The 110,776-nt window shown below is 45.9% G+C and overlaps 2 protein-coding genes across 2 annotated transcripts in view; both read right to left on the bottom strand.

The window, feature by feature from the left end:
* Positions 1-6, bottom strand: part of SMIM12 (small integral membrane protein 12) — a 4,124-nt gene extending 4,118 nt beyond the window's left edge. The window contains exon 1 of the mRNA XM_059136956.1: positions 1-6. This exon is cut by the window's left edge and continues 131 nt beyond it. The gene's annotated coding sequence lies outside the window, so the exon portion shown is untranslated.
* A 5,037-nt stretch (positions 7-5,043) lies between these two features.
* DLGAP3 (DLG associated protein 3) lies at positions 5,044-67,572 on the bottom strand. Its single transcript, XM_059137121.1, has 12 exons — positions 66,985-67,572; positions 45,527-45,604; positions 42,733-43,890; positions 38,136-38,341; positions 37,783-37,855; positions 25,789-26,002; positions 25,187-25,500; positions 24,735-24,820; positions 8,044-8,528; positions 7,009-7,100; positions 6,629-6,772; positions 5,044-5,919 (listed from the first exon to the last, which is right to left on the bottom strand). The coding sequence occupies exons 3-12, from the start codon at positions 43,837-43,839 to the stop codon at positions 5,701-5,703; spliced, it is 2,940 nt and encodes a 979-aa protein (XP_058993104.1). The 5' UTR covers positions 43,840-43,890; positions 45,527-45,604; positions 66,985-67,572; the 3' UTR covers positions 5,044-5,700.
* Positions 67,573-110,776: the final 43,204 nt, after the last annotated feature.

The following is a 110,776-nucleotide window of genomic DNA, read 5'->3' on the forward strand; positions in this document are numbered from 1 at the left end:
GGCGCCAGCTCTCTCCGAGCGCTCTGATAGGCTGAGCTCCAGTCAAAGGGCCGGAGGGAGCTGAGCGTACGCCCCGGGCTCCGCTGCGTGGAGATGGGGACTGCGCCCCCTCGTGGCTTGGAGGGTTTCCCAATGACGTCAGCACGTGCTTTCCGCGTGGAGAAAAGTGGAACGTCATCCATTCATTTATTAAACTGATGTTTATTGGTCGTCTCTAAGTCCTAGGTCTAGACACACAAAAATAAAAGACACGTTCGTGGATTCCAAGAAGATCTCCTTAGCAGGATATAGTCTAGACTCTAAGAACTCTTCGATGTAGGCCAGTTTTCTAGCCACGTGACCTTGGGAACACTATTAATCGGCCAGAGCCTCCTTTCCCTCTTATGCATAAAGGTAATAACACCTATTTCACAGGATGTTGTGAGGGTTTGATGAGATAATGCATGTTAAGTGCTGCGCCAGGTACATAGCCACAGGAAATAAAATGGTTCTGTTGTCAGTATACAAAGAACTGAAATACAGTGAAACCTAAGTCTTGCCTTACCCCTCAGATACAAGTATTCACTCCTCCTGTGTCCCCCCTATGCCCTGTACAGACATCTATTTCATCAGGTACAGTTGACCTCTGAACAACAGGGGCTTAAAACTGTGTGGCTCCATTTACACGTAGGTTGTTTTTAGTTTGGTTTTTTTTTTTTTCAATAAATGCAGAATAGTACTAGAAATACATTCTTTGTTATGATTTTCTTAATAATATTTTCTTTTCTCCAGTTTATTATATTGTAGGAATACAGTACATGATACATATAACATACAAAATACATGTTAATCAACTGTTTATTTTATCAGGAAGGAATCTGGTCAACAGTAGGCTATTAGTAGTTAAGTTTGGGGGGTGTCAAAGTTATACATGGATTTTCCACTGTTGGGGGGGTGGGTGCCCTTAGCGCTGTCATTGTTCAGGGGTCAACTGTATAGAGAAATAACACCTCCACTAGCCCTGCCTTCTCACCTCTCTTCCACAAGTCTCAGCCAAGCATATTTCTTTATCTTTAGTAACACAGGCTAAACCCCTCATAGTCCCCCATGCAGACTGTTTCACACCTCTGTGCCTTCATTTATGATGCGTTTTCATCTACCTGGAGTGACTTTCTTTACCAAAATAGCTCTGGCTCATTTTTCAAGCTTAAGGGATACCTCCAGAGGAAGCCTCCTAGATTCCATCATACGTTAGATGCCCTTCTTCTATGATCTCAAAGAGGCCATTGCTAAGCTCTGGCAGCGGAGATAGAAAGGAACAGCACAGAGAAATATGTAAGAAACTATTACTAGCAGAACTTGTTCCCTAAATGAATGTGTAGAAAAGAGAAGGGAACACAATTGCCCAGAACAATTAGCATTCAGCCAGCCAATGGACACGTGCTAGACACTGAGGATGCAAAAATGAACCACCCTTGCCTTCAGGAGTTCTCGGACCAACTGCTGGGGAAGCAGAGGGCTCTACAAACTGCCAAGGGATTGTGAGAAATGTGACCACAGAAGCATGCATAGGTCTCGCAGAGGAGACACCCAGGAAGAATCAGGGAGGGCTCACCAGAGGAACCTGCCCTTGAGCTGAGTCTCAAGTGAGAGCTAACAGTTCGGTCAGGCAGAATGGAGTGGGGCTTGAGAGCACAGACCTAGGAATCAAAAGTGGGTTCAAATCCTACCCCTGCTGCCTGCTAATCTCAGAAAGGCGGTTTACACTCTTCGTTTCAACAAATGCAATGAGAGTACCTGTCCCCAAGGATGGTTCTGAGTCCTAGCGACCTAATGTGTATACAAAGCTTGGCATGATACTTGGCGCCTCCTGAGTGTTCAACAAATGGTCACTGGTATGTTTAGTATTCCCCAAATTGATTCATCCTTCTGTAATGTTCCATGTTCACTTATGGTTTTACTTATTCACTAAGCCAAAACCCTAACTAACGTTTTCAAAATCTCATCTTTGCACTATTTCCCAAACTCAGTTCAGAGCACCTGTCTCTCCTGGACGTCTCTCAAGTTCTTCATCACTCATCTCTTACATGAACGACCTTAGCAACTCCCTCAATGGTCTCCTTCCACCTTCCACCTTCCGTGGCTCCCTCCAGTCCATTTCCATTCTTAGCCAAAGGGGTCTTTCCAAAACTTCCATAAAACCATGAAATTTCCAAGGAGCCTGGGTGGTTCGGTTGGTTAAGCATTGACCTTCAGCTCAGGTCATAATCCCAGGGTCCTGGGATTGAGCCCTGTGTTGGCCTCCCTGCTCCGTGGGGAGCCTGCTCCTTCCTCTTCTACTCCCCTTGCTTGTGCATGCTTGCGCTCTCTCTCTCTCTCTTTCTCTCAAATAAGTAAATAAAATCTTTTTTAAGAAAATTAAATCTCCGGGGTGCCTGGGTGGCTCAGTGGGTTAAAGCCTCTGCCTTCAAGCTCAGGTCATGATCCCAAGGTCCTGGGATCGAGCCCCGAGTCGGGCTCTTTGCTCAGCGAGAAGCCTGCTTCCCCATCTCTCTCTCTGCCTATTTGTGATCTCTGTCTTTCAAATAAATAAAATCTTTAAAAAAAAAAAATGAAATCTCCAGTTTAAACCGCCTCTCTTCCCATGGGTCCCCTCTGGCCACGTCTCCTCTATACCCTCTCCACCGGATCCAAGCCTGTCACGTCCCTCCAGTCTCTGCTCCTCCCACGATCCTACACACACAGACCCTACCATGCACTTGCCCAAGCTGATCCCTTTGCCTCAAATGAATGTCCTCCCTCTCTTCCTCGGCTGCAAAACTCTAACTCAACCTGCAAGACCCAGTTCAAAAGGCCCTCTTGCAGGAAGATTTCCCAGACTCAACCAGCTGCTAGAGGTTTCCTCCTCTGGTCTCCTCAGCATCTCTGGGAGAAGCTCCCTCTGTACATGCCATTCTGTTTATGCGCCTGGCTTTGGCCAGCTGGGACCAATCGAAAGCACAGGGACTGGACCTAATCCTTCACTTGTCCTAATCCTTCACTTGCTGGGCTCCCCAGGGGAGACTCCCACATGGGGAGATTAAGATGCCATGTCTATAGCAAGATGTTAACTATACTTGTTCAGGGTTGCGTTGCTCCTCTGTCCCCATCCCATTTATACTTCATCGTCCTGGGAAACCGAGCCCAAATTCTGCAAAAAGACATAGACCCATAAAGAGCTGTAGAGTGTAGAAGGTTAAACACAGAGTCAGCCACTTCTCGGCTTTGTGATTTGGGGTAAGTTGTTTAAACTCTCGAAGCCTTTAAACTCTCACCTGTAAATGATGGTAACAACAATATCGGCTTCAAGGATTACTCTGAGTACCACCTAGTGCAAACCTTGCCCACGTCCCAGTTTTCGAGATGGGAAAACTCAGTCTCAGAGAGGTGACGTGACCCAGCTAAAGGCTCCCTTGGCAAGTCCAGGGGAAATAGACAAATGGGCATTTCCAGTGCAAACTCTGGGACGGTCATCCAACCTAAGTGTCTCAAACCTGGCTGCCCATCAAAACCACCTTGCACACCTGTTAAAAACTCACTTGGGGGCAGAGAGTCTATTACCGGTGTTAGACAGGGCCCAGGAATCTGTGCGAGAGCAGCTCCAAGCTGACTCACTTGCAGGAATTTGGATCATATGGGGTTCACTCCACCTTCTGGCGATTTCATATAAGTGTGTGTGTAAGATTTCTTGCTTTTCAGGTGGCCTCCCACACTGGCCCATAAAAACCTATTCAAAACCCTTCCCTGCATGGCTCCCCATGGCTCTGAGGACCCAGGCCCACCTGTCTCAAGTTGACCCAAAAGCCCAGCATGGTCACGCCTCTGCACTCCCGATGCTCTTTCTTCTCCTGGCCTTTGCACAACTGTTGTCTGATCTTGGAGCATTCTTCCCAGAGCTGGCCCTCCTCCAGTAGCTCTTTCCAGCACTCACCCTTATTCTGTAACTGCTTGTTTACTTGTCTGTTAGCACCATAAGTGTAGAAACTACACTTGTTCAGGGCCATCTCCCAGGTGTTAGCCAGTGCCAACAGTGGTCCTTGATAAACGCCTGCTGAATAAATGAATGAGAATGGCCTAGTCCAGTGTGGCCCAGAAGGGCAGTCAAAGCCTTGGGTGGCTCTTCTTCCTGCCTCAGGGTGACACATCAACCCCAAGCACTGGATGGGGCTGCCAGACCAGGTGGGGGCTGCCATCAAACCCTTCTGGGCTTGGAAAGCTGTAGAACTAAAAGCTCCCGGTTGGGCGTGAGACAGACCTGGTCCACCACTCCTAGCCCTCCCTGTGACATTGGACAGGTCACAGAACCCCTCCTGAGCAGCTTTCTCACCTGTCCTAAGGATGAGCTACATTCATGTAAAGCCCTCCCCCCTCCACCCGACCACCTGGCCCAGAGCAAACATCCCAAAAACATTAGCCTGCACTACTAGCTCAGGGTTGTTACTTAACTTCCCAGGAAAGCTCCTTCTCCCCTGGGAACCCCCACCAAAGTGCCCACCCAGAGGAGTTATCAAAAAAGGTGATAACACTAAATCGAACAGCGTTTCTGCTGCTGATCAGGTGGGGTGGAGCAGAGGCAACACCAGACGCTTAGGGGAAGGGAAACCAGCATCCATCAGCATCTAAGAATAACAGCACTCCCTGTTTATGGAGCACAGGCAGGTTGGCCAGGGTTCTGGGCTGCCTGTTGCAGGAGGAGGAAGCCTGGGAGCAGTGGGGAGCAGAAAGAGAAATGGATTGAACTAGGAGTGGTAGAGAGAAAACCCTTCCCTCCTCGGCCCTTGGGTCCCTCCAGGAGGGCTCAGGTCCTTCTGCGGCCTCCAGGGGGCCAATCCCCTTTGCCCAGCTGGCCCAGGCTACCAAGCCCTCCCCAAACAGAGAGAGTGGCTCCGGGCCAGCCTTCCCTCCATTCCCCCGCCCCCTGCCTCCCCCCCCACCCCCCACCCCCCGCCGTTCTCCTACCCACCCCACACACACTCCTGGCTTCCACACACGGGGCAGAGGTGGCTCCTTCTGGAGAGAGCAGCCGGCTCGAGTGCAGTTCTGCCGTTTTATTTTTCCTGGGATACTCAAGGGGATGTGGGAACAGCCACAGGTGTGGTGAGGGGAAGCCCCATCTCCCCTCCCCAGCAGCTGGGAAAGGGGAGAGGCCCAGGCGCCCTGGTCCTGGGTTGGTCCAGCCACTGTGGTCCCTGGGCCCGATGGGCTGAGGGCTGAGGGTGAGCCCCTGGGAGGGTGGGGCAGGCTCCTAGGTGGGGTTCGGGATTCTTCATAAAAAGCCACGAAGCTTGATCCCCACGAAGCCCAGCCCCGCGGGGTGGGGAGAGGGGACGCAGAGCCCAGATGGGGGACCCGGCCCGGCCTGGCCCGTGGGGGAAGGGGGGTAATGGCAGAGATGGTGCCCGTGGGGAGGAGGTGGGGACGAAGCGTCGGACCAGGAGAGAAGGGGGTCCAGGTGGGGGCGCAGGGCGGAGAGGCACGGCCCCCAGCCCAGCCCGGGCGCCTTCGCGTGGGGTCAGGAAGGTAAAAAACCCACGAGAGTGTGACGGGCAGGAGGAGCCGGGGCGTGCGGTGCCGGCGGGGCGGGCGCACGGGGCGGCCCGTGTTCACAGTGACCTCGACGCTGGGTGTACAGTACGGGTAGAAAACCGCGGGCCCGGGCCCGGGCCGGGCGGGCCGGGTCGGTCACAGCCTGGTCTGGGCCTCGGGGATGTAGATCTCGATGCTGTCCGCACTCTCGGTGGCCGAGCTGTGGCGGAAGGAGGCGGCGCGCTTGGCCGCCAGGAGCCGCTTGCGCGCTTCCTGCCGCTGCCGGTCCACCGAGTCCAGGGAGCGCTCCTTCACCGGCACGCCCCGGCCCCGCGAGGGCTTCTTTGGTATCGGCGGAGGGACCTTCTTCTCCTCCTGCCGGGAGAGGGGGTTGGCGGCTCAGTCTGCGGGCGGGGCCCCCCACATCCCCCGCTAGCGCCCCCGCCGCCCCAGGGGACTGACACCGCGCGGCTCCGACGCGGGAGGGCGGCCCGAAGCCCCAGGTGGGTCTGGGACAAGGTCAAAAGCCACTTTTCATTAAAAATTACGAATCCGGGCGCCCCCTGGTGGCGCCGTTCGCGACAACTCGCATCCGAGCGCACGTTCCTCCCGGGCTCCTCCAGGGACTTGGATGGGAAGTGGCGATTTCCCTCCAGTCGAGAGGAATGCATTGGCCCCGACTCACGCAGGGCAATGGGGGTTCGCTGCCAGGCATCTGGGCCTCATCACAGACAATGTCTAGTGCAGTGAGTGCTGAGGGGCCCCCCAAGATCTCCTCGTGCATAGGTCCAAACTAAGGGCAGTCCCCTCTTCTGGAAGTTTTAGTTCTGCTTCCTCAGACTACAGCTGGTTGGAGGTGGCTATAGGGTTCTGGCAGCTCAGCAGTGATGGGCACAAGGCCAAGCAGATGGCCATGACCAAGAGTGTGGTCCTATTAGAAGCAGACGGTCACCATCACCGATCCAGGATTGCCTTTGCTGCCTGTGAATGCCCTTGGCTCCCTTCCTCTCCCCACACAGGCCCTCTGTGGGGAAGGGCATTTTCCAGGGTCTGGCCTCTTGGCTTGAAGGGACTCTCCCCCTACCTTGGGCTCCAGGAGTTTCCAGCTGTTGGCCTTGAGTTGCTGTAGCTCCAGGAACTTGAGGGTCACATCCTCTATAGAGAGCTGCAGGAGGTCCCAAAAACCCGCCAGGTCCTGGAAGGTGGGCACGGGGAACGCAGTGGGGTCCTTCAATAGAGGGAGACAGAGGAGAGACAGCTGGTCAGGACGGTCTGCACCCCAGCCAGGTCCAGAGAAAGCCCCATCCATCCCCACCAGGAAGTTCAGCCTGGGAGAATGGGGTCTAGGGGAGGGGGAGGTAGGGAAACAAGAAAGAACCCAGGCCACTCTGTCTTGGGCACAAACACCTGGTCTCACCTCCAGGCATATACCTTCCTGGGGGGCTCCAGCCCATGGGCACTCACCATGCTTTGCTGACACAGCCGGAAGAACTGCTGAACCTTCTGGGACAGGAGAAGCTGTGTGCTGCCCACGGCACTGCGGATCTTCTCCAGGACTGGGGAGCAGAAGCAGATTCAGAGGAGGAACGGATACCTCTCATTTCCCAGCCTCTGAGAAGTCTGCCCAGAATGACTCAACCTTGCCTTATCTGGCACTCTCTGCTTGTCTATCCCCTCCAACCCCCTCCCCATCCCATCCCCAAGTCCCTAACAATTGGCTCCTAACCCACGGCACCAAGAAGGCTGGATCCTCCGACACCAGCGTTTCTTCAGACAACCTCCATTTCGTAAGCACTTAGCTTCCTGTGTCCTCCCTTCCTCCTGTGTCATGGAACCGAGGGAAACCAGCCCCCACCTGGCCCTCCAGGCTTACCCAGGCACCAGCTCAATGACCACCCATTGGCAGAACTTCGTCACTCATCAGTAGGTGACTCTTTGACTCATCAAGAGTTACTGAAAATTTCATGTGCATGACTCTCATCTTCGTAGTCACCATCCCATCAACTTAGGGATTCTGAGGTATGGCTGTGTCTCCCCTCAGATGGACTTGCAGGCAAGGGCTGTGGCCTCCCTCAGTCCAGAGCTATGTTTTGGGGCAGAATGTCCTTCACCTAGGCCTCAGACAGTGATCTGACCTTGTGCACTGCCTTGCCCTCCACCTTATAGTGTGGTCCCTCTCCCTGGGTCAGTCCTGGATTCCCACACCAGCGAGATGGGAACAGAGTCCCCTTGACCTCCATGGGCTGGGTGACTTGGCCCTGCCGTGCCCTTCCACCTGGTCCCTTGCCCAGGCCCACCCTGTCCTCTGAATCTGTTTCCCCGCTTCCTTCCAAGAGCTCCCAGCACGCCCTGCGGCCAAGGAGGACCCACGGAGATCCAGGTCAAAGAAGCAAAACACGAGGACGCACACTCAAGCCCAGGCGGAGGGCTCTCCCGCTCCACTGCTCACCATGCAGCCCCAGCCTCGATCCCTTCGCGCACGCAGAGCCCCTCACTCACTCTCCTCAGGCAGCTCATAGTCCTCCGCCTCCCGCTCCATCTGCTGGCACCAGTGCTCCAGCTTCTCCACCTCCGCCCTCAGCATCTTGATGAACCACTCGCCGTCCCGCGGGCAAGGGGACGTGCGGCCTGAGTCGGGGAGGCTACGTGAGCCGCGCTCCATCCAGGAGTCACGGCGGCTGGACCCAGGGCCGGGGGTGGGGGCAGGGGCAGGGCCTGGCGACCCATCAGTGGCCGGCGGCTCATACGGCAGTGGGTAGCCCTCGCGGTAGGCCCACTGGCCCTGCGTGTGGACCGTGCGGAAGACTGAGTAGGTGGGGGCCCGGGGCCCGGGCTGGGGCTCAGAAGCGTGCCTCTGGAAGGAGCGTCCAAACTGCAGGGCCTTGTCTTCTGTGGCCACTGTGGCCAGGCCGGCCAGGCCCTCCAGCTCCAGGTCCGCCTGCACACCCGCGGTCACACTGTTGGAGCGCTTGAACCTTGCCCGCCTGGTGAGAGAAGTGGCTGTCATCGCTGCTCCTGCCCAGTCACATCCCCGCCCCCCACCCCTGGCAACCTCCCCTCGCCCCGCCCCAGGCCAAAAGGAAAAGGAATGAGAAAAGAAACCTACAGTGGGATGGACATTAACTCTTGACCTTTAAATACAGAGTCCCTGCAGGGGGGGTACAGAATTCCTGCTGCACTGCCTCTGGACAGGGCTGATATTTAAAATATCTAACGATCTGTACTCCAGGGGCAGAAGAGATGCTAGCACCACCGACCAAATCAGAATGGACACACCCAGAGGGACGGAGCAGGACCTCCAGAAGCTGGACTGTGGGGCAGAGCCAAGAGGCGAGAGAAGGGCCTGGTTAGCAGCTCTTTCCCAGTGACCACAGAAGGATTTCAGCATTTTAACAAACAGTAACCCTTTGCTAGTTTGCACCAACGGCAGGAGTTTGTCTTCAGAAATGGATAAACTAGAATGGGGAGAGGACTGTGGTCACCTCGCTACAGAGTAGCTACCCAGCGTGGCTGATTTCACAGCCCAAGCACTTCCCACCACACCAGCTGCTAGAACATCAGGAAGAACTGCCTGGGAGAGGCTCGAGAGTGGGAAGAGCTCGCAGCTGAAAGGATTGCTCCTCTAGGGACCCCCACAGCCCAGCCCAGAGCCTGGCCAGACACAGTCAGCCAGAGCCAGTGGAGGTGAATTAAGTTGTTGGCAGGAATGACATGGGGCCTGGAAATTTCTTGTCTTTGAGTTAATATGCAAATCCTCTGCAAAACAGAATGTCAGTTGGCCTTGTTCTATGTCACCCCCCCCCCCCCAGTTCAGAGTTCTTTCCTATGCGGAAGCCCATGGTCCCTGAAGCCATGGAGCTGGGGTCAGACAATCCTTGAAGAAGTGGGAGTCAGGAGATGTGGGGGTGGTGGGGAGAGGTAAACAAAAGTTGGACATCTGGAAATTTCAGGAGCATAAAAGACAGACCCATCTGTCCTAAGCCACCTCCATCCCATTATGGTCTGAAAAGAGAGGGAGTGAGGCGGTCTTGGGGGACCCCTCTAGCTTCCCTGGAGTGTCCTCCAACCCCCACAACTTCAGCCTTCCTCCTGCTGCCCAGGCCTTCTCTCCCTGCCTGCCTTGCCTGCCTGCTTCCCTCCAGCTGGCGGGCTGCCTGCTGGGAGCCTGTTGTCATAGAAACCAGGCCCAGAAGGATGCTGCAGGACCCAGGAAAGAGAGATGCACTCATGTGCAGTCTCCAACAAGCCCTGTGTCCCCACCCCCACCCAGAGAGAGAGAGAGAGAGAAAGCGAGAACATATCCTCACTGCCTCCCACATGGTCTTCACCCCGGCATCCACCCTGTCCTGCCCTGGTCAGGATTAGTTCCACTCTCTGCCTTGCCATGGAATCAGCCTCCTTTCAAGACACTTCTGCCTCCACTCAGCACAAAAGGAAAGCACCGGACGAGGAGTGAGATCTGAGTTCTAATGCTGGCTCTGTTGCTGTGCGCCTTTGGGAAGTCGCTCACCTTCCATCTAGTGTGTGTGTGTCTGTGTGTGTGTGTGTGTGTGTGTAAAATAAATTACATGATATATGACTATGTATAAATACACACGCACACATACATACTACCTAAAATGATAGAAATGGACCAGTAATCACCAAAGTATTACCTCTCTCAAAAATTATCCTTTTCATATTTTCAGATCAGGGGCCCAACATTCCCCCACCAATCCAGAGCAGTCTTCCTAAAGCTGCCCTTTGCCCAGGGCATTCCCCAGCCCAAAACTTTTCCCCAGCTCCCTGCTTCCAAAAGAAAAAGTTCAATCTCCCTCCGCTGGCATTCACCCAATGCTGACATCTAGTCCGGAAGCAGTCCTCCTCTCCAACCTCAACCCCACCCCCCCAGCCCCTCGCCACATTCTTCTTGTTCCTCAAGTAGATGATATTGGCCCTGACTCGGTGCCTTTGCACGTGCTATTCCTTTTTCTAGAATGGCCTTCCTCCTCCTCCCTCTCTGGCCATTTCCGACTCAAGTCATTTTGTCCTTAGCACTGTACCGCCCTCAGCAGCCTTCTTGGGTGTGCAAGGAGCCCCAACTTTTCTGCTTAATTTGTTCTCTGTCTCCAGTGAGAGTCTCATGTGTCTAACTGAAATGTTCTGACACGTTGGCGTTACCACCAATGTTTTCATGCCTCTGAGCTCCGGTACGCCTTTGGCTCCTTCAGAGCTCCAGCAGTTGCAAACCACACACGTAAAGGTGGGGCTTGCCCCAGTGAAGACGTCATTGAAGGCCTGCCTTCCCTGTCTGCTTCCCTGGTCTCCCTCACAAAACATGGATCTGTCTCTCAGCCCCACTGCATGTGCTGCCTTCCACCTAGCCTCTCAAGGTCCTGAGAAGATCACATCCGGTCTGGATGGTGACAGGCCACATGGTCTGGAACAGAAGCATGCCTAAGTATCCCACGCTTCATGGTTCTCAAGTCACGACTTCCATGAGATCTCCTCACCATATCTACCTCAAGGAAGACCAAAAGAGTTGAGGAGCTCATGGGATGCCTAGAAACACAGTCTTCACCAATACTCCCAACTGATGGCCAGAGATTGGCACGGTCCCAATAGGAGTTTGTCAAGTGGTATTTAAAACCAGCAGTGTGAGGCAAACCATAAGAGCCCCTTAACTAGAGAGAACAAACTGAGGGTCACTGGAGGGGGGTGCAGGTGGGGACATGAGCTAAATGGGTGATGGGCATTACAGAGGGTTTGAGGTAATGAGAACTAGGTGTCGTATGTAAAAGATCCATCACTAAATTCTACTCCTAAGGATGCGTGCGTGGCTTAGTTAAGCGTCCGTCTCTTGGTTTCAGCTCAGGTTATGATCTCAAGGCTGTGGGATCGAACCCCACATCAGGCTCCCCGCTCAGTGCGGAGTCAATTTCAGATTCTTTCTCCATCCCCCTCTGCCCCTCCTAGTCACGTGCTTCTATCTCAAATATATAAAAACCTTAAAAAAAAAAAATCTACTCCTGAAGCCAATTCTACACTATATGTTAACCAACTTGAATTTAAATAAAAATTTGGAAGAAAAATAAAATAAAATAATAAAACCAGTAGTGAGAAGCACCTGGCTGGCTCAGTCAGTGGAGCATGCAGCTCTTAATCTCAGGGTCATAGGATCGAGCCCCATGTTATTTATTTTAAAAATGAAGTATTTTAAAAAATCAGAATTAAAAATAAATAATAAAACCAGCAGTGTGGAATGTGGTCACCCAAGAAAAGAGCAATGTAACAAAGATATAAAGCCCTGGGGAACATGGACATTTCAGGGGCTGGTGGAGACAATGTAGCCCCACAGGTGTTTAAGCCAGAGAGGAAGAGAAAGGAAACCAGGGCAAAGTCACCTAAAAGCAGAACAGAGACAGAGAGTCTGAAGAAGGAATAAGTAATCAACATGGAAAATGGTGTCCGTTGATGTAGCAAAATGGAAGCCACTGGGGACCAAGGCAAGAGTCCGTTTGGTGGGGTACGGGGCTGACACAGATGGAGGAGGTTGGCAGGAGGTCTAGAAAACTAGGCAAGACAATTCTTTCAAAGAGCTTGGTTGAGAAAGGAGGAAAAGAAAAGACAGTGTACCTGTAAGGGAGGGATATTTTGGTTATTTTTCAATCATATCTCAATAAAGCTGGGGGAGGGAGGGAAAGAGAGGGATGTTTATTTAGGATGGTGCTCCCATTCCATATCTCGAGAGGAGAGAAACTGCAGGGTATGCAGAATAATGATTGAAGAGGTCCACATCCTAGCTCCTGGAGGCTCTGAGTAGGTTACTTTCCACGGCAAAATGGCCCCTGCAGATATGATTATGTTAAGGATCTTTCCATGACAAGAAAAGTCTGGATTTTCCAGGTGTGTCCAATTTAATCACCAAGGTTCTTTTGAGTGAAAGAGGGAGACAGGTATGTCCAAATCAGAGGAGATGGGATGACAGAATCAAGGTTGGAATGATGGAGTGTGGGGACTCAGTCTGCCACTGGGGCTCTGAAGAAAGAAGTGGGCTTCGAGCCAAGGAATGTGGATAACTTCTATAAACAGGAAAAAGTGACAAAACGGATTTTTCCCAGAGCTCCAAAAGGCATCAGTCCTGCCAACACCCTGATTTTAACTCAGTGAAACACAGTTCAGACTTCTGACCCCTAGAAATGCAAGATAACAAAAATGTATTATTTGATGATGCCAAACTTGTGATAGTTACAGTAGCAATAGGAAACCAACACAGCACTGTAAAGAGAAATCGATTAAAGATGGAGAAGAAAGAGGCGGTCGTCCAAGGACCAACCATAAGGAGTATAAAGAATAACCAACATCCTTTGAGCACTTAGTATGCGTCCAACTAAGTATTTTGCATAAACATATGCTCAAAACTCAGAAGCGGTTTCACAGTAAGAGTGTTAGTATCATCCCTACTTACAGATGGGAGAACAGAGGCGAACGAGGAAAAGTGGATTCTTACGATCCGACAGTTACCAATTTAGTCCAGTCCGGCTACGGAGGCCAGTGCTTTCGCCACTCCAGTTCACTCCATTGCCTCCCCAGGACTGAGGGAGAGGGGCGGCTGAAACCGGGGGGGGGGGGGGGGGGGGACGATGCCTAAACCTCAGGCAGGATGAGTGGCAGAGGCAGAGGCGAGGGAAGGGAGGCAAGGAAGTTGGCGGTTGGTCCAGAAGTGGAGAGAGCTCCCACCGGATGACCCCAACCATTACAGTGAAGTGAGTGGGGAGGTGTGGTCTGCCGGAGATGTGGGGGTGGGGGAGGGTCAGGGGAAAAATGAGAATGAGCAGCTTGGTGGGAAGTCGCCCCGCAAAGTAGCTAAGCACAGGCACTGCCTGGAGTGAAAACTCAGCTCCACGGCTTGTGCCTCGGTTTCCTTGTCTACCCAGGAGAATGATCACAGAATTCTCATGAGATAATATATTGTAAAGAATGGAGACCGGCACCTGGCCTATCCATTGTAAATGTTAGCTATTATATGGAAAGGCCCGGAGGTTCGTAGCTCTCCCTGAAAAGAAAGGGGGCTGGACAAACACAATGATGGGAATGTAGCACTGGGAACCCAACGAGGGCACTGTGGTTATTAATTATTGTGATTGCCGCTGATCACTTCCATCTGTTCTCACACAGCTTTCGGAATAAAACCTCTTTTATACTCCAAAGCACACTGTATTATAGTTAGTAATTTGCATTTGTCTCTCTTATAAATAGAGCCATTCCTCACATAAATGTTGGCTGAGTGGTTGGTTGATGGGGGTGGGGGGGGTCGGTTGGTGAGCTGGTTGGTGGGACTGGCTGGCTGGAAGGAAGGATGGTAGAGACCACTACTCATCCCCCAATATCCCTTCTCCCTTTTTTCCTCAGTAATAGGATCCCACAGTTTGAAGCTGGACACATGGCCACTTCGAGTAATGACTCTGTTACCAGTTTCCCTGGTATAGCCATATGGCTAAGTCCTCGCTCACAGGTTATAAACAGAAGGGTATGTGCAACTTCCAGGAAACGTTCTTAAAAGGAAAATGTGCCATTTTTTGTTCCTTCCTCCTCCCTGCTGACCAGAATGCAGACACGATGGCTGGACTCAAGCAGCCATCTGGGAATATGAGTTGGAAGCCAAGTGCTGAGGATGGAGAAGGAACAAGATAGAAGGAAGCTGGGTCCTGACACTGCACAGCACCTACCAGCTCTAAATGAATCTCTGGACTTCTAAGCAGGAGAGAAATAAACTTCTGTTTATTTGGGAGCTTTCTGTAACTCACAGCCAAATCTAATCCTAATGATATCAGATGAATTTTCAGGGTAGTGAAGTCCAGAGCTTGTGTCCCTATCTAGTTCTGGATTTGGCAGTATTTGCTGTGGTCTTCCCAACAGCTGTAAACACAGGACAGAAACCGGCCTCCGTGGTGAGTCATCACTAATTCACAACAAGGCCTGTCACAATATTTTCTCCCCGAGCTTTTTAACAAGGTTGAGGAGGTTCCCCCCCCCCGCCCGCCTTCGAGCTCTTTGGGGGTGACAATGATCACATTCCTGATGATTCTGGAAGTTCTTATCTGGTTATTTCAGGATGATATTTCTACTGTGATTCTCTAAGGGATAACACAAAGGGCTCTGGGAAAAAACTGGTTTATCCCAAGAGACACAGTGTCCAGAGAATGTTCCACATCCAGGAGTTGTCAAAAGGCTTTACCAGGAGTATTTGGCAGCAAGCTGGCAGGGAGTAGGGAGGAGGCACTGGGCAGGGAGGGGGAAGGGCGGTAGCACTGCAGCAAGGCACAGCCATTGTACTAGCTGAGTACTACATGAGAAAGCATCTAAGGGTTTAAACATATGATCAATCAATCAAGTCCTGAGTCTGTCACCCCAGTCTGGGGGCTGTGAGAGTGATGCCAAGATGGGGTCAGGGTGGGAGATTTAGGAAGAGTGAGTGAGTCAGGAACTGTCCTTCAGTAGAAGTCTGAGGAATGGAGGCAGTATCCACACCCACGGCTTGTGGTCAGTCCACAGTGCATTGCTTTCACATGACTGTTCTGGGAGTACAAACTCATGAAGGGGCGCCTGGGTGGCTCAGTCAGTCCAGCGTCTACCTGTGGCTCAGGTCATGATGCCCTGAGGGACTTGCATCCTTGCAAGTAGGGACTTTCGTCGTTGCTCAGCAGGGAGCCTGCTTCTCCCTCTGCCTGCCACCCTCCTGCCCCCTCCCTTGTGTGCGCACGCTCTCTCTCTCTCTCTCCCTTTCTCTCTGACAAATAAATAAAATATTTTAAAAAAATATTCATGAGGATGGAAGCTTCCTTCCCGGGCCTCAAGGGGCCCTTTTCTTTCAGCCCAAAGCCAGAAATTATCATGATGCTAAGGAAAAAGTGATAGGAAGAGGGTGGCCTTCCTACATAGAGTTCTCCTGCTGGCCCTGTTTGGGCTTAATTGGTTATAAGTAGGGTTGCTAGATAAAATACAGGACTCCCTTTTAAATTTGAATTTCAGGTAAATAACAATTTTTTAGCATATTTCATGCAATACTTGGGAACTACTTACAAAAAAATTTTTCAACATTCATATCTAATACCCAAATTTAACTGAGCATTCTGGTGTTTGCTTAATTTGTTTGTTTTTGCTAAATATGGAATTTAAGATAAGGTCTTAATAGGAAGGCTCTAGAGGTAAAAGATACAAGGGAATCCCTATAGTTAAGAGTTTGAGGCAAAAACGACATGGTTTCTATGTTCGTCAAGGACCCCAGGAATAGTCTTCTAATGTTTAGCAAGGGTATTTTGTGCATTCTTTTATTCTGACCCAGAGTTAGAATAAAATGCTGGGTCTACATAGACAGATGCTGTAGGATGTGACAGTGCTGATAACTGTTCCTCAAGTATGCTCCCTCCCACATGCTATTAGCCTTAGCACATGCTATTCCCTCCACCTGCAACACTCTTATCTCCCACTTCCACCTAGTTAATTTTTGTTCACCTTGTTAGATTGCATTAATTGTTCACGGAGATCTTTGCCCAAATGTCACTTCCTCAGGGAAGTCACACCAAACCCCTCTGATAGGTCAAAGTCCCCTGTGATACACCCTCACTGTGCACAAACCTCTCCTTTGTAGCACCACCCAAAACATACTTCTACACCATTTATGAGCTCCTCAGATTAACATGGCAGTATGCTTTACAGGGCAAGGGCTGTCTGGTTCCACGTACCTTTGTTTTTTGGGTTTTGTTTGTTTGTTTTTTGTTTTAAAGATTTTTTTTTTATTTACTTGACAGACAGAGATCATAAGTAGGAAGAGAGGCAGACAGGGGCCCAGGGAGTAGGCTCCTTGCTGAGCAGAGAGCCCAATGTGGGGCTAGATCCCAGGACCCTGAGATCATGACCTGAACCGAAGGCAGAGGCTAGCCCACTGAGCAACCCAGGCGCCCCTAGTTCCACGTACCTTTGTATCCACAGAGCCCAGCAAAGTACCTGACAAATAATAGGGACCCAATAAATATCTGTGGGCAAATGAATCTTTGGTGGGAGTGCAGCAGAGATGGAAGTAAAAAAGCACCAACACCAACCCCTGTGTATTTCCAAACCAAGTTACCACTGATGGTGGGGCAACTGCAAAAACCCACCAAAGACAGTTATCAGGAGCAATAAATCTGAATTCTTCACCCAACAGGCTGGCAGGGAACATACTGAAAGGTAGAAAAGGAGAGATCTTTCCTCCCCGGCAATTTCTTTTTTTTCCTTTTAGGGTTTTATTTATTTATTTGACAGAGAGAGACACAGCAAGAGAGGGAACACAGCAGAGGGAGTGGGAGAGGGAGAAGCATGTTCCCCACCGAGCAGAGAGCCCAATGTGGGGCTCGATCCCAGAACTCTGGGATCACAACCTTAACCAAAGGCAGACACCTAACAACTGAGCCACCAGGCGCCCCCTCCCCGGCAATTTCTAAAACCCCATGTGCAGAGACAGACAACAGATCCGGGGAGCAGTGAGACGGGAGTCAGGATAAGAAAGTCCAAGAAAATGGGGCAGCGGCAGGTGGGGGCTCCTGGATATTTGCCTAGAGAGGCTGCTGGTAGTCATGGCTCGCTTTTATGTACCATTTGGGGCATGGTGTGTGGTAAGTCAGACTTAAAGTGCCAGGGACATAAGGGACAGAAAGGACAGTGCAGGTGTATAACTAGGATGCCTGCAGCAGACAGGCAAGGGAGCCTGGCCAGAGATACGTGCCAGATTTCTCCTCTACCCACCTGTCACCCCCTTGGTTTCCCAGTATGATCACCTGTGCCAGGCAATTCAGTTCTTCAGACATGCCCCTCCCCAGTTCACTCCACCAAGACCTCACAAATACCTACACAGGAGCAAGGAAGACCTCACTCTCTGCCTGTCTCCACCCTTCTGTGACTTTGCTCCAAAATGCTTCTCAAATTGGTCCGCTTCTCTCTGTATCTGCAGCTATCAGCCTGGTCCAGACAACTGATCAGTACAGTAGACTGAGCTAACTTAAGAAACTCCCACTCACACACACACACACACCCGCAAACACACAGAAATGCCAGATAAAATGAAGTCAAAAGGTGTTTCTGCTATAAGGCCACGCTTGAATATAGGAAGAGAAATATCTTCAGGTACTAGAGACAAAAAGGAAAATCAAAACCTAAGACGTGAGCAGGAATCTAAGCCAAGTGAGCCATAGGAATATTGGGCCAGACATATGTTAGATGGTAGTGCGCAGAGGATGAGGAGAGCCCCCAAATCCATGCATCCAGGGACGCTGGAAGGAGACCCTGTGCATAAAGCCAGCAGCCAAGAAGGGTCAATTTCACTCACAACGTGGACTCGGGTCATGCTCCAGGAATGTGGCCAGGAAGTAGGATGCTGAGAATAAGAACATTAAGGCTGCTTTGTGTGTGGGTGTGGGTTCCAATGAGTACCACCACTGACATGCAGAAACCTCAAGCTGAGACAGGAACTCTAAAACTGGTCCCAGGCTCAAGCAGTACTTTAAAAAACACAGAACCCATGAGGAAGGAGTGGGCAGTGACAAGTAATAGCGAACACATAAATTGTTAAGACATGTTTGTAAATCTAAACCATTAAACCATAAAAGATATAAAAACAACTGATTTAGCAGTTTTGTTTTGTTTTTTTTTTAAAGAGGTATAATCCAAATACTAGACAAATACAACATGGGAGATAGGAGGAGGAAGTTAAGAAGGAAATTAAAGTGTTCCAAGGCTCTTGGCGTTTGCCTACGAAGGACAGATATACTCACTAATTTTAGACTTTATTAGAAAAACATTAAATTAAGTACATTTGCTAAAATTTTGAGGAAGTTCACGATAGAAAATGGAAGCTTCCAAACCAGGAGGAGGACAAAGAGAAATAAAGTAATTTTGATCAGTTCAATGGAAGACAGAAAAGTAAGGGAGGAGGAAAGCAAAGAAAACCCATGACCGGACCCTTGACTGGCTCAGTTGGTGAAGCATGTGACTCTTGATCTTGGAATGGTGAGTTCAAGCCCCATGTTGGACATAGAGATTACTTGAAGGAAAAAAAAAAAAAAAAAGGCGAAGAAAGAGCATATCAAATAGAAAATTTTTAAAGAGATAATATAAATAAGTCTTTATTTATTATCTCTTTATTATCTTTTTAAAGAGATAATAAAAATAAGTCCAAATAAATCAGTAATAAAGAGATATATAAATAGATTAAATATGTCTACTGAACTTTAGCTCCATTTGGCTTACAAGCAACAGATCTACAACATAAGGATATGGGGGAGGATGATAATCAAAAAATGGGAAAAGGTATTTTGGCAAATTAACCAATAAAAGCAGCCATACTAGTAAAATCAAGCAAAATAGACTTAGAGGCAAAAACCCAGAGCAAGGATGAAAAGGAGCCTATTTATGATAAAAGAACCAACCCACAAAGAAGATATAACAATCATAAACCTGAATACTTATGAATAGTATCTTCAAACTAAAGAAAAAATTAATAAAATTACCAGGGGAAATGACATATCCACAATCAGAGTGAGACTTTTTTTTTTTTTTTAAGAGAAAGGGGTGGGGGCAGAGAGGGAGAGAGAGAATCTTAAGCAGGCCCCACCATGCCCAGCCCAGAGCCTGTTCTGGGTCTCCACAGCCCTGAGATCATGACCTGAGCCGAAATCAAGAGTCAGACGCTTAATGAACTGAGCAACCCAGGCACCACATGGTGAGACATTTTTTACAACTCTCTCAGAACTGGCAGATCAAACATCCAAAAAAAAAAAAAAGAAAGAAATTCAAACACTTGAAAAATATAATACATTAAGTCTGACCATCTATATAAGAGAGAGAGAGAGAGATTATATATTTATATATCATATATATATATTATATATATATAAAAAACAGAAAAAGCCTCAACAAATTCTAAGTAATAAAAATATTACGCAGAATGCATTGTATTCTGCAGCAAATTTAGAAGTCAGTAGTGAAAAGGGAGCTCCCAAACCCTCCCTCCCAACAAAATTTGGAAACTTAAAAAAAAATCTTCAAAATAATTCCTTGGTGTAAAAGGAAATTATGATAATAGCTACAAGCTATTTAGAACTGAACAATGGAAATACTGCATCTCAAAACTTATCAGCTTAGCAGTATAGTTAAAAGGGAATTTATAGCCTTAAAAACACATGGTGGAAAATAAGAAACAGTGTTCAAGATGCTGTTAAAAAAAAAAAAAAAGACAAAGATAGTAGGAAAAAGAAAAAGATAAAAGACAGAGAAACAATAGAGACACCAACCAAATCCAAAGGCGAGTTTTTAAAGACTGATAAAATATAACTTTAAAAAATATATTAAGTGATGCCTCAGTGGCTCAGTCAGCTAAGCACCAGACTCTTGATTTCAGCTGGGGTCATGATCCCCAGGTCATGATCTCAGGGTGGTGAGACTGAGCCCCACAACAGGCTCCATGGTAGGTAAAGAGCCTGCTTAAGATTCTCTTTCTCCCTCTCCCTCTACCCACCCCCCACCCACTTGCACATGTACTCACTCTCTCTCTTTAAAAAAATAAAATAATTTTTCATAAATAAATAAGAATATATTAAAATGATAAAATAATAAAACCTCAGACAAGACTAATTAAGAAATAGAGGTAAGACATACATATATAGTACTAGGAATGAAAAGAGGGGACATGAGCTACAGATACAATAAAACATATGAAATTATAACACTATAACACTGAAAGAATATTTGTGCCAAAAATTTTTGAAAACTCAATTTTTGTAAAATGGTCCATCTTTTAGAAAAATATAAATCACCAAAATTGACTCAAAAAGAAAAGGAAAACAAGAGCAAGTCAATAACCACTCAAGAAACTGAAGCTGTAATTCTAAAAGCTCCTCCTATTCCCCAAAGGCATCAGGCCTAGATAGTTTTACAGGCAACCTTTACTCAACCTTTAAGAACTAGATAATTCTTCATTTACACAAATTGTTTCAAGGAACAGAAACACAGAGAATGCTACCAAATTCATTTCAGGAGTCCAGCATCCCCTAAATACCTGAACTGAATAACCACAATAAAGCAAAATCGTTAGCTAATATCACTTATGAACACAGATTACAAAAATCTCAAAGTAATGGCTATTCAAAACTCTAGTAACATATATAAAAAATAACACAGCAAGACTGTGGCAAGAACTGCTAGAATTCCATATGCCCATTCTTCTCTTTGTCTTTAGCCATAAGGACCCTGATTTTCAGCTATGTGCTCTGCTCATTGTGCCTTGCTTCCCAACTAAGACTCCATGCCACAGACTCCCTTGCAGCTAGATAGGACCACCAGATGAGGTTTCAGCCAGTGCCATGTAAGTGAGAATGTAGGGTGTAACTTTCAGGAAATCTTCCTCCTTGGTACTTCTCAGAATGCAGACAGGATGGCTGGAGCCTGAACTTCAGCTCCCAGGACATGATACACAGAGTAAAAGGGCAGCAAGACGGAAAAAGCCTGGATTCTGACACTGCACTTCAACATCCATGCTTCTTCTTTTTTTCTAAGTGAGAGACAAACGCACTGAAGAGACTACTGAGGTCCTGTTCCAGCCAAACTTCATCCAAACTGATAACAGCATCAAGCAGGGTTCATCCCAGGAATGAAATAACAGATCAACATGGAAAATCTATTAACAAAATTCACATTACAGACGAAAGGAGAAAATCTATTATCATCTAAGTAGATTCTGAAAAAACATTCAATAAAATGCCACTCTTGTTTTCTGTTTAAAAAGAAATAAAAGCGAAACCTCTTAACCTGCTAGGAACTTAATGTGATAAATAGTATCCTTAACGTGATAAATAGTATCCATCAAAATCTGTACCAAACATCATTTTACTTATGAGTAGGATTTGAGAAGTTATCCACTAATGTCAGGAATGGGACAAGACTGTTCCACTCAACGGTAAACTAGAAGTCCTATTCAATGCATTATTGTAAGAAAAGGATATTAAAAGAAATATCATTCTAGTGGCACCTGTGTGATTCAGGCAATTAAGCATCTAACTCTTGATTTCGGCTCAGGTCATGATCTCAGGGTCATGAGATCAAGACCCCTGTCACAACCAGCTCAGAGCCTGCTTAAGATTCTCTCTCTCCCTCTCCTGCCCTTCCCCCGACTCATGCATATGCTCTCTCTCTCTCTCTCTCGAAAGAAAGAAATATCCTCATTTGAAAAAATAAAAGAAGACTAAATCAGAGAGGGAGAGAAACTATAAGAGACTCTTAAACACTCTTAAACATAGGAAACAAACTGAGGATTGCTGGAGGGAAGAGGGGTCTCCCACCCCTACCACCCCGGTAACAAGGTCATGGACATTAAGGAGGGCACGTGATGTAATGAGAACTGGGTATTATTATAGAAGACTGATGAATCACTGACCTCTACCTCTGAACCACTAATACATGATATGTTAATTAATTGAATTTAAATTTAGAAAGTAAAAGACAGAAATATCCTCATTTACAGAAAACATGACTAACTAAAACCCATCATGATTTTCGGGTAAACTATGAGTCCCACTAAGAGACAGCAGCAATGTTGTTAAATACAAAATCGCTGTATAAAGCTTTACGATCTTCCCATACCCCAGTAGTGCCCAATTATAAAATACAATAGAAAGAGAGATCCCCCATAATGCAAAAGACTGTCACCTTTCTTCTGGATCAGGAAACATTCCTGCTTACTAGCCTCCCCACACACTCACTATTATTTCCCTCAAATTCATTCTCCACTTAGCAGCTAGTGATCTTTTGTAAACATAAATTAGATCCTGTCATGCTCCTTTCACCTTTTAATGGCTACTCATCAGTTATAATTAAATTCCAGTTCTTTATCACTCCCGTGCTCTGCACAACCTACCGCCTGCCTCTTCTCTGATCCACTCCCTCACCGCTGCCCCATCCATTTCACACCACCCCAGAACCTTCTTTCGGTTCCTGCTGCGTGTCAAATTCTGTCCTTCTCTAGCGCCTTCACATATGCTATTCCCTCTTTCTGCAACGCTTCCACCCCCAACCTCCACCTAAGTGTTCCTTGTCAATCCTCGAGTCTCAGCTTAAATGTCACCCGCTCACCCTAAAGAAGATCCCTTCTCTCTGAGCTTTCTGCTTTCATAGTCTACCATAACATATAATAATATCCCATGACATATTATACCATAATGTATAATCATATTTTTAGTTGTGAAACCTTTATTCATTGCCTCGATTCCCTTCTAGACCATGACTTCTAATGAGAGACAGACTCATTTCTTTGATGTTTCCCTGAGCCTTTAACAGGAACAGCCATATAACAGATGTGCAATAAGTATTTTTCTGAATGAATGAATGAACAAATGACAGAGTTTGCTGATTTAGCCTGAATCTCAGTAGAATGCCTACTGCACTCCTCCCAGGATTCAGGCTTGTTAAGAGGAAGCCCTGGACCCCCAGGGGCCTAACTGGATGAAGGACCAAGAAACCTTATAAGAGACTAAGTGGGGGCAATGTGTTTGGTTGATGGTTCCTGGTGCAGCACCAGAGTTGGGAGAAGAGTTCTCAACACAGAGTTACATCCCTCCATGCCTCCCACCCCACCTCACAAGAACACAGGTCATGGACTTGTGAATTGCGTTTGCCATGAAGTGCTAATTTTCTGAGATCTTTGTGGGATATTAAGAGTTTGAAAGAGGGGTACCTGGGTGTCTCAGTCGGTTGAGCATCTGACTCTTGGTTTTAGCTCAGGACATGATCTCATGGGTCATGTGTTCAAGCCCTGCATAGGGCTCCTGGCTCAGCAAGGAGTCTGCTTGAAGATTCTCTCTCTCTCTCTCTCTTAAATAAGTAAATAAGATCTTCAAAGACTTATATTTATTTATTTATTTGATGGGGGAGGGGCAGGAGGGGAGGGAGAGAGCCAGGCAGACTCACTGATGATCACAGAGCCCCACACAGGGCTCAATCTCATGAACCTGAGATCACGATCTGAACTGAAACTGAGAGTTGGACACTTAACCGACTGAAGTACCCAGGTGCCTCAGTAAATAAATCTTAAAAAAAAAAAAAAAAGAGTTTGGAGGACACTGGCCTTCAGGAATGATAGGGCCAACAAGGCAACTATTTTCACGTTTGATGGAGGCATTCACAGCCTCAGGAGCATACGGAACTGCAAGGAGCTGGAGTATGCATGGAGAAAAATAGTGAAGCCCACGGGAACCCCAAAAAGACTTGATCAGGGACACACACAATCCATACTCCCAGGGATTCCCAGAAATAGCTAGGGGAACTTGAGTGGAAGGCAAAAGGCCCAATGATGGCAACTGGGAACAGACCTATGAGGGGCTGCTGCTAGGAGTCTAGTTTTCCAGATGTCCAGATGACCATGAAACCCTTACAGACACCCTACTTAGAGCCACTGGCCTGGGGACACTGCCACCCGAGGACAGATGGGCCACAGTGGCAATGCCACATGGCCATTAGACCAAGTGTCTTCCCACAGGAAGCCAAAGACCAAGGGCCTCCTCCCAGTAACCCTTCCAGAGCTGAAAATGCTGATTTTTCAGCTGGAAATTAAGGAAACCATGTTTCTGGAGGCCACGTAATGCCAGAAGAGTGGCTGCTAGTAATTCTACCATCTCAGGCACACCACAGACTCAGGCATATAATAGGTACCCCTGTCTGGTTAAATGCTTGAGGGAGCACAGTGAGGAGGAGTGTGACATTTGCCAGGGGCCCCTGACATTTGCCAGGGGCCCCATGTTTATTTGTTTCTTTGAGAGCTCACATACTTGTACACCACAGGAAGCAACGAGGGACTGGAAAAATCCTGTTATCCCCCATAAACGACAGTTGTTGCAGGCCTGCTCAGCACCTACCTGTTACCTCTCCCTACTTCCCCCTTCCTCCAACCACTCCTGTCACCTCGGAGCAGCCGGGACAGGCATGCATACAAGGAGAACTCACTTTAGGTCTGATGACTGCCCTGGTAACAGGTCTGAGGATATTGTGTGGCTGCTCGCCATCAGAAGGGCTTGGTTTCCCCTCCAGAATGAGAGGGCGTGCAGGCAGGCTGGACCTTATGCAGAGGGCCTTAGGCGGTCCTCTCTCTTCTCCCCGGGGAAGGCTGAGATGGCCCCACCCAGACCTACCTCTTGTCCTCTTCCACCTGGACTCCGATGGAATGGAACTCCCTTCGACTCCTGTTCTCAGTGTCTGAGTCTGAGATCGTCTCCACCTGGCGGCAGGATTGCGAGAGTCAGTGGCCAGGGCTAGACCTGGGATACAAGCCCTCGATGGGGGAGCGGGGGGAGCTGAAGCTAAGCCCCAAGCCAGGGGGCAGCTTCTGCCAAGACAGTCTGCCCGAACAAGAAAAGTGACCCAGGAGGTGAGAGGCGTCAAACTGGCCACCAGTCCCCAACCCCAGTAGAGGTGATGTCTCCAGGACAAGAGACAATGGAGTGGGGCTGGCACTGGTTTTAACAGTCCTGTTGATGGCCAGACACGGGGGCTACGTGCAGCTCAGAGAAACCGCCCCAACCCCTTCAGCACGCCCCCCACAGGCCAGGGCCTGACCTTGCTTCGCCACCTCCTGCTTCCATACCTGCACCCCTATGGACGGCCGCCACTTCCGCTGCCGCGCCAGGCTCCGCAGCTCCTCCCTGCCGGGAATGGTCTTGATGATGAGTGTAGGGGGCTTGGGGCTGGCCCGGGGTGGCACCGGCGCCAACTCCAGGGTGCGCGCGCCCATGGCCGGGCCGTCCAGCCCGTCCGCGGAGCTGCAGCGCCGGGCGGGGCCCTCGGCCGCCGTGAAGCTCTCGTGGGCGGAGTCGGTGCTGCTCTGGGCGGTGATGGAGATGCGGGGCGGGGCCTGGCTCCCCGGCGGGATGGGGGACGGGGCCTTTCTGAAGTTGAAGGCTGTGGCGGTGAACGCAGAAACGCAGCGGGTGAGAAACGCGCCCGGCTGGTGTCTGTGGCCCACCCACCCACCGACCGACCCCTCACACACACACACACCCACGGCGCCGGAGGACCCAGCAGGCACGCGGACTCCACGTGCCGAGGCTCGCTCTCCCCAGCGCCCGGCCCAGACCCGCCAGCCCGCTGCCCAAGGTCACGCAGCACAGCTGTAGCCTGGGCCCGCACCAGCACGTCGGCTCGCTCTCCAAGCTAGGGGCGGGCCAGGGGCAGAGAAGGCACACTCACAGGAGCCGGGCCTCCCTGAGACAGAGGCAGGGGCAGCAAGGAGGGGCAGGCAGTCGTCGTCTTGAGAGCAGCCGGCCTGAATGGCCCGGAGGTAGCTGTGGCTCCGCATGCGGAAACAGCCGGGCAGGTCCAGGGCATCCACCGCCTGGGACTCCAGCTCCCCGAACACGGACCCGCACACGGCCTCCAGCTGCTGGTTCAGCTCGTCGCTGAGCTGGGGACAGGGGTAGGGAGAAGAGTTAACTGGGGTGCTGGGATGGAAGCAAGTATCTGGGAGGCGCTTTGCCTTAGTAAGGTATGGTCTCAGTGTGACGACTCTGCCTTTGAACAAAAAGAAACCCTCGCTCCGTGCAAAGAAAGACGGAGGCACCACTGCCGTGTGCTGCTGTCCAGGCCTGCCTTGGGGCTCATCTTAGGGTCTAGTCTTTCCTTTAAATACTCCTCCCTCCATTCCGTCTGTGCCTCTCCTATACTCCTGGGACCATCCCATCTTCCTCTTCACCAAGTCCAGCCCCTCACATTTCTCTCCCCTAATCATGAGGGAGAGGACCAGGGATGTCCCCCTCCAGCCCAATCCGGAGGTGGGGAAATGCAGGGAAAGTCACCTTTTATTTTATTATTTATGATCTATTCCATTACCAAATTGCTTGACAGCAACCTATGGAGACACATACCATGGGACTGCACAGAAATCAGTGGGTAAGTGATAGAGCAAAAATTATTAACCTTCAAGTGTTCCCAGCCTTCTCCCACTGACTAGGGTTCTGATTTGGCCTGCTGGTTCCTTCCCTACGCTCATCCTCTAAGGCAAGTTCAGCCATTGCTGAAATGAGGTTCTTGTTTTCATCTTGATATTTTGTGGTACAGAATCTATGGTGTGTAAAAAAAAAAATTAAAGCAACTAAGGAAAATGCAAAACAAAAACTCTGCTCATGGAACCATGTCCCACAGCACTGCACTAAGACTAAATGTACTATGGAGTTTGCAGCTTCTTTTCCTATTATACGAGAAAAGTGGCACAAAGGAAAAATAAAGGTGGGTGGTCCCAGGGAGAAGCCCTACCTCCAGAGCACAGGATATGAGCACACTTGACCCTGAGCTTCAAAAGCATCAAGGAGTATAGCCTGCAGGTTGTCTGCAGAGCCTATGGAGGGAGACCAACCTAGACTCAAGAGTTGGCTCTACTACCACCCAGTAGTGTGGCCTGGGAAAACTACTTAAAGCTTTGGGGCTGTTGAGTCACCTGCCCAATGGGAATGATAATGGTACCATCTTCATGGGGGGCGCTACTACCTAAGGGACTCAAAGAAAAACATGGGCACTTGGTGCAGGTACTGGTACACACCGAGCCCTTGGTCAACGGCATGTGAAGGTCTCAGGGTCTACCTGGAAATAGGCCACCACTCATTACAACCACAACCATTCCTGTTACAGAGGCCGAGAGAAATCTCCTCCCCCCACCAAGTGATTGTGCAGAGGGCATTGGATGAAGTCTCGGACAAGGTCCTCAGCAGTATCCACACGGTAAATGCGATAGCAAATGTCACCTGGCTGCATCTTGTGACATCTCCAAGGAAGGATTCGTAACATCATATTTGTGTGAAATCAACAGATAACGTAGGGGTTTGGTCCACGTATAAAATGCAGCTCAATGTTTCCATAACTCCACCTCCAAAGCATAACATGGTATCACTAAATTCTACTCCCAACTGAGTAGAAATTCCCATTCAGTTCTACCAAGGGGCAAACTAAGGCTCAGACGGGGCAGATGAGTTGACAACGATGCCCAGCTTGTAAGTGATTAACTGAAGCCAAATGCCAGGTTCTCTGGCTCTTTTGCCAGGCTGAATCAGAATCTCCTGGGGACCTTTTAAACCTATGTTAACTCAAGCTCCATCCCAAGGACCTGAACCCTGGGCTCTCTAACTATATACCTCTCTTCACTTTGGCTACCTTGAAGCTCAGGGACACAATTTACTGGAAATTCAGATTCAGTGGTTCCAGTGTGGGCCCAGATATCAAAAAGGAGTGTATGGACTTCTTTCTGCAGCTCCCCCATTCTAAAGGAACTTCATTACAAGTGTAGAGAAATCACAGGTCACGGAAAAATCCATTCAAGATCCTGTAGAAGTGAAGTTGCACTATGTGTGGCACAAGCCACACTCCTGGGGGCAGCCATGGCTTTCATCGTGACCCTCTGCAAGTCCACCTCTCAGTTTCCTATCTCTGGACCTCTGGGGTACAAAGAACTAGCAGTGCCTGGGTATTTCCTGAAGCTCAGAAGCTGATCTAACTCCTGCTATTTCTAGGTCATGCTCAAGATATTCCCCAACCAGAACCAATCCAGCTCAGAGGATTGCTTCTGGGGCACATGATAGTTGATCTAAACCCAGTAGAGAATATTCTGGTCTCAATTTTGGATCCCACAGATGGAAGGAATCTCATTCTGCAGCTTGTATCTGTATCTCCAAGCCTCTTCTGTGTGTGAAGTGTTAGGCGTAATATCTGACATATAGCAGATGCTCAATAAACATAATAGACTATTAGTAGTAGTAAGAGGTTCTTAAATCACACTGACAATACCTTTGAGAGGCCTCTCCTTCCCAGCATTTCTGAAGCTCTTGAAATCCCAACCATATGCTATTCCTGTGGCCAACTCCATCCAAAGCAGACGGTGGGGGGGGGGGGGGGATGAGAAACTCCCTGGGACCACATCCTTTCCACCTCTATTGGTGAAGACAAGATTCTGAAGTCCCCACAAGGGACCAGGACCCCAGGAAAACACAGACTTGTATAGACTCCCAGAGGAATACTGCACCCATGTTGATCTTAAAACTGTAACATTGTGCTGTGAATTCTCCTGTTATCCCTGCACTGCCTTCCAACTTGCTACCCTCAGACCCACTTTCAGTAGAGTCAAAGTCAAAGTATCCTCTTAGAAAATGGGAACATTAGCCTCTGTCCAAACCAGACTTTGGATCAGTAAGCATTTCCAAGAATGTGGGACATATAGAGGAAAATACTTGGCTTGGGTCTAATTTTTAAACTGTCTGTGCTAGAGCCAGTGGGGTCCTCTGGGGGCTAGACAGTGTCCTGTACACTTTACCCATGCCATAATCTAGCTAACCTTGGAAAGCACTCCCATTTCAAAACACTCTGAAATACTGGATAAAACATAAGGAATGTTTTATATGCATAGCTGAGCTTACAAGAAAGAAAGATATGTCCCCAGGGGACAAAAGCAAAGAGGAGACTAGAAAATCAGAATATTAACTGTGTGAGTCAGTACTGCAAACAGTCCAGCGGTGGTGGGAGGTGGGGGCACTGTTTGCTGGTCTGAGGGGCCAAAGGGCTTAGGTATTTACAACCACTTGGGTGTAGGAGGAAGGCATTGGGTCCACATGAAACACAGCATTAGGAATGAGAACCTCCATAAACGTGGGAAAGGGAAAATCTTTCATGAATGGTAGACTAAGAAAAAAAAAGAAATCAATTAGCAGCACAGGCTGATGACAAGAAGCCAATCTGTAGTCTAAGCATTGGAGGGAGGGGAAAATAGGCTAATCTCCTAAGATTTTTGTACCCACAAGCTGGTCTTCACACAGACACGGGACTCTGTGGGCCTGTGGGCCTACACAGCCCAGACACCTCCCTGTAAATTAAAAATGAACATGAAATTGTCCCAAACCAAGAACAGTCTAGCAGAAACAACTGCAAAATATTTTCTGAGGGACCCACTCCTAACCCAGACTGTTCAAGATTCTCACAGATAAAGTTCCACTGAAGGGGTGCCTGGATGGCTCAGTGGGTTAAAGCCTCTGCCTTCAGCTCAGGTCATGATCCCAGAGTCCTGGGATCGAGCCCCACATCCTGCTCTCTGCTCAGCAGGAAACCTGCTTCCCCCTCTCTCTCTGCCTGCCTCTCTGCCTACTTGTGATCTCTGTCTGTCACATAAATAAAAAAATTTTTAAAAAAGAAAGTTCCACTGAAAATGAGTTCACACCAGACCATGTGGTACACTATGTCTGACACGGCCCCTAAAGATCTCCACCTCCTGGCATTAACACCCTCGTGTAGGCCCTCATCTTGACTATGAACTAGACTTACTATAACGAATAGAACATGGACTGTCACTTCTGAGATTATATTACAAAAAGATTATGGCTTCCACCTTGAACACTCTCTCTCAGAGTCTGCTCTGGGAGAAGCAAGCTACTATGTTATGAGTAGCCCTATGGTGAGTCCCACATGTCAAAAAAACTGATGACCCTGGCCAATAGCCAGTGAGCATCCGAGGCCTGCCAACAGCGATGTGAGTGAGTGAGTTAGGAGATACTCCTCCAGTCAAGCCTTGAGACGACTACAGCCCTGGCCAATGCCTTGACTGAAGCCATGTGAGTCACCTGACCCAGAAGGCACCCACCCAAGCTGCACTGAGATTCCTGGCCCACAGAAATGCTGAGATAATAAGTATTTGTTGTGTTAAGACACTACATTTGAGAGTAATAGATTGTGTAGCAATAGACAACTAATGCAAACTGAGATAGAAACAAAAACTAAGCTTTATTAAGTGAAGTCATTGAGAATGCAAGCTTTATCTGTTACTGCAGCTAGTGTTTCCTTAGCTAAAATAGATTAGCTTTTAAACTATGTTTAAAATTTCTGGGGCACCTGGGTGGCTCAGTTGGTTGGTTAAGCCTCTGCCTTTGGCTCCGGTCATGATCCCAGCATCCTGGAATCGAGTCCTGCATCAAGCTCCCTGTTCCACGGGGAGCCTGCTTCTCCCTCTGTCTCTGCCTCCCTCTCTCTGTGTCTCTCCTGAATAAATAAATAAAATGCTTTTAAAAAATAAAATAAACTATGTTTAAAACTTCTAAAACTTAAAAGATAAAACTGAAAACATAAGGAGAGAATAAAAGTTTTGAAAAGAAGCTTAGAAAGAGTTAAAAGGAACCAAACCAGATTTCTAGAACTGAAACAAAGTCAAATTAAAAGCACAGTTAATGAGCTAAATAGGAGATGACACACAACTGAAGAGAAAATTGGTAAATCAGATGATACATCTGAGGAACTCACCCAGAAGGCAGCACAGAGAGGCAAAGAGATGGAAATTATGAACAACAGGTTAAGATGCACGTGGGAAAGAGTAAGAAGGTCCCACATACAACCAATAGGAGCTCCAGGTGAGAGGCTAGATAGAACGTAGAAGCCGCAATATCTGAAGAGTTAATTAGACTGATGGAGAACTTTGCAGACTTCTGACTTCACGCATGACAGAGTGACAGGCAAGGCAGCTATAAAGCTGACAAAACTGTCAAAGACAACCACTTCATCACTCTGAAAATCAATCAAAGGTATACAACAAAGAAGCGTAGACCTGAAAGTGACGGAACAGCGGGAGTCCGTGGCGTCCTTGCCTGAGGCTGCTCCCATTACTCAAATTCCCAGTTCCATCCCTTGCAATAGTTCAGCCAGGGTGAGACAGGCTGTGAAAACCAGCTGCTTCACTGCCATTGCCAAAAGGGGCTCACTTAATTTGGAACATAGTTGTATGGTATCAAGAACTACACAGGGGGTGGGGGACAGAGGGAAAACTAGGGGGAGAACAGGAACACAGCAAGGCAAAGCTGAGATTGCAGCACTGTTTGGGGCAAGAAATGGACTGGCAGACTAGGCAGGGATGTAACAGAGGCGTTCCAGGACATGAGATAACCAGAGAAGATTTGATGAGTGTTCCACATATGCTGCGTTGAGCAGAGGTGAGTGCATGCCCAACAGAGACAGAGAGGCCTCGAACTGCCCACACCTCTCTGGCCAGTGGAGCTTGTGTCCATGTGTAGCAGTGACAAGAGAGAGCCTGGAAAAAAGTAAAATCCAGGGTAGGCTGAAAAACAGTCTGAAGTTTGTACTCCCTAGTCCACACATAGAACCATAAGCAGAGAGAAGACTTTCTGGCTCAAGGTTTTGGGACACAAGCTCTGGCTGAACACTAAGCTATGCAGACACAAGGGCAAACCCCCTAGGAAACCAGGCTTAAAAATAAAAACAAGAAAGAAAAAAAATGGTGAATCTATCAGAGGCCACATTTAGCAAAGAAGACCGATTTCACAGATTTAGTCCAGGGATCAACAAACACATAAACAAAGCAATAGCAATCTTCAAGAGGTAAAGTAAGAACTCACAACTCTATGGCCAACTGATCTTCGACAAAGCAGGAAGTGATATCCAATGGAAAAAAGGCAATCTCTCCAACAAATGGTGCTGGGAAAACTGGACAGCCCCATGCAGAAGAATGAAACCAGACCACTTTCTTACACCATACACAGAAATAAATTCAAAATGGATGAAAGACTGAAACGTGAGACAGGAAACCATCAAAATCCTAGAGGAGAACACAGGCATCAACCTCTTTGACCTTGGCCACAGTAACTTTTTTTTAAAGATTTATTTATTTATTTATTTGCCAGCGAGAGAGCGTGAGCTCAAGAAGGGGGAGAAGCAAGCAAAAGGAGAAGGAGAAACAGGCTCTCTGCTGAGCGGGGAGCCTGACTTGGGGCTCAATCCCAGGACCCTGGGATTATGACCTGAGCAGAAGGAAGACATTTAACCATCTGAGCCACCCAGGCACCCAGCCATAATAGCAACTTCTTACTAGACATGTTGCCAGAGGCAAGGGAAACAAAAGCAAAAATAAACTACTGGGACTTCTTCAAGAAAAAAAGTTTCTGCACAGCAAAGGAAACAATCAACAAAACTAAAAGGCATCCTACAGAATAGGAGAAGATATTTGCAAATGACAAATATGCTCAAGGATTAGTATCCAAAATCTATAAAAACTTACCAACTCAACATCCAAGAAACAAATAATACAGTTAAGAAATGGGCAGAAGAAATGAAGAGACACTTTTCCAAAAAAGACATCCAGATGGCTAATAGACACATGAAAAGATGCTCAACATCACTCATCATCAGGGAAATACAAATCAAAACCATGCTGAGATACCACCTCACACCAGTCAGAATGGCTAAAATTAACAACACAAGAAACAACAGGTGTTGGCAAGGATGTGGAGAAAGAGGAACCCTCTTGCACTGTTGGTGGGAATGCAAACTGGTGCAGCCACTCGAGAATATTTGGAGGCTCCTCAAAAAGTTAAAAATAGAACTACCCTACAACCTAGCAAATGCATTACTAGGGATTTACCCAAAGGATTAAAAAAAAATACAGATCTGAAGGTGTACATGGACCCTAATGTTTACAGCAGCATTGTCAACAATAGCCAAACTATGGAGAGAGCCCAAATGTCCACTGACTGACAAAAATCAGTAAAGAAGACGTGTGTGTGTGTACACACACACAAATGTATATATATAAACTATGGAATATTACACAGCCATCAAAAGAATGAAATCTTGCCATTTTCAACTATGTGGATGGAGCTACAGTGTATTATGCTAAGTGAAAGAATTCAACCAGAGAAAGATAAATACCATATGACTTCACTCATATGTGGAATTTAAGAAACAAAACAGATGAACATAAGAGTGGCGGGAAGGGGAAAGAGGGAGAGAGAAAAAAAATAAGAGACTCTTAACAGTAGAGAACAAACTGAGGGTTAATGGAGGGAGGTGGGTGGAGGATGGGCTAGAGGAGTGTTGGGAATTAAGGAGGACAATTGTTGTGATGAGTCCTAGCTGTTATATGTAAGTGATAAATCACTGAATTCTACTCCTGAAACCAATATTGCACTGTATGTTAATGAACTAGAATATAAATTTTTAAAGTTTAAAAAGGTAAAATATGAATCCAAAGTCACTGCAATATATACAACAAAAAAAAAATCATGAGACATGCAAATAAACAAGAAAATGTGAATGTCCTGAAACGTTTGATTTATCAGACAAAATCTGCAAAGCAGCTATTACAAATATGTTAAAAGAACTAAGGGAAATGTTTAAAGGTTTAAAAGAAAGCACAGCAATGACTACATGGATTAAAAAGAAATCACAACAAAAAGAATTTTTTTAAGAGCCAAATGGAAATTTTGGAGCTGAAAAGTACAATAACTGAAGTGCCCTTCTTTTTCACTAGAAGGGCTCAGCATCAAAAATGATCAGTAAACTTGATCAGTATAAATTATCCAATGTGAAGAATGGAGAGAAAAAAAGAATACAAATAAACAGAACCTCAGAGACCTATGGGACAATAACAAGCAAGGCAGTATACATGTGATAGAAATCCCAAAGGAAGAAGAGAGAAAGGGGGAGAAAAAGATACTTGAAGAAATAACAGCTCAAAACTTTCCAAATGTGACAAAAAACATTAATCTACAGATTAAAGAAGCTCAAGGTTAAATACAAAGAGATTCATAGCCAGATACATTGCAATCAAAATGTTGAAAGCCATAGACAAAGAGAAAATCTTAACAGCACAAGGGAAAAACAATTCATCACACACAAAAAGACAGTAATATGATTAACAACCGGCTTCTCATCAGAACAATAAGCATCAAGGGAGTAGAATGGTATATTCAAAATGCTGAAAGTAAAAACTGCCAACCAGGAATTCTATATTCAGCAAAACTGTTCTTCAAAAATGAAGTAAAATTAAAGATGTTTCCAAATACATATAGACTGAAGAATTTGTTACAGACCTATCTTACAAGAAATATTCACGGAAGTTCTTCAGGCTAAAAGGAACGGATACTTAATGGTAACTCAAATCCACAGGAAGAGATGAAAGGGACAAAAAATGACAAACATAAAAGACTCTGTAAATATACTCTTCTCCTTTTTTCTCTCAACTTCTTTGAAAGGCACAAAATTTTACAAAATTATTATTATAACATCATCATTACTTTTTATAATAATTGTTAGATTTAGAACATATACACAGGAAAGGTACATGACAATAATAGCACAAATGGGGAGAGAAAAAAAAAGAGATACATTGGAGCAGGGTTTCTATATTTTATCAGAATTAATTAGATTTAATCAGTTATGATACATATTATAATTCCTAGAGCAACTCTAATAACTCAAATAATATAGTAAAAAGGAATTAATAATAAAGAAATTCAAATGGTACACTAAAACATTTATTTGATACAAAAGACAGCAAAGAACGAACAGAGGAAAAACAATGACATGATACAATCCAATCATATCAATAATCACATTAAATGTGAATGAACAAAAAAGACTCATTCAGAAGGCAGAAATTGTTAGATTGGATTTTTTGAAAAAGTGCAAGTAGGTTGAAATTAAAATGAAGAAAAAAGATGTACCAGCAAGCACTAACCATGAGAGAATTTTGCAGATTTGATGAACAGCATTAATCTTCAGATTCAGGGAACATACACACATATCATAGTGAAACTGCAGAACACCAAAATCAAACACAAGATCTCAACAGCAATCAGAAAGAAATGAAAACTATCCACAAAGACAATTAGATTGATTGCAGACTTCCCAAAGGCAACAACAGAAGACAGATGACAAAAGAATATCTTCAAAACGCTGACAGAAAATAAATGTTGACCTAAGATTCTAAAATAAGCTGATTTATGTTAAATAATGAGGGTAGACTCCATTTTTGTTGTTGTTGTTGTTGTTGTTAAAAACAAAGTTTGCTACTAACAGAAACTGACTGAAAAAATCACTAAGGAATATTTCAAAGGAAGGAATGACCTGTGAGAAAATATGGGGGAGGTACAAATGTGAGTCTATGTAATCAAGTACTAAGAGCATAAAATGTAGCAAAAATAATAAAGACTAACTTGGAGAGGTAAAAAGAAGGTGGAACTAAGATACCAGACAACACGTACAGGTAAGAAGGGAAGAGGTGGTCAAAACAGAAGCGTCCTAAGGATAGAAGAAATTGTCAAATTTAGACTTTGCTAAGTCAGATGTGCACATGAAAATTACAAGAGGAACTACAAGAATGAAACTAGAATACAGAACTGCCAAACAAAGCAGTGTGGGATTTGGTATTAAGAAAAACGAAGAAACTAATACAAAAGAAGGTAGCAAAGGAGTAGAAAAGCATCATCCAAAAAGCAGGAGAAATAGGGCACAAAATAAAACAACACAACACATCCGGGCATATCAGTAATCACAATAAATATAAATGTACTAAGCCCTCAAGCAATTGTCAAAGTAGATTTAAGATAAATTCCTTAAACTATTTACGAAAGACAAAGCTCAAACAGAAGGAGACAAAAAGCTGGAGCACACCTGTGGCGTCAGAGGGTAACTAGCGTGGCTGGAGTGGACGAAGGGAGGGAACAGCGTTAGGAGAGGGACTAACAGGGAGCAAGGGTTAGGTCACACAGGGCTTCATAAGTCATAGCAAAGTCCTCTGTGTAAGGCGAGGGTTTTGAGTGAATGCAATTCTATTTTGAAATGATCGCTCAGGGCTGTGCTGAGAGAGAATGAATGGAAGCAAAGGCACATGCAGGAGACCACTTAGTGGGCAGGGCAATAGCTTGGAAAGAAGCCATGGTGATATAGACTGGAGTAATGACAATGGAGGTGGTGAGAAGTGCTTGGATCCTGGATATGCTTGGAAGGTGGGACCAACAGGATTTGCTGAAGGACTGGATGGGGAGAGGTGAAAAAGAGAAAGGAGTCAAGACTGACTTCAGGCTTTTGGATCTGAGCTCCTAAAAGGATGAATTTCAATACACAGTTAGACACACACACCTGGCAATTATGGAAGGATCTGGGGCTGGAGATACACATTTGGAAGTCATCAGGCCCTCAATAATTTTCAAAGCCATGAGCCCGAGTGAGCTCACCTAAGGAGGCAGTGTCCAGAGAAGTCCAGGAATTAAGCCCTAGAAAAATCCAGTGTTCAGATCCTGGAGAGTTGGAGAGACACCCATAGCAAGACGGACCATAAACATCCAGAATGAGAATCTAAGAGAATCTAAAAGGTATGGAGTCTTCGAAGCAAACGGAGTATGGTGTTTCAAGAAGGAGAGAGCCATCATCGATGTTAGATGTTGCTGATGGGTCAAGTAAAACGAGGACTGAGCATTAACCACTGGGTTTAGCCAACAGGCTAGTCTGATGTGAAAAGACAGCTGCGCCCGTCAGATTCCCTGATTCAGGAAATGTAACAAAGACCGCAGCAGCAAACAAGAGAAGCCAATCCGGACAGACTTCTGCATTGCTTTTTTGCATTGCTTTTTTTTTTTTTTCCCCCAGCAAACAGTAAAAATAGCTAACCTTTCCTGAGTGCTGGCTATGTGCCAAGAACACTATTACGATGCCTATTTTTAAATAGAGAAAGTGGGGCTCAAAAAAGTCAAATAATCTGTCCCGGGTCACTCAGCTGGTAAGTGGCTGAGCTAGAATCCCAGTCCATGTCATGCATGTAATCATGCATGCCTCTGCTTAGTTAAGGAGAAAGATCACACTTAGGGAAGGAACTCACATTTATAAAGTACCAATTGAGGGCCAGGCATCTTGTGTTTGCATACATGCTCTCACTGAACTCTCGCAAAGGCCCTGAGATAAATATCATTACTACTGTCATTTTAAAGGTGAAAAAACAGAGGCTCTGCTGGGTCTCACTAACGGTCCCACAGGGGTGGTGACTAGTGGGGAAAGAGCTCAAGTGTGGGCATTTCTCAGACTGCATCTCTGCCTATCCCTCGTCTGTACCACAGGCCTGCCCTTTGCACTGGACGAGCTGAGACTATTCAGGCCAGGACATGGCTGGGGAACCCCAGAGACCTGATGTCACCCCTACAAACTCATCACTTTGAGGATCCTTGGTGGTTTTGAAGGATGTGACTGAGACAACCCCCCCACACACACACACAGTTTGAATCAGCTCCAGAAATCCCAAGGCAGGCTTCCCAGTTCCCCCAGAACCAGACCTGTGCTCTGTCCAGGGGCTGGACCTCTGATTTTAAGGCATAGGCTGAGTATGAGAGTGAACCCCACTTCCCACCCTTTCCTTCAGTCGTGCTGGATGGTCTCTACCTGTCCGGTGGTGAGGGAACGGCTGTAGCCAGGGATGGAGCTCCGGGGATGGATCCGGGGTGGGACACAGCAGCTGGGAAAGAACAAAATTCCATATTCAGAACAGGGGTCTGAGAGAAAGGGGAATAACAGCATTGGGGTCCCTGAGCAGGTTCCATCCCTCGGAAAGGGATCCTCCCAGGAGACTTTTGGGTAAAGGTACTGTCCCAAAGAGGCACTCAGATTGGAGCGATCACCAGGGACCCCCTCTTTATGTGGAGCAGAGTGAGACTCCCCACTTGAACCCTAAGGAGGGAACCTCCCCCCACCAGGATCAGCTTCCCAGCCCAAGCCCTGGCCCTCCCTGTCCTTACTTGATCCGGGCCTGGTCCACGCTGGAGGAGCGGCGGGCGGTGAAGCGCCGGGCCATTGCTTTGGGAGACGTCTTGGGGCTGCCATCCGAGTCTCCACTCTCCTCATCCCCCATGGCCTTGATGTAGCTGCCGCTCCTCATCCTGCGGCAGGGGATCTCCCCGTCCTTGCCCCCAGTGGGGTAACCCCCCCAGTCATCTTGCGGCACCTGTGGGGACAGGGGCTTCTGTCTCTCGGATGTGTCCCTACTACATCTAGAAGCCAGGACCCTCTGTCCCCACTGCCAGCAGGAGGCGCTCTGCTAGCTGGACCAGGGACTGGCAGAAGCAGAGCCAGAGGTAAGGTTTCAGACTGTCCCCTCCCTTACAGGAGATGCCTCATCATCTTTCATGGACTGCTTACTACTTAATTAAGGTGATATGCCAGGAGCCAAGAGGATGGAGATCAGAGGCCAAAGTGACCTCTGTTGACCCAGCCCAGCAGCGAAGTATCACGAGCCCCCACCTTTCACCTCTCTTCCTCCTTCCTCCTCTTAACCTGCCGACATCCCAAATCCTCCAGCCCTTCCCCCCTTCCCTGTCTGAGGAGCCACAGAGGGCTCTAAGCAGGCAAGTGCCATCAGATTTGTTTCAGAAAGAATGCTCTGACGGTCCAGAGGGGGGATGCACTGTGTAGGGCCCGGAGCAGGGCAAGGGATGGAATGGCAGGAGGGAGACCAATTAGGAGGCTGATGCTGTTAGCCAAGCAAGAGATGATGAGCCTAAATTAAGACCATGACAATGAGGGGGACGAGGAGATGGAAATGAGGTGTTAAGGAGCATCAGTGAGTCTGATTAGACGTAGGGGGCGAGGGGGCGAGGGGGCGGGGAGGAGCCGCAGATGACTGGGAGGCTGCTGGCTGAGGACCCGGGGGATGGTGCTGTCGCTCACTGAGCCACAGAATCCCAGAGAAACAGGTTTGGGGGAGAGGTGATAGGTTAGGGTTGAGCATCTTAAGTTTGGCAGTGAAATACTGAGCAGGTGGTTGGGTGTTCGGTTCTGGAGTTCAGCGGCGGAGAGATCTGGGCTGGAGGCAGACACGTGGGAGTCATGGGCAGCAGCTGAATCCACAGGGGTGAATGAAACAGCCCAGGGGAAAGAGAGAGCGCTGGGGAGGGATCCACTGACATTTAAAAAGGGGACTGCAAAGAAAGGAAGAAAAGCCTATGAAGTCACCTGAGAAAGAGTGGGCAGAGGGGTAGGAGGGAAGTCAGGAGAATGCCATGTCATGGAAACAGGAGACAGTTCCAGAATAAAAGGAGTTGATAATGTCAAATGCCACAGTACATTCAGAGGTTAGTAATTCGGGCTCAGGAGCTAGATCCATGTTCAGATTTTCACCCCATCACTTCCTAGGTGAACTTGAGCAAAAATGATGACTCTCTCAGTTTCCTCGTCTGCAAACTGGTAATGGCAATTATGCCAACGCCCCAGAGCTGGTGGGAAGGATAAGTAAGCCAACATAGTGTGCCCAGCACATAGTAAGTCCCCAGTAAATGTTAGCTATTATTATTATTATAAGCATTGAAAGGTGCCTTTCAAGGAGACCCCTCAAAAGACCACTGGAGACTACTGCCAGAACATTTTAGAGGGCAGGGGATGTGGATGTCACACTGTCATCAAGGGGAGAATGAAAGGAAGTGAAGATGAAGAATCTATGCTCTAAGAGCTTGGGTATGAAGGGAAGACGGGAGATGGCAGGGGCTATGGAGGGAAGGAAGGACTTTTTAGGATGAGAGACCTGAGCATATTTCCAGGATAAGAGAAAGAGCCAGCGAAGACCAAGACAGTCTTTAAATGCGGGAAGGGATGGAGGTAGGGGATGGTCAGCTCAGGGGTAGAGGGGATCCTGAGGAGATGCGCTCAAGTCCTGCTGGAGGACTCAGCATGGGATGGTGATGAGTGGCCCTGGCTTTTTCTCTGAGCCAAGAAGGAAGGGAAAGGGGGTGGCTGGGGATCTAGATGAGTCTGTAGGTGGGCTGACAGGAAGGCGAGGGAGGCTGTGATGGTTGGCCCACACTAGGAAGAATGACGTACAAGCAGAGGCATGGGGAGAGGGCTGGGGCAGGTAGGGAAGATTTCAAACACCTGTTGTAAGGAACAGGTTGAATGGGGTGAGGATGGAGACTTTAAGACGGTCAAGAGCCAGAGAGAGCATAGAGTTCAGGGAGGGACAGTGACTATGGGGGGGGGGGGGCGCGCTAGGTGAGGGGACAGAAATCAAGATGAGATCAGTGACCCAGGGATTGAATGGGGTCCCAAGATGGACAGAACCCACAGAGAGGGGCATGACTCAGCAAGGAGGCTGGAGCTCAGTTAGAAGATGGGAACACAGGGAGGAGACAAGACTCCATAAAGAAACAAGGACTCTGGTAGAAGGAGGGGTTCAGCAGAGGGTTGAGGGAGAGCTGGGGTCCAATGGGAGAAATAGGGTCTCAAAACAAAGAGGTTAAGGATCCAACAAAGACACCTAATCTGATGGGGGCAGCTTCCCCTGCTTTGGGGCACGGCCCCTGAAATCCGTTCCTTCCCCCACCCAGGGCTCTGACTTTGCAATCCTAAAATACCTTGAACCCCCGTGCCCTGAGGGATCATTCCCTTCCCTGCCTCTCTCCAAAGAGGAGCCCCGGGTGAGCAGAGAGGCAGGCCAGCAGATGGGACAGCCAGGGCACACTCTGCCACACTGCAGGGCTCCCGCTCCACAGCCACTGCGGCTGCTCGCTCTTCTGCAGGACACTGTGAGGTGCATGTTAAAAAGGAAGCCCCCAGAGAGGTCAGGGCAGCCCTGGAGAAGCAGCAGGGAGCAGCGGTGTCGCAGGGAGGCTCCGGGGATGGCCAGGGCTCAGATCTGGGAGAAGGACAGTTCGTGTCCTCTGCTCGGCCCGTTCTGCCGGACCCTTCAATTCCCAGCTTAGAGAACCTCTCTACCCAGGGAGGGGGCAATCCGGAAGTCCTGAATCCTAGAAGTCTCCCAACTTCCCTACTGTCTGCTTCCACGTGGCCCTGTTTTTTCCCTTGAGCTCTCTCGGAAGTTCTCCACCCGGAAGAGCTCTAACGTGTGAAGAACTTACCGGCAAGGCCAGGGACACCCAAAAGGTACATGCAAGGTCAATTCTCTGTACCTCTGAACATGCTGTAGTCTCTTCCTGGAAGTCCCTTAATCCACGTCTGGGCTCGACCAACTCCAGCTCCACTGGGATTCAGCTCCAGCGTCCTCCTCCCCCGCAAGCTGCTCTGAGCAGCCCCCAGCCGCCGCCACCCCCGGTGGGGGCGGTGCCTTCTCTATGCTCCCATGGCGCTGAGGGCTCTCTCCTATCACAGCCTCATCGCTCTGTTCTACCTGCCTCCTTGTCTACCCCACCCCAACCCTGTAAGCTCTTCACAAGCAGCCTCTGTGTCGTCATCTCTGCATCCTCAGCCCCCAGGAAATGCTCCCCGAGGGAATGACGGTGGATTAAATATGTGGCATGGGGGGTTCGGGGGGCAACTCTTAAGTCTGCTGGACTTCCAGAACTTGTGTTGGCTTTTCCTCCTAAACCTATGGGAGGCCTCAAAAAGCAAGCCAGCGGGTGCCTGGCTGGCTTAGACAGAAGAGCATGCCACTCTTGATGCTGGGTTCATGAGTTTGAGCCCTATGTTGGGTTCAGAGATTGCTTAAATAAATAAAACTTAAAAAAAAAAAAAAAAAAAAAAAAGGCAAGCCAGGGGGAATAGGAGAGGGGCCAGAGGAAGAGAAGAGAAAGGTTGATGGTGAGAAGGGCCCTGACCCCACCTCAGTAAGGAGGAGGAGAGGGGACAGCGTGGGATGGATAAGGTTACCATGAGGAGGAGGAGTCGGGGCTCCTCACCTAATCTGCAGACACCGCACAAGTGGCGAGAAAGGAGGGGGACAGCATGCCATCCATCACCTGCTCCATCCACTCCCTGGAAGCCCCGCCCTGGTGTTGTATCTTGGCCTCAGACTTTGGTGTGTCCCCAGCCCAGGAAAACCCACAGGACAGGCTCCCAGAGCTCTTCCATGGCCTCATGGAGTCCTACCTCAGGCACCCCAGCATGACAAACCTCAGCAGAGGCAGATTCTGGAAATAACTGACCTTCATAGTCAAACAGTATCTGGACCACCCAGATCAGAGCAGAAAAGAGGTCTGGAGAAGGCCTAGGGGCAGGAGAACTGCTTTCCAACTGCTGACCTCCAATCTCAAGGAAAGCTACAGCCAGGGAGTGCCACACTGTCCTGTCCACTGCCTACCCTCAACCTCATTCTGCCTCCGAGGTCATGAGACAGAGGCCAGCACAGCTTGTCCAAGCAGCAGGTCGAAGGGAAGTCTTCCTGGCAGTGACAGATAATGTCAGAATAGAAGGGCCCCTCCCTTGTACAAATGGGGAAAGCGAGATCCCAAAAGGGGCTCCAGGAGACACAGTGAGGCAGGGCAGAACCTCCCCACCTCCAGGCCTCCACCACAGGGACAACTGACTCCCATCCAACCCTTTTGGTAACTACTGGGTGACAGCACTGCAGAAGGTTGAGGACCCTGTGCCCCACCCTCACCAAAGCCTCACCTGCAGATAATGATAAGTCCTGGCTTTGGCCTTGGCCTCCGGACCCAGGAGCCCCTTGCCTGGCCCGGCCCCTGGGTATCCATCCCGGCCCTGGTTGACCATCATGGTATGCCAGGCACTTCGCTTGACCGATTGTCCATCCAGTGACATGGACATGCCAGTGCAGGCAAGACAGCGGCCTTCCGACCCGCCTGAGCGCCCCTTGAAGCTCAAGTCCCGGTAGGACCCGTCTGGAGCTTCCAGGCAGAAGGGACCACCAGGCTCCCCAGGGGGCCGCCCACCCGCCAGGAAGCCACTATCGCTGTCCAAGTTGTCATCGGAGCTCCACCAGCCAGCAGACTTGGACTGGTGCCGCCCATCCCCCTTGCGGTCCTTGCTCTTGCTCCTCTTGCCATGCCTGGACTGGTGGTGGTGGTGGTGGTGGTGGTGATGGTGGTGATGGGAGGTGTGGGGGCCTCCAGAGCCCAGGCCAGGGTAGCTGTCTCCTCCAGAGCCACCTCTTCCCTCAGCCTTGGGCCCGTTATAGTCCCGCTTCCCTGGGGCTTCCAAAGAGTGGGACTTGGCAAAGAGCTTCTGCACAGAGTGAACCAGGTGCCGTATGCGGCTGGGGCTCTCGCTGCGGGCCTCCGGGGCACTGCCGGATGCTGGCCCTGGCCCAGGCCCAGCCCCTGCCGGACCTCGCTGGTATGGGAGCGTGTGGAAGCCATCTTGTTGAACTGGCAACTGCTTTTCAAACTGGTCCAGGAGTGTAGAAGGCAGGCGGGGGGCACCCTTGCCCTGAGGGTGGCCCACACAGTCTTCACAGGTGTCGAAGGGGCCCTGGCCAGGGTACATCCTGGGGAAGGTGCTGCTACCCCCCCCAACCCCGGCCCCCCCAGGCCCTCCCTCGGGGCCTACTGATGGCCCCTCACTCAGGCTCAGGGGCCCTTCCGGAGAAAGGTGTCCCAGGCCAGCTCTCGGGGCACAGAAGCGGGGCTCAGTGGAGAAGGCCTCCCCGGAGCCCAGCAGGTACGGGGCCCTGGCAGCTGGGCCCACGTCCATATGCTGCTGGTCGGCAAAGCGGGCTGGGCGGGGATGGCTACCGCGGTCGCCATGGTAACCCCTCATGGCCTCAGCAAGGGCTCTTCATAGTGCTGGGGGCCAGGCCCCAGAAACCTCCTGGGAAAATAAGGAGAAAAAAGATTCAGACTGAACAGGTCACTTCCCCTAAAACTACATGCTTAGGTATCTGGTATCCCTTTAGGTAATGCATACCAATTTATTGTGATTAATTGTACTATCTTTCCCCACATGAGCTTAAAATGCCTTAAAACAGTCATACTAGACAAAGACACTCACAAGGACACAAAATAATGCCATCATTCCTCAAATGCTGCAAATTTGATAAGTACTTATTCACAAGATAAAATGCCCTCAGCCAAACGGGTTTGTAAAAATTCTTAGGTTACCAAAAATAAAAGGACACCCAAAAAGACATAATATATATATATATATATACATACATACATACACATATACAGATATATATATATATACATACACATATACAGATATATATATATATATATATATACATACACACACACATTTTTTTTCCTCCCTAAAGAAACCAGTCATTAGGTAAACTGGCTTTTAACAAGCTGGCTTTGGGGGGCGACTGGGTGGCTCAGTGGGCTAAAGCCTCTGCCTTCAGCTCAGGTCATGATCTCAGGGTCCTGGGATCGAGCCCCGCATCGGGCTCTCTGCTCAGCAGGGAGCCTGCTTCCCTTCCTCTCTCCCTCTCTGCCTGCTTCTCTGCCTACTTGTGATCTCTCTCTGTGCCAAATAAATAAATAAATAAATATTTTTTAAATGAATAAAAAAATAAAAAATCACCTTAAAAAAAAAAAAAAAAAACAAGCTGGCTTTGAGCAAATTGATCCAGAGCCACATGTCTGCCCCAATCCCAGCCATATCTACCGCTGTGAAGAGTCAGGCCCCAGGGTCACAGCCTCCAGCAGCAGTAACCAAACAGAATACTGGACCCACATTTACGTATCCACCCCCTCCCCTTCCTTCCACACCCTGTTCCTTCCATCTGGCTGCAGGCTCATTCTCCTCCCTCCCACAACCCCCCACCCACCCACTCCAGGGCTGAGACAGGAAGAAATAACCTAAGATGACTGCTTCTTCGTCTTCTGGGTTCCAAGTGTTCCCCAGTGAAAGTTCCCCTTCTGCCTTTTACCCCCATCGGCCACCCCCATTCCACGGTAGGGGAGTCACCAAGGGAGGAGAAACCCCAAAGAGGAGGAACACTGGCTTTCCAAAGCAGCATCTAAACAGTACGCTGGGATTGGAACTCAGGAGTTCCTCCTCCCAGGAACAGTGGGCTGGCAAGACGGGGAGGTGACGGAGAGAAAGCATTGAAACCCGTGCCCCTGGCCACCATCCCAGGCTTGCCAAGGCTACAGGACAGAGAGGTCAACTCTCAGCAAGAACCGCCTCCAATCAGGTCCGCAGAGTTGCCAGGACAGGAGCTACAGCAAGGGGGGGTGTCAGCAGGAGGGACAGGGACTGAGGAGCTGGCAGACGGTGCCCTCCCTCATCCCAGACCAGGCTCCTGGGCCATCTGCTGACTAGGAGGGGATGACAGCCTCAAAGACTCCAGACAGCAGCACCTCCAAGACCTGGCCTCCCTTCTTCTCCACCACCACCTCTCCATACCCACTGTGTCAGGCTGCTTCCAGAATGCCCCAAGTTATTCTGATTTCAGAACCTCAATCTACTCCCCATCTCCCAGACTCCTACCACTCACCATCCGGGGCTTCCCATCCTCAGTGTCAGGGTCCCCAGACAAAATCCTAACTTCAGAAGGCCTCAGGATCACCAGCACCTGATGGAAAAGAAAAGGGCAGTGAGCCAAGGAAGGAAGAGATTGTCCCAGAGTCCTCAGAGGACCAGTCTCTGGCCTTGACAGTTTCCCTTCCCAACCCCCCAAACCAGGACTGATTGGATCCCCCATGATGCAGAGCCTTTGGACCCCCAGGGAAATGAAGTCGGCTTCATTATGCAAATACATGCAAATGAGCTCACAGGTTGGACTACCTCCAACAGCAGGTGTCTGTGTGATCTGTCCGTGGTGCTGAGCCACTGCAATTCTTTTTCATTGCCCTCAAATACCATTCCATTCCACAAAATTTGTTGAGCAGCTATCATAAGCAAGACTGAGTGAGAAGTGTATAGAGGTGATCTAAGTGTGGTCTCTGTCATCGAGAGGCTTATAGTCCAACAAGGGAACAATCCTACACGACAGGGTTATTTTAGGTCCTTGTATTTTTGCACAAGCAGCACCCTCCTCCTAGAATCTCCTTCCATCTACTCCCCTCATCTCTTTCCCTTGGCTAACCCTTCCTCAGATGAAACCCCGCCTACCCTCAAAGACTTTCTGTATTCTCATTCTGGATTATGTCTCACTATTAGGCTTTCATAACACCCTTGGTTCCCCCATGAAAGAAACCATAATACTGCACTGAAGTTGTCTGTTTCAATTTCTGTCTCCCCAGCAAGAATGTGGTCTTCCTCAGGGTAGGAACCATATCCTAATTATCTCTGAATCTCCAACACCTAACTTAGGGCTTTGACTAGAACAGGTCCTTAATAAACGTTCACCAAGTAGATGAATAAATGGACTGGAAAGGGGTAGCAAAACATTACACTAGTTCAGATGAAAACAAGACCAGACCCAATGGAGGGAAATTGAGGAGGACTTCCCAGAGAAGAATGTGTTCAGGATGGAGAACAAGATGGCTGTGTATTCCAAAGACAAAGTGACGGGGGAGAGAGAATTCCCAGAGAAAGAAACAGAAGGCACAAAGGCAGAAGAGGTGGGCAAATAAGGAATTCTTAGGGGTGGGCTGCGAGAGTTCCAGCAGACACTTAGGGTTTGGCAAATACTGGGATGAAGTGGGGGAGAGAGAGTCAGGAAGGAAGACGACTCTGAAGTTTGCAGCAGCCGTGACTGGAAGACTAATGATGCCATTATTAGACACAAGGATGTCAGGAAGAAGAGCTAGCTTTGCAGGCGTGATTAATGGTAGTGGAAGAGACACAGTCAGACATCAGGAAGAACTTCCTGACCCTGAAGGATGTGAGACAATGAGGAGAATTGTGGACTGTCCTGGAAATCTTCCATAGAGGAGAGGATGAGGCATACCCTGTCCCTGGCCCACCCTGTGGCCTGGACTGAAGGAGCTATTGGTTACCTTGCCTGCAGGGAACCAGAGGTGACCTCAGAGACATCATCTGCCTGACTCTAGACAATAGTTCTTCTCTTCCACTTGCCTTCTCTGGGGAAGCAGAGGCAACTTCAGACCAAGAGAGCCTCACAAGCAGTTGCTGGAAAAGCTCTTGAAGGCATCTCCCTGCTTTGGAAAGAAATTTTGATAGCTTGTCCTTCACCCACATCATGGTCCTCCTCCTCTTGCCCCAGGTAGAACCCACGTTCGAGACTCACAGCATAAAAGGCCACTTTGGCAGAAGCCCAGACCATCTCATTTGCTTTGTTCGTGGTCACATCGACCTGGAGTCTCACTCGGAGCTTCCCAATGGTCGACATTCCCAGGCTTCCCCCCCGCCATGGTCCCCCGCCAACACACAGGTGCTGCTGCCAAGTCTCTGAGCCGCCATCAAGATCTTATCAAACTTCAGTCTCTTTAGCATCAATCCATGTTCTCCCAGCTCTAGTCTCAGGGGAGACAGGCCCCTGTAATTGCTCCTCTCCAGATGAGTTATCCTCACCTCCCTTACCCATGTCCTATCGGGCAGCACTGTCTGGTGGAAAAAGTGCACGTTCTGACACCAGAAGGCATGTGACACTAGAAAAGTAACTTAATGATGCCTGCTCATCTCTCTCCCAGGATCTTCATATCAAATAATAAAATGTATATCAAGCCATTTTATAAACTCTAAAAGATTACACAATATAATCTCTCATTTGAAGACTTTATTCTGGATTTCCAAAATCCCCAATGTCCAAATACTAAACTGTAATCAAATACAAAAATTACTGAGGGAAGGAGATACCCAGGTTATTGATTTTCTAAAGAAAACATTTCATTGACGTAGACTGAATTATATAGCCTTCCTCCTATATAGTACGCTTTGCCGCCAATTCTCCTGCTCCCTCCCTGTTACTAATCGATAGGGAGGCAAAACAAGCAAGAATGGGACTCAGAATTCCACCCATCACCAAGTCCTATGGATTTTGCTTCCTAAAAATAGATCTGCCCACTTATTTCCATATCCACTAGCTGTATCCACTATATGACTAGCTAAAACTCATTTTCAACCTTCTTTCCCCTTTCCCAACACCCCCAGTAACTGGAGACCACACAATTCACTTTTGGCTAAATACACACACACACACACACACACACACACACACATATACACATAAAAATCTGATGGTTTCTGGGAAATAGGTCGCCTTTATGATAAAGAGGTGGAGCCTGCTAGTACCATCCTTCCGCCCCTTTCTTCTAGGCTTGAATACAACCATGATGCCTGGAGCTAAGGCAGCTATCTTGCCAACATGAGAGAAAGGCCTAGAGAGTCACAGAAATGCTAGTCCTGGAATCACTGAGCCCTGGAACCAACACAAGCAGTTGCATTCCTCTGGGCCTAAATCTGGTAAGGAATGAACTCTTTAAACCATTGTTGGCCAGATTTCCTGTGTTTGTAAGTAGAGAGCACTGCTAACTAATCCAATTAACTCAGAACACCGTCTCCTACCTAGTCTCCCTTTCCTACTCCGCTTCCAATCCAAATGGTCCCAGAAATCCAATCATGTCACTTCTCTGTTTAAAACTCATCAATGGTTTATTGATGTTCTTAAGATGAAACGCCATAACCTGTCCACCAAGGCCTGCAGGGTCCGGCCCTTCCTACATACTCCCTCTTGCTTCCTCTGCTCCAACCAGGCCAGTCTTTCTGCAGTCCCATGATCCCTCCCATCAGGGACCTGTTCCCACCCCACCCCCCCAGAAAGCTTTGCCGGCCCACCCCTGCCTTGTTAACTCCTACACACCCTTCAGATCTCAGCCTTGTTGTTGCTTCCTCAGGGGCAGCTTTCTCTGGCCTCCCTGACTAGGTCAGATCTCCCTGCTGTTTGCTCTCAAGGCACAAGGTCCCTGTATAGCTCTTATACTGTTACCATTTTCATTTGGCATGATTTCGAGATTGTCCGCCTTCCCACTAGAATGGAAGCTCCAGGGAAGTGCAGGGGTTTCATCCATCATACCGCATCACCCCAACCCCTAGAAAGATGCTTAGCACAAGGGCAGGTGTTTGTTGGGTGAATGCAAGCCTTTCACTTACGGCATCTTACGTAACTCCCACAACTATTCCAAGAGATACCTAATATCACCTTCCCCCACTTCCATTTTAGAGAAAAAGAAACTGAAGCTGAGAGAGGCCCAGGTCCTAGAGGTGGTGGCAAAACCCAAAGTCAAACCCAGTGCTGCCCCCTCCGCCCCCAAGCTTTAGCTTCCCTCTGACTTGTGCTGCTAGCCCACAGAAGCCAACCTTACTAAACGCCATTCTGAAGTAAACAGAGTAATGACAGTGAATCTGTTAAAAGAAGAAAAAAGGGGGGAAAAAAACCAAAAAACAAAAAAACAGAACCTCACCCAGACCCATACCCTTCCAGAGTTAACCAGAGTGTGGTTTCCCCTTCTCCCCTGTGCAGGGGAGTGCTGAGTCTGTTCTAAGTCCAAGGTCAGATAAGTACAGAATAAAGGAAGCTCCCTAAAGCCCTATGACAACTCTGGGGGCTGGTGCTATTTTCCCGCATTTTCCTGCACCAAGGCATCTGTCTACCATCCCAGGACACAGAGAGCTGCCCAGATGGTAAACCTCTGGGTCCAGAGAAGCAGCCCAAGCTAGCTGGGAAGGAGGAGTCTGGGAGGGTGCTGTGTATGACAAATTCTCTGATGCAGCTCGAATCTATCCGGGAATGGGAGAACTGGCACGCATGCCGTCACCAAGAAATTACCCAATTTAGCACCAACTACACAATCCAGCAATTAGTTTCTTAAACCGGAACTTGCTGGGGGCTGCCAGGCTGGCGGGGTTGTTGTTACAAATCTCACTGGGAAACCAGCTGTGTCATTCGCCAGGAGGCTGTCACTGCCCCAAGCAATTACCTTCCAGAAAAAGAATGGAACATGGAGAAAGGAAAAGGGCTGCAGAGGATCGAGTCCGTGTGTCTTCCTCTTCTCTCCCCCAGGGCCCTGTCCAGCCGACTCAGGTGCTTTTCCTTTCTTGAGACTCTGGCAACTCACAAACTCCCTGAATCAAAGCAGTTATGGGTGCTGCCTTTATGGTCAGACTGTCGGGGTTTCAGTCCCTTTCCACTCACTCACTAGCTCTGTGTACCTGGGCAGGCGATTCTCCTCTCTTAGCCTATTTTTTCATCTGTAAAATGGTGGTGATATTAGAGCTATCAGAAAGCAATTAACGGGGGCACCTGGGTGGCTCAGTGGGTTAAAGCCTCTGCCTTCAGCTCAGGTCATGATCTCAGGGTCCTGGGATCAAGCCCCGCATCGGGCTCTCTGCTCAGCAGGGAGCCTGCTTCCCCCTCTCTCTCTGCCTGCCTCTCTGCCTACTTGAGATCTCTGTCTGTCAAATAAATAAAAAATCTTTAAAAAAAAAAAAAAGAAAGAAAACACAAAACAGAAAGCAATTAATCACAGTGTGCTCGTTAACCAGGTAAACCACATAAAGCCCTTAGTACTGTACCGGGCACCTGGTGGATGCTTAAGGAAAGGACTTCTCGTTATCTGTGCTTTCTTATTTTTTATTTTTTTACTTCTCCATTGGCTTACTGTGTGACCCTTGGGTGGGTCACTTAATCTCTTCTGGACAACCATGTAAGACCAAAGGTATTCTGCTAGGAAAAAGGCAAGTCTTAGTCAAGACTGTCCATACCTAAGCACCAGGGAACCAGGAGTGTATGGCAACAGCCAATGTCTCAGAGGCTAACACAAGGCCATGTCCTGGGCAAAGCAGACAAAGATTCCAAAAATCGAATATTAACCAATTTATGCCTTCCCCACAAAGCGTCCGGGCAAGCTACAAGCTGGACACAATAGTCCAGATGGCAGCAAAGGGGCACAGTGGCTCTCTTGCTGGGGATCAGCCCCATCTGGTCCCCTCACACTGGAACCTGTGAGATCATTCCCATACCAGTTCCAACACAGCAGAACTTGCAGCAAGTGAAGCCTAGAAATCATTCTGCTGCTGCAGGCCTGGCCTCCTCCATCAGCCATGTGTACTCTAGGGACCCCAAAGTTTCCGGCTTTGGCTGCCCATCCCCTTTCCCTGTGCCAACCAGAATGGCCAGGACTCTGCCTCAGTTTCCCCATCCAGTTCTCCACCACCCCCTATCCTGACAGCAGCATATGTGGTGGGGGTTTTAGGTCCACTATAAAAGGGCTAGCTGCTGGGGAGCCTTAACACAAAGCCGAGGACCTGTAGCCCCTACTCCTCTGCACATGGCCAGGCATTCCTACTCCCGGCTGCCTGCCTCCTTCTGCATCCAGCTCTGCCTGAGCCCCCTTGAGCCCTTCCAGTCCTGGCTTGGCCCAGCTGCCTTCGGCCGGCTCTCTAGTAGCTGGTCTGGTGCCCTTGTCCCTGGCCTCTCTCAATCCCACGACCAGCCCTGTTGCTGAAGATTCAGTATGTCTTGAGGGAAGGAGAACGTGGACATGACAGACTTTAGACCCCAGAAAACAGCTCCTCTACCCTTACCGCCCCCAGAAGATGGAGAAGAAGGCAGGAGGGACAGAAGCAGGGAGGCTCAGGGTCTTTTTCATTCCCTTTTATTACTTTATTTCATCAACTCTTACTGGGGGAGGGGGTAGGAATTTTACAGAAAATGGGCTTACTGCTCCAAAACACTCGAGACATTTAGGCAGAGCCAAGTCTAAATCCATCTCCTGACCCACTGGACAGTGCTCCGTCTGTGAATAAGCCGCACTACCTACAATCTCTTTGAAAATCCCACGTCAGGGGGCTTTGCACTTGATGTTCCCTCTGCTGGAACGCTCTGCCCCAGATATTCCCATGGCTTCCTCTGCCTCATCTTTCAGGTCTCAGCTCAGAGAGGCCTTCCCTGACCACTCACTAACAGAAGCTGAACCCCATCCCCCAGGTACACTCTACATCACCCTGTTTCATTGTCTTCCTAGCACTTACTCCTCTTTGAAATTATTTTCTTTATCTTTTGCATGTTTATAGTATGTCTGCTGAAAGTCCAACATAAGTCCCACCAGGACATGGACTATGTCTGTCTCAGGGGCTACAGGATTCTGCGTGTCTCAAACAATGCCTGGCATTAATCAGTGCTCAAAAATTATCTATTTTGAAGGCACCAGGGTGGCTTACCAGTTAAGTGGCTGGGTCTTGATTTGGGCTCAGGTCCTGATCTCAAGGGTCTGAAGCCCACATCAGGCTTCACACCTAGAGAGGAGTCTCCTTGGGATTCTCTCTCCCTCTGACCCTCCCCCAACTCCTGCACACACGCTCGCTCTCTCTCTCTCTCTCGTAATTTTTTTTTAATTTATCTATATTTGCAGTGAAAGTCTCACTTGCCACCTTCATCCACTTGTCTCCTGTGGGCCCAACAGCCCACAGAATGGACCTCTATTCCTTTCCCTCTAAATGCTCTAGAGAGCCCCTGAAGGATTTGGTAATAGAAACCCAGCCTCCAAACCCAGCCCTGCTCATCTTACTTATCTAGCCCCTCTCGACTGGGCAGATACTGATGGTTTGTTTTCCAGCTGCACCTGGGTCTCTCTAGATGTGCCCCTTTGCATAGTTCAAGGAAGGCGTTTGGGGGAAAGAGGAAGAGTCGGGAAAATGACTCTCCCCACACAACAAAGAAGAATGAGACTCTGTGGAGGGAATCCCAGGGTTTGGGGTCTACCAGTCATCCCAAAGTAGGTCCCTTCATTCAGACTCTCTGGGCCCCAGCTCCTCTCCCAGCCGAGGCCACATAGCCAAGAGATACCAGAAGCAAAGTTCAGGCTTCCTCCTCCTCCTCCAGGGCTGCCAAAGGCCCCACAAGGCACAATTCAGCCTGAACCCCAACACCATCTCATGCTCCCTAATTGCAGCCATGGCCAACTGCTTTTGGCCTGTTCTTCCCTTTCTGCCAAATGAACCAATTCTCCAGCTCTTCTTGTCATGTCCACGTTCTCCCTCCTGAAGGTCTCCAGAAGTCTTCTTGGGGAAGTCATCCCTGCCCACAGCTGCAAAGCAGGACTCCCAGGACCGGACTCCTATAGGACTCTCGTCAGGGGCAGCGAGTGAGAGAGACTGTGGGTCTCAAGTTTAACTATGTGGGTTCCTGTCCTGGGTCCACAACTTACTAGACATGGGGCTTAAGGAAAGGCCCTTTATCTTCTTGAGTTCAGGTTCTTCAAGTTCCACATGGGAGCAAGAAGGGTTCCCTTCTCATCAAGACATCACGAGGATTGATATAGTGCAGGTAAAATGTCCATCAGTGCTATTAACAATGGAGGGGGGGAGGGTCGCTAAAATGTGTGAGGTCCGGAAGCAGGGTCTCTAAGAGGATTTCTCAAATGGCCTTGGGCAGAGGCTATAGCCATGCCTGACTTGGGTTTAGATCAAAAATGGGTGTTCTGAACACTCCTTTGTTTCATGTTTCACCCATGCCTGAGCTCCTTTTGAAGACCCTCCGCACCTTGAGCACAGCAGCCCTGGTGGTCCAAGGTAGTGGCACCTGAGACAACTAGAAGCCCTTGATTTGCAGGCCCCACCGATTCCTGCAGCCAGGGATAGTGGTGTCTCCTCCGGCTGGGAACCGGAAGGGAAAGCCCAGTGACCCTATTGCTGGGTATTGGAAAGACAGTCATCTCTCTCCAACTATTGTATTGCAGCCTATGTGCGTGACCCTGAAATACTTGTTTATCTGAGTCTCAGTGGGCTCATCTGTATAGGGATATGTACCTCCTGAGGTTGTGGCAATAAGAAAATAAGCTGATCTATCCAAGACAACGGACACATAGGTTTCCATATGTTGGCTTCTCCTGACTTTGGCACCCTACAGCCTTCTGTGATTTGTATGTGTTTGATGAAATTTGGGCTGCCACTGCTGCTCTGGCTTCCAGATTTCCTCCTGCCAGAGCCATCAGAGAACAACAGGTAAGATCCCAAGGCCATGGCAACGATCCCCTGGGCAGCAGCTTCTCAGGCAGGCCCATGGCCTTTCCTACACTCTGGCCCAGCTGTCTGATGGAGACCAGAGTTTAGGTCTGCCTCTGGGGTTAACACACCATCCCGTAGGCAATCTGTGTGAACTTAGACAAGGCCTGCCTGCGTCAGGGCCTGGTTCCTCCTCTGGGCCTCTCCTATGGGGGAGTCACACACAGGGCTAGGCCCTGCAGGGCCCCATGAATGCTGGTTGGTTGGCAGGCTGCCAGGTTCATGGGGTAACACCTCCCACTTCTCCCAGCTCTGCTTGATCCTGTCCCAGCCTCCAGGTTATCTTAGCCTCTGCTCTCCTCTCCGGACTTCTGGGCTTAGCAGGAGCCAGGACCACAGGGGGAGACAGCATGGAGAGAAGAGAGCCTTCTGTATGGATGGCCTGTCCTCCCCAATTTGCCCTCTGAGGTGCTCTTCCAAGAAAACTTACCGATGAGTGAATCCCCTCCACCCTGCCATCAATCCCAGGACACAGCAGTTGCTACCTCATCTTAAGATCCATACTTCAACACCTACTTTAACCTGCAAAACACTGTCTGCAGATTGTGAGCTCCTTGAAAACCAAATCCATCTGATCTGTCTCCGTATGGACAAGACCTGGCATACAGTAGGTGCTCAATAAGTTCAGGATCTGTGATTGCGCCATCAAGAAGGAATAACCCTCAGCTGGGGCACAGGAATAGAAGAGCAACAGAAGAAGGCAGGGGAAATGACTGTGTACGGCTGCACCAGAACTCCCCAGCAGGCAGAGCTGCTCCAGGGTAGTGGGCTTCCAGAAGAACTGGGCATGTCCTATCTAGTGAGGCATGCAAGCAGAGGCTGGAGGGAGGGCTGCTTTGGTGGATGCTATAAAATGAACTCAAGCGCTGACCACATCTCAGACAGACAACCCCTGGAGCCTTTCAACTCTGGAGTCTGAGGTACAGCTCTTTGAGTGCCTACAACTAAAAAGGCATGGGGTCAAGCACTTTTGTTGGACTTCTTCGTGTCGCCTTCACAAACTCTCCTTTGTAGGAGCTAGCATTTTTACTTCCATTTTACAGATGAGGCACTGAGGCTTAGAAATGCAAAGAAAATTGCCCAAGGTCACCAAGGTAGTGGAAGAAGGATGGGAATCTGGTCTGAGACCAGGCCCAACATTCTCAACCACGGAGAGACCAAGCCCCGGCAGGTCAAAAGTAGCATGGCTCTCTGACCGGCATGGTTTGATGAGGGCCCCCCAGTGGACCCCCAGGGTGCCGACTCATCACTCAGCCTCAGAAAACCTCCATCCCTGCCGTCCCTCCCTCGCACACCGGCATGTGCTGCTTATTCACAGTTGAACATATGTCAGATTACAAAGCCATGCAGATCATCCGACACAACTCACGTGGCACTTGTCATATGTACAGTCATCACCACGTAACATGCAAAGATACACACGAACACATGCCCACACGGGTTCACAAACTTCTGCACTTTCATCCAGTGGATGTTGATGCTTTGTACGCACAGAAGCTGCCCAGATACAAACCTTGCATACCTGTTCATTCGTGTGTTTATCCCCATACAACAAATATACATGTCCATTTCGCATCATGTAGGCACCCACATCTGCTCAACGTCATACACCAAAGCCTCCCCCAACAAGAATGTTATCCATCGTTCCCAGATCCAGGACTAGACCCAGGTGAGCAATGATGCTCCCTCCTTCTGGGGTTGGCCAGGCAGCCATGAAAGGGGGAGAAGATTCAGCCTGCCTGTGATGGATGGAATTAATCTACTGAGCTGGAGAAACTAAATAATTAAATCCCTAATCACCCCCCAAGCCAGCCCAGGCCAATATAGCTGAGGGAGGGAGGGGGCTCTGAGGCCCAGACCAATATCCTAGAAAGGGGGAGGGGCTTAGGAAGAAAAGCACAGACATAACCCTCTAGGAGTGTTCTCTGGGAGGAGCTCTAGCAGGCAGGCAGAGAGACAGACAGACATGGCTCTCAAGGGCCGCAGGCCTTTCCTGTCCACGCTTGAGAAAAGAGCATACTGTCATCCACTAATACAGAGTGGCCCTCCTCTAGCCCTCCCAGAGCCTTCCTGCCCCTCCGGAGATGCATCCTGGGAGTGTATGGAGATGGCAGGCAGGACTCTCAAACTGCACAGGACTGTGGCTGCCAATGGGGTCCACCCAAAGTGGAGCTGACATAGGATCAGTAGGGCCCTGGCACACCCCTGCCTCACTCAGAGCAGGCCCCTCCCCACCCTGGTGCAGATGGCAGAGAAGGACCCCTCCACACAGGTGCACCTGCTTCCTTCAGAAGTGGGTCCAGCACGTGGCTAATAGGCTGAGGATGGGGCAGAGGCCCGGGCAGGGGGGCTCAGGGAATCAGCCTGGGAGCAGGCCCCAGTCCCATTGGCTGAAAAGTGGGTCATTTTCCTTTTGAAAAATAGTGAGAAAATGGAGAAGTAGGTCGGGCTCTCATCCCCTCAGCCCCAGGCCCCATCCCCGACTTGCAGGGTAGGGAGAGGAGAGATCTGCACATGCCAGAGCCCCATCTCCCCCAGGAGGCTGCCCGGGGAGGCCCCCAGCACAGGAGGCCAAGGTCATCAGCATTACTCAGGACTCCCAAGGACATGCGCGCTCTGAAGCCAGGGCTGGAGCTCAAGCCCCACCCTGCCCTGGGGGCCCTGGGGTGAAAGCAGCTAGGACCGGACCACAGGCAGCACGCAGGACCCCGAGGAGCCTCCTCCCATCCTCCTGTCTGTCGTGATACCTCCTCTCCTCTCTTCTCCCTTTCCTCTTCGTCCACGTGGGCAGAGTCGTTGCCATGACACCGCGGGCAGGTGGGCGGCTCTGGCGGCAGCTCCGGCCCAACCCCCAAGCTCCGAGCCCAGGTGGGAGGGGAGCGGCGGCAGCGCCCCCGCCCCTGGTCCAGATGGAGAGGAGACCGGCAGAAGGCCCCCAGACACCTAAAACCTGCGAGGAGCTCTAGCCCTGGCCTCTGGGGCAATGAGGCAATGCCGGCGCAAGCCTGGAGGTCTGGGGGAGGAACCCTCAAAGAGGATTTAAGGCCTCCACCGCCCCCACCCCACGTCCGGGAGCCGCGCCGGGCGGGGCTGACCCACCACTCCCATTTCTTCCCTTTCTCAGCCGGCCCTCCTCCCAGCTTTCCCCGCGCCTCAAGTCTCTGTCCCTTCCCGCTAGCCGCCTATTGGCCCCGCCTGAGGTCTAACCTCAGTCCCTCACTGTGCTACGCGAGCGCGAGTCCCCATGTCTCTTGGGAGAGAGGATAACGGCCAAAGTTGAGACTCTAAGAGAGATTCCTCCTCTACCCCCAAACCCCTGGCCTGTGCTCTGGAAATCGTCTCCCTTTTCCGCGGGTACCCCCACACATCTGAATTCACATCACAGCCTGGGGGGGGGGCACTCACTCCTGAGCCCATACTTGGCCAAGGCACCCACCCCACCAGGAGTGAGGGCCCCTAATGGAGCAGGGAGAGGAAAAGAGGAGGGAAAATGCTGTCTGAACAGGCTGCCCTTCCTCCCTCCACATCCGGCCTCAGAAAGTCTGGACCACGCCTGAGCTCAAGGGCTCTGAACACTCCTCTGGGGGTCCGCATGCCTCTGTCCCAGTGTACCTAAGTTTTCCTAAGACCCCTCCCACTGTTCAGGACGTTGTTCCCTAAGGCAGGAGCCCTGTATCACTGACCAAATGGAACCAGAGGGACCCCTACACGGCAGCCCTCTGCCGCCTGCCTGGCAGGGGTGGGCATAGGTGTGGTGGTGGTGCCAAGATCCAAAAGGATGGGAGAGTGGTCAGCCAAGGTTAGCTGGAGGCTGTCCAGCTTGCCCTGGGGTGTTCCTGACATACACACTGCACACACATAAAGACATTTTTACTTTCTTCCTTAGCCTTCTCCAGCTAAGACAACAGATCTGGCTAAAAATCATACGTGTGCACACGTGTGTGTGAGAGCGCTCATGTTCCATCTCCTTTTCTCCACCTCCAGTGTTTGACATCAAAGCGGCCCTCCTCCCAAGTTCTCACCAAAGCTATGTCAGAGGGTTCCTCATGGTCTCCCTGCCCTGCATCTTGGTCCAAACCCACCTGTTCTCCTCGTGGGCTGCTAGCCTCATCTACCTAAAAAGTGTTGACTCGACAAATACGTATTGAGTATGAGCGGAGCCACGCACTCCTCTGGACACAGGAGTAGAGCAGTGAACACGACGGACAAAGCCCCATTCTGAAGAAGTTCATTTTCTAGTACAGAACGTGTATTAGACTGTAGAGGACGTATATTCCCTACATACATCCCTGAGCACCACAGCATCTGATCAGCCTTGGGCTCGACTCAAATATATTTAGTAATGGAGTGGGGTGAGGGGACAGAAAGACAAGGGGATATCTAAGACCATGGGTGAGGCCTCTTCAAAAAAAAAAAAAAAAAAGTGACTTTTGAGCAAAGATGAATAAAGTGAGAGAGCAAATCACATGGCTACCTGGGGGAAGAACATTTCAAGCTGAGGCAAAAATGAGTACAATGGCCTTGAGAGGGGACTGTGCTTACCATCTTTCTGGAACCAAAAGGAAGCCCTTGTAGGGGCTGCACCTGAGATCAGGGAGGTCACTGGAGGCTACTTCACACACAGTACTTCTGTTCCTCACGCCCCACTAAACATTCTGGATTTCCCTCTGAGATGAAAAGCCATTGGAAAGGCATGACTTCATCGTACTCAGGCTGCTTTTGCAGGGGAGAATCTGTGGAGGAGGGGCCGACAACGGTGGGAGTAGGGAGACCAGTTGGGCCATTTCCTGTCAGTGAAACACCTTTTCCTGCAGTTGTCCACCCGGGGGACTCCTGTTCCAAATTCAAGCTGTGGCTCAAAGGCCTCCTTTCCCATGGATCCTTTTCCAAACCCCTCCTTTCCAGGCTCCAGAACTGACCAACCTCTCTATAGGTCCCCGCCACCCCCCAGTGAACACTTATGTCCTCCTACTTTCCTTAACACTCTCTTAATTGGTTGTAGGTCTTTTACCTTCTCTAGATTATAAGTTACCTGAGGTCGAGGACCATCCCCAGTGGCCAGCACACAATGTAGCAGATCACAGGCATAAAATAAACACTGGCTGAATGAATGGAGGCATTGGGTGAGGCACAGGTGGTAGAAAAGGGACAATTTGCAGACTGTTGTTAACATGTGAGTGGGTGAGTGAGGTCACAGGTGTGCACTCACCAGTTGCCATCAGGTCAACATTAGCATATACCTACGTATTTCGGCACACTCCCTTCATATGTATATGTTTGTTAGCCTGCATGACCTGTAGACAAGCCCTGTGTTGGTATATACATTCCTATGGATTCGTTCATGCGTGTACATGTTAGAAAGTGCATTCATGTCAAGATAAACATATTAAAGCCTAGACAAATAATATTCATTGTACACATGTATCACCACATGCCCTGCCAGGTGTGAGACTCATACGCACATTTAGGCCTCTCTAATATTCCTGCTCCCTTCACCCATGAAGCTCCCCCTTGTTCTGCTTGATTCTTAAAGTGTTTGTCATCATGTTAACGTTTAAGTTCCCAGACCCTCTCCCCACATACGCTCCTCAGTACCATGGCATCTGATCAGCCTTGGGTTGGGTTCCCTCACTGCACTGTCCCCAAGGCCTGGATGGGTTTCTCCTCAACAAATCCCCATCACATGGATGGCAGTGAGGAACCGCTGGGTCCCTGTGACATGAGAATTTGAGACACCTCAGGAGGCTGCTTTCTGGAGAAGAGCCACAGGCATCAGAGTGGATCAAATTCAAGTGTGTGGGAAAACAGCTTTTGAACAGCTCCAATATTCAGCCCAAATCGCTCACTCTCTCTCTCTCATTCTTTCTCTCTGCCACATTAATTCACATGACCTAGCTTATGGAGATATATTCACATGCTATTAATTCATGGGTGCACATATGTGTCCCCACAGACATGATCACATGTAAACACTCACCTATATGCATTGTTGGGTGAGCACCCCAACACACACACGTGCGTGCGCACACACACACATACACACACACAGGTTTAATTAAGCCATTGCCTCCAAAGTCCCATAAATACATGGACGCACACATAAAGTTATATGTATACACATGACCACCTTCTACACAAAATCATAAATGTGTCTGAACACATTCACACAGCTTACTCATGCATATGTGTGTACACATGCACAGTCACGGACCCACTCACGGGCAGCAATACACATGCATTTGCACCAGAATAGCAGAGCTATCCAGCCCCTCCCCTGGTTTCTATCCTGCGCACAAAGCCAGGAGTCCATATTCTTTCCAAGCGGCATCGCAAGTTTGCACTTTCTCTTTTTCTTGCCAGGCTCCCACTTCTCCATTTGGAAAGTTGTTCCTACTATCAATAGGATATGCCCCACTCCTGGACACACCCCATTCCCACCCACTCTCAGGGAAAAAAAAAAAAAGTCATTCTAAAAATGGGCTGTTATCCCCTTGTCCCACGCCTGTAGTAACCAATATTTCCTCAGACAACCTGGGGCATCTGCAGCAACGAAACAGGTGCACCTTGGAATAAGTGCACTTCTTCTCCACCCGAGGCAACCCCCACCCCCACCCCCCACAAATATTTGCAAGTCTTTAATCCAACAAGGAGAAATCAAAAGAAAATATCAAGACCAGAGTTTTTCCTCCCAGTACCTCTGGGTATAGTCCACTGCTCCCAGGCTCCAAAACAGTTACCGGGGCACAGGAGGGAACAGTCAGAAAATTATCTCTGGGCCCTAAAACCTCCTGGGATGCCTCTCTTCTTCCCTAGAAGACAACTTCATGAGGTCCAGTGTACCCCTTCTATCCCAGTCCAAAGACCCTGTCAAAGAGAGGCCAGACCATAAGGCTTAAAAATGTAAAGGTGATGACCTTGGCTCAAGATAACAAAAGAAGCAAGGTTTAAAAGACAGAAGCTGGGCAGGGAGCAGAGAGGGGAACTGAAGACAACTCCCAGCAGGAAAGTGGCTGCTGGAACATTGGATCATGAAGAGCAGGACTCTCCAAGGGGCCAGGGACAGGGGGGTGGACATCCAGTATTCCATGTGGGGGTGGAGGGGTGACTGCTTCAGGCAGTAGCAGCTCCAAAGTAAAGTCTTATCAAAGCTGTTATATAACCAAAGTAGCTTAGTGGAGCACAAACACCTCCCCTCCCCAAACAGGCACCCACACCCACACCCACCACCTCCCAGCACCCACAGCATAGGAAAACTCAGCTCCTCCCCAGCAGCTAGAGGAGAGAAGAATCGTCTTCATGAGTTACATCAAAAACAAGATGGGTGATGGGCTCCTTATTAACTAGAAGGAAACATCTGGGAAAGAATGAAGTGGCTTGGTTTGGGGTCCCCAGATACTTCCCCCTTTCCTTGAACTCCCTGCCACACCCAATTTTTGCCCAGCATCATCTGGAAATCCTCTCTGCTCTACCCTCAAGAAGGAACCCATTTGAATATTTGATTGTGCTCTTGGGATGGGAGGTGAAGCTGCCATCAACCCTTCCTGCCTGTTGTTCCCCACAGTCTCATCTGCATATCCTGACATTTGGCTCTCATCCCCCTGAGATGACAAGGGAAGGGACTGGGAGAAATAACTCCTTGCTCTATTCCCTTCAGAGTTACAAAGACAAAGCACAAGAATACAGAAAATTAAGATGATATTAGGTTAGTGAGGAAAAGATTTCCAAAGAAGTTGAAGATTGAAACCTAGACCCTATCCCCTAATTTGCAAGGGTTTTTTTTTTTTTTTCTTCCCCAGATCTTCCTCTTTTCCCATTGCCCTGTCTCCACTAGCCTCCTCCTTCTCTGCTCCATGGCATTGAACAACCCCACCCACTCCTTGAATCCTTTGCTTGGAAATCTTCCTCCCCAACAAAAGTCTCTCCCAAATGCTGCTCTGAGCTGTGGCTTGGGTGGGCAGAGAATGAGACAGGCTTGCAGAATATTTCACTGTCCCTTGTCCTCAACTCCAAAGTATGCTGGGCAGAGGGCAGAGGGGTGCCACAAAGTCAATCAAATTGTCCTGAACTCCTGAGCCCTATCTACCCGAGGCCTAAATAGCAAAACCTAAACTCTCCTAATCCAGAACTGCCTTGAGCCTGAACTTGTGGGACCCAGTAGGAGAAAAGCTGGTGGCCGTACTCCTAAGCTTATTGCACTAAAAACTATCCAGGAGAAGAGAGCTTACAGCCACATTCCTACCCCCACACTAACAGAAAGCTGATTGGGGGAAGGGGGGGGGTACTGAAACAGGAAAAGAGTTTTGTTTGTTTGTTTGTTTGTTTGTTTTCAAATACCACTAATAACTAACTGTGAGGCCTAAAGCCAGAAGGAGGATCCCAAAATCTATCTTTCCATCCAGGGACTCCGTCCTTGGAAAATGGGTCATCTGGGAGAATTTTTTTCTAGTGAGCCCTCAGCACTGCCTAATCACATTTCCATCATCGGGTCTCAATGCAGCTCCATTCAAGACCCGAGACAGTTCGGAAGGAGCAAATCCCTGCAGTGTCCCGTTCAGCACTCGGGACAGCTCCCAGCGCCACTCCTGGCGGCACTGCCAGAAACCCAGGATGCCAGATTTACCCGACCACACACCGGTGCTCTTCAGAACAGAAGCCCCTCTCCCCTGCCCGTCCCACATTCGCGCCCATCCACCGGAGCACCTGGTGTTGCTCCCTTGCCTGTGTCCAAAGAGAGAAAAGAAACCCAGACACGAGGCTTCCCTGAGGGAGCCTAGAGAGAGGACCCCACCCACCTCCTTTAAGCCCAGAGCCTCTCAACGCCACTCACAGCTGGTCCTAAAAACCACTTTTCCTTCTTAACCAGCACCCCAAAGATAAGAGAAATACTCACGTGGGGGCTCCCAGCCCTGGAGGCAGATGTGGTGGGGGGAGGCAGAGAGAGGTAGCTCCCCACACCCTGATCTGAGCCCCCTTTCTGAAGGAGCCAGCTCCCATCTGGACTGGGGGGAGGAGAGACATGTGGAAGCACTGATTGAGGGGAGGGGAGAAGGGAAAGGGGAGGAGGCAGGAGCGGGGGACTGGAGGGTGGGGGTGTCGGGATGGGGGCAAGGGAATCCTTTTTAATTTTATTCTCTCCCCATGTCTACATCAGCCCTGCAGGCTCAGCTCTTTAATATTTACACATAGAAAGAGGAGAGGATGAGAAAGAACAGAGAGTGGGGGGCGGGAGGGAGAGCAGGGGATACCTGAGCTCAAAGGACACAGAGGCAGGGGCCTTCAGGAGCTAGATGCTTGAGCCCCTCACATCATTCCCAGCCCACTCCCATTCTGAGCTCTTGACTGGAAGGAAGAAGGAACCCTGGTACCATTCTGTCCCTTTGTTAACAAGACACTTTGAAGCTGCCTCAGAAAAAGATCAGATCCCCACCCACATACCTGGACACCCCCACAAACCCAGATTGCTTGGGTGCCTTATGTGCAGATGGTAGAGGCAGTATTCATGCACAAGCATGTTCTGGTGCTTGGAAGTATGTTTACATGTGGGTTGCTGTGTAAAAGCACATGAACATGTCAGCTAGCATGTACAGGTCTATACAAGTATGTTCTGGATGTATTCACCATAACAGCCCCCGCAATCATACACAAACTTATGTAATCAAATGTGCAAATCAGCCCCTAAGGGACCTACCCCTCGCTCTCAAGCTGTAACCCAAGGACAAGGCCTTCTACTGCCCCCACACACACCCTTATTTGTCGGCCCCTCCCTCACAGCCTCACTTTTTCTTTCTGTGACATGGGGAGAAGGGCTGGTGGGAGGGCATGCTGCATCTGAGCCCAGGGACTTGACAAGTTATTAGCAACAATGAGCTGGCAGCTCGTTACCATAACGATGGTGCCACTGCCTCACCCCAGCTCAAACCCAGACTCCCCAGACAGCAGGAGGCCCGCTGAGCCAGCAGTCTTCAGACTGGGGGGGGGGGGGGGGAGGGCAGGTGGGTAAAGAAGGAATCAAGACATAATGCTTGTATAGTGGAGGGTACACAGCTGTTCTTCCAACTCCCACTGAGATAACACGTTGAATCCACCAAGTGGGAATAAAATCAGACTAGGGAAAGGTTTCCTGACTGTGGAGATGTATAATACACTAGAAAGAGTCTATAGAAGCCCCTCTAGACAAAAGGTTCTGTTGTCATTTTCCCCCTTCGTCTCCTCACTCCAAGAACTTCTTCTACTGATCTTAGTGAATTAAGAGGAAAAAAAAACAACCAGATAGAAGACCCCTCTCTGAATTTCAGTGTTCCCATCTGTAAAATGGGGACAATTATCTCATCGTTTACCCTAGACTCCTGGAAGTTTGATTAGAAAGGGTTTAAGGGCAATTACAGACCCTTACAAACCCAGAAAAGCCCCCAGAAGTTTCTCCACCCAATGGGAACCCATGAAATAAGGAATTGTCGGTCCAGCTAGAGGCAAAATGCATCAGAAACTGGGTGGGATGAAGGAAAATGGAGCTCAGCCAGCTCAAGCCCCAACAAAAGCTGGAGAAAGATGATGTGAGATGCCAGGCAGCAGCTGAAAGCAGGCACTGCCCAGAAGAAAGTCTGGGAGTCTGGCCTTTAGCAGCTCCAACCCCTCACTGGCAGAAATCAAGACAAACCCATGGCTTCGTCAGTGGTGGGTATGGTTATGAATCCCCATCCCTAATAACATCTAGCTCTCTCTTTAAAAAGGGTCCCAGGTTAGAAGATTTAGAGCCTTAGGCTTAGTGAGTCTTTGATTCTTCTCCTCAAATCCCCTCTTCTCAGCTCTGATGGGCATGGATGGAGGCGGGGGTGCGGGGTGGGAGTTCCAGGAATGGAAAGTAACATGGGGGGTTGGAAAGTTCCTGGGCTAAGACTAGCCAGGAGCACACAAGTTTGCTGTGTGACCTTGGGCAAGTCCCCTCCCTTCTCTGGGCTTCAGTGTCCTCACTTTATAATGAAAGGATTAGGCCAAGTCAATTCTAAGATTCCTCTCCCATATACAAGCTCACTCCTTGGACGTGAGCCCCCTGGCATAAAATGCAGTGGGCACTGCCTGCTAGATCAGTGGGGCAGTGGGGGTGGGGTTGCAGGGTTTTTAATCTGACGCTGTTCATCCTATGTTCATGTTCCTTTTAGAAACACCTGCCACCCTAGCCCTCCCAGCTCCCTTTTTAGACCCTGATTCACTGCCAACTCACGAAGCCTCTCTCCCTTCCCTCCCTCCTCTCTTCTCCCCCTCTCTCCCTTTTAGGCCTTGGCAGCTGGGTGCAGAAGTAGCCCCAGCACTCAGGAAAAGCTGGGTGGAAGTGGGAAATCAGTGCCCCTAGGGTCAGAGAGAACACACCAGGGAGCACCACTCTTTCACCTTGGCTCAGCCCAACTCTGAATCACCCAAAGACCTGGGTTGGAGTCTTTCTGTCTTACTGATGAGCGAGGGTGAAATCATGAGAAACACAACTTCCCTCTTGAGCCTCAACATCCTCATCTGTAAATTGGCGTTATATTAAGTTGAACTACATGAAATTGCTGTTTGGGTAGGTAAAAAAGAAAAACAGTTGAATACTGGCAATTTCATATGCCTTACCCTGTCCTGCTTGCTTCCGAGGCTACTGGGGTGATAAGAAGGAGGTGAGAGTGGAGTATTTTTCAAAAGCCATGGACTGATACAAGGGCATTGTCTTCTTACTATTATTACTTCAAAGAGCTTTAGCCCAGACCCACCTGGAGCCCAGGGACTGAACAAATGACCCAGAACTTGGAAATTTAGGACTTGGAAGTCTGGGAGACAGCCACCTGCTCTGATGACTAACAGCAGGACAGAAGCTTGCACCTGGCCTCCTCAGCTACTGGCACTAAAGGGCCCTTGGTGAACATTACTGGGATGACACAAGTTCCTAGGCCCCAAGAAGCAGCACACACACTCCAGCTCACCCCTGGCCCTACTACCACCAGGGGCCCCAGCAGGCAGGAAGCACACAGGAATAGCATCACAGAGGGTACCCCTGGAGGTAGGTGAAGGTGAGGATCAAGGCGGGGGGGGGGTGGAAATCAATGCAGATTTTGCCTGAGTTGGGGGTGAGGAGTCCCCGGGGAGGAGGGATGATCTGACTTCAGAAAGTCTGATCTCCCTGTCCCTCGCCTCCGGGACCACCACCAGGAATCCCCTGGGGGGAAGGAGGGACAAAGCCCAGGTGTCAGTGATTCAGAGTGAACCCTGCTCAGATACATTCTCACACAGCCAACACACACACACACAGAGGCCACAGATACCTGGACCCACTCACAGTCACACTGACCCACACACATCCTATTCACACACACACACACACTCACAGAGACATACACAGGCACATACGGTGACAACACACTAATTCACACACATGTCTACAGATACATTCACAGTAACACACTCCATACTCACACTGCATACACCCACTGACACGCACACACTCACCCACAATGACACACGCACACACTGCATACACTCACTGGCATACACAATCACCCAGAGACCCACACGGTGACACACTCACACACTCATCACAGGCACAGTGACACGCACTCACACTCACACACCTGCAAAGGAAACTTCTCTCCGGATCTCCCCAGCACCATCACTTCCCCCCACAAACCGGCTGGCTACTCCTCCCAAAACCGAGCCTCCAGCGCCGGCCAAAACTGGGCCGGGGCTGGCCGGCCCCCGCGGCTCTACCCCGGAGAGCCGGTCCGTGCTCCGCGTGGTCCTCCCGCGGGTGCTCCGGGTCAGGCCGGGGGCCGCCAGGCCGGGGCGGGGGCGGGGGCGGCGGAGGAGGCCCAGCCACCCCCCCTCCTCCAGGGGCCCGGAGCCGAGGCCGCGGGAGCCCGGGGCGTGGGCGGCGCCGGGGCCGCATCCAGGCCGAGGCTGGGGGGCGCTGCAGAGGGCGCCGCGAGCGCGGCCCCGTCCCCACCCCTCCCCGCGGCTTACCTGGCCCGGCTCGGGCTCCGGCCGGGTTACATGGTGCCGGCGGCCCGGGCCGGGGGCGCTGCGGCGGCGGGCGGGTGGCCAGGGACGGGGCCCGGCACTGCGGAGCCCCCAGCGGAGGGGCCGCGCCGGCTGCGGAGCCCCGAGCGAGCGCCGAGCGGCAGCGGGCGCGGGAGCGGGAGGCGGCCAAGCCACGGAGGCTGGATTTCCCGGGGACCAGGAAGGGGAGGCGGGGGGATCCCGCCCGCGCGCTCCGCCCCCGCCCCCGCCCCGGCGCAGGGCTGCCGAGCCCGGAGCCCGGGAGAGGGAGGGGGACCGAGCTCCCTGCCCCCGCACCGGACCCAGTAGGGCCGAGGTCGCAGCCGGCCGACGGCCGCCGGGGTCTCCGAGGAGCGCCCGCCGGGCTGAGCGATAGCGCTGGGGAGGCCCAGCTCCGGGGTGCCAACCAGCTCCCCTCCCCGGGGACCACTAGGTCCGCGTCCGCCGGACTCAGGAACAGGCGCACGGTGTCACGACCACGCACAGCCGGACCTGGGCACAGGGACCCAAGCCCAGCGGCGGGCGGTTGGGGAGACAGTCGCACAGCCTCACAGGCACGGGCTCGCGCCCACCGAGGCACAGTCACACCCTGAATGTCACACACAGCGCCCTACACACATCCCCTTAGGAGACTCTTCGGGTTTTCCCGGTCAGCTACCCGACTTCGGCTCCTGGCCTGGGTTCAAGGAGCCCCCTTTCTCTGCCCCAGCTCCCGCCAGAATGGGTCGCTGTGCCTGGCCTCAGAGCCACAGACAGGAGTCCCCCACCCACAGTCCGCAGAGCCCAGGCATTCCCAGTGTGGAGGGAGAACCCCGCTATACCTGCCGACTTTGCTGGGGCCCCCACCCGTTCCCACTGTGCCCGCCCACCTCTAGGCCCTGAGCCAGGGTTTGTGCCATGGCGGGGGCGGGGTTGGTGGGCAAGGGAAAGGGGACTGTCCGAAGCACAGCCCGAGGCTGCAGAGCCAGGACACAGGCTGCAGGAGCCAGGAGAGGCGGAGGAAAGCTGACTGCAGCAGTTCCTGGCTGGAATCCGTCTTGGCGCCCAAAGCGATGCTGTAATGGTTGGAGGGAGGGGGGGGCGCATTGGGGAAGCCGCAGGGGGAGGGGCTGAAAATGGAGGGGAAAGGGCTGGTCCTGGATTCCGATTTTCCAGGGTGGGTGTGAGGGAACATTGCCTCAGGCGCTGAAAGTTGGGGTGGAGAGGAGTGTATCCTTAAAGCCCTCTTTCCTCCTCCACGTTTTCTGGTCTTGAAAGCTTTGGGATGGTGAATTGAGGGCTTGGGAGCCTTGGGAGACCAACTGTCCTTCTCTCCAGGAACAGACCTTTGAAGTAGTTATGATTCAACATTCACCCAACAACTCCCTTTTCCCTGTAACCCTTTGGGGTTGCTGGATCTCTTCCTTGTTTAAAGGAGGAAACTGAGGCAAGGAAAGTAGAAGTCACAGGCTCAAAGGAGTTAAAGCTGGGAGCTAAGCCCTATCCCCCTCCCCCCAGAGAAATGTTTAAAAATGCCACATGACATAAATGACATAAAGGAGTTTGGGAAGCCCTTCCCCCAAGGAAATCTAGAAGTCGGTGTGGGGGGCGCTGGCAGAACGGTTACCTATCTTGCTGCCCACAAGACTGGTTCCAACAAGGATTTTCAATCATGAGCTAAGGTTACAGATCATTTCCAGCCCAGGGACCAGGCAAGAACACATATGACAGAAAATAAAGTAGAAACTTGGTCCCAGGAACCCACTTTAGAACTGAAAAAACCATTTTGCTTCCCATGAAGTGTAAGACCAGCCATCAGGTAGGACACCAGAAGCACCACCACGTTTTCTGAGTTCCAAGATGTACGTTTTGCAAACTATTCTGAAATTAGAACACATCTTACAATGGATAGGGACATTTAATACGGTTTTCTATTTCTCCTCTAAAAGCCGTTACCCAAGCAAGGGTTGACGTGTTTTAGAATTGAGAACATGGTGTAGTTCTCATTTGTTAATTCAACAACCATTTACTGATTAAGATTAATCAAACAGACTTACCCTGGGCAGTTCTTTCACAGCCATCCAGTAATGTATAAGGAGATGGAGATGTAACCAATAATTACTTTCAGAACCAGCTTCGTAGGAGTGTGAGCTATGTAGTCACATAAAACCCCACACTTAAAAAGGCCCCGCTCTTGGTTTAATGCTGTGCTGTCACTTTCTTGAGATTCTTAATAATTTCTTAACAACGGGCCCTGAACTTCACAAATTATGATTGCTGTGTTAGGGATCCCATGTCTTAATAGAGATGGGCACAAATACTTGGAGTCTAGAGGCAACAGTCAGCTCTGCCTCAGTGAAGAGGGGCCGTCAAAGAAGCAAAGAAGCATAAAGGAGGCCTTGGAGATTTCCAAGTTGGGAGAGAGAATTAGGGGAGAGAACCACACAGGTGCAGAGACAAGAACTCATCAAACTGTCTGTCATTCAAGCAGTATGGCAGACTAAGTGCTTAGCTGATCTTCCCACCAGAAACATGTTAAGTGTTAAAAAATGGTAGATTAAAAAAAAAAGTTTTAATCTTCTTAAATGCATCAATAAGCTGGCAAGAAAATAAAAAACACCCCAGCCAAAATCTAAGTGAAGGCAGAATCAGAGAAGTATGCAGAGCACTGAAGCCAACTTTGGTCTTGGGGGCTGTGATCCATTGGTTACAAAAATGACACCAGTTCACCTCTCCTTGAATCCATGTCCCTTGCCATATGACTTGGAACTCCCTGCATCAAGAGATGGACTCTATTTTTCCACACCTTGAATCTGACTTGTGACTTGCTTTGGCCAATTGAATGGAGAGGATGTCATGGTGTGCCAGTTCTAAGCCTAAGCTTTAGAGCTTGCAAACTTCTAGTCTTTCTCTTGAAGTCTTGCCTCCACTATAGGTATAAGCCTGGGATAGTCGGCTGGAGACAAGAGACAAAGTGCAAGAGAGTCATGCTTTCCTTGAAGAGACCATCAGAACAACCATTTATTTCTTTTTTTTTTTTTTAAGATTTTATTTATTCATTTGACAGAGATCACAAGTAGGCAGAGAGGCAGGCAGAGAGAGAGAGGAGGAAGCAGGCTTTCTACCAAGCAGAGAGCCCGATATGGGGCTCAATCCCAGGACCCTGGGACCATGACCTGAGCCAAAGGCAGAGGCTTTAACCCACTGAGCCACCCAGGTGCCCCTGAACAACCATCTCTTGATCATGTATAGCTGGCTGACCTGCAAACATGAGAGGGCCCAGCCAAGAGCAACAGAGGTATATAGCTGACTATAGCTGACTACAGACACTTAAGTGAGACCTGCTGAATGAGAAGAACCATCCATGAATTTGAGGACTCTTGAGCAATAATAAATGCTTATTAATTTAAGCCACTGAATTTTCTGATGGTATGTTATGCCATAACTTTGTGACAATAAATAACTGATATAGGGGTACTTGCTAACAGATGAAATTGAACTTCAGTTTTCATGATCTCTCAGGGCATATGGGAAAGAAGATAAAGCACAGGGTCTTCCCAACTTGGGCAAACACTCCCCTGCATTAATTTAGAATCCCAAAGGGCTCTCTCTCCTCTAAGGTACAGGTGAACTACAAAAAACTTGCCCTATACCCATATCCAGGAAATTGCAAGAAAATTACTATTGGGTTTTTTCTCCAGATTTTGTTTGTTTATTTATTTATTTATTTATTTATTTATCTATTTGATAGAGAGCAAGGAGCCCGAGGCAGGGCTCTATCCTCCAACTCTGAGATCATGACCTAAGCCAAAATAAAGAGTCTTACATTTAAACAATTGAGCCACCCAGGTGCCTCCAAAATTACTGTTTTAAGCCTCAGCAATAGCAATGAGTATAGGAAAGAAGAATCACCTTCTAAGACTCCGTAACTACAACTTAAACCTCAATCCATATGTGATCAAATATAGAAGATCTGAAAAACCTCAGACCAAGAATTTAGTATACAATGGTCCCAAACTGTCCCATGTACCTGGCAGAAGCCAATATAAATCTAAGGTTTCAAATAAATTCCACAGATAAAGTTCCAAAGGAAATGAATGAACACAATCAAAGATCACCAAACACACAAGAAAACATGACATAGAGAACAAGAACCAGCTAAAACAACAAATAGCAGAAAGACGTCTGCAAATAATTCAAATTAAAACTATAAGACATGGAATACAAAATAATCATGTTTAATATACTTAGAGAATTAAAATAATCTTGTTGCCTTTGGCTTATTTTCCTTTTCTTAATGTTCTGGCCAGATCCTAAAGCACAATGTTAGAAAGAAGTGGTAATGGTGAGTATGTTTGTCTTGTTTCTAATTTTAATGCTCTGACATTTCTTCTTTAGGATGGTATTTATTGTAGAGTTTTTGGAGAAACCTCTTGATCAAGTAAAGGAAGTTCAATTTTAGTTCTAATTTATATAATTTTAATTGAATGGACATTGAATTTTATCAAGGGCTTTTTTCTGCATCTTTTGACGTGACCATATTTTTTTTCTCCTGTAATCTGTTGTGACCAATTACATTTAGAGATTTTCCCAATATTTAAATTTTGTTTCCTGAAGTAAATTCAACTTTCTCAAGGAATTTTGTTATTTTATTGTACATATATCATTGGATTTGATCAGGTAATATTTGTTTTGGATTGTTGCATCTGTGTTAATGAATAAAACAAGTCTGATGCTTTCATTTTTTTGTTATTAGGATTTGGTATCTAAGTTATTTGGTAGCTAAGCTTTATAGAATGAGTTGGAAGAGTACTATCTTTTTTTTTCTTTTCTCTGAAAAAGTTTATGTAAGGTTAGAATGATCTGATATTTCTAAATTTGGTGAAACACATTGGCAAAACCATCTGGAACTAGTGATTTCTTTATGGAAGTTTTTTGTTTTGTTTTACTATTGTTTCTGTTTCTTTAACAGGACTATTTAAGGACTATTTCAGGTTTTCTATTTCTTTTTGAGTCAGTTTTAATAAGTTATTTTTTTCTAATACTATGTATATTTTGTCTAGGTTTTCAAATGTATTCCCATAAAGTTGTTGACAAAATTCTCTCATTATCACTTGAATCTCTGCTTCCCCTGTAATTGTGCCCACCTTATAATATTTATTTGTGATTCTGTATTTTTGTGATTCTCTTTGACAGAGATTTGTCCATATTTTAATCATTGTAAAGATTTGTTAGTTTTGCTAATCTCTTCTAATTTCTTGATTTCTGCTCTGATTTTTCTTACCTACTTACTTCTACTTTCTTTGGGTTTACTCATTCTTTAACTTACCACTTAAACTGGAAACTTGGTTTCTTAATCTTCAGCTTTTCTCCTTTTTTAGTGTAAATATGTAATGCTACAAGTTATCCTTGAAGAACTATTTGCACTGTACCTCACATGTTTTATTATCATTCAGTTCTGAGTATTTTAAAATTTCCATTATGATTTCTTCTTTAATACATGAGTTACTTGAAAGTGTATTTTTCATTTACAAATAGCAGTATTTAGTGTATATTTTTGTCACTAAATTCTAATTTAATTGCATTGTGATCAAAGAACCTTGCCTTTATGATACTTATTCTTTGAAATTTGTTGAAACTTGCTCTGTGGCTAATATATAATCAGTGTTTGTAAATCTAATCCGTGTGTTTATGGTTATCAGTTTTCAAGTTATTATTATTCTCAATTATTTATTATTCTCATCTCAAGATATTTTGGGTAGTCCCCTCCCACATTGAATAATAAGGCTGATATGTACAAGCAATAGGACATAGCAGAAATGATAGCATGTGACTTCTGAGGCTAAGTCATAAAACACCTGGCAGCTTCCACCTTGCTGTCTGAGTTTGCTCACCCTAAGGGAAACCAGCTGCCATGTCATGAAGATATTCCAGTAAGACTGTGAAAAGACTTACATGATGAGGAAATGAAGCTTCTTCAAACCACTAGCACCAACTTACTAATTGTTTGGGTGAATCAGTTTGAAAGGAGATACTCCTGCTTCAGTCAAGCCATCAGATTACTGCAGTCACTAACAATATCTCTGTGAATCTCATGAGAAATATTGAGCCAAAACTACCCAGTCAATCTTCTTCTGAATTCCTGACCCACAGACATTGAGATTTTTTTTTAATGCTTTTTTTTTTTTTTACACTACTGAATTTATGCAACAATAGCTAATAAGAGAGTTCTGGAGAATATTTTGTACTAATCATAAGAAGCAGAATTATGTTTATGTCAAGTCTCTGCTATTCAATTTTATTGTTTATGTCTTCAACATAGTTAGTAAATTTTTATCTACTTACTTATCAATGATCTAATGAAATGTATTGAAATCTCTCAGTGTGATGGTGGATTTGTTTATTTCATATCTATTGTAGCCCTATCAAATTTCCTTTACGTATTCTAGGGCAGTTTGTTAGGCACACGCATGCTAGGATTAAAGAGGGAAAATAAAACTAACATTATTCTCAGATGACATAACTATTTACCTAGGTAATACAAAAAAAATCTAAAGACAGGGCTCTTGGGTGGCTCAGTTGTTAAGCATCTGCCTTTGGCTCAGGTCATGATCCCAGGGTCCTGGGATAGCTCCACACCCGGCTGCCTTTTCAGCGGGAAGCCTGCTTCTCCCTCACACTCCCCCTGCTTGAGTTCCCTGTCTCGCTGTGTCTCTCTCTGTCAAATAAACAAATAAAATCATTTTATTTTTAAATCTAAAGACAAATTTTTAGATGCAACTCTATTTAACAAGATGCCTGGATAGAAGATAAGTATAAAAAAGTCATTTGCATGTTTTTACATTAGCACAATAGTAAAACATGTAATTTGCAAAAGTACATCATTTACAATATCTACATGATGTTAGATATTTAATAATAAATCTAAGATATATGAAAGTATAAATATTTATTGAAAGTCATTTAAAAAGACCTAATCAATGGAAAGATAATTCACATACATGAATTAAAAAATTATAACTTTATAATGATGTCAGTTCTTTTTGTATTGATCCCTAGATTCGATGCAATTTCAATTAAAAAACCATGTAATTTGATAAGCTGGTTGTAAAATCAATATGAAAAAGTTAACAAACAAGAATGACTGAGGCATAATTTTTAAACTTTTTATCACAATAAATTTCAAACACAAACACACACACCAAAAATGTAGAAGCAAGAATAATACAATACCCCCCCATTTATCTACTCAATTATCCAATTCGATTATAATAAATTCCTGGCCAATCTTGTTTAATTTATATCTTCCACTCTTCCCTCTCTTTGTATTATTTTGAAGCAAGTCCTAGACATAGTATCTTTTCTTTTCTTTTTTTTTTTTTTAAAGATTTTATTTATTTATTTGACAGAGAGAGATCACAGGTAGGCAGAGAGCCCAACGCGGGGCTCGATCCCAGGACCCTGGGACCATGACCCGAGCCAAAGGCAGAGGCTTTAACCCACTGAGCCTCCCAGGTGCCCCCATAGTATCTTTTCAACAAATATTTTAGTATGTATCTCTAAAATACAAGCTTTTTTGTTCAATATAATATGATCATCATACCTAAAACTTTAACAATAATCCCTTACTCATCAAATATAATAAATATTAAGTAAAATATGCAGTCAAATTTCTCTGATTTCCATACATTGTAAATGATTGATGTCACTTAAGTCTTTTAATCTACAGATTCCGTCTATTTTTTTTTCAGCAAATGTATTTGTTGCAGAAAGAAGATTGTTTATCTTGAGAATTTCCTATAGTTGATGAGTTTTGTTTGCAGAGTTGTCACATTTCTCTAACCTCCATATTTCGTATAATTTAGTAAATAGATCTAGAGGTTTGATTAGATTCAAGTTCAATTCAGGGGCAACAGTTCTTTATAGGTAATGTTGTATATTTCCATCAGTAGATGGACTGTATCTGAAAATCTTTTCTTTTATGATGTCTCTCTTCTATGAATTAAAGTTTGCAAAATGGTGGTATACTAATTATTTAATTCCCTCATCAATTATTAGCTGCAACACTTCTGTGAAGAGAAACTTCTCTCCTCAATTATTTTATTACCTTAATGTATATTCATATAGGAAAAACAAGAAAGCAGTTGATTTGTTTCCTTTAGTTTTAAGTTTGAAAAATAATAAGTTGGTTAAAAATTAACCTTGACCTCAAAACATATGAAAAACAAAAAAACAAAAAAAAAAACCCTTGAGTACAAAAAATCAATTCAAAATGGATTATAGAACTAAATACAAATGGTAAAATATTAAAGTTTCTGGGTGAAAATATAAGCAAATATCTTTATGAGCTTGGAGTGGGAAAGTCTTAAGCAGGATAAAAAAGATGATAACTATATAATAAAATATTGACAGAGGATTCTAGGAAGATGATGGAGTAGAAAGCACCAAGAACCTGCTTCCTCAGGCGCCTGGGTGGCTCAGTTGGTTAAACGTCTGCCTTCAGCTCAGGTCATGATGCCAGGGTTCTGGGATCAAGTCCTGCATCAGAGAAATCTGCTTCTCTGTCTGCCCCTTCTCTCAATTTCTCTCTCTCAAATAAATAAAATCTTTAAAAAGAGAGATAACCTGTCTCCTCAACTAGGAAACAATTGCATAGGTGAATCTGTCTGATGTAACTATTTTTGGAACTCTGGAGTTTATTGAAAGGTTTGCAGCTTCCATGAAAAACTTTGACAGTGAATTGCTATTAACTTTGGTCAAATTCAGCAATTTTAGCACAGTAGCATTTGCCTATCCCCCACCTCCAGAAGAGTGACAGGCAGTTGTACATATGTTCTTGGAGCATCTTGCAGAAGCCAAAGTGCCAAAAGGACCCTTTTTTCAAATATCAGGGATCTATGCTCAACCACTGAAAGTTACTTCTAATAACAGGATATAGACAAAGAGGAGGTGGCCATTGTTTTGGAGCTTCATCCCATTGTTGCAAGACACCCTCCTAAACCCTGGCTAAAGTGACTTCCAGGGGATTTAAGTGTCTAGAGCCTTTTTCCCCCTTCATTTTTCTCTTTTCCTTTTTTGGGAACCAGATATTAAAGACTACGCTATTCAAAAGCAACTACATATATAAGAGAAATTAGACTACCACTGTGCGTGTCCAGAAAGAGACACACCTTCAGAAAACAGCTGAGAGGACCTAAAGTTTAGACTTCAGGTTGATCCTTGGCATAGAAACAGCTTACAAGAATTTATGTTTAAAGAAAAGGGGGAGGGTACTGCTGGGTGGCTGAGTTGGTTGGGTGTCTGACTCTTGATTATGGCTCAGGTCATGACCTGAGATTGAGGTCATGAGATTGAGCCCCATTGAGCTCTGTGCTCAGCATGGAGTCTGCTTAAGATTCTCTCCGTCTCTAGAGTAGAGAGCCCAGATATGGACCCTCAACTCTATGGTCAATTAATCTTCGACAAAACAGGAAAAAATATACAGTGGAAAAAAGACAGTCTCTTCAATAAATGGTGCTGGGAAAACTGGACAGCTATAAGTAGAAGAATGAAACTCGACCATTCTCTTACACCGTACACAAAGATAAACTCAAAATGGATAAAAGACCTCAATGTGAAACAGGAATCCATCAGAATCCTAGAGGAGAACATAGGCAGTAATCTCTTCGATATCAGCCACAGCAAATTCTTTCAAGATATGTCTCCAAAGGCAAAGGAAACAAAAGCAAAAGTAACTTTTGGTACTTCATCAAAATCAAAAGCTTCTGCACAGCAAAGGAAACAGTCAAAAAAACAAAGAGGCAACCCACGGAATGGGAGAAGATATTTGCAAATGACAGTATAGATAAAAGGTTGATATCCAGGATCTATAATGAACTCCTCAAACTCAACACACACGAAACAGGCAAACATATCAAAAAATGGACAGAAGATATGAAGAGATACTTCTCCAGTGAAGATATACAAATGGCTATCAGACACATGAAAAAATGTTCATCATCACTAGCCCTCAGGGAGATTCAAATTAAAGCCACATTGAGATATCACCTTACACCAGTTAGAATGGCCAAAATTAACAAAACAGGAAACAACATGTATTAGAGAGGATGTGGAGAAAGGGGAACCCTCTTCCACTGTTGGTGGGAATGCAAGTTGGTGCAGCCTCTTTGGAGAACAGTGTGGAGATTCCTCAAGAAATTAAAAATAGACCTTCCCTATGACCCTGCCATTGCACTCCTGGGTATTTACCCCAAAGATACAGAAGTCGTGAAAAGAAGGGCCATCTGTACCCCAATGTTTATAGAAGTAATGGCCATGGTCGCCAAACTGTGGAAAAAACCAAGATGCCCTTCAATGGATGAATGGATAAGGAAGATGTGGTCCATATACACTATGGAGTATTATGCCTCCATCAGAAAGGAAGAATACCCAACTTTTGTAGCAACATGGACAGGACTGGAAGAGATTATGCTGAGTGAAATAAGTCAAGCAGAGAGAGTCAACTATCATATGGTTTCACTTATTTGTGGAGCATAACAAATATCATGGAGGACCAGTGGTCTTAGAGAGGAGAAGGGAGTTGGGGTAAATTGGAAGGGGAGGTGAATCATGAGACACTATGGACTCTGAAAAACAACTGAGGGGTTTGAAGTGGCGGGAGGTGTGGGAGGTTGGGGTAACAGGTGGTGGGTATTTTAGAGGGCACAGATTGCATGGAGCAGTGGGTGTGGTAAAAAAAATAATGAATACTGGTTTTCTGAAAATAAATTAATTAATTTAATTTTTAAAAATAATAGACCTAATTCAGGTGGATGTTGCTGGGAATAAATACAGTGTTTGAAAATTAAAAAAAAAAAAATTCTCTCCATCTCCCTCTGCCCCCACTTGTATGCTCTCTGGAAAGGAAAGAAGGAAGGAGCAAACCCTGGGAATAGGGGACAACTCTGATTTCCAGAGTTACCACATTATTAGATACAAATGTCAAGTTTTCAACAATATATCACAAAGCATACAAAGAAACAGAAAAGTATGATTCATTCAAAGAAAAATAATAAACCAACAGAAACTGTCCCTGAAAAAGTCCTAATGGAAGCTCTACTAGACAAAGACTTTAAAACAACTATTTTAAAGATGCTCAAAAAACTAAAGAAAGATGTGGAGAAAGTTTTTAAAAAATTATGCATGGACAAAATGGAAATATCATAAACAGAAAACCTGAAAAGCTATTTTAACAGAGTCTAAGGAACCTGTGGGATACCATCAAAGGGACCAACATATATATTGTGGGAGTCACAGAAGGAGATAAAAAAAAAAAAAAAAGAAAAGGGCAGAGAGAATATTTGAAGAAATATTGGCTGAAAACTTCCCAAATTTGGTGAAAGGCATGAATATAAATATTCAAGATGCTCAATGAATCTAAGAGGAACTCAAAGAGACCCACACTGAGACACATTATATTCACACTGCCAAAAGACAAAAAAGAAATAATTCTGAAGGCACAAGAAAGAAGTAACCTGTCACATTCAAGGAGTCCTCAATAAGATCATAAGCAGACTCCTTATCAGAAACTCCAGAAATGAGAATAGAGTAGTCAATATATCAAAAGTGTTAAAAGAAAAAAAACTGTCAGGGCACCTGAGTGGCTCAGTGGGTTAAAGCCTCTGCCTTCAGCTCAGGTCATGATCCCAGGGTCCTGGGATGGAGTCCTGCATTGGGCTTTCTGCTCAGCAGGGAGCCTGCTTCCTCCTCTCTCTGCCTGCCTCTCTGCCTACCTGTGATCTCTATCTGTCATATAAATAAATAAAACCTTTTTTAAAAAACTGTCAGTTTAAAAGCTCACCCTTAACAAAACTGTTTTTTAAAAGTGAGGAGGTAGGGGCACCTGAGTGACTTAGTTCATTAAACGTCCAACTTTTGGTTTCAGCTCAGGTCATGATCTCAAGGTCATGAGACTGAGCCCCCTGGTGGGCTCCATGCTCAGCACAGAGCCTGCTTGTCCCTGTCCTTCCACCCCCTCTCTCTAAAGAAATTTTTTAAAACTTTTTTTAATAAATTAAATTAAAGTGAGGAGGAAATTAAAACACTCCCAGATAAACAAAAGCTGAGACCTTCCCTACAAAAAAATGCTTGAGGGAGTCCTGCAGATTGAAATGAAAGGATACGAGATAGGAGCTCAAAACTTGTGGACAAATAAAGATCTCAATAAAGGTAAAAACATGAGCAATCATAAAAGCTGGTATTATTGCGACAGTGGTTTGTAACTGCATTTTCTGTTTGTTTTCTACTTGACTTTGGAGACTAATACACTTCAAGAAAGACATAGTGGTGTAAAAGCTTGTATTACTGTAACTTTAGTTTGTAACTTCAAGTCTTGTTTTCTACATAATTTAGAAGACTAATGCATTTAAAATAATTATTAGTTCTTGCTTGGGGACACACCATATATCAAGATATAAATTTGTGATGTCAACAACCAAAATTGTGGTGACAGAGCTTTCTGTGTGTCATTAAAGTCAAGCTGGTATAAATTCTAATTAGAGTGCTATAACTTTAAATTTTTAAATGAAATCCCCATAGTAACCACAAAGAAAAGAGCTCCAAAATTTACACAATAGGAAGTGGGAAAGGAATATAAGCATTTCACTACAAAAAACAACTAAACACAAGAGAGGACAGTAAATAAAAGAGCAGGAATGGCTATGTTAATATTAAACAAAATGAACTTTAAATCCAAAAAACATTACAAGAAGGGATCCCGGGCGGCTCAGTTGGTTGAGCATCGGCCTTTGGCTCATGATCTCAGGGTCCTGGGATTGAGTCCCACATCGGGCTCCTTCCTCAGTGGGGAGCCTGCTTCTCCCTCTGTCTCCCACTCCTCCTACTTGTGCTCACTCTCTCTCTCTCCCACACACACACACAAACAAATAAATAAAATCTTTAAAAGAAAAAAAATCCTTACAAGAGACAAAGAAAAACATTATGCTAAGTGAAATAAGCTGGTCATAGAAAGACAAATACTGCATTATTCCATAAGTGTAAGTGTCTGATTCCACTTACATGAGGTACTAAGAGTAATCAAAATCATAGAGACAGAAAATAGAATGGTGATTACCAGAGACTGAGGGAAGAAGGGAATGGGAAGTAGTTGTTTAATGGGTATGAAATTTCAGTTTTGCAAGGGGAAAAGAGTCCTGGAAATGGATGGTAGTGATGATTACACAACAGTATGAATGTATTTAACACCACTGATTGTACACTTATAAATGGTGAAGATGGGGGCGCCTGGGTGACTCAGTGGGCTAAGCCTCTGCTTTTGGCTCAGGTCATGATCTCAGGGTCCTGGGATAAAGTGCCGCGTCAGGCTCTCTGCTCAGCGGGGAGCCTGCTTCCCCCCCACTTCTCTCTCTCATCCTCTCTGTCTACTTGTAATGTCTGTCAAATAAATAAATAAAATCTTTTTTAAAAATGGTGAAGATGGTACTTTTTATGTTATGTGAATTTTACCATAACTTTCCAAGGTTGAAGAAAAAAATACTGACAAATTAGCTATTGTTAAAATTAAATTTATGTTCATTAAAAGGTCTTTAAAGATAGTGATGAAACAAACCATAGACTGGGAAAAGATATTTACAATACATGTATTCAATTAAGAACTCAAATCCAGAATATATGGAGAATCCCTATAAATCAATATAAAACAAAAAAGCCAATAATTTTAATGGGAAAAAAAAAAAAACTTGAGTGGGAACTTCAAAAGAGGATCTCCCACTAACCAAAAAAAACCTCAACTGGATACCACCACACACTCAACAGAAAGACTATATTTTAACAAGAACAACACCAACTGTTGGTGAATTGTAGACCAACAAGAATTCTGGTACCTTGCTGATAAGAGTGAAATGTTACAGCCATTTTGGAAAACTGTTTGACAACATCTACTAAAGAAAAATATATGTAGACCCTATGACCCAGCAATTCTACTCCTAGATATATACTCCCGACCAAATAAGTGTATATATCCACCTAAATACATGTACAAGAATGTTCATGGCAGTTTAATTCATAATGGCCTAAGACTGGAAACAAATTGACCATCAATGGAAAATAAATTAATAAATGTAAGAATATGAATTCTATTAACAGATGAATATCATTCACCAAAAAACAAACTACTACTACTACAAACTACAACTAGGAGAATTTATATCCTGACTTCTCAAATGTGGTCCACAGATCAGCAGTATTGGCATCACCTGAGCACTTGTTAAAATTGTGGGATTTGTGTGCATCTGGGTGACTCAGTCGGTGGAGCATCTGCTTCAGTTCAGGTCATGATCTCAGGGTCCTGGAATCGAACCCTGCATTGGGCTTCCCACTCAATGTGTGTGGGGGGGCTGCTTCTTCCTCTCCCTCTGCCTCCCCGATCCTGCTTGTGCTCTCTGTTCTCTCTTATGCTCTTTCCCTCAAATAAATAAATAAATTAAATGTTTTTTTAAAATGCAAGATCCAAGGTCTCACAGTAGTCCCACTGAATCAGAATTTGAAAATCATCAGTTGATTCATACGCATATTAGGAGCTGAGAAGAATAACTCTTTACCTTCTTTTGAGTGATAGTTACATAGATGCATATAAATGTAAATTTTATCAAGCTATCCACTTTAGATGATACATTTAGATTGTATATATTAAGAGCTATATATATAAGATGCATTTTACTGTGTCTTTTTTAGCCCAATACAAAGTTAAGATAACCAAATAAAAGTAATGGTTCATTAGCATATTCCAAAGGGTTTTTTAGGGTCATTACATGCTTGTGGATTTAAACATATTTGATGTATTTTAATCTGCTAAAGTTATTTTATTTATGCTTTATTTTCCCCATCTTTGACCAAGGTTCAAGTTGGCTACTGGGTCATTTGCAATCCCAGAAATATTTGTAATTTCCTCATTTTCTATTATTAGAAAGTGTTTCAACTCCTTTTGTACATTTTTCTATTCAGATATGAAAAATAGCCATTTTTCCAAGAATCCAGGGTTCTTTTAATATTAAAATGTATTAAAAGCTCCAAACTGGGTACTAAGAGATCTAGTTAATTACTTTAAACACTTCTAAAGAAGAGAATAAAGAGCTGTGATTTGCCCTATCAGATACCAGGACTTATTAAGAAGGTATAACATCAAGACCATGTGGTGCTGGCTCAGAGAGACAAAATGATCGGACTGTTCAAAACAGATTTCTATATAGCATTTAGATGTATAACAGAGGTGACAAAGCAGATAAGTAGGAAAAGGAAGAGACCTGATGATCTATTTAGAAAAATAATTAATTAGGTCCCTACTCTACCTAATACACAAAATTCAACTCCAGTTAGATTAAAGACTTACATGTCAAACAAACTCAAATGTCTTAATAGAAGTTGTATTAGTCAGGGTTCTCCAAAGACACAGAATCCATAGGAGATATATAGATATATGTAGATATATAGATATATATTCTTATATGTATATATTTTTTTTTCTTATTTTAAAGTGCATTTACTAAATTTATTAAAGATACATAAATATATGAGACCAGTAAACCTAGCTGGTTAAATTGGTAGAGCATGAGACTCTTGATCTCAGTGTAGTGAGTTCAAGCCCCACATTGGATGTAGAGATTACTTAAAAACAAAAAGATCTTCAAATAATATAAAAATATATTCAACATATCAAAATATATTTCAATATGTTTTAAATATTCAAATATATATGTTTATGAGTTATATAAATATCTAGCTATGAATATATAATTATATAATTTACATATTTATTAAGCATATACATATATATAAATTTATTATAAGTAATTGGCACATGCAATTATGGAGACCTAAAGGTCCCAAGATCTACTGTAGACAAACGGAGACCCAAGAGAACTAATGGTATAGTTCTAGTCCAAGTCCAAAGGTCTGAAAACCAGGAGAGTGGATGGCATAAGTTCCAGTTGCAGTCCAAGTCCAAAGGCAAAAATCTCATGTCCTAGCTTGAAGACAAGCAGACACAGACCATTCTTTCTTATTCAGCCTTTTCATTCTGTTCAGGCTTCAATGTACTGGATGAGGTCGACTCACCTCATTGAGTTTGGGGTACATTTACATTTCAGTAAAGCAGATTGGGGAAGGCAATTTGCTTTACTGAAATGTTAATCTCATCCAGAAACACCTTCACAGACACACCCAGAAGTAATATTTAACCAAATACCTGAGTAGCACATGATCCAGTCATGTTGACCCATAAAATCAACGTAACAACTCACAGAAATATAGGTAAATATCTTTCTGAACTTGGATTGGGAAGTTTTTTTGTTTTGTTTTTTGTTTGTTTGTTTGTTTGTTTGTTTTTGAGAAAGAGAGAGAGAGAGTGTGCACATATGCTCACAAATATGCACAAGCTGGGGCGCCTGGGTGGCTCAGTGGGTTAAGCCGCTGCCTTCGGCTCAGGTCATGATCTCAGGGTCCTGGGATCGAGTCCCGCATCGGGCTCTCTGCTCAGCAGGGAGCCTGCTTCCTTCTCTCTCTCTCTGCCTGCCTCTCAATGTACTTGTAATTTCTCTCTGTCAAATAAATAAATAAAATCTTTAAAAAAAAATAAAAAAAAAATATGCACAAGCTGGGGCAGGGGGAGCAGGGAGGGAACAGAGGGAGAGGGAGAGAGAGAATCCCAAGCAGGCTTCATACTCAGTGTGGAGCCCAGTGTAGGCTCAGTCTCACGATCTGGAAATCATGGCCTAGGCTGTAATCAAGAGTCAGTCACCCAGCTGACTGAGCCACCCAGGCACCCCCGGAAGATTTTCTTAAGCAAGACATACAGAAAGTACTATCTAGAAAAGATTGATACATTTGACTATATTAAAGTGAAGAATTTCTATTCATAAATAAATTTTTTATTACTTTTTTATTTCATAAATCATCTTAAAGAAAGTGAAAAAATACAAAGGGGGCGGAGATATTCATAACATAAATAACTGGCAAAGAATTGGCACCAAGGATTTTTTTTTTTTAAAGATTTTATTTATTTATTTGTCAGAGAGAGAGCGAGCGAGAGCGAGCATAGGCAGACAGAGTGAAAGGCAGAGTCAGAGGGAGAAGCAGGCTCCCTGCGGAGCAAGGAGCCCGATGTGGGACTCGATCCCAGGACGCTGGGATCATGACCTGAGCTGAAGGCAGCTGCTTAACCAACTGAGCCACCCAGGCGTCCCTGGCACCAAGGATTTTTAAATGTCTTCATATAAACCCCCCTTCCAATTAATAAGAAAAAGACAATCGAATAGAAAAGTACATGATATATGAGTAAGATACATGAGAAAGATATATGAGCAGGGAATTCTCAGAGGAAATGCATAGAACCAAAGAGATGCTTGAAATTACCAGTAAACAGAAAATGCAAATCAAGACCAGAATGAGATACCAATCCATATCCATCCGGTTGGCAAGAATTGAGATATCTGACAATTCCAAATGTTGGCGATCATGTGGATCAATAGGATCTCATATATTTTTAGTAGAAGTATTAATTAGAATAACCATTTAAAATAAGTAGGCATTAGATCATGACGTTTGCCATTCATAGACCCTTAGGGATAATATTCTAAGTATTCATAACCAATACCACATGGATACTGACCAGTCAGAGCAGATGCCTGGCCAACCAGACTGGATACTAGCCAGTAGCTCTACTGATATGTATCGGCTATTTGTCTCACATACTACAATCCGACATTCCACCCCTAGTTATGTGCCTGGTGGAAACTTCTGGTCATGTTTATCAAGACATAGATACAGGAATATTCATAGCATGACTGTTGGTAATAGAAAAAAAAAGTAAAAACAACCAAAATGCTCACGAAGAGAAGAATGGATAAAATAACCATGGAATAGTCACACAATGGAAAATTACATAGAGTATGCAAAAATATGGAAAAGTCTTAGTTAATATAATGTAGATATTTTTTAAAGTCCCAGAAGATTATATATGCCATAATACTCTTTTTTTAAAGATTTAATTTATTTATTTGACTGAGAGAGGCACAGCGAGAGAAGGAACACAAGCAGGGGAGTGGGAAAGGGAGAAGCAGGCTTCCCTCTGAGCAGGGAGCCCACTGCGGGCCTGGATTCCAGGACCCTGGGATCATGACCTGAGCTGAAGGCAGACGCATAACGACTGAGCCACCCAGGCAACCCGCCATAATACTCTTTTCACAAAATTCAGAAACTATTCAAACTGAACAATATATTTAGGTCACACATATATTTGATAAAACCATTTTTTATTTTTTTATATATTTTTTTAAGATTTTATTTATTTATTTGACAGAGAGAGATCACAAGTAGGCAGAGAGGCAGGCAGAGAGAGAGGAGGAAGCAGGCTCCCTGCTGAGCAGAGAGCCTGATGCAGGACTCGATTCCAAGACCCTGAGATCATGATCTGAGCCGAAGGCAGTGGCTTAACCCACTGAGCCACCCAGGCGCCCTGAGAAAACCATTTTTTAAAAAGTGAATGATAATCACAAACTTCAGAAGGGGGAAGCAGAATTATAGGGTGGGAAGAAGAAAATAGGTAACTCTTCTAGTTTTTAGGTTGGATGGTGGGATTACAAGCATTCATTACCTTCTTTTATAAATATATACACATACATACATACATACATACATTCATATTCAAAATAAGAGGTCTATGTCCAATGATGACCGTGAGTGACCATGAACCTAGAATTAAGATCCATCTGATTCTGTGTGTCTCAGACTCATTAAAAAATAAAAGACAATTTTGAAATATGAGCAAAGAACTGGAATTTTAACGAATGATCAAGTAGATAGGAAAAGGAACTAAATATAACTTCTAGAAATGAAAAATATAATAACTATAATTAGAAACTCAATAAATGGGTTTTTACAGCCAACTGGATGCAGGTGCTAATAGAATCCGTGAACAGAAAGAGTTGAATATATGTGCAAGGGATTATAGAAAGAGAAAGCTCCGAAAGAGGTCACAAAACAGGAAGGGTAATATGAGATGGACAAACATGCATAAAGTCAGAAGCCTCCCAAAAAGAGGTAGACAATGGAAGAGAGGCAAAATGTGAAGAGCTAGCAGCCGATGACTTTACAGAATTGATAAAGATAAACAACAGATGCCCAACAAATTTCAAATAGGATAAATAAAAAATAAATCCACATCTATGACATCATGTTAAAACTGCAAAATCAAGTTATAGCCTGAATATAGTTATTCAGTCAGTTATGGGCTTAGGTCATGATCTCAGGGTCCTGGGATTAAGTCCCACGTCAGACTCCATGCTCAATGGGGAGTCTGCTTCTCCCTTTCCCTCTCCCCCTCACCCCACTCATTGTCTCATTCTCTCTCTCAAATAAATAAATAAAATCTTTTTTTGAAAACTGCAAAATCAAGGATACAGAGAAAAATTTAAAAGCGGCCAAAGAAAAGAAAGTTTGCCTTCAAACAAACAATAGATAAACTGACAACTGACTTCACGAAGCGACAACAGACACCCCAAGGACAGTGGAATGGTATGTCCAATGTGCCAAGGGAACAGAGCAGTCAGCCTAGAGATCTATGCACAGTTAAAAAGACTTTTCAGGAATTGTGGTGAAATAAAGAGACTGCACCAAAGAAAAAATTCAAAAGACTGCCATTAGCTCACCCTCCCTAAAGAAAATTATAAAGGAAGTTCTTTGGACAAAATATGATTCCATGTGTAAGAAGTGATCTCAGATGGAAGGTCTAGGATGCAAGAAGTAATAAAGAACAACGCAGGGGCGCCTGGGTGGCTCAGTGGGTTAAAGCCTCTGCCTTCGGCTCAGGTCATGATCCCAGGGTCCTGGGATGGAGTCCCTCATCGAGCTCTCTGCTCAGCAGGGAGCCTGCTTCCTCCTCTCTCTCTGTCTGCTTCTCTGCCTACTTGTAATCTCTGTCTGTCAAATAAATAAATAAAATCTTAAAAAAAAAAAAAGAACAAAGCAATGGCAAATATGTGGGTACACATAAAGAAACTATGACTTTATAAAATAGTAATAACATGCTCCGGTGAGTTTTTCAAAGATGGGATTAAGACATACGACAGGGGGTGCCTGGGTAGCTCAGTGGGTTAAGCCTCTGCCTTCAGCTCAGGTCATGATCTCAGGGTCCTGGGGTCAAGCCCCTCATCAGGCTCTCTGCTCGGCAGGGAGTCTGCTTCCCCCCCACCCTCTCTCTCTGCCTGCCTCTCTGCCTACTTGTGATCTCTCTCTCTGTCACATAAATAAATAAAATCTTAAAAAAAAAAAAACCATACAACAGTAACCTATATCTTTGAAAAGGAAAAGGTAGGGTTCAAGTGTCGAAGGTCCTTGTATTTGGGAGAAGGAGGATAAGGAGATTAACTTCAGACCTAGATAAATAAATACCTAAAAATTGCAAGAGTAATCTACAAAAGGACAGAAAGAGAGTATGTAACTTCCAAAATAGTTGTAGAAAACTTTAAATAAGAGACCTTCAATGAAAGTGGGAATCCAAGTTTCAGGCTAATTAGACTGCGTGGGGATACCCACAAGAGATAAGATTAATGATACAAGCAAGAGTAAAGATTACGGAGGGTCCAGTGACCCTCGCTGAGGAGCTGAACTACTAAGCAAAAAGGAGTCAGTGAAGAGTTTTTATGTAAGCAAGACTGAAATGATCAAATTTGTTTTAAGAAACAACACGCTAACAAGAGCGTGGGTATAGACCAAATTTAATACACATACGTGCACACACACACATGCACGTGCAAACACATACGTAATGCACAAAGATAATCAGAAATCTCAACTTTTGCCAGTTGGTGAATACAAATGTCACCCATCAACATTCACGACTATATCCTGGTCACTTTATTAAAACCCAGAATTTCTGCAAGCAAACAAAATGTGGGAGCATCAGCCCATGGTGAGCCAAGCCAGAAACCCGCACGCTCAAGGCTCAGTCATTCCTGGAAGTGCCACTCCACAGTGGCAACTGGCTCCCATCATTGCCATGAACCATTGTGAGTGGGGCTGAAATGCTGCTGCTTTGGCTTGTTGCTTGAGATTAAAGTTATCTCTTGTGAAACAGAGAGAATGCTCTTTCTATGTCATGCTCCGCTGGCGAGGTCCTGCAGTGAAATTGCTTGAGCTGTTCGTCCTATCCTTTCACTTACTGCCACAGACATCCAGGCAGGGACTCCATAACCTCAGGACCTAATGTCTCCACAAGAGTCATACTTCTACTGAAACTCCTTTCCTGTGGATATTATCTCCACCATCACCCCGAGGAACCAGTGGAGCAGGAACTCGGCTGTGCCACATGCTGGCAGAGCTAGAATTCAGTTCTAATCAGAAGCTCATGAAACTTAGACACTGCATTGCCACTCGAGGCAGAAAGTCCATGTCTTCACTCCTCGGAAGTAAGAGACTCTGCTGAGAAATGCTCAGGGGAAGAGAAAAGGGGAGCCACAGCAAGGTGGATGGAGCCCCCTGGTGTTTTAGAGATCAGTGCTCTAACTCTTCCAATTCAAACTCATAATCCATGTTTCCCAGGATGCACACCTGCCACTAGAGCCGTTGGACTGGCTCAGCCACTGTCTCTGATCTGTGAGCCACTGTCCGTGAGCCACTGTCTCACGATCTCAGCCACTGTCCTCTGCCTGGAACCAGAACCCCTCTCTGTACTTGTGACCTATTGTTGGAGTTGGTTTACATATGTGCTCAACAACTTTTCCCATTTTTATAGGGAGTTTTCCCTCCGTGGCTTCCAGTTTCCTTCCCTATCATCTGGCTTCTGTTAGGGTCACGTCTCCCATCGGCCATATTTGTATATCTCTGAAAAGAATTCAGGGCTTCTCTCCAAGGGGCTCCTCAGGCCTTGTGTAAATTGCTAGATGTGAATGGTTACAAAGAGATTAGGATTTGCTCAACCTTTCTCAGAAACACCTGAGCCCCAGTTCATACCCAACCATGACATTCGGTGACACTTATATCACTTTAGGGCAGTTTATAAGATATTTTTTTTAAGATTTTATTTATTTATTTGACAGAGAGAGATCACAAGTAGGCAGAGAGGCAGGCAGAGAGAGAGAGGAGGAAGCAGGCTCCCTGCTGAGCAGAGAACCCGATGCGGGACTCGATCCCAGGACCCTGAGATCATGACCTGAGCCGAAGGCAGCAGTTTAACCCACTGAGCCACCCAGGCGCCCTATAAGATATTTTTCAAAAGCAAATTTTTCTTGGGGCACCTGGGTGGTTCATTCAGTTAAGTGCCTGACTCTTGGTTTCAGTTCAGGACATGATCTCAGGGTTGTGGGTTCGAGACCTGCATCTAGCTCCATCCTTGGCATGTAGTCTGCCTAGGATCCTCTCTGTCCCTTTCCCTCTGTCTCTCCCTCTCTAAAAAGAAAAGTAAATTTTTCTTTATTAAATGTTAAATAAATTACATCTTCAAATTTATAAAATGATTCTATTGAATTGCAACTGAGTTATAGATAATGTGCATGCATATGTAATACCTATATACAATGCAGAAATTGTAAGTGGTTCACTTGACAAACGCGTCACAAAGTAAACATGCCTATAACCAGTCCTAATCAAGAAACAGCACATTAACAGCACTAAAGTATATGTTTAAATAAGGAGGACTTGGAGAAGAAAGGAAGAGCCTGAGATCACCCCAGGATATGACTCAGATGACTGAGCAGGGCCATTCCCTGAAATAAAAATCACAGGAGGAAAATCAAAACTGGAGGAGAAAACTATTGGTATGATTTTAAACATATTGAGTTGGAGATACCCATGGGACTCCCAGGAGAATGTCTCTAGTACTCAGGTGTACCCGCAGTAGGAAAACTCCAGGGAAATATTGGAGATAGATCAATTCGATTTACTTTTTGAAACAAGAACTGGGAACCATGCTAAGAGTTTTCGTGCTTTTCCTAGATTCAAGAGAGAAAATTTTAATACCAGAGTGTTGACATTCTTGAGATACTTTAATGTTTTAAGCAATTTGTGTAGCCTCTCTATCCTTAGTCTCCTCCTCTTAAAATAGGGCTAATAGCAGTACCTACTTTTATAGAGTTCTTGCTAAGACATAAGTATAAAATGTGTGGAACAGTGCCTGAGTTGTAGGAAACACTTAGTAAATTCTGGTTATTCCCACTTATGGGGACAATAGGTCTAAATATTTGAAATGAGGACTGTTGTCTATATTGGGACACTTAAAATTTCTTATGACAGACCAAATGTTAGGAAAGACAACACAGATTCAGATAGAATCCTCCTTAAATTGAAGAAAAATAAGTCCATTTCTGGTCCCTGTGTTTTGGAGAGTCTTACACACCACACACACACACACACACACACACACACACACACAATTTATTAAATAACACATGTGTACCTCAGTCACGCTGGATTGAGAACTGTTGAAATTATATCTAATAAGATGTCTTGAAAAAAGGAGCAACTGGGGCGCCTGGGTGGCTCAGTCAGTTGGGCATCTGCCTTCCACTCGGGTCGTGATCTCAGGGTCCTGGGATCGAGTCCCACATGGGTCTCTCTGCTCAGCGGGGACCCTGCTTCCCCCTCTCTCTCTGCCTGCCTCTCTGCCTACTTGTGATCTCTCTCTCTCTCTGTGAAATAAATAAATAAAATCTTTTAAAAAGGAGAAAAGGGGCGCCTGGGTGGCTCAGTGGGTTAAGCCGCTGCCTTCGGCTCAGGTCATGATCTCAGGGTCCTGGGATCGAGTCCCGCATCGGGCTCTCTGCTCAGCAGGGAGCCTGCTTCCCTCTCTCTCTCTCTCTCTGCCTGCCTCTCTGCCTACTTGTGATCTCTGCCTGCCAAATAAATAAAATCTTTTAAAAAATAAATAAATAAAATAAAAAGGAAAAAAGGAGCAACAATTGATAGCACAAACCAAATATGAATGTTGATAAAGAATGTTGGCATGATATTCTTAAAAAAATAATACTATATTTAGATCTGTTACTAACATCAATTAATTATTATTATTTCCAGAAATTAATAGATATTTTCTGGGTATAGTAGAGATGATTTTGAAATTTAATTATAGAATGGGCAAACACGTATGATGGAAAAAAAATAGTAATGACAAAATGAATAATCACTTCTGATACAGAGTTCAAAATGAGATTAGTAATATAATGGGCAATATCGTGAGAGAAGAAATTACATAGAAAATTTCACAAAGTAAATATTATTTCATTCAACTAGATTGTACAGGAACAAGAGTCACATTGAACAACAAACTTTTTTCCTTTTTTATAATAAAACACACATAGTACAAACTTTGCCATCTTAACCATTTTTAGTGTACATTTCATAATATTAAATATATTCACTTTGCTGGGAAACCTTCACCACTATACATCCCTATAACTCTTTTCATCTTATAAAACTGAAACTCTATACCTATTTTTTTAATTATTTATTTATTTATTTATTTATATCACAGAGAGAGACACAGTGAGACAGGAAACACAAGCAGGGGGAGTGGGTGAGGGAGAAGCAGGCTTCCCTTTGAGTGGGGAGCCTGATGTCAGGCTCCATTCCGGGACCCTGGGATCATGACCTGAGCTAAAGGCAGACACTTAAGGACTGAGCCACCCAGGCGCCCTGAAACACTATACCTATTAAACAATAAGTTCTTATTCTGCCTTCTGGATGGTCCCTGGAAACCACCATTACACATTCTGTCTCTAGGATTTTGACTATTCTTTGTACCTCATTTAAATAGAGTCTCACAGTATTTGCCTTTTTGTGACTGGCTTCTTTCACTTAGCATAACATCCTCAAGTTTTACTCATGTTGCAGCATACTGCAGAATTTCTCTAGTTTTCAAGGCTGCATAATAGTCCATTATTACATATGTATAATACATGTATATATCACATTTTGCTTATCCTTTCATCTGTTGATGGACACATGGGTCGCTCCATATTTTAGCTATTATGACTAACACTGCCATGAACATGAGCGTACAACTTATCTTTTGAAGACCCTCCTTTCAGTTCTCCTGATTATACATCCAAGAGTGAAATTGCTGGATCATATGGTCATTCTATTTTTAATTTTTTGAGAAACCTCCATGTTGTCTTCTGCAAGCACTGTATCATTTCATATTCCTATCAACTGTGTACAAAGCTTCCAATTTTACCACATACTTGCCAACACTTGTTATTTTTTGTTGCTATTATTGTTTTTTGATAGTAGCCGTCCTAATGGGTGTGGGGTGGTATCTCATTGTAATTTTGATTTGCATTTCCCTAGGAATTAGTGATGTGGAGCATCTTTTCATGTGCTTATTAACCATCCATATATGTTCTTTGGAAAAATGTCTATTCAAGTCCTTTCCTAAGTTTCTCTTTATTTTTAATTTCACTTTTTTTTTAAAGATTTTATTTATTTATTCAACAAACAGAGATCACAAGTAGGCAGAGAGAGAAGCAGCCTTTCTGCTGAGCAGAGAGCCGGATGTGGGGCTCGATTCCAGGACCCTGAGATCATGACCTGAGCCAAAGGCAGAGGCTTAACCCACTGAGCCACCCAGGAACCCCTAAATTTCACTTATTTATTTAAATAATCTCTACACCCCACATGGGGCTTGAACTCTCCACCATGAAATCAAGAGCCTCACATTCTTCCAACTGAGTAAGCCAGGCACCCCCTTCCTTTCCTAACTTTTGAATCAGCTTGGCTTTTTGTGGTTAGGTGTTAGGAGTTCTATTTATATTCTGAATATTAATCCTTTATCAGATATATGATTTGCAAATATTTTCTCCCATTCTCTAGGTTGCCTTTTTATTTCTTTTTCTTGCCAAATTGCTCTAAGAATTCCAGTACTATACTGAAGAGAACTGGTGAAATTAGGCATCCTTGCCTTGTTCCTAGTCTTAGAGGAAAACTTTCAGTATTCCATCATTGAGCGTGATGTTTGCTGTGGTTTTTTCATTATGGCTTTTATTACCTTGAAGTTGTTCCCTTCTATTCCTAGTTTGTTGGGTATTTTTATCATGAAAAGGTGTTGCATTTTGTCAAATGCATCAATTGAGATGATTATGTGGATTTTTCCCTTTATCGTGTTGATGTTTAGTATTACAGTGATCCATTTTCATATGTTGAACAATCCTTGCATTTCAGGAATAAATTCCACCTGGTCATGGTGTATAATCCTTTAATACGATCCTGAAAACTGTTTGCTAGTATTTTGTTGGGAATTTTTGCATATGAGATATTGGTCTGTAGTTTTCTTGTCTTGGTGCCTTTGGGTTGATATCAGGGTCACTCTAGCCTCATAGAATGAATTAAGAAGTGTTATGTCTTAAATTTTTAGAAGAATTTGAGCAGAAATAATACTAATTCTGTAATTTTTGGTGGAATTCCTCAATGAACCCACCACATACAGGACTTTTCTTCATTGGGAGATTTTTGATTATTGATTCAATCTCCTTACTGTAATAGTTACATTTCAGATTTTTCTATTTCTTTATGATGTAGTCTTGGTAGGTTTTGTGTTTCTAGGTATTTGTCCATTTCATCTAAGCTACCTAATTTTTTGACATGCATTTTCTCATAGTACCCTTTTTTCTTTTAGGATTTCATTTATTTGTTTGACAGAAAGAGAAATCACAAGTAAGCAGAGAGGCAGGCAGAGAGAGTAGGGGGAAGCAGTCTCCCTGCCGAGCAGAGAGCCCGATGAGGGGCTTGATTCCAGGACCCTGAGATCATGACCTGAGCCGAAGGCAGAGGCTTAGTTCACTGAGCCACCCAGGTGCCCTGGTCATAGTACTCTTCAATAACCTTTTTTTATCTCTGTAGAATCAGCAGGAATGCCCCCACTTTTGTTTCTGATTTTAGTAATTCAAGTATTTCTCTTTTTTTCTTAGTCCATGTAGCTAAAGATTTGTCATTTTTGTTAATCTTTTCAAAGAAACAACTCTTGGTTTCACTGATATTCTCTATTGTTTTCTATTCTCTATTTCATTTATCTCTGCTTTAATTTTTATGGTGTCTTTACTTCTGGTTGCTTTGGGTTTAGTTCATTCTTCTTTTTCTAGTTCCTTAAGTTGTAAAGTTATGTTGTGGATTTGAGAGATCATTCCTGCCTTTTCTTTTAAAGATTTATTTATTTGTTTGTTTGTTTGTTTGTTTATTTTTAGAGAGAGACACAGATTGTTGAGAGAGGAAGCATAAGCAGGGGGAGGGGCAGAGGGAGAGTAGGTTTCAAGCAGACTCCTTGCTGAATGAGAAGCCTGATGCAGGGCTCTAACCCACAACCCATGAAATCATGACCTGAGCCAAAACCAAGAGTTAGACACTTAACTGACTGAAACACTCAGGCACACCGAGATCCTTCCTGTTTTTAATAAGCATTTATAACTATAAATTTTCCCCTTACCACTGTTTTTGCTGTCTCATAATTTTCAACGTATTGCATTTTTATTTTCACTCAACTCAGTATTTTCTAATTTCCCTTGTGATTTCTTCTTCGAGCCATTGATTATTTGAAAAATATATTTAATTTCCATAATCCTGAGATTTTTGTTTTAGTTTTTTCTTAATTTTCACCTTATCAGGGACCCCTGGGTGGCTCAGTGGGTTAAAGCTTCTGCTTTTGGCTCAGGTCATGATTCCAGGGTCCTGGGATCAATACCCGCATTGGACTCTCTGCTCAGCGGGGAGCCTGTCTCCCTCTCATTCTCTGCCTGCCTCTGCCTGCTTGTGATCTTTGTCTGTCAAATAAATAAATAAACTCTTTAAAAAAATTTTTTTTTTCACCTTATCTCATGGTCAGAGAGATACTTTGTTGATATCTATCTTTTAAACTCTATTGAGATTTTTTAAAAAGATTTTATTTATTTATTTGACAGACAGAGATCAGAAGTAGGCAGAGAGGCAGGCAGAGACAGAGAGAGGAGGAAGCAGGCTCCCTGTTGAGCAGAAAGCCCGATGTGGGGCTCGATCCCAGGACCCTGGGATCATGACCTGAGCCGAAGGCAGAAACTTTAACCCACTGAGCCACGCAGGTGCCCCCTAAACTCTATTGAGATTTTATGTATGACCTAACATATGGTCTGTCTGGGAAAATGTTGCACATGCACTTGAGAAGAATCTGTATGCTGCTGGTGGGTAGAGTGCTCTGTATACATCTGTTGGATCCAGTTGGTGTGTTGTGTTATTTAAGCCTTCTATTTCCTTGAGAGTGGCGTATTGAAGTCTCCAGTATGACTGTAGAACTGTCTATTTCTCCCTTCAATTCTATCCTTTTCTGCTTCATATATTTTGATTGTCTGTCACTATATGTGAAAAGTTTTTAAAGGCACACCTCAGAGATAATGCGGCTAATGTTCCAGACCACCACAATACAACAAATATCACAACAAAGTGAGTCAAACAAATTTTTTGGTTTCCCAGTGAATATTAAATTTATATTTAGGGGCTCCTGGGTGGCTCAGTCAGTTAACTGTCGGACTCCTGATTTCAACTCAGGTCATGATCTCAGGGTCATAGGATCCAGCCCCACATTGGGCTCCATGCTCAGTGCAGAGTTTGCTTGAGATGCTCTCTCCCTCACCCTCTAGCCCTCCTGTTCATACTCTCTCTCTAAAATAAATAAATAAATATTTTTTAAAAATACTTTATTGCTAAAAAAAAATACTATTTACCATCTGGGCTTGGAAAAAATATCACTGATAGACTTGCTCAATGCAGGGTTACCACAAGTCTTCAATCAGGAGAAACACAGGATCCTCAAGTGCAGAAAAGCAAAGTGCACTAAAATGAGGTATGCCTTTAATCATTATATCTTCCTACTGCATTAAGCCATTTACTACCATATACTGTCCTTCTGTGTCTCCTGCAAACTTATTTTATTTAAATACGATGTTATCTGATATTAGTATAGCCACTCCTGCTCTATTTTGGATGGCAAGGCATGGAACCATTTCCTTTCACTTACAAACTGTTTGTGCCTTTGGATCTCAACTGAGTCTCTTGTAGATGCCGTATCATTGAGTCATGTGTTTTTATCCATTCTACCAAGCTCTGTCTTTTGATTGGAGTTTCATCTCTTTACATTTAAAGTAATGACTGCTAATGAGACTTACTTATGTCATTGTGCTATTTGTTTTCTACATGCCTCTTAGCTTTTTGGTTCCTCATTTCCTACATTACTATGTTCCTTTTCGTTAGATGATTTTTTTTTTTTTTAGGGAAACATTTAGATTTCTTTTTCATTTCCTTTTGTGTATATTCTAGAGCTATTTTCTTTGTGGTTACCATGGGGATTACATTTAACATCCTGAAGTTATAACACTCTAATTTGTATTTATACCAGCTTATTTTCAATAACACACAAAAACTGCTCCTTTATAGCTCTGTCCCCCACCCCTTTTGGTTGCTGAGGTCACAAAATTGTTTTTTTATACATTATGTGCCCTAAAACATAAACGAATGAGTGCATTAGTACCCGAAATTATGTAAAAAACAAGAATTGGAGTTACAAACCAAAGTTATAGTAATACAAGATTTTCATTAATAATTCTTTTCTTTAAATGTATTAGTGTTTGGGGGCACCCAGGTGGCTCAGCCAGTTGGGCATCCAACTCTTGGTTTGGGCTCAGGTCACAATCTCAGTGTCATGGGGTCAAGCCCCACATGGGCTCCATGCTCAACACAGAGTTGCTTAAGGTTCTGTCTCTCCCTCTGCCCCTCCCCCTGCTCTCTCTTCCTCTCTCTAAAATATTAAAAGTCTTTTTTTAAAAAATAAATAAGTGTATTAGTGTTTTAAACCATGTAGAAAATTAATAAAAAATACAATTACAAACCATTGTATCAATAATACTAGTGCTTATAATTGCCTATGTATTTACATTTCCTGGCATCTTTATTTCTTCATACAACTTTAAATAAGTTACTGTCTACTGTGTCTTTCATTTCACCTTGCAGGACGCCACCTGTCTTGTAGGACAGGCCTAGTGGCCACCAATACCCTCAGCTTTTATCTGAGAATCCCTTAATTTCTCCCTCATTTTTGAAGGACAGTTTTGTCAATAAAGGGTTCTTGACTGACAGAGTTTTTTTTCTTTTATCCCTTTGAATATATTGGCCACTTTCCAGCCTGCAAATCTTCTGCAAAATCTGATAATCTTATTGACAATTCTTTATATGTGATGATTTACAACTCTCTTGCCACTTTCAAGAATGTCTGTCTTTTAAATGTTTGATTACAATATGCCTTAGTGTAGGTCTCTGTGAATTCATTTTATGTGGATTCATTTTACTTGGATTCATTGAGCTTCCAGGATATTTATATTCATGTCTTTCAGCAAATTTGGGAATTTTTCACCCATTATTTCCTCAAATACTCTCTCTGCTCATTTCTCTCTCTCTAGTCTTTCTAAGATTCCCAGGATACCTATGTTGGTCCACCTGTTTATATCCCACAGATCCCTGAAATTCTGTTCACTTTTCTTTTATCTCTTTTTTCTGTTTCTCATCCTCAGTAATCCCCATTGTCCAGTGTGCCTGGGTGGTTCAGTCAGTTAAGTGTCTGCCTTTGGCTCAGGTCATGATCCCAGGGTCCTGGGATAGAGACCTGCATGGGCTCCCTGCTCAGTGGGAAGCCTGCTTCTCCCTCTCCCACTCCCTCTCCTTGTGTTCCCTCTCTTACTATGAATTTATCTGTCAAAAAAAAATCTTTAAAAATAATAATGATTTCCAAATGTCCTATCTTCAAGTTTTCAATTCTTTTTTCTGCCTCCTTATGTCTTCCTTTGAATCCCTCTAGTGACTTTTTCATTTCAGTTAGTGTACTTTTCATCTCCAGAATTTCTTCTGGGTTTCTTTTAGGTCTTCTATCTCTTTATTGTTATTTCATTTGTTCATACATCTTTTTCTTTATTTTCTCTACATATTTCTCTAGTTCTTTGAGCAACTTTAAGACAGTTACTTTAAAGTCTTTGTCTAGTAGATCTGCCATTAGGTGTTTTTCAGGGACAGTTTGTGGTGGCTTATTTTTCTTTCTTTGAATGGGCCACACTTCACTGTTTCTTTGTGTGCTTTGGCAGTTTTTGTTTAACACAAGAAATTTGAATCTAATATCGTGGTAACTCAAGAAATCAGAGTCTCCCTCTTCCCCAGGGTTTGCTGGGTTTTATTATGCTTTTGTTTACTGGAGGTTGTGGTTTTTTTGTTGTTGTTGTTTTAGGCTGTCTCAGTGCTGAGGATCAGAATGAGGTGTAAGCTTAATGTCTTCTTAGGTTTTTACTGATCCTTTCTCTGGGCAAGTGTGGTCACTTTCTAATTTTCTCTGTATATGTAGTTGCTTTTGAATGTCTAATGTTTAATGTCTGGCTCCCAATAAGGGAAAAGCAAAAAGTGAAAGAGGAAAAAGTGACTCAGGCCTTTAACTCACCTGCAAATCACTTCAGTAGAAGAGATGTGTTTTCAACAACAGTAGGGCTGGTGGGAGGGGGTGAACAGGTCCAACAACAATAACTTCCCATCTCTTTGTCTGCACCTCTTTGATCAGAAGCAACAATTAGGGATCAAAGCACAGATATATTTGGGTTACAGGATCATTGTTGCCTACCCTATCTCCCGTGTACTGTGTGCAACTTGCTCCAAGAACATGTGCACAGCTGTCTGCCTTATAGCTGAGGGGGAGGGGATGGTGCTATTGTACTAAGTGCTGGAAGTGACAAAAATTAACCATAATTAACCATCCTAAGTCCCCCCCCCCCAGAAGTTACAAAGCTTCAATAGACTCCAGAGTTCCAAAACAGTTACATCAGACAGATTTTACCAGTGCAATTGTCTTCTCAGAGGGGAGACAGATTCCTGGTGATTCTTCCTCTGCCATCTTCTCAGAATCCTCAAGCTTGTATTACTTGTTGGGAACTACGAGATGAGGGAAGTCAAAAATAATTATCACAAATGAAAAGTTTCTGTGCAGCTAAGGAAACAATGAACAAAACAAAAATACAACCTACTGAATGGGAGAAGATATCTGCGAGTGACATATCTGATAAGGGGTTAATATCCAAAATATTATCCAAAATATATAAAGAACTTAATGCAGTTCAACACCAAAAAAACACAAATAATCTGATTAAAAATAGGCAGCTTTGCCTGTACTTTAAATAAAAATAGAACCATACAGAGTGTAATTTTTTGTATCTGACTCTTTTTTTAAAAGATTTTATTTATTTATTTGACAGACAGATATCACAAATAGGTAGAGAGGCAGGCAGAGAGAAATGGAAGCAGGCTCCCTGCTGAGCAGAGCCTGATGTGGGGCTCGATCCCAGGACCCCAAGACCATGACCCGAGCTGAAGGCAGAGGCTTAACCCACTGAGCCACCCAAGCGGCCCTGTATCTATTTTGCTCAACATTATAACTGTAAGATTCATCCATGTTACTGAATGTGGTTAAATCTTTTTCATAGCTATTTAATATCCCAGATATGACTACATCATAGTTTATTCTACTCTTAACTAACATTTGTTTTGCTTCCAATCTGGGGCAAAGAAAATGCTGCTATGAATGTGCTACATGTATATCTTTTAGTGGACATATGCAGGCATTTCTCTTGGGCATATACGGAGGAGCTGAGTTTATAATCACGCAGCACATGTTTGTTTAGCTTTAGTATATGCTGCCAAACAGTTTTCTAAATGTTTATATAAAGTTATACTACCAATGAGCAATGTATAAGACGTCTAGTTTCTCTACATCTTCAACAACTTGAACTTGTCAGTTTTTTTTAATTTTAGCCATTCTAAAATTGTGTAAGTAGGAGATGGTATCTCATTGGAGCCTTAATTTGACTTCACCTGAAAGATAATGATGTCAAACACTTTTACAAAGGTTTATTAGCCACTTGGATATCCTCTTTTGTGAACAGCCTGTTTGATATTTTTGTCTTTTTAAAACTTGAGTTGTCAGTCTTTTTTTTTAATTATTGATTTGAAGGGATTCATTATGTATTCGTTAAGAGTGCTTTTTCCAAATTATGTATTGCAAATATTCTCTAAAAATCTGTGGTTTGTCTTCACACTTTCTTAATTTTGTCATTTGTTGAAGAGAAGTTTGTAATTATAATGAAGTCAAATTACCATCCTTTCACGCAGCCATGGAAAAGGATGAGATCATGCCATTTGTAACAACATGGGTGAACCTAGTGGGTATTACGCTAAGTGAAATAAGTCAGACTGAGAAAGACAAATACCATATGATTTCACACATATTTGGGATCTAAAAAAAAAACAACAACAACAAATTAATAAACAAACAAAAAGCACAGGCAAACCTATAAATACAGAGAACAAACTGATGGTTATCAGAGGTAAGGAGGTGGGGGATGAGCAAAAATGGGTGAAGAGGAGAGGAAGATATAGGCTTCCAGTTATGGAATGGATGTGTCATGGGAGAAAAAGGCACAACATAGGGAATATAGTCAATGATGCTGCAATAGGGTTATATGGTGACAGATGGTAGCTACACTTGTGAACAGAGAACAACATATAGACTTGTTGAATTACTGTTGTACTTCTGAAACTAATGTAACTTTGTATATCAACTCAACTCAAATAAAAACGTAAAAAAATATATTACTGAGGTGTCTGGGTGGCTCAATCAGTTAAGCACTGGACTCTTGGTCTTGATCTGCTCATGATCTCAGCATCCAGATTGAGTCCCACATCAGGCTCCATGCTCAGTGGGGAGTGTGCTTGTGATTCTCTCCCTCTCATTTTGCCCTCTCCCCACTCACACTCTCTCTTTGTATGAAATATATAAATAAATCTTTAAAAAAAAGAATCATCGTTATTTCTTTTATAGTTATTCTTATGCCTTATTTAAGAAATCTTTGCCTACCTTTAGGCTGGGAAGATATTCTCATCCTACTTATTTTAGAAGCTTCATAATTTTGCCTTTCACATGTATGTCTGTGCTTCATCTCCAGTTAAATTTTAGGTATGGTGTGAGGTAGGAATCAAGATTAATTTTCTCCTATATCATCTATTTAAAAGCCCTCCCTTTACCTCCACTGAGTTATTTTAAGTATAAATCAGGAACTGTATATGTCTGGACCTGTTTCTCCCACTCTATTCTATTCCACCAAGCTAGTTGTCTATTTTTGGCCCAGTTACACACTATCTTAAAGCAGTGTCTGTCTCAACTTTTTCTTCTGAAAATGACAGAGTAATAGGGATTATGCTCACCTTTCCACCAAAATAACTAAGAAACAACTGCTTTTTAACAAATACATTAACAAATAATACACTGTGAATCTGAGAAGAGGAAAACAAGCCTAGTGAGCCCAGTAAATTCATCAGCTATCTGCCTGGGGATACACTCTGGACCATAATGAAGAATAGAAGATCCCAAGCAGAGTGTGGAAATCTTGTTTAGTTGAAGAGAACAAAAATTGGGATTCATGGAACCTGAGGTAGCTGCAAATAAGAGGAATTCTGTTGGAAAAGAGCTTTAGAAATCTGCTTAGGGTCTCCTTCAGTTTATGATGACATCCAAGCCTTTCACACAAAGATGAACACCAGAAGACAGGGCAAAGAACAAGTAAGTAGTTGGCAAGCTGAAAAATCATCAAAGTTCCACAGGGTTGGGAGAATATTTGAGCTCTGACAAACCAGAGTGGAGAGTCGTCATTGAACACTCATGGTATTCACTAAGATTTCAGGAGGATTATACACTGGTAGTATGGCTCAATTATCCCTAGAGTAAAGGCTACTTCAAACTAGCCCTGATAAAACTTATAAATATAATACTCAAAAGGATCAATATAATCTGAAAGTTACTTAGCTATCTTATAAAACAAAATCCACAGTTTTTAGAGGAAGACACCAAAACCCAATAGCATAACTTTCACAATGCCCAAGTCCAACAAAAAATAACAGACATAACAATAATCAGGAAAATGTGACATATAATCAAAGGAAAAAAAATTAGGGGCACCCGGGTGGCTCAGTTGATTAAGCATCTGCCTTCGGCTCAGGTCATGATCCTGGAGTCCTGGGATCAAGCTCCACTTTGGGACCCTGCTTCTCCCTCTCCCTCTGCCTGCCACTACCCCTACTTGTGCTCTCTTTGTAAAATAAATTCTAAAAATCTTAGGAATAAAAAGAAAAAAATTAGTAAATCGAAACAAAGTTCATAAATAAGAAACATGATAGAATTAGCAAAGAAGGACTTTAAATAACTGTCATACTATGTTAAATATACTTAGTAACTTGGAGAAAAGTATGAACATAATGAGAAATGAAAGTCAAGATTTTAAAATAACCAAATGGAATTTCTAGACATAAAACTACAGTGTGAAAAAGGATGAGATTAATAGCAAGTTAGACACTGGAGAAAAAAGATCAGTGAAGTTGAAGACACACAATAAAAATTATTCAAAATGAAGAACAGAGAGGGGGAAAAAAAGAGACTGGGAAAAATAAACAGACTCAATAGAACAATTTAAAGTTATTAAATATACCTGAAAAATGGGAAAAGGACACAAAATGATTTTAAGAAACAATGACCAAAACTTGTCCCAATATGATGAGCTCTACAAAGCCATTGATCCAAAAAGCTGAAAGAACTCCAAGCAAGAAATTAAATTAAAAATTTTACATTTTCTATGACAATAATGTCTTATACAAGATTCAAACACAGTGTTTAAATATAATATGTCAAATTTAATTCATTCACTTTTTATAATTTGTTGACTTTCAGTCCTTAAAAACTACAATTTTACACATATTTTCCTATCCTGTCATTATGAAGTTATATTTGTTAAAATAGGAGAATGGAACACATTTTATTTAACAATGCATTAGCTTTGGTTGGCTCAGTCAGAACAGAATGTGACTCTTGATTTCAGGGTTGTGTAAGTTCAAGCCTCACATTGGGTGTAGAGATTACCTAATTCACAACTTTTAAATATTTAGATGTAATAATATGTGAGTCCCTATTTGTACTTTTGCCCAGCACTCCACAAATGCCAAGGACCAATGTGAACCCAACACCCCAACCACAAGTACATTTCAGAACTAGACTAGTGCTCGCTAAGAATTAGGGGTGAGGAAGCAGATTTTATGTCAATATGTCTCTATTATGTGTAGGTGGTAGGCATATGCCACACCAACAGCAGGAAAGGCAGAACTGGGAAAACCCTACAGGTGCTTGTTGTGGGAAGAGGGTTATAGTTCCTAAAGCTGGAATGAAGTCCAGGAGGTGGTTTCAGGATCAGTAAAGGATAGTTGCAGCCACTGCACTACTTGGTATTTTCCCCAAAGATACAGATGTAGTGAAAAGAAGAGCCATATGTACCCCAATTTTCATAGCAGCAATGGCTACAATCGCCAAACTGGAAAGAGCCGAGATGCCCTTCAACAGACCAATGGATAAAGAAGATGTGGCCCATATATACAATGGAATATAACTCAGCCATCAAAAAGGATGAATACCCAACTTTTGCATCAACATGAGCGGGACTGGAGGAGATTATGCTGAGTGAAATAAGTCAAGCAGAGAAACCAATTACCATATGGTTTCACTTCCTTGTGGAGCATAAGGAATAACATGAAGGACATTGGGAGAAGGAAAGGAAAAGTGAATTGGAGCAAATCAGAGGCAGAGATGAACCATGAGAGACTATGGACTCCAAGAAACAAACTGAGGGTTTTGGAGGGGAGGGAGGTGGGGGGATGGGTGACCCTGGTGGTGGGTATTAAGGAGGGCATGGAGCACTAGGTGTTGTACCTAAACAATAAATCTTGAAACACTGCAAATAAATAAATAAATTAATTAATTATTATTTTTTTTTTTTTAAGGATAGCTGCAGCCACAGAGGGGAAAAGACTATCCTTCTAGAGTTCGAGGAAAGGGAAATAGATGTCAGGGAAAAGCATCAGTTCCAGAGAGAGCACTTTGAGGCCTGAAGACAGAGAGAGAAATTAAGGTAAAACCTAATGGGCTTCCCCACAGAGGCCAAAGGAGCTGGGTTGGAGGTAAGGACTCAAGTGGGAACAGGTAAGGTCACAGAGACTGCAGAGCTGGTTAAGGGGCCCAGCCAGGTGTATGCAGAGCCAAGAACCTGGACCAGCCCTGGCCAAGGACAGGAATATGTTTAGGCTGGGTTCAGAGATCTAGACTGTTATTAAGCTGAGGGAGTGGGGTCCAGCAGAGAAGAGGAGATTGATTCTTTCTGTGTCAGCAGCAACTTCTTGGAACCATGTTTGGACTGCCACACCAAAGGGCCTAGGTGGGTAGGGCCAGGGATAGGGCATTCCTGGCCTGCAAGAGGTAGAGGGAGTCTAGGGCATATTAATTAATAGCTATTGAAAACACCTGGCAGATGAGTTTTCCCCAGATCCTGGAGAAAGGGGATGTCTAGCATCTAATCAAGGACGAACCAACCTGGGCTCCCTTCTTCTCAGTCCTGGGTTGAGGGAGGGTCTTAGGTCAAATCCTTGAAGATCTGGAATAAGTAAGGGGATTAATAATCCAAAAGGACTGCAGTCTGTTCTTCATCCCTCCAGCTCTTTCCCTTTCGGTCCTCACCCCACGTCCCACTCTCCTGAGTCAACAGAAGGAGGAAAGAAGATGATCCCCACACACTGTAACTCTAGACAGTGGCTTTCTTTCCATCAGGTTCCATCAGTTCCAACGAACTGTTGATGGGTGTGTAATTGGTGCGGCATTTCTGGTGGTAATTAGATGATGTAATTAAACAGCTTAAGTGCACACATGCTCCTTGACCCAGCAATTTCATTGCCAGGTATTTATTCTATAGATTTACAAGTATGCAAAGATTTGTGGACATTTGCCTCATTTACAGAAGCAAACAATGAAAACAAGTGTCCAGCAACAGTGAACCAATTGAGTAAAATGAATACTCTGCCTCTATCAAAAAGAATGAGGTAGATGTACAAAATATAATTATTGTAAAAAGATATAAAGAGATGTACAAAATTATTAAATCAGGAAAAAATTGCAGAAGAGTCTTATAACACTATCCCATTTGTCGGTTTGTGAAGACTATTAATATATAATCTAGAAAGATCCACACAAGAAAAAAATGAACAATGGCTACCACTAGGGGAACTTTACTTTCTATTTCACATTTTTCTATGCTTTGAATTTATTTTCAAACATGTATTACTTTTAAAATGTAAAAGAAAAAAATGTAAAGAAGGAGTAAGGGACCAACGAAAGGTAACTTATCAAAAGAAAAGAAGGAATTTATCAAATGTTATTATTAGAAGGCAAATTCAGAAGTAAGACCCGGTAGCTCATTAGGGGGCCCTTCCTGACCCAGCCACTTGGCAACATGAACATGCTGCTCCCGATCATGGTTCTAAACTCCTTGAGAGCCAAGCAGTCCTGCTGGGGGGCCTCTAGTAACATGGCTGAGAAGTAGGAGTGGCTCCCTTCCCCAACTGAAGCCAACTGCTGAGTCCGCAAGGCATCTGAAGGGAAAACACTGGTGGCTGGTGACATTGGCAGGGATTTGCACACATTAACAAAGTCCCAGTTCAGCTGAAGCAGAAGGCAGCAATTCTGGCCGATCCTTGTCCCAGCTAATAGCAGGATAGATCTCCAGCTTGGTTACCACCAGTCTTGGCACAGGAGTCTTGGCACAGTGGAGGTGATAGCAGAATTGCAGGTATCCAACAACAGAAAAAGGGAAGCAATCATCAAGACTGAGTTAAGAATGAATCCAGGTAATACAAGCTTGGAAAATCCCCAAAAAACTTGAGGAAAATCTAGCAATCTGGAATTTCTGAGTGAGTCCTTGAGCATTTTAAGCTAATAATTTCCAGGTTTCATTCATTCACCTTATATACTGAGGGCTTACTGTGTGCAAGACACAGTAGCAAGCAGAGGGTATACAGTAGTGACTAAGGTAAACACAGAATTTATTAAGTTGGGCTGGAAGAACAACGGCCAATATTCAACCTTTCTGGCTCTACAAAAATGGCACCTTCTTCTGGATCAACATAAATAAATTCTGGCAAGTTAGAAGGGGGAAAAAATGAATTACCCCACCTAATTGCTTGATTACAGGGGCGCCTGGGTGGCTCAGTGGGTTAAAGCCTCTGCCTTTGGCTTGGGTCATGATCCCAGGGTTCTAGGATAGAGCCCCGCATCAGGCTTTCTGCTCGGTGGGGAGCCTGTTTCCCTTCCTCTCTCTCTCTGCGTGCCTCTCTGCCTACTTGTGATCTCTGTCTATCAAATAAATTTTTTAAAAGTCTTTAAAAAATTTAATTGCTTGATTACAATTGTGAAAATAGCTATGAAGGAACAATCAGATCTAACCCAAAAATCTTGTGTGTGCTCGCATGTGTGTTGCTGGTCAAGAAGGGTTTCCCTATAAAGCGTTACTTTTGTGGACGTGAGGATGAAGAGGAATTAACTTGGTGAAGGAGAGAGATGGGTGTCATTCCTGGGAAAGTCAGGCACAAAGGCCTTGAAGGAGGGAAACTGGTCTGTTGCAGGGACTGAGAAGGTGACTAAACCCACGGAGAGGGGCAGAGGTGGCAGAGGACGAAGAGAGGGAGATGCGAGAATGCTGAGCGGGACACAGGAGCCAGATCACCGCATATTCTCTCTATCCAAAAGATGCCAACGTCTAGGGAATATTCGCGTGGCAAAGACTGTTCTATCTCCTTGTCATCAGGGAGCCCGGAGCCTTCCGCGAGGCAGCTAGCCGGTGGTTGAGTCAGGATCGGGAATCTGGGTCCTTTCGAGGGCTTCCTCCATCCAGTGTCCTGCGCGCAGGGTGGCAGGGGTGCCGCAGGCGTGGGAGGCCAGGGCCTCGCGAGGAGGCGGCCAGCGAGGCGGCGTGCGCGCCGCGCGCTCCCAGCCGGGGACGAGAGCCCAGCGCGCAGCAGTCCTGCCCGAAGCGGCACACCGAGAAGCAGTAGATGAGCGGGTCCAGGCAGCTGTTGAGGCTCAACAGCGCCAGGCTGAGGGCGTGCAGGACGTCGAGGGTGGACGCGGCGCGGCGCGGCACCCAAAGCCGTCGCTGCTCGCCGCGCCCTCCGGCCCGGCCACCCAGGGCGCCAGCAGCAGGTGGTAGGGCGACAGGCAGAGGGCGAACACCAGCAGGAGCCCCAGCACCATGGTCCTGGCCGCGCGCCCGTGCGGGCCGGCGGGGACGGGGCCGGGGCCCGAAGGCGCGCCGAACGCCCTCGCCAGGCTCACGTAGGCCGGGAGCATCAGCAGGAAGGCAGCGGCGAAGAAGGCCACGGTGGCGTAGGCCAGGCCGGCGCGCGCCCAGCCGTGCTCCAGGCACCGAGCGGCGCCCCCTGGCCCGGGGTGCAGAGCGTGCAACGCGGCCAGCGAGGGCGCGGCACTGGCCAGGCCCGCCAGCCAGGCAGCGGCGCAGGCGGCGCGCGCGGGTCCTCGGCGGCGCAGCGTGAGGCGGCAGGCGGTCCTGGGCCGGGGCCCGCGGACGGAGCCGCAGCGGCACAAGCTGAGGAGCGCGGCGAAGGCCACGGCCGTGTCGGTGGCCACGTAGTAGGCGGCCCCAGCCGCGCGGCAGGCGGCCTCGGGGAAGGGCCAGTGGACCGGGCCCAGGTAGTAGGTGAGCCAGAGCGGCAGCGTGAGCGTGAAGAGCTCGTCGGCCAGGGCCAAGTTGAGAGCCGCAGGGCCTGAACCAGACGCCGGCTGCTGCGGACGAACACCGCCAGGGTGGCCACATTGGCCGGCAGCCCCAGGCCCAGAGCCAAGGTGTAGGCCGCGGGCACCACGATGAAGCGAGCAGGGTCATCCCAGGGCCTGCAGCCACGGATACCCGGGTCCCCAACACAGCCTTTCATCTCAGACCTTGGGCGGAAGAGAGGTCAGGGCGGAGGCAAGCCACAGAAGCAGCCCTCCATATCACCTTCCCTCGGCCCCGGCCACCTCGGCCTCAGTCCTTGCAGGGAGGAGATACTAGAAGCAAGGAAGTCCGCGTGAAAGAGGCTTAGGGCTGAGCTGAGCCGGCAGCCCCGAGAATGGAGAATTAGGGGATGAACTCCAGAGTCATTTCGAGTAGAATGGGCTTGCTGACAAGCTGCGGGGAAATGAGGAAGAGGCTTAGTCCTAGATAGCTTGGAAATTTCCAGCCTTGGTGACTGAGAGGGTAGAAGCGCCCCTCACAGTTGGAGGATGGTTCGGATAATATGGAGGCACGGGCATCTGCAGTAAGCCCACCAAGGCTGAGACAACAGAGTTCTGGAGAAACCAGACTGGACTATAGAATCCTTCCCAGAAAAAGCCCAATCCTCCTGCCTCCACAAAGCGTGGATGGAGGAACAGGGTTATGATGCAGGGACCCTGAGGACAGGCCCCTGCACAGTGACCTTGGACTTGGGTAGCTGAAGGTCCTCTCCTGGCGGTTGCCCGGATCCCCTGGGACAGGACTGAAAATTTACTACAACTCTCAGGCTTTCCAGCCTGTTCCCTTCCTCTGGATCCAGAATTGACCACAAAGGGGTCCTGGGTCTGATTCAAAACTTTGGACAGCAGAGTAAAAAAGAGCACAGGCCCAGGTATCAGGCAGATTCTAGATACACACATTTATTTGTCATATGACCTTGGGCAAATTACTCCGCTTCACTGAGCCAGGCTTCTCTGCTCTTAAAGTGGAGATTAAAATACCTCCCTCACAGTGTTGTTGGGAGGATTATGAGGAAACATAAGTAAAACTCTGAGCGCTGTGGCTGACACTGGGGAGACACTTCATAACCATTAGCTCCCTTCCCCTCCAGGCAGCAGGCAGATGAATGTGTACACCACCCACACAGGCACCCGGAGCAAACAAAACAACAGAGAGACATCTGGGCATATTCCTCTTCTTTCCCCAAGGGGGGTAAGTGCGCAAGCCAAGGTCCTATCCCTATTTTTGGCATTTTCACCTTCCTAGGGTGTCCCAAAACTCAGTTCCTCCGATACCAAAATTTATACTTTGAACCTCTGAGGCTGCAGTCCTTTCTGGAACCCTGAGGGTATTCTCTTCTCCCCCTCCCTCTCGGCTCTGTCTGCTACGATTTTCGCCCCCAGCTGGCCCACTATGAACCTCCCCTGCCATCCCAGCACATCAGTCCTCTCTTACCTCCTGCTGTTCTGGCTGCTGCAGCAATCTCTGGGGCTCTGGGGGGCCTGGCTTTAAGGAGCTGAGACAGAGCAGAATCCACTCCCACCCACACATCTCAGACCCTCCCATCAGCCAACTAATCCCAGGACACCCAACAGCTGGAGGGGCTGGGGCCCACCTGCGGCAGCTATGAGCGGTTTTGTGGGGTCCGGGCAGGGCCCCAAGAGAAGGGAACGTCTTTGAGGGCCCAGGACCCAGGGTGGAGGAGAGAAAGGTATAAGAAAGGCCTTGCAGCTGAATGTCATGGTGCTGACCTAACCAAGTTCCAGGGTTAGTTAGCAGTTTGGGGGGCACATTTCCCGAGGTCTGACTTTTCCTTGGGTTGAGGAAGCAAGAGACGGAGGAGGCTCAAGAGACTCCTGCTGCTGTCAATCCCAACTGCTCCACACCAGCTGGCCCACCCACTCTGCTAGCCCGCCAGCCCGCTGCCTCTGCCACAGCTGCGGGGCGGGTCCTACAGCCGCGCCTGGGGGTCCTGGAGCTGCTCATCAGATTACAGTCCAAACTGTGCTAGACAGGAGCCCTCAATCTAATGCCAGCTGTGAGAGGTTTTACTTACAGCCCTGTGAGAAAGGCTGACGTCGCATTCTGGGAGGAGCAGAGATGGTAAGAGGCCAGGATCCTAGGGGTTCCAGGTTCTACTTTCTTGGGCTTCCGAATTTTCATGCAGAGGGGCAATTCTGGAAAGCAAGGCTGATTTAATCACATCAGACAGATCATCCCATTTACCCTGTCAAAGAGAACAGGGGGTGTCATCCCTGCCCACTTTGGACTTGGGAAACTGGTGCGGTGGAAAGTGTGGGCTCTGGAGTCAATCAAGCCTTAATTCTAGTCTCAGATCTGACAGGCAGGCACTTAAGCCTTCTGAATGCGTTTTCTCATCTGTAGAACAAACGGCTATTTAATAACAAACGCTATTTAATAATAGCATTTACTGAGCACTTATTATGTCCAGGCAGGACTGTAAGCACTTCAGCCCACTAAGTCCTCCCAGCAACTCTATGAAGTGTTTACTGTCATTGCCCATATTTTGCAAATAAGCTAGTAAGTGGCAGGAACCTTCATCTACCCTCTCTGTTCATTGCCGACGAGGGTGCACAAACCTTTACTAGTCTAAGTCCATCATGGGTATTCCGTGCAACACCGAGGGCAGGAACCAATACATTAAAAGCAGCAGAGCAGAAAGTTGAGAGATCATGCATCTTTGATGTCATTGTGAAGTAGCCAAATTACACAACCTAGAAACTGAAGGTATGTCATCACTGGACCTCTATGAAAGAAGAGGCTTCCTGATTATTTTGACACTCTATGTAGTGAATGTACACAAGCACATTTTTTATATGTACTTTACATATTACAACTATCTTTACGTACTACTACAGATATACCAGGGTATGTATAGACACACATACAAACACACACTCAGTCTAGATGGAACCACTCTGCCCTTGGGCACAAGAAGGAAAGACCTAAGGGTGCCAACTTGTCTGAGGTTCCTAGTTCATGTCAGAAAGGAAATTATCATTCTGTAGTGCAGATGAAATGGACTAATGTACACACTT

This window comes from Mustela lutreola, chromosome 10, assembly GCF_030435805.1.
Source record: "Mustela lutreola isolate mMusLut2 chromosome 10, mMusLut2.pri, whole genome shotgun sequence".
Classification (NCBI taxonomy): domain Eukaryota; kingdom Metazoa; phylum Chordata; class Mammalia; order Carnivora; family Mustelidae; genus Mustela; species Mustela lutreola.

What these genes read in the sequence shown, in the direction of transcription:
- DLGAP3 (XM_059137121.1), bottom strand. Translation starts at nt 43,839, where the DNA reads ATGAGGGGTTACCATGGCGACCGCGGTAGCCATCCCCGCCCAGCCCGC. An exon ending in CTATGAGCTGCCTGAGGAGA is followed by an intron (nt 7,101 to 8,043) that starts GTGAGTGAGGGG and finishes TCTGCTCCCCAG; the next exon opens with TCCTGGAGAAGATCCGCAGT. An exon ending in GGCTGTGTCAGCAAAGCATG is followed by an intron (nt 6,773 to 7,008) that starts GTGAGTGCCCAT and finishes CCTCTATTGAAG; the next exon opens with GACCCCACTGCGTTCCCCGT.